General features: G+C 36.8%; 2 protein-coding genes, 1 long non-coding RNA gene and 1 other non-coding gene across 5 annotated transcripts; all 4 read right to left on the bottom strand.

Moving 5' to 3' along the window:
- Positions 1–40,022: 40,022 nt before the first annotated feature.
- LOC145013613 (small nucleolar RNA R71) lies at positions 40,023–40,129 on the bottom strand. The gene has a single exon (XR_013665161.1). It is a non-coding gene; the product is annotated as a small nucleolar RNA R71 (small nucleolar RNA).
- Positions 40,130–53,575: 13,446 nt separating this feature from the next.
- LOC145013330 (two-component response regulator ORR26-like) lies at positions 53,576–87,053 on the bottom strand. Its single transcript, XM_078972128.1, has 5 exons — positions 86,892–87,053; positions 70,238–70,387; positions 69,695–70,105; positions 69,526–69,602; positions 53,576–53,794 (listed from the first exon to the last, which is right to left on the bottom strand). Exons 1-5 carry the CDS (start codon positions 87,037–87,039, stop codon positions 53,759–53,761), a joined length of 822 nt encoding a protein of 273 aa, XP_078828254.1. The 5' UTR covers positions 87,040–87,053; the 3' UTR covers positions 53,576–53,758.
- Positions 87,054–123,975: 36,922 nt separating this feature from the next.
- LOC145011714 (uncharacterized) lies at positions 123,976–125,144 on the bottom strand. Its single transcript, XR_013664234.1, has 2 exons — positions 124,693–125,144; positions 123,976–124,397 (listed from the first exon to the last, which is right to left on the bottom strand). It is a non-coding gene; the product is annotated as an uncharacterized LOC145011714 (long non-coding RNA).
- Positions 125,145–126,637: 1,493 nt separating this feature from the next.
- On the bottom strand, positions 126,638–135,810 carry LOC145011011 (uncharacterized). 2 transcript variants are annotated; one of them, XM_078969619.1, is made up of 10 exons: positions 135,688–135,810; positions 134,316–134,554; positions 133,219–133,453; positions 132,174–132,343; positions 131,649–131,791; positions 130,671–130,848; positions 129,326–129,899; positions 128,919–129,031; positions 127,992–128,235; positions 126,638–127,117 (listed from the first exon to the last, which is right to left on the bottom strand). In XM_078969619.1, exons 2-10 carry the CDS (start codon positions 134,504–134,506, stop codon positions 126,890–126,892), a joined length of 2,076 nt encoding a protein of 691 aa, XP_078825745.1. In that variant the 5' UTR covers positions 134,507–134,554; positions 135,688–135,810; the 3' UTR covers positions 126,638–126,889. The 2 variants fall into 2 exon arrangements, with proteins under 2 accessions (XP_078825745.1, XP_078825746.1); XM_078969620.1 differs by having other exon boundaries at positions 135,716–135,803.
- Positions 135,811–144,179: the final 8,369 nt, after the last annotated feature.

The raw sequence follows: 144,179 nt of genomic DNA, 5'->3' as shown, positions 1-144,179 counted from the left end.
TTTTAGCCTTAGTAATCTAAATGAAAGTTGTAGAATACGTTAACTTGATGGCGTCCATAAAAAGAACGCCCAAATCTGACTTCTTATGAGGAAGTTATGATTTTTTGAAGTTTCGACTTAGCAGTGTACAGCCCGAAGTTTGAGTATTAGATCGAGCGGTTTTTAGCCGACACAACCTAAACGAGAATCGAAGATCTCGTTATTAGTAGCATAACGATAAAAAGACAGATGGAAGTGGACATCGGATAAAGAAGTTATGAGATTTTAACGGACCAATCATGTCCCGGCCTGTTAAAAATATAACTTTAAAAATAAAGTCAAAATTAGCCGACGGAGTTTAAACGAAAGTTGTAGAGTACGTCTCCACCTACGCGTGGATATAAATAACGTCAAAAATGGAGTTCGTATGAATGAGTTACAAATTATAATAGCATATTTACGTATTAAAATAAAGTATAAATCATATATACGTACACATAGATATATACATATGTATATATCATTAGAAAGGTATCGACGATGCAGTCATTATAAGACTAATGTTGAGTTCTTTCGACATTAGTGCAAATATCGTTAAATATATTTAAAATAGTATTATGAAGGGGTGTTTAGTTGTTTATGTAACTATAAGGTCATTAAGTAATTATGGATGGTAGTTTTTGTAAATTCAATTACTATAAATTAGAGGCTTGGGCTCTCATATTTCTTGCACCATTCTCTTGATTCAAGAGTCTTTCTCTCCTTATCCCCCGAGCATTTCGGTCCCTCGTGATTCGACTTCTCTTTCTGTAGTTTTAGTATAGTAAGGTGAGCGCTGAAGCGCTGCACGAATCTTTCTTAGAAAGATTCAGCGACGAAGTTCTGCCCATGCAGAGCCCGACTCCTAGCTAAAATCCCCTTGTAAGTAAGTTATGCTCACCCTATTTTAAATAAAGTTTATATTTAAAATTAGTATTGTTATTATAAATTTATAATAAATATCTGAGCTATTATTATAACTTATATAAGTGTCGTTATAATATCTTTTTAACTACTCGCAGTATGGGGAATCTGGTTTAAAGGGCTGCATAGGGTTGTTGGATTTCAGAAGTACTATACGCCAAAATGGTCATGCCCTCCGGTGTTTTATGTCTAGCCCCTGTCTGTACATAGTGGTTGGAAAGTATTGTTTAAACACTTATATAATAATAATAATAATAATAATAATAATAATAATAATAATAATAATAATAAGACTAATAATTAGTCACGGTAATATTAGACTAAAATATAGTGGTGATAATATTAGGTTTCGTCGAAGGAAATTATTTTAAAGTAAACGAAGCGTTGTCCGAGTACCGAGTCACCACCTTCTCAGGTGAGTGCATAGTTACTTTCAGCTTACACATAGATATGAAGTATTTTATATAAATTACCTGCTATGTGTGCATATTATCTGAATACTTGTTATCTATGTTGAATGAACGTTTTATACATGTTTTCAATGATTTAAACTGTATATGTATTTTATATCTACAAAATGTGTTGGGTAAAACATGGGTAGATGTAATAGTTGCTATGTGACAAAATAATATAATGAGAGGCCTCGTTATAGATGTTAATGATGATCCAGTCATCTAGTAGAGTATAGATGACGACCACAGACTATTCTAGACAATCTAGTGGAACATTAGCAGGCTCGCAACCTGCAGGTGTTTATTCAAACTGTGTGTTTATTTGAACTGTGTGCTCACCAGATGTACTTCATCCCCCACATGGTTGCCTTAAGGACGTTTACGACTGAGGAATTCCCTTAGCAGTAGTGTCCATCCCGATGATAGTCCTTAGACTAGGTCCCTTGTGTTAGATGTCTTAGGGACGTAAAGTAAGGATAACGGGAATGGGTAATCGGGTTTATTTGGTTTGATAAAGTTAATAAACCTCTTTATTGTGGGTTGAAAACCCTATGTGCTTACCAGGATCCCAAGCCTGACCCACTCAGTTTCTTGTATTACACGTAGTGACACATGAGTATAGATGTGATGTTTTGGATGAGGGATTACAGATATAGGCCTGTAGATATGAAATAATGTAGTAAGGCCTATGTTGTATTATTTATACTTATGTACTGTATCAAACATGACATCCCGAGTCTTTTTAATGAAATACATTTATAAGTAAATGCTTTTGATAAGTCTTTATCATAATATTGTTTTGGGACAAATTCCGCAACTCTTTTATTAAAAGATTACTCTGATTTTGAAATAAAGTATAAACAAAACCGGTCTTTTCTGGCCGTGATTTTGGGGATGTCACATCTCAAGTATATATTAAGTTATCAAGCTTTTAATATGAGACAACAGCGAGCCATGGAACTGATCAAAGACTATGACTGTGAAATCCTATATCATCTTGGAAAGGCCAATGTAGTTGTCGATGCACTTAGCCTGAAGGTTTATCATAACAGTGTGTTTTATATTATTACTCACACTACAGTAAAGGTCACTATTCTTGATGAACTAAAGAAATAGAAAGTAGAGGCCTTAAAGCCAGAAAAATGTGAAAAAGGAAAGGATGATACATTATGTTGATATTTTACTTGATGATCCACATGGACTTAAAGTATTTAAGAATCGGCTATGGATTCCAGAGAGACATTGGAAGATACATGCAGGAATGCTTAGTATGCTTACAAGTCAAAGCGGTACACCAAAATCCATACGGGAGTCCAGAAAGTATTAATGCTCCCATGTGGAAATGGGAGGAGTTGTCCATGGATTTTATTATCAAATTGCCAAAGACTGCGAGTCAGAATGATAGCATTTGGATAATTATCAGCCGACTGACTAAGAGCGCACATTTTATTGTCATGCTTGAAATGTCTCCAATGGAGAAATATGCACAAGCATACTTAGATGAAATTATTGAGAGACATGGTGTGCCACTAAAGATTATTTCCGATCGTGATACTTGCTTCACTTCTCATTTGTGGGATAGTATGCAACGTGAATTGGGATCTCAGATTGCTCTAAGTACAACTTATCATCCTCAGATAGATGATCAAATGGAGAGAACAATCCAATCAGTAGAAGATATGCTTCGTGCATGTGTCCTGGAATTTGGTGGTAACTGGGAGAAGTTCTTACCTCTTGTCGAATTTTCATATAATAATAGCTACCAAACTTCAATCAAAATGCCACATATGAAGCATTATATGGTCATAAATGTCGTACTCCATTATGTTGGCGTGATGTAGGACAGAAAATCTTTGGAGGCCTTGAAATGATTCAAGAGACCACTGACAAGATTCAAACTGTATGAGAAAGAAGAAAAGCAGCCTAGGATCGATAGAAGTCCTATGCAGAAAAGAGGAGATCACCCATAGAATTCCAGGTGGGTGATTTTGTAACGCCGAAGGTATCCCCATGGAACGACATTATGTGATTTGGGAAGAAAGGAAAATTGAGTCCTAGATTTGTTGGTCCTTTTAAAATCATCCAGAGAATTGGTAAGCAAGCATACTGCTTGGAATTGTCGGAAAATTTGGCAGGTATTCATGATGTGTTTCATGTGATTTATATGCGTAAATGTTTAAGCATATATGATGAAACAGTTCCATTATCCGATGTGAAATTAGAAAATAAATTAAGATATGTAGAAGATCATGAAGAGATCGTAAATGAAAGATCGACTGAATTGTGTAATAAAGAAGTGGAGTTGGTGCTTGTCAAATGGAAACACCATCGAGACCCAAATTACACTTGGGAAAATAAGAATGAGATAAGAGCGAAAGATCCCCATTTGTTTAAATCGTTGTAATTTTGGGGACAAAATCCTCAAATGGAGGAGGTATTTGTAACATACACGTTAATAACCTTGTATAATTATCATGTTTTGTAAGCTTGATAGCTTAAAAGTAAATATTATTAAATAATATGTGAATTTGAGTGTTGAGTTCTAACAAGATAGTTACTTTTAAGCTTGATAGCTTAAAAGTAAATATTATTAAATAATATGTGAATTTGAGTGTTGAGTTCAAACAAGATAGTTTTATAAGATTTGAAGTAAAACTATGTTTAGAATCATTCGGGAAGTATTGGAAGTCTAATCAGATTTCGATCAAGAGTCAATTATTGAGATTAACAAAAATTTAAAGTTAGAAATAAGTAAAAATAATGTTATTGAAAGTTGTAGATTATCTCATTAGAAATATTTAAGTGAAAAGCTCATCGAAATCCGAGTCATAACGAAGACGTTATGACTTATTGAAGATCCGAGACAAAACCAACAAATCACTATTTAGCGTAAGAAGTGAGTTTTCAATAAACTACTTTTTAGCCTTTGTGATCTAAATGAAAGTCGTAGTATTCGTTAAAACGAGAATTTTCATAAAAAAGAATGTCCAAATCTGACTGCGTATGAGGAAGTTATGATTTTTCTAAGTTTCGATATAGCAGTATCCAACTAAAAACTCAAAATAAAGATCGAGTGATTTTTAGCCGACACAACCTAAACGAGAATCGAAGATCTCATCAATAGTAGTACACTGGTATAAAAGACACACGAAAACGGATGTTAGATAAAGAAGTTATGAATTTTTAACGGATTTTCCTGTCCCAGTCTGTTAAAAATATAAGATTAAAAATAAAGTCAAAATTAGCCGACGGAGTCTAAATGAAAGTTGTAGAGCATAATTTCACATATGCGTGGATATAAGGAACGTCAAAATCGAGTTGGTATGCGAAAGATACAAATTTTTGAAGTTTTGGGCACAAACTTCGAGGTTGGAAGAACGCCCAGCGTACAAGGGGTACGCTTAGCGTACAAATTTATACGCGCATCGTACAATATATGTATGCCCAATGTATGTTTATATACATGGTCCAAGTTTGACCACATCGCCTATTCCTTCGCATGGCTTACACGTGTCGCAGCCTTGACACATCCGAGCTGATCCTCCCGTACGCCCAACGTACGAAGGTGTACGCCCAACGTAGAGTCACTCAAAGCAATACGCGCCAGATACACCATATTTACGCCCAATGTAATGTTGAGCCTCGGGAACTATAAATAGAAAGCAAAGGCTTCCAATTTTAGGTTACAAAATTTACTCTCTCGAACCCTCTACTCTCTCTTCATTTACCATAATACCCCTCGAAGCCTAGGAAGCATCCCCTACACCTGAAGCAAACTCCGACGCACCTAAGACCCGAGAAAATAATCTTTTTAAGTTGAAACTCTGCCCGTACAAGGCCCGATTTTCAACAAATATCCCTGGTTTCATCAAATAAGTCCTTTTTAGAGACAAAGTGCTGCCCAAATCAACATTTTATCATTCAGTTATTTCACGGTGAGTTCAATATAGGCAAAATTGTATGTTATATGTTATATGTTATATGTGCAATGCACTTTCCCTTGTTGTTATGATAATGAGCTTTACCTTTGTCCATGAAGTGAATGACGAAGCATCACTTTGGTATTGGTATGTATACTTTTTCCATGAAGTGAATGTGTAGGCATCACTTTAGCGTTGCCAAAAGGCTAGTTAGGGCTGAAAGCCTGTAAATACTAGCCAAATGATAATTTAGAAATCCTTATTTTCTGGGCCACTTGGGCGGAAGTCTCATTGATGTATATCATGTTGAAATTGTTGTATCTCATTGATTGTAAATCTTTGAATCAGATCATTTGTTGATAGATAAAGCTTGTCACATGATTCACATATTCCTTTATTGTTCTTTGTCCCTCTTTGCTTCTGTCATATTGATATGTATATGGTATAATGTTATATCGTAACTGTTAATGAACTCACTAAGTGTCACCCGCTTATCCCTCTCAATGTTTAACCTATTGCAGGTGACAAGCATCCAGTATAGTCATGTACTGGTAGAAGATGTATAATAAATAATTTTATAGCTTTTGTATTTGGTGTATAAATTCCTGGGAAGTTATGAAATATATAAAACTTTGTACAAATCTTAATAGTCGGTTTGTATCCAGTCTTTTGTAATGTAACATACACGTTCTGAAATTTTTTATTGTTATTATTAAAAGAGAATAAAATTGAGTGTTGAGTTCTAACAGCTAGTTTTTACTACAAATGAAGTAAAACTATGTTTAGAATCACTCATAAAATATTGGAAGTCTTATGAGATTCCAATTAATAGCCAAATAATGAAAATTTAGCGAGAATATAAAATTTGAAATAAGTAAAATTTTATTATTTGATTTTTTAGAGAATCTTGTTAGAAACATTTAGGAGAAAACCTCATCGAAATCCAAGTTATAATGAAGAAGTTATGACCAATCGAAGATCCACGATAAAACCGACACGACGCTGAATGATGTAAAAAGTGAGTTTTTGATAGACTACTTTTTAGCCTTAGTATTCTAAATGAAAGTCGTAGTATTCGTTAAACCGAGAAGTTTGATAAAAAGAACGCCAAAATCTGACTTCGTATGAGGAAGTTATGATTTTTCGAAGTTTCAACTTAGCAGTAGACAACTAAAAACTTGAATTTTAGATCGAGCGATATTTGACCGATACAACCTAAACGAGAATCGAAGTTCTTGTCAATTGTAGTACAATGGTAAAGAGTCTGATGAAAATGGAAGTCGGTCGAAGTTCCAAGAAATCTCGCATGAGAGGTCTGGACTGAGGCCGAAGCCTATCCCCGTCCGACGCGCCTTGCTCCGTGTTACATCTGAGCTCCGCACAGATGGCCCTTCGTATGCGCGCCGCATGCCCCTCCTCCCTCGCTGACTCATGCCAGCTGTTCCGACACTCGCATCCGAGCCTCGCCTTTGCGTCGCGTGGTCTTCGTTGCTGCTGCCACCTGCCTCTCCGGATCTGAGCCTCACGCCTATAAATAGGAGGCCTGTGAACCTTCCCGGGTAATTTTAGAAAATTGCCGTTTTTGGCCCCTTTTTCCATATTTTCTTCATTTTGACTTTCCCCGAAGCCCCGGTATCAATTTTAGCACCCGATACACGTCCCGAGAACCCAGAGAAGCCCAAAAAATTTATATTTTCGGTTTTGAAGCCCTACCTTCGCAGAGCCCGGTTTTCAATTAAGCTCCCGGTTTTCAACATAGAAAGTCATATTTAAAGCAAAAAATGTTGTTCAAATTACTATTTTAACCCCCGGTTAATTTAAGGTGAGTTCAATATATAGGAACAATTGTATGTTATGTGTTATATGAGCTATGTTCTTTTCAAAGTTATTATTCTGAGTTATTTTCCCGTTTTATTTTATTCGCTATGTTTATAGTAAATATAATATCTTTGACCATGTGATCAGTGAAAGGACTTAGAATCACATTGGTACTGGTACGTAGCCTCTGGCCATGTAGAGCATGTCTCCGTAAGAGAATGACTTCTATTCTATGGCATTGGAAGAAGGCTAAATAGGAATGGTATGTAGCCTCTGACCATGTAGAGCATGACTCCGTAAGAGAATGAACTCTATTCTATGGTATTGGCAAATGGTTACACAATGCTATAAGCCTGAAATCTACCAAAATGTTAATCAAAAATTATATGTCTTCTGTGCCATTTGGTCCAAAACTTTATTGATGCATATCAAGTATTGAAATCGTTATGTCTCATTGATCGTAAATCTTTGAATCAAATCTTGAGTTGATATTGAAAGCCTGACATATGATACGCATATGCTATTGTTGTTCTTGTTCCCTTTTGCTTCTGTCATATTGGTATATATAAGGCATAAGATTATATTGTATCTATTTATTGAATTCACTAAGCGTTATCGCTTATCCCTCTCAATGTTTAACAATTGCCGGTGATGAGTATCCAATATAGTTTTATACTGCAGAAAGATTTAGAATAGTTATTACCATTTCTCTGTGTTTTAATGTTCATGTATGTATATGAATAGTAAATTCCTGGGTAGATATGAAATGTAATAAAACTTAGTCGGTTTGTATCCAATCTTTTGTAATCACTTTATCAATATAAAATATTGTTTTATAAATATGCATGTAGCATGTTTTAAGGAAGTAACTTAAGAATAATGTTAGAATAGTATGAAAGTTTGGGTCTTTCATAAATACGAAAGTTGGGGTCTTTCAATCATGGTATCAGAGCAATGGTTTAAGTGAACTATATATAACGGATTGGTATTTAGACTTAAACTATTGGAAGCTCAATATATGAGTTGATTCATAATAAGTATATGGATACAAACCATACGAAATATTTAAGTGGGGGATTGGGTAGTGATAAACCCTAGTATTCTAAGATATTAAGTTACTTCAGAATTTTAAGAAAATTAGTATAAGTGAACAAAAAATTTGAAGAATTTCTAAACTTAAACAAGAATTATTAAGTAAAGATGATACGATATATTTTAGGTTGAATACCTAATGGAGGAAAGCACTAGAATATTAAGAGCAAATATGCCTTATATTCTATTATGTGCTAAATGATAAATGAATATAGAGAAGAGATATGTCTTATATTCTATTATGTGAGAAAGCTTAAGGTCTGTTGCATGGTTTAGAAAATTTTAAGAATTTTCATAATAGATTTTTTCGAAGTGATAAAGAGACTTATGATAGTTGACATCGATAAGTTTATAAATAAACGATCGCGAAATATCGTAAAATAATAAATATGAATTGTTATCGTAATCAGTGTATAAATACCAATAGAGTGGTAATATACATTTCAAGTATGTTTGATATATAATAACATCTTTGGAAGAAAGATGTGAATTTGAAACACGTTTGAGCAAGATAAATGTGTTAGTACAAATCCACGAAGTTGTTCTACCGCTCTTCAGATTGAAGAAGTGATTGTTTTATAGAGTCAAAAGAACTAAAGATGGTGATCAGTACTTCGATAGTATCACAATGAATGTTGTGTAAGATTTAGAAGAATTAAATGAAGATCAAAAGAAAGGCTAATGAAGTTTTCAGACTCAATAGGCCAAAACTTTGTGATGTAGTATGTAGTTCAAGTAGTAACCCTATAAAAGATGTTCAAACTTAGTACTTAACAATACTAAGTAATGATTGACTTCTATCCCATCCTTACATAAGTTCCATTGTGTGTTAAGCCGACTTTAACATACAAAATTGGGATGGTGAATTGAGTCATTTAGTGGTAAATGGTTAAGCAACTTACTTATTTAAGTAAGGTAGAATGCTTAATTAAACAAGAAATACACCCATAGTATCGTATGAGAAGAGATGTTGTAGTCAGGAATGACAGAGAACCAAGTTGAAGCTAGTAGAGCTTGCTGAGATGAAACTAAGATGCACACTTCTTAGGATAGACTCCTATGAAGTAGACTTAGACTTACTCAGATACAAGAATAACGATGTCAAGGAAGAATAATGAAATAAACAAAAATGCATGATGGATTCTGTAACAACCAGAAGTTCATTCCGTCGTCGTAACCCGATACGTCATTAAAAATCTGTTGTATTAAATTCGTTCCGTTAACCTTTGCGTTAAATAAATTTTATCGCGACATTTATTTTGATTTCGTAAATGTCGGAATGTGTTATAATCATTAGAAATATTTTCCATATTTGTTTGGAAAATTATTATTTCATGTAAATCATAATTACGGCAAATTTATCGGGTTCGACCAAAAGCACCGTCTCACGGCAGTATCGGGTAGAATTCCTCTGGGCCACAAACTCAACCCCTATATAAGGGATTGAGTGACATCATTTTGAGGCTTTTAGTCTCTCTCTAAAAACTTTCTCTCACTACTCTCTCTCTCTCTAAAATCTGAAACATAGCCAAAATCATCCAAAACAAGCTCCAAATCACTAAGGTAACTTACCTAACTCATGAATTAGCATCTTAGACCTTCAAATTCGAGATTTTTATAAGGATTAGGACCATTAACATGAGTTTACGGTCCTAGAACATCCCTAGGCCGTGACTCATGAAAATGGGGTTTTTGTGCCATAAAACCCTTCCAAAACACTTCTAGGGCTTAGATTCGATTTAGAAACTTGCATGCATGGACTAAGGACCCCAAAATCATGATATTTGATGCATGAACATGAGTTTACTGTCCAAGAACATGCTTGGACCGTGAACCCTGATTCTTAGACCTTAAACACCTTTTTGGGTGTTAGTTTGCCCCTAAACACCTTCAATGAACTTCCATGAGTGCTTATATCCTTAGAACCCTTCTAAAAATGCACCAAAACATCATCAAATGGGATAAACTTGAGTTTACAGCCCAAGAACATTCTTGGACCATAAACCCACCTCCTTAGGCCGTAAACACCCCTCAAGGGGTGTTAAGGTGCCTTTAACCCCTTGAATAGCTTGGTTTTGGACCAGGAATCGCATGTGATTAACCTACAAACACCAACACCCATGGATCTTGGACAAAAATGACTTTACGGTTGTAAAATCATGTGTTTAAGGTAGTAAACTCCCTAAGAACACCTTCATAGACCGTAAACTCCAATCCCAAGGCCATTTCAAGTCCCGATCACTTCCTAAGCCATGGAATCAACCCTAGAACCTTCCCGTGTGCATTGTAAGACTTTGTGGCATCCAAGAACACACCACCCATGAGTTTACGGCCATAAACTCATGGGGAATGAGTCATTAGAACCGTAAACCCTCTTATGAGTTTACTCGTGAGGAGTAAACTCCATATCCGAGCCTTATACGTCCCTAGATGTCACCCGGGTTACTCCAAACACTTGATTTGAAGTGTTTTCGCGTCTTGGAGTGTATAATCATATCTAATTAGTGATTTAAAGTCTAATTATATCATGTCATATTACATAGGAACCTTACGCGTTATCAACCCCCGAACTTATACTTAGCATCCAATCTGACACGCTTCTCGACCGGTGAGTTCATACCTCTACCCTTTTTCAAATGTTTTTCACTGTTTTCAGGGGGAATACAAGCAAAAGTACAAGGAAATCTTGTACTCCAACTTATTGTTTTCAGTTAAATTGATTTCATTCTGTATGTTCCAATATTAAAAACTGTGTTTATCAAATAGTTCGAATTAAGAAGTAGCTTTCAGACTAGTCACAGATTTCATGATTAAATGCTACAATCTAAATTATATTTTATAATCTATGAATACGAATACGAATACAAATACGAATACGAATACAAATAGTATTAGGAGTAGGATTAGGGATACGAATACGACTGCGAATACGAATACGAATACGAATAGTATTAGGAGTAGGATTAGGGATACGAATACGACTGCGAATACGAATACGAATACGAATGTGAATACGAATACGAATACGAATACGAATAGTATTAGGAGTAGGATTAGGGATAGGAATACGACTGTGAATACGAATACGAATATGAATACGAATGCGAATACGAATACGAATACGAATAGTATTAGGAGTAGGATTAGGGATAAAAATACGACTACGAATACGAATACGAATACGAATACGAATATGAATGGGATTAGGAATAGGACTATGAATACGAATACGAATACGAATGCGAATGCTAATACAAATAGGAATACAAATATAATACGAATACAAATATAAATTATAACTATGAATATGATTAAGAATAGGAATATGAATACAATGATATATATCTAGCTACACTCCAGTGAAACACCATTAGGATATCAGAATACCTAGTTAATACAATAAGTACGAATGGAAATCAATCATTACATCGAAATTCAATAACTAAACTTATTTTTAGGAAAGTATGGGACTTTCCTAGGGAACGTTACATAACTAGAAAAGTGTAATAAACCAGATAACTTTATATCTTTCACAATTGGTATCATACAATCAGGAAAGTATGGGACTTTTCTGGGATCATAGTTAAACATAACCAGAACCGTGTAACCTAACAATTAATCAAACATTACTTTTAAGAAAATATGGGATTTTCTTGGATAACAAACTTTTCGGTAAACAAAAGGAAACTCGTATATTTTCACAAAACAACCATCTTATGAACTCACCAGCTTTATGCTGATTTTCAAACTGCTTGTATTCTCAGGTCTACATTAGATAGGTACCTAGCGATCCTTTTGGAGAAGACGGAGCGTACAGAAGACTCGCATCTACTTTTGTTCATATATACTATGTATCACAAATGTACAACTTTACTTTTGAACAAATGTAAACTTTTATATGTAATGTAATGGTTGTTTACTTTGCTTACTATGTGCATTGGATTTGATACTCAACGTGGAGTCCGCCCCGAAAATGTTTCCGCCTTAGGTTTTCGGGGTGTGACAGATTGCATGAGTTAGAAGATGATGCAGGTAGTAGAAGAACGTTTGTCTCCATGCTGCTAAAGTAAATTTTGGAATAGTGTGTCTTGTAGAGTAGACACTACTCAAGAAAGAATTAATATGAAGAAATGGAAGTAAAATTTCTATCGACCTGTGGAAAAGTATTAGGATATATTAAATCGAGCATATGCATGAGAAGAATCCTAAAAAGCAAGTATAAGTAATCCAATATATGTTTGATAGAAACGTGAAAACCCTAGTTGAGTCTAGGAGAAACTGTTGTACATATTTGTTTGAACATATTCATGTGTGAGAAGTTGCTTTGTGAAAACTTTTGAATGGTGACTTGGGAACTGCGAGACAATACTTGGGATGAGTATGAGTAGGTGTAAATAGTAGTAGAGGCATATACTACTGGAAGCACATGACTCACACTTGGCTCAGGAAAAGTAACAAGGTTACCAAGAAGCTAGTAAATGATTCCGTTTTATTCATATATGTCGGTACCTTCGATTCGGTAATGACTAAGAAGACAAGTATTGTTCAACTCTTAAAGAATCGAGTCCGAATAGTACAAATCCGCGAAAGGAGTTAATTGGTTCAGAGAACCATGTCTTATATAGTGACAAAACTTCAGTAGGAATACTGAAGAAGTAAATGGTTGAGGTAGTCGATAGAAATATAACAATCTTCATTAAAGAATTGAGCAATCATTAGCCAGAGATGTGACTTGCCATGTGGTGTTACTAGCCACAAGAAATGTATCCGCCCTACTCTTACTAGTCAAATGGCGGGGAGTCAAGTTTCCATTCAACAATCAAAGAGTACTCCAACTAAAAAGGAGGATGTGTCAAAAGCTAAAAGATGTGTATATCCAAAAGCATGAATTAGAGATACGTGATGCTATTCTTTCTATTCTTAAGCATCCACTAGTTAATCAAACTCTTTTTGTTTTCGCTATTCTATCAGCTCGATTTATTCGATTTGATTCTAATACAATATTTTGGATCGTTATGTGTCTTGTGCAAGATAAAATCAAAGGTCATTAGAATATGACCATTCGAGTTGTTATTATAGCAAAAGTAAAGACTTTATCTTCGGTTTAGTCTATAAACCAAGAAGGAGCAGGAGTCTGCAACGAGAATTGAGTTTTAACTCAAAGATTAGGATCAAATGTTCAATAGAGAATGAAGATTGGGTGCAAATTTGAACACCACCAGTAACTAGCAAGTTTGAAGATTTGACAATCGTTTGGCAAAATAAAAGTTAAATATCGTACATTTTAGATTACTACAAAGGAAGTAAGTTAAAACTCGAATGTTGTGACTAGTAATTTTCTCGTAAACTCTAGATCTACTCACATCTTATTTGATTTCAATGCCTCATATACTTCCGTGCCTTATAAATTCACATATTCTTTTCAAAATTGCTTGTTACGCAATTGTCCAATAATTTCATATAGATAACATAGGAAATATATCATTACTTGCTGATAAAGCATATAGAGTTAGTGTTAGAGGAATTGAAAGTTATAATCTTCCTGCTAACCTAATTCCTATCTTTGATATTATTCTCAACATGGATTGGTTGTTAAAGAACCATGCAGAGCTCTTGTGCTACAAAGAGATGATATGCATCCCTATCGAAAGGGAGGATTCTATTTATGTCTACAGTGAAAATAATAAATTTCTTTCTTAAAAACTCGTAAATTATGTCGAAGGGATATTCTACTTATCCGACTTATACAGTTAATACCTTGAAATAGGAGAAGAAAACTGTGAATGATAACCTTTGGATAATTATCGATCGGCTGATAAAGAGTGCATATATTCTCGCCACACGTGAAACGACTCCACTGGAGAAATACGTGTATGTTACTTAGATGAAATCATCGTGAGACATAGTGTGCTACTAAAGATTTTTTTCCCGATCGTGATACTCGCTTCACTTATCACTTTTGGGCGAGTATGAAGAATGAAATGGGATCTCGAATTACTCCCAACACAACTTATCATCCTCAGACAAATGATCAAAAGAAGAGAGCAATCCAAATAATAGAAAATATACTGAAGGTATATAAAGTACTATATGAGCATAAATGTCATACTCAAATATGTTGGCATGACGTAGGACAGAAGATCTTTGGAGGATCTGAATTGATTCAATACATCACTGACAAGATACAAATTTTTCGAGAAAGAATGAAAGCGGCCTAGGATCGACAAATGTCCTATGCAGAAAAGAGGATATGACCCATAGAATTCCGGGTGGATGATTTAGTAATACTGAAGGTATTTCATGAAAAGGCGTTATTCTACTTTGTAAGAAAGAACAGTTAGTAAGCAAGCTTACTACTTGGAATTGCCTGAAGATTTCACAGATATTCATGAAGTGTTTCATGTGAGCTATCTGTGTAAGGGTTAAGAATATATGATGAAATGGTTCTATTATCTGATGTGAAACTGGATAATAATTTAAGTAGACGAGATCGTAAATGAAAGAACGACTAATCTACGTAATAAAGAACTGAATTTAGTGCTTCTCAAGTGGAAACACCCTTGAGGCTCAAATTATACTTGGAAACAAAATAAGAATGAAATAAGAGTGAAGTATCCCTAATTGTTTTAATCCTTATGATTTCGGGGACGAAATCCTCAAAAGGAGGACGTATTTGTAACATACACGTTCTGAAATTGTGTATTGTTATTATTAAAAGTGAATAAAATTGAGTGTTGAGTTCTAACAGCTAGTTTTTACTAGAAATGAAGTAAAACTATATTTAGAATAACTCATAAAATATTGGAAGTCTTATGAGATTCCAATTAATAGCCAAATAATGAAAATTAAGAAAAAATATAAAATTTTAAATAAGTAAAATTTTATTATTTGATGTTGTAGAGAATCCTGTAAGAAACATTTAGGCGAAAACCTCGTCGAAATCCGAGTTATAACGAAGAAGTTATGACCAATCGAAGATCTGCGATAAAACCGACACGGCACTGAGTGACGTAAAAAGTGAGTTTTTGATAAAACACTTTTTAGCCTTATTAATCTAAATGAAATTCGTAGTATTCGTTAAACCAAGAAGTTCGATAAAAAGAACGCCAAAATCTGACTTCGTATGAGGAAGTTATGATTTTTCGAAGTTTCAACTTAGCAGTAGACAGCTAAAAACTCGAATTATAGATCGAGCGATATTTGACCAATACATCCTAAACGAGAATCGAAGGTCTCGTCAATTGTAGTACAACGGTAAAAAGTCTGACGAAAACAAATGCCGGATGAAGAAATTATGAATTTTTAACAGATTTTCCTATCCCAGTCTGTTAAAAATAATAATATTAAAAAATAAAGTCAAAATTTGCTGAAGAAGTCTAAACAAAAGTTGTAGAGCGTAATTTTAGCTACACGTGCATATAAAGAACGTCAAAAACGGAGCTCGTATGCGAAAGTTATGGATTTTAGAAGTTCGGGGCTCAAAATCCGAGAAATCTCGCATGAGTGGTCCGGATTCGGCCACATCCTTCGCACGAAGCTGATACATTGTGCGTCCGAACGTCCGAAGCATGTTGTTTTCGAATTGGATAGAGGCTGAAGCATATCCCCTTTCGACGCGCCTCGCTCCGTGTTACGTCCGAGCTCCGCGCAGATGGTCCTTCGTATCCGCGCCGCATGTCCCTCCACCCTTGCTGCCACCTGCCTCGCTGACTCGCGCCAGCTGTTCCGACCCTCGCATCTGAGCCTCGCCTTTGCGCCGTGTGGTCTTCACTGTTGCTGCCACCTGCCTCTCCGGAACCGAGCCTCTCGCCTATAAGTAGGAGGCCTGCGAGCCTTCCAAGGTAATTTTAGAAAATTGCCATTTTTGGTCCCTTTTTCCATATTTTCTTCATTTTGACTTTCCCCGAAGCCCCGGTATCAATTTTAGCATCCGAAACACGCCCCGAGACCCCCGAGAAGCCCGAAAATTTTATCTTTTTGGTTTTGAAGCCCTACCTTCAGAGAGCCCGGTTTTCAATTAAGCTCCTGGTTTTCAACATAGAAAGTCATATTTAAAGCCGAAATGATGTTCAAATTACTATTTTAACCCCCGGTTAATTTAAGGTGAGTTCAATATATAGGAACAATTGTATGTTATGTGTTATATGAGCTATGTTCTTTTCAGTGTTATTATTCTGAGTTATTTTCCCGTGTTATTTTATTCGCTATGTTTATAGTAAATATAATATCTTTGACCATGTGATCAGTAAAAGGACTTAGAATCACATTGGTACTGGTACGTAGCCTCTGGCCATGTAAAGCATGTCTCCGTAAGAGAATGAATTCTATTCTATGGCATTGGAAGAAGGTTAAATAGGAATGGTATGTAGCCTCTGACCATGTAGAGCATGACTCCGTAAGAGAATGAACTCTATTCTATGGTATTGGAAAATGGTTACACAGGACTATAAGCCTGAAATCTACCAAAATGTTAATCAAAAATTATATGTCTTCTGTGCCATGTGGTCCAAAACTTTATTGATGCATATCAAGTATTGAAATCGTTATGTATCATTAATCGTAAATTTTTGAATCAAATCTTGAGTTGATATTGAAAGCCTGACATATGATACGCATATGCTATTGTTGTTCTTGTTCCCTTTTGCTTCTGTCATATTGGTATATATAAGGCATAAGATTATATTGTATCTATTTATTGAATTCACTAAGCGTTATCGCTTATCCCTCTCAATGTTTAACAATTGCCGATGATGAGTATCCAATATAGTTTTATACTGCAGAAAGATTTAGAATAGTTATTACCATTTCTGTGTATTTTAATGTTCATGTATGTATATGAATAGTAGATTCCTAGGTAGATATGAAATGTAATAAAACTTAGTCAGTTTGTATCCAATCTTTTGTAATCACTTTATCATTATAAAATATTGTTTTATAAATATGCATGTAGCATGTTTTGGGGAAGTAACTTAAGAATAATGTTAGAATAGTATGAAAGTTTGGGTCTTTCATAAATACGAAAGTTGGGGTCTTTCATGTAATAAGACCATATATGTAAAATATGTTGATGAATATGCATGTAGCATGTTTGGAGTAATAATATTGTAAAGATATTAGAGAAGTAGTGGGTCTCACAGTGGAAGTCTTCTTCTTCCTATCGAGAATATCAATCAGCCCCTCCACATAATTCAGATGCTCATCAATTTATATATCATCCAAAAAACCCACTACAGAATTATTAGTTAAACATTTCCGCAACTGAGAAACGTGAAAGGTTCGTGTATCTAACTTAGCTCTACTGGCATATCCAACTGTTAGGCAACCTAGCCTACCTAGGAAACCACTCTGAATGGATCAATATATCTAGGATCCAACTTCTCCTACTTCTAAAAGCAAATAACACCCTTCCAAGTCGCCACCATCAGAAGCATAAAATACCCAACTTGGAAATCGAGATCGGAATGATGGACATCAATGTAACTCTTTTTACAGCTCAATGTGGTCTATAATCAGCCACATACCTGCTAAATTAACCATGTAGTCTTCAGCATGACCTAAGTGCTCCTTATTACCAGCTAATTAGAGTAGACTATACTACAACTCACAAGTTCGGGAAGCTGGAACTACACACCACCTAATGAATCACAGAAGGCCAAGCCTTGGTCTACTAACTAAAACTAACAAATTGCCAAAAATTAATGGTTAACGTGTTGAATCTATATGCCAAAGAATCATTATTGAGTGATATTTCTAGTAATATATGATCCTATACGGTTACACATTTATCAAGCTGACACATTTTGTATATTTATTCTTAATATGATTATTAATAAATAATATTTATTCTTGTATTTTAATTAGGGAATAATTATTGTTTTTTGAAAATAATAATAATAAGAGAATATAACTAGTTATTATTAAATTTTAAGGTTTTAAGTACCATAGTAATTGTGAAAGCCTCAAGCTTACTCATTTGTGCTTTGCAGATGACTTATTGGTGTTTTGTTATGGGCATGCTAGTTCTGCCCGGGTAATAAAGGCTTCCCTTGAAGAGTTTAAAGGTTATTCTAGTCTTGCTTCTAGTCTCCCTAGAAGTTTACATTTTTTTCAACAGAGTTAGCCTAAGAATGAGAAGTATAATCTTTGGTAATTTATCTTTTCAAGTTGGTAGTCTTCCAATTCATCATTTGGGTATTCCTCTTTTTGTTTCTAAATTTTTTAAAAGATATTGTAAGGTTCTTATTAATAAGATTAAGGGACGTGTGCTGGATTGGGAAAATTAATGCCTTTCATATGATGATAGATAGTAATTCATCATATATGTTTTGGAATCTATGCATGTGTATTGGGCTTTTGCTTTTATTATTCCAGCTAAAGTTACTAAGGATATTGAGAAAATCCTGCATGGTTTTTTATGGTGTGGTCGAGATATGAAACAAGGAATCTTAGGAGATGGAATATAGGTGTTTTGGATAAATGATATTGCCATATTTATACATACTTTTGAGAGATATTTGAATACATTTGTATACATATTTTTAGTTATTTACATGGAATAATGGTACTTTTGAAGGACTAAAAGTGGAAAACGAAGAAACTTTGGAGGCTTGGAAGATTAAAGAAGATAAAACCCATGAGAAAAGTTGTATCCATGTCATGGATATCTTCTACACGACCTGGAAAGGAATATTCTGGAAGATAAGTGCATGCAAAGTCAAAATCCTTCCCCGATAAGGATTCCTCCATGTCCACGATGTGGAGCTCTATTCCACGATGTGGAAGGTAATTGTCACACCCCCAAACCAAGGATGGCAGAAACATCCGGGGGTGGAGAACTTCATGTAGAGTATCACAACAACGAGTATAATAGTGCTCAAAGTAAATACAACCATCATAAATATAATTGAAAAGTTACACCAAAGTATATATTTACATGATTCAAATCAATTACATTATGATACCAAATGAACTGTTTGATGAATTATCGTCCCATCCTCAAAACGTTGTTGATTTCTTGTTTCACTGAATTCCTGAGAATACAAGTAGTTTTGAAAAAGTGTCAACACAAAGGTTGGTAAGTTCATAATCTTTTTATAGTAAGAGTTTAAATTTCGATCTTTGTTGAGAGATGTATGTTACCAAGAAAAATCCAATATTTTCCTTATAAAAGTTATGTGGTCCTAAATATCAGGACCGAAAACGAACAAATATTTGTCATACTTAAAGATATAAGAGTGGTTTCAAACGATGTGTAGTCATAAATACCTAAACCGAGAGTGTATAGTAATATATGTATTTATTGATATAAAAATGATTTTAAATCGACATAAAACCCCTTTTGTTTTATAAAAATCCCATAAACTTTATGTATTGTTAGCTCCTTATGTGAGTCTCTATAACCATACTATGACTAGAGGTAACGTGCACAACGTCTTTTAGACGCCCTGATCCTATGACTCTTGTCACCCGCAGACCTGCCGGTCCGGCTGTAGCTAGCAGCGAGGTGTGGGATGTCAACCCCAATATAGATCTATACACAATTATCACGCTCTCCCTACAAGAGATTTTGGTTATAACTTACAGAAATTGGGATCCCGTACTCGGACGTACGGGAAGATATAGTCTCACATTCTGAGTTAACGAGTTTACGTGTAGTGTGCATGAGTGTAGAACCTTTTTGTATGAATGTACTCTTTTTTTACGAGTGTGTTATGTGATGAATCATAAACTATACCTATTATAGTTTATGCAAAACATTTGTAGTGTATAAAAACTCTTTTATGAAACTGCAATAGTGTTATGAATCCATAAACTATGCTTATTATAGCTTAATATACGTGTTCTACATGAATGAATAATCTTATAATGAGTGAGTAAGTTTCAGTTTATGAAGATAAACTAACAAGGAAACACATTCAATATTTAGAACTTATTGTTATACACTTTGCTCAACATAATACAAAGTGTTATGAAATTTATATGTTGTTAACTAATTTTAACCCTTCTACGCTGTTTTAGAAAAGCCATATAAAAATCATACGAAGTCAAAAACTAGATCCGTAAATTCAGGGAGTTCCCAAAATGTGTCTAGTTTACTCATAATTTTTAATGACCTCCAAATTGGGTGAAAAAGTCCACAATCATAGGCTGGTCCGGATTGGTGTTTGAAATGATAGGCAGTTTTGTAAAACTCACCATAAATTGTAGAAAAATCGTATGGAGATGTGCAAGTAGTCATTTTAAAGCTAAGAACTTGAACTACTTGCAACTTGTACAGTTTTGAGAACAAAAATGTTTAAGTTTCCCAAAACAGTCCGTGAATGGAGTTGAACTTTTCTGATGAAGGCTGTTAGAAAAGTTTAGTTATGTTCTTGGTGTTTTAACTTGTATTCCCCCCCTAAAAACTTGAGAAAACATGAAAATGTAGGGGTATGAACTCACCTTGGGTGATTTCAGAAGATGGATGATGGAGAAGAGAAGTGTTCAACTCAAGAACACTTGAAGAATCACTTGAAGATTCGAAGATCTAACAAGAATGTGATGATGTTTGTGTAAGCAATTTATGATGTTGAGTCGGAGGATGTGTAATAATCATAAGAGAGATGATGATACTTACTAAATGAAGGAGAAAAGTCTTGGAGTATGCCTTAAAGTTCTCGAATTTGAGAGAGAAACATGAGAGAGTTTGGAGTGTGGTTCTTGGTGGAAAAGTGAGAGAATGAATGAAGTGTGAGGAGAGAGGAGACTTTCTAGGATTTGACCAATTGTGAGGTTGGAAAAAGGTGGGAAAAGTAAAACGAAGTGACTAGGTAAAGGCTGATGGTGAATAGTGACATGGAGTGGGTATGGGAGTGGTTGCTTGTGTCATAAGGTAAAGCAAAGTCAACACTCCACATTAATTATTCACCCACTAGATTTTATTATTTAAATAAGAATTTCCCTGAAAATATGTTTAAGTTATGAATATTTAGGGTTTATTATGTTAAAATACGAGTTTGGGTGAAAATCCCGCGTTAAAATCTCGCAAAACGAGCTTAAAATGCTAAAAAAATATCAAAAATGGGTGAAAAGTGTCGCATTTCCGAAGTCTGGCCGAGGTTCGGTCCTTTGGTGCAAAGAACCGTGAGGGGAGAAAGAAGGACCGAGAGAGGGAAGGGAAGGACCGAGAGGTGAGAGGAGAGACCGAGAGTACGAGAGGAGAGACCGAGAGTGCGAGAGGAGAGACCGAGAGACGAGAGGAGAGGGAACCGAGAGAAGAGACTTGGTCTTCGCGAGTTTCGGCCCGAGAGGCTTCTCTTCTCAGTTTCGGCCCGAGAGGCTTCTCTTCTCAGATTCGGCTGCTGAGTCTCGGCTGCTTAGGGTTTCGATCCTAAGAGGGGTTTCGGTCCCTAAGAGGACTTTCAACCCTAATAAGGGTTTCGGGTCCTTAAGCCTATTTTACTCGTTTTTACACCGTTTCAAACCGTTTTTGACCCGGTTAAGGGTCGGAATGACCCGAATGACTCCAAAAAGTTACAGAAACTTTTTAGAGAGATTTGGGAGAGATTTCACATTCTTGGAGAGATTTCTCATACAAAGAGAGATTTCGGAGAGATTTCACATTCTTGTAGAGATTTCACATACAAAGAGAGATTTGGGAAAGATTTCTCATACAAAGAGAGATTTAGGAGAGATTTCACATTCTTGGAGAGATTTCTCATACAAAGAGAGTTTTAGGAGAGATTTCACATTCTTGGAGAGATTTCTCATACAAAGAGAGATTTGGGAGAGATTTCACATTCTTGGAGAGATTTCTCATACAAAGAGAGATTTGGGAGAGATTCCACATTCTTGGAGAGATTTCTCATACAAAGAGAGATTTAGGAGAGATTTCACATTCTTAGAGAGATTTGGGAGGGATTCTAACTAGAGAGAGATAGAGTGAAAACGATTGAGAGAGGTTTCGTGTGTGGCATTTGTGAGTGTCCAGCTTCGCCATGCAAGGTCTGTAAACCCTGTTAAGCCTTGTTTAAGGATCTTACACACTCCCGACGAGTATGCAACATTGTTTTATCGGTTTGGCTCACCACGTACCACAGTTTTAGGTTAAGGAGATCTAGATGTTCGCACTTTTTGATTTATGATCTCTCATTAGAATAGCGAGTTGTTTAGTATTTACCTAACATAAACTGTAGTACCCACGTGCAAAATGAGTCAAACGGTTTGATTTGTTGACTTTGGTTGACTTTGACTTGACCGAAAATTGACGGTTGTCACAGTAATTTTATGGCAACTATAAATATTTTTGCTCTTTACAGGTTTAAGACATTAGATGACTTGAGAGAGGTTTAATAAGTCGAAAATCAGAGAGAAATAAGGACTGGAAATTGGGTTGCACACCAAGGAAGAAGAAGATTATAATTCAATTTTTAGTTTAGTACTTTTAAACATGTTTTTTTATAATAACTTGTTTGTTTTTATTTGTTAGAATGTCCAGCTAAATCTAGCTGCTTTTGTTAGTTAGATGAAGCTGGAACTCGTGGTTTTATTCTATTGATTTAGACTTTTCTTGTTGGTAATGTCTTGTGTTTGATTGGTTATACCTAACACGCTTGATTTGATAATTAGATTGCTTAAACTTCTTATTCTGTGTGGTTAGTGACCATTAATTTGTATGAATTTGAATACATAGTAATTTGGTGAACATTAGATTATTAGAGCTAAGATTGAACCAATCTTAGTTAAGGAATTGAATTGTTGAATTTAGTTGTGCTAGAGATATCATATTGTGTCCACAATTGTGTTTATTAATTCAATCTTACGTAGCTCCAATTCAATTTAATAAATTGATTATATGTTAAGTTATGTGTGACCATACATAGCTCTACATGAATTAGTTTAATATTAGTAAACTTGAAATTGAATTGCTAATAATATCTTAATTGGTAACCAACAGGAATTGTCTTAATTAATATATAAACCATTGAGGGTAACTGGATTCAAACTAACAAAAGTGTTTTATTAATTTGATAGTTTTCGATTAGTTAAGTTTATCTAAACTTGCCAAATTAGATAAAAAACCATTACTTTGCTAGAATTTAGGTTAACTTAATGGTAGGTAGATTAATTAAGTAAAACTGTTCCATGTCTTCGACCCCGACTTACTTAACTACATTACAATCCGACTAGGTACACTGCCTAATTGCATTTTAGTTAGTTAAGTTAGTTAGGTTAATAATTTAAAATTAGGTGTAGCTATTTGCACACATCAAGTTTTTGGCACCGTTGTTGGGGATTGACTTATTTAATTGTTAATTTATTTGTTTTGAGTAAATCGATCCTTTTTGTAGGGTAAAACCTACAAAAAGTTATTTTTTTTGCATTAATTTTTGTTTTAGACTGAAACCATGACATGGACCTTAAGTCCACGATGTGGGTTCAGTTAGGAAATTTTTTTTAGTTTTTAGTTTTTGTTTAGATTTATGTTTTTATTTTTGTTTATTTTGCAGAAATTCATGACCGGAGGTTCCAACACGCCTTTGGTGCCACCACTTGAAGATCCGGAGTCGACCATTCACAAAAAGGCGAATAAGAACGCAGGAGTAAACGAAACACCAAAGAAGTAATCTTATAAAGATACCAAATCAGTCTTTGGGAACAAAACAGGAAAGAAAATGGGAGAATCTAGTACATCATCAAAGGTAGAAAGCTTTGATCAAAAATCTAACCCACAAGAATTTGAGTACGAATTCGAGCCTAAATTTGCATTAGAAGGATGTGAAAACGAAGACGAGCCAGAAAACGAGATGGAAAACATTGCTAATATATCCATGGGAGAAAACAAGAAGCGGATAAGAGATGATGATAGTCCTGGTCTAGTACAACCTACAATTCCCGCCACTACAACATTCGAGTTAAAAGGACACATTCTTGCTGCACTTAAGGATGTACCATTTTATGGAAAGGACCATGAGGATGTTACAAGTATTTGGATGAATTCAATGGCATTACAAATTATTTTAATGTAACATCCGGAATCCCAGGTATATTATTTAGTATTTATATTATTGAATTATGAGAAGAAACTCGCGAGTTGATGCGTAGACTCGCTGAGTAGGGTCGTGATTGTTCTTCCGGATTCGCATTGGACTCGGCGATTCCATGAGTGGACTCGGCGAGTCCATGTTGTTTAATGAAACCCTAAATCCTCCGGGGTTGGAGCCTATTTAAGGGTAATCTTAGCCTCCCATTGCGGCTACCAGACCCTTGAGAGCACCCTTAGTGATCTATATTGTTTGGAAGGAAGGAGAAGCCTTTATTGATCTTTCTTTCCTTGGCTTGGCAAAAAGGAGGTGATCAAGAGCAAGAGGAGGCTAAAGGAGGTGTGGTTCAAATGGTTTCATAGTCCAGAGATTCCAACTTGAGGTATTCATTCGACCTTTCTTCAGTTTTGGTATTGAACCTAGAGATTAGGGTTTTCTAACCTCTTGTAAGGATGTTTATGTGGATAAATTGGTCCCTATCGAGTCTATGCTTTGGATTTGGACTCAAAGAGGTTCAAAGACTTCAATCATGTATGCTTTATGGGTCCTTGAGGGGTGATTGGACTTAGGTTGCCATTTTTGGGACTAAATCACCATTTAATACCATTATGTATGTATATAAGCATCAAGTTTCGAGCTTTACATGATTATATTGATTGAAAAGGTCAGATCTATGGAATGGATGAACAGATCTAACCTCCGGTGGTCAAAAGAATCTGTGCATGGCATGTACTCGTCGAGTTGTTCTTGGGACTCAGCGAGTTGAGTCAAGGTAGCCCCGCGATTCATGCCTGGGGACTCGTCGAGTAGAAGGAGGGACTCGATGTGTTAATTGGGACTAAGGAGTTAAGTGGAGACAGGTGGACTCGCCGAGTTGCCCAAGTGCACTCGCCGAGTCGGGTCAAAGTTGGCCGTTGACTTTGGTTGACTTTTAAGGTTTGGTCAGCAGCGATACCTGTGAGTCAGAAGATGGGTAAAATGGTCTTTTACTCTTCTGAGGATGTTAAGAAAGGTCAGAGTACAGTCATATTTATGGGAATATTTGCCTTATGTGTTTAGGCGGAGGCTAGATCGCATTCCTACCGAGTCAGTGAGTTACCGAGATATCAGAGGTGAGTCTTCTCACTATACTGTACTCGGAAGGGTATTTATGTGTGACCGGAAGGTCGAATATGTTATGAGAAGTATGCATTGTATGTGAGTACGTTAACTGTTTGTATGTGCTATGTATGTTATGCATGATATGGGCCGAAATGCGTTATGTTATGGGCTAGAAGGCATTGTGATGTGGACCGGAAGGTCGATGCTGGTAGGACTGGAAAGTTTACCGGGTTGGGACAGAAGTCCCCTGAGACACATGGACCGGAAGGTCATCGCCTGGAAGGGCGTATGTGTGTGTAAGTAGTATTTTGGGGAACTCACTAAGCATTTCTGCTTACAATTGTTGTGTTATGTGTTTCAGGTACTAGCGAGGACCGTGGGAAGGCGCCGGCGTGATCTGTACAAACTGATGGAGGGTTTATTTTATGATCTTGGGATTTGATATGTTTTGTATTATGATATGATACATTGGATTTTTATGGCTTGATTTGGTTGAAAACATGTTTTAAGAAATTAAAAATTAGTTTTGAAATTTTACGTTGTTACAAGTTGGTATCAGAGCCTTGGTTTGAGGGATTCGGGTGCACCTTCGGGCGTAACTGAACTCAAACCGAGGATTTGAGAAAAAAAATTCAATAATAAAAGCATAAAAATTTATAAGAGATTTTGTGATAACCAGAGAAGAAGCGGTGCATACGATCATCCAGCGCCCGAACGGTAAAATCCCCAAAATACCCTTACAATATGCGCTATGAGATATGTTATGATACATTATGCACGCTAGAGTAGACTAGGTATTCATATTAGGACTAGAGTGGCCTGATTTGTGATGCCTTAGTCTAGGGAATCCTGCTACTATGAGATGTCTTGAGAGCGAGTAGGTACCCAATGCATAGAAAGAATAGAGTACTCGTGATCCGGGGTCCAAGGAGGAGAACTTGGGGTGAATGCTGATGTGGTGTAGTCAGTAGTATAGGGCCCGTACTATTGAAGACACCGGATCAGTGGGAAACCCAAGTAAGAATCCTTTGAGTATCGGAGGTCGTGTAGGGTTGTGTTATCGAGTGTGAGTATGCTCGATGGAGTCTCTGATATTTTTGTGTTGTATTTCAGAGGCATTATGGTTGGAACACGCCACAGACCTGGGACGAGTGGTGTGAGTGACGAGGAGCTTCGTCAGATGATCCACGATGAGGTTGTTGCAGTGATTCGGGCCGAGATTCCGAAGATGTTTGGGTCTATCAAGACCATGTTGTTAGAGACTTTCGATGAGTGGTACGCCGCGGTGACTGAGGCTGCAGCTACGGCAGTTGTGGCTGCTGCCAGACCTTAAGGAGGTGACTCGTTGCTATTCCGGGAGTTCAGCAACACGAAGCCACCCGAGTTTGATGGGACACAGGATCCGATCGCTGCGATGAGATGTGTTGCTGACATTGAGGGATGTTTCTATACATGTTCATGTCCGGAGCATCTAAGGGTAAGGTTCGCTTTGAACCAGCTCCGCCTGGGAGCGAAGGAATGGTGGAAGTTCATGAAGGCGAACTTTACTCTTGCAGAGATTTCAGCGGTGACTTGGGAGAGATTCACTACCATGTTCATAGACGAGTATGTTCCCCCAGTGGAGAGGGAACGGTTGATTCAGGAGTTCTTGACCCTCAAGAAGGGTAATGATTCAGTTGCTGTGGTCACCCGGAAGTCTCATGAGAGGGCGATGTTCTGCCCTGAGCAGGTGTCTTCTGAGCAGGCACGAATGAGCCGATATTTGGGTATTCTGAGGAGAGACATTCGGGAGTTCGTATCGAACTCGACATACCGGACATTTGCTGAGCTCCAGGCAAATGCCCGGAAGAGGGAGATCGAGTTGGAGACTCGGGCCAGGGAGGAGGCCGAGTCTCAGCGGGGGGATCGGCGGCCGGCTCAGTCTTAGCCGGCAGCCAAGCGTTGTTGATTTCTTGTTTCACTGAATTCCTGAGAATACAAGTAGTTTTGAAAAAGTGTCAACACAAAGGTTGGTAAGTTCATAATCTTTTTATAGTAAGAGTTTAAATTTCGATCTTTGTTGAGAGATGTATGTTACCAAGAAAAATCCAATATTTTCCTTATAAAAGTTATGTGGTCCTAAATATCAGGACCGAAAACGAACAAATATTTGTCATACTTAAAGATATAAGAGTGGTTTCAAACGATGTGTAGTCATAAATACCTAAACCGAGAGTGTATAGTAATATATGTATTTATTGATATAAAAATGATTTTAAATCGACATAAAACCCCTTTTGTTTTATAAAAATCCCATAAACTTTATGTATTGTTAGCTCCTTATGTGAGTCTCTATAACCATACTATGACTAGAGGTAACGTGCACAACGTCTTTTAGACGCCCTGATCCTATGACTCTTGTCACCCGCAGACCTGCCGGTCCGGCTGTAGCTAGCAGCGAGGTGTGGGATGTCAACCCCAATATAGATCTATACACAATTATCACGCTCTCCCTACAAGAGATTTTGGTTATAACTTACAGAAATTGGGATCCCGTACTCGGACGTACGGGAAGATATAGTCTCACATTCTGAGTTAACGAGTTTACGTGTAGTGTGCATGAGTGTAGAACCTTTTTGTATGAATGTACTCTTTTTTTACGAGTGTGTTATGTGATGAATCATAAACTATACCTATTATAGTTTATGCAAAACATTTGTAGTGTATAAAAACTCTTTTATGAAACTGCAATAGTGTTATGAATCCATAAACTATGCTTATTATAGCTTAATATACGTGTTCTACATGAATGAATAATCTTATAATGAGTGAGTAAGTTTCAGTTTATGAAGATAAACTAACAAGGAAACACATTCAATATTTAGAACTTATTGTTATACACTTTGCTCAACATAATACAAAGTGTTATGAAATTTATATGTTGTTAACTAATTTTAACCCTTCTACGCTGTTTTAGAAAAGCCATATAAAAATCATACGAAGTCAAAAACTAGATCCGTAAATTCAGGGAGTTCCCAAAATGTGTCTAGTTTACTCATAATTTTTAATGACCTCCAAATTGGGTGAAAAAGTCCACAATCATAGGCTGGTCCGGATTGGTGTTTGAAATGATAGGCAGTTTTGTAAAACTCACCATAAATTGTAGAAAAATCGTATGGAGATGTGCAAGTAGTCATTTTAAAGCTAAGAACTTGAACTACTTGCAACTTGTACAGTTTTGAGAACAAAAATGTTTAAGTTTCCCAAAACAGTCCGTGAATGGAGTTGAACTTTTCTGATGAAGGCTGTTAGAAAAGTTTAGTTATGTTCTTGGTGTTTTAACTTGTATTCCCCCCCTAAAAACTTGAGAAAACATGAAAATGTAGGGGTATGAACTCACCTTGGGTGATTTCAGAAGATGGATGATGGAGAAGAGAAGTGTTCAACTCAAGAACACTTGAAGAATCACTTGAAGATTCGAAGATCTAACAAGAATGTGATGATGTTTGTGTAAGCAATTTATGATGTTGAGTCGGAGGATGTGTAATAATCATAAGAGAGATGATGATACTTACTAAATGAAGGAGAAAAGTCTTGGAGTATGCCTTAAAGTTCTCGAATTTGAGAGAGAAACATGAGAGAGTTTGGAGTGTGGTTCTTGGTGGAAAAGTGAGAGAATGAATGAAGTGTGAGGAGAGAGGAGACTTTCTAGGATTTGACCAATTGTGAGGTTGGAAAAAGGTGGGAAAAGTAAAACGAAGTGACTAGGTAAAGGCTGATGGTGAATAGTGACATGGAGTGGGTATGGGAGTGGTTGCTTGTGTCATAAGGTAAAGCAAAGTCAACACTCCACATTAATTATTCACCCACTAGATTTTATTATTTAAATAAGAATTTCCCTGAAAATATGTTTAAGTTATGAATATTTAGGGTTTATTATGTTAAAATACGAGTTTGGGTGAAAATCCCGCGTTAAAATCTCGCAAAACGAGCTTAAAATGCTAAAAAAATATCAAAAATGGGTGAAAAGTGTCGCATTTCCGAAGTCTGGCCGAGGTTCGGTCCTTTGGTGCAAAGAACCGTGAGGGGAGAAAGAAGGACCGAGAGAGGGAAGGGAAGGACCGAGAGGTGAGAGGAGAGACCGAGAGTACGAGAGGAGAGACCGAGAGTGCGAGAGGAGAGACCGAGAGACGAGAGGAGAGGGAACCGAGAGAAGAGACTTGGTCTTCGCGAGTTTCGGCCCGAGAGGCTTCTCTTCTCAGTTTCGGCCCGAGAGGCTTCTCTTCTCAGATTCGGCTGCTTAGGGTTTCGATCCTAAGAGGGGTTTCGGTCCCTAAGAGGACTTTCAACCCTAATAAGGGTTTCGGGTCCTTAAGCCTATTTTACTCGTTTTTACACCGTTTCAAACCGTTTTTGACCCGGTTAAGGGTCGGAATGACCCGAATGACTCCAAAAAGTTACAGAAACTTTTTAGAGAGATTTGGGAGAGATTTCACATTCTTGGAGAGATTTCTCATACAAAGAGAGATTTCGGAGAGATTTCACATTCTTGTAGAGATTTCACATACAAAGAGAGATTTGGGAAAGATTTCTCATACAAAGAGAGATTTAGGAGAGATTTCACATTCTTGGAGAGATTTCTCATACAAAGAGAGTTTTAGGAGAGATTTCACATTCTTGGAGAGATTTCTCATACAAAGAGAGATTTGGGAGAGATTTCACATTCTTGGAGAGATTTCTCATACAAAGAGAGATTTGGGAGAGATTCCACATTCTTGGAGAGATTTCTCATACAAAGAGAGATTTAGGAGAGATTTCACATTCTTAGAGAGATTTGGGAGGGATTCTAACTAGAGAGAGATAGAGTGAAAACGATTGAGAGAGGTTTCGTGTGTGGCATTTGTGAGTGTCCAGCTTCGCCATGCAAGGTCTGTAAACCCTGTTAAGCCTTGTTTAAGGATCTTACACACTCCCGACGAGTATGCAACATTGTTTTATCGGTTTGGCTCACCACGTACCACAGTTTTAGGTTAAGGAGATCTAGATGTTCGCACTTTTTGATTTATGATCTCTCATTAGAATAGCGAGTTGTTTAGTATTTACCTAACATAAACTGTAGTACCCACGTGCAAAATGAGTCAAACGGTTTGATTTGTTGACTTTGGTTGACTTTGACTTGACCGAAAATTGACGGTTGTCACAGTAATTTTATGGCAACTATAAATATTTTTGCTCTTTACAGGTTTAAGACATTAGATGACTTGAGAGAGGTTTAATAAGTCGAAAATCAGAGAGAAATAAGGACTGGAAATTGGGTTGCACACCAAGGAAGAAGAAGATTATAATTCAATTTTTAGTTTAGTACTTTTAAACATGTTTTTTTATAATAACTTGTTTGTTTTTATTTGTTAGAATGTCCAGCTAAATCTAGCTGCTTTTGTTAGTTAGATGAAGCTGGAACTCGTGGTTTTATTCTATTGATTTAGACTTTTCTTGTTGGTAATGTCTTGTGTTTGATTGGTTATACCTAACACGCTTGATTTGATAATTAGATTGCTTAAACTTCTTATTCTGTGTGGTTAGTGACCATTAATTTGTATGAATTTGAATACATAGTAATTTGGTGAACATTAGATTATTAGAGCTAAGATTGAACCAATCTTAGTTAAGGAATTGAATTGTTGAATTTAGTTGTGCTAGAGATATCATATTGTGTCCACAATTGTGTTTATTAATTCAACCTTACGTAGCTCCAATTCAATTTAATAAATTGATTATATGTTAAGTTATGTGTGACCATACATAGCTCTACATGAATTAGTTTAATATTAGTAAACTTGAAATTGAATTGCTAATAATATCTTAATTGGTAACCAACAGGAATTGTCTTAATTAATATATAAACCATTGAGGGTAACTGGATTCAAACTAACAAAAGTGTTTTATTAATTTGATAGTTTTCGATTAGTTAAGTTTATCTAAACTTGCCAAATTAGATAAAAAACCATTACTTTGCTAGAATTTAGGTTAACTTAATGGTAGGTAGATTAATTAAGTAAAACTGTTCCATGTCTTCGACCCCGACTTACTTAACTACATTACAATCCGACTAGGTACACTGCCTAATTGCATTTTAGTTAGTTAAGTTAGTTAGGTTAATAATTTAAAATTAGGTGTAGCTATTTGCACACATCAAGTTTTTGGCACCGTTGTTGGGGATTGACTTATTTAATTGTTAATTTATTTGTTTTGAGTAAATCGATCCTTTTTGTAGGGTAAAACCTACAAAAAGTTATTTTTTTTGCATTAATTTTTGTTTTAGACTGAAACCATGACATGGACCTTAAGTCCACGATGTGGGTTCAGTTAGGAAATTTTTTTTAGTTTTTAGTTTTTGTTTAGATTTATGTTTTTATTTTTGTTTATTTTGCAGAAATTCATGACCGGAGGTTCCAACACGCCTTTGGTGCCACCACTTGAAGATCCGGAGTCGACCATTCACAAAAAGGCGAATAAGAACGCAGGAGTAAACGAAACACCAAAGAAGTAATCTTATAAAGATACCAAATCAGTCTTTGGGAACAAAACAGGAAAGAAAATGGGAGAATCTAGTACATCATCAAAGGTAGAAAGCTTTGATCAAAAATCTAACCCACAAGAATTTGAGTACGAATTCGAGCCTAAATTTGCATTAGAAGGATGTGAAAACGAAGACGAGCCAGAAAACGAGATGGAAAACATTGCTAATATATCCATGGGAGAAAACAAGAAGCGGATAAGAGATGATGATAGTCCTGGTCTAGTACAACCTACAATTCCCGCCACTACAACATTCGAGTTAAAAGGACACATTCTTGCTGCACTTAAGGATGTACCATTTTATGGAAAGGACCATGAGGATGTTACAAGTATTTGGATGAATTCAATGGCATTACAAATTATTTTAATGTAACATCCGGAATCCCAGGTATATTATTTAGTATTTATATTATTGAATTATGAGAAGAAACTCGCGAGTTGATGCGTAGACTCGCTGAGTAGGGTCGTGATTGTTCTTCCGGATTCGCATTGGACTCGGCGATTCCATGAGTGGACTCGGCGAGTCCATGTTGTTTAATGAAACCCTAAATCCTCCGGGGTTGGAGCCTATTTAAGGGTAATCTTAGCCTCCCATTGCGGCTACCAGACCCTTGAGAGCACCCTTAGTGATCTATATTGTTTGGAAGGAAGGAGAAGCCTTTATTGATCTTTCTTTCCTTGGCTTGGCAAAAAGGAGGTGATCAAGAGCAAGAGGAGGCTAAAGGAGGTGTGGTTCAAATGGTTTCATAGTCCAGAGATTCCAACTTGAGGTATTCATTCGACCTTTCTTCAGTTTTGGTATTGAACCTAGAGATTAGGGTTTTCTAACCTCTTGTAAGGATGTTTATGTGGATAAATTGGTCCCTATCGAGTCTATGCTTTGGATTTGGACTCAAAGAGGTTCAAAGACTTCAATCATGTATGCTTTATGGGTCCTTGAGGGGTGATTGGACTTAGGTTGCCATTTTTGGGACTAAATCACCATTTAATACCATTATGTATGTATATAAGCATCAAGTTTCGAGCTTTACATGATTATATTGATTGAAAAGGTCAGATCTATGGAATGGATGAACAGATCTAACCTCCGGTGGTCAAAAGAATCTGTGCATGGCATGTACTCGTCGAGTTGTTCTTGGGACTCAGCGAGTTGAGTCAAGGTAGCCCCGCGATTCATGCCTGGGGACTCGTCGAGTAGAAGGAGGGACTCGATGTGTTAATTGGGACTAAGGAGTTAAGTGGAGACAGGTGGACTCGCCGAGTTGCCCAAGTGCACTCGCCGAGTCGGGTCAAAGTTGGCCGTTGACTTTGGTTGACTTTTAAGGTTTGGTCAGCAGCGATACCTGTGAGTCAGAAGATGGGTAAAATGGTCTTTTACTCTTCTGAGGATGTTAAGAAAGGTCAGAGTACAGTCATATTTATGGGAATATTTGCCTTATGTGTTTAGGCGGAGGCTAGATCGCATTCCTACCGAGTCAGTGAGTTACCGAGATATCAGAGGTGAGTCTTCTCACTATACTGTACTCGGAAGGGTATTTATGTGTGACCGGAAGGTCGAATATGTTATGAGAAGTATGCATTGTATGTGAGTACGTTAACTGTTTGTATGTGCTATGTATGTTATGCATGATATGGGCCGAAATGCGTTATGTTATGGGCTAGAAGGCATTGTGATGTGGACCGGAAGGTCGATGCTGGTAGGACTGGAAAGTTTACCGGGTTGGGACAGAAGTCCCCTGAGACACATGGACCGGAAGGTCATCGCCTGGAAGGGCGTATGTGTGTGTAAGTAGTATTTTGGGGAACTCACTAAGCATTTCTGCTTACAATTGTTGTGTTATGTGTTTCAGGTACTAGCGAGGACCGTGGGAAGGCGCCGGCGTGATCTGTACAAACTGATGGAGGGTTTATTTTATGATCTTGGGATTTGATATGTTTTGTATTATGATATGATACATTGGATTTTTATGGCTTGATTTGGTTGAAAACATGTTTTAAGAAATTAAAAATTAGTTTTGAAATTTTACGTTGTTACAAGTTGGTATCAGAGCCTTGGTTTGAGGGATTCGGGTGCACCTTCGGGCGTAACTGAACTCAAACCGAGGATTTGAGAAAAAAAATTCAATAATAAAAGCATAAAAATTTATAAGAGATTTTGTGATAACCAGAGAAGAAGCGGTGCATACGATCATCCAGCGCCCGAACGGTAAAATCCCCAAAATACCCTTACAATATGCGCTATGAGATATGTTATGATACATTATGCACGCTAGAGTAGACTAGGTATTCATATTAGGACTAGAGTGGCCTGATTTGTGATGCCTTAGTCTAGGGAATCCTGCTACTATGAGATGTCTTGAGAGCGAGTAGGTACCCAATGCATAGAAAGAATAGAGTACTCGTGATCCGGGGTCCAAGGAGGAGAACTTGGGGTGAATGCTGATGTGGTGTAGTCAGTAGTATAGGGCCCGTACTATTGAAGACACCGGATCAGTGGGAAACCCAAGTAAGAATCCTTTGAGTATCGGAGGTCGTGTAGGGTTGTGTTATCGAGTGTGAGTATGCTCGATGGAGTCTCTGATATTTTTGTGTTGTATTTCAGAGGCATTATGGTTGGAACACGCCACAGACCTGGGACGAGTGGTGTGAGTGACGAGGAGCTTCGTCAGATGATCCACGATGAGGTTGTTGCAGTGATTCGGGCCGAGATTCCGAAGATGTTTGGGTCTATCAAGACCATGTTGTTAGAGACTTTCGATGAGTGGTACGCCGCGGTGACTGAGGCTGCAGCTACGGCAGTTGTGGCTGCTGCCAGACCTTAAGGAGGTGACTCGTTGCTATTCCGGGAGTTCAGCAACACGAAGCCACCCGAGTTTGATGGGACACAGGATCCGATCGCTGCGATGAGATGTGTTGCTGACATTGAGGGATGTTTCTATACATGTTCATGTCCGGAGCATCTAAGGGTAAGGTTCGCTTTGAACCAGCTCCGCCTGGGAGCGAAGGAATGGTGGAAGTTCATGAAGGCGAACTTTACTCTTGCAGAGATTTCAGCGGTGACTTGGGAGAGATTCACTACCATGTTCATAGACGAGTATGTTCCCCCAGTGGAGAGGGAACGGTTGATTCAGGAGTTCTTGACCCTCAAGAAGGGTAATGATTCAGTTGCTGTGGTCACCCGGAAGTCTCATGAGAGGGCGATGTTCTGCCCTGAGCAGGTGTCTTCTGAGCAGGCACGAATGAGCCGATATTTGGGTATTCTGAGGAGAGACATTCGGGAGTTCGTATCGAACTCGACATACCGGACATTTGCTGAGCTCCAGGCAAATGCCCGGAAGAGGGAGATCGAGTTGGAGACTCGGGCCAGGGAGGAGGCCGAGTCTCAGCGGGGGGATCGGCGGCCGGCTCAGTCTTAGCCGGCAGCCAAGCGGACTAAGTCTGCCGATTCGAGGACAGGGGGTCAGAAGGGCCGCACTTGCGGAAAGTGCGGTAAGGGTTATGAAGGGGCCTGTCGATCAGGTGCTTGCTACAAATGTGGCAAGGAGGGGCACATCGCCAGGGATTGCCCCAAACGACTTATGGTTTGCTTCCATTGCAACCAAACCAGCCATCGGAAGGCTGAGTCTCCTCAGCTTCACTAGGGATCCGCACAGGGATCTGCGCCTACTGCTAGGGTTACCGAGATTTGACCGGCGAAGGCCGAGGCTCCGAAGGCTCGTGGGAGAGCTTTTCAGTTGACTGCGGAGGAGGTCCGCACGGCGCCGATGTCGTGGCTGGTATGTATTCTTTTGTGTATTTACTTTTATGCTGAGATATTGTCTTATATTATGATATGCGTAGGTACTTTTCTTTTGAATTATGTACATGCCTTGGTATTATTTGACTCGGGTGCGAGTCGGTCTTTTGTATCTTTGGCTTTTAGTCAGCACATCGGTATTAATCGGGAGGTGATGAGTCGACCCCTGAGGGTTTCCATAGCTGATGAGAAAGCGGTATATGCCACCGATGTGATTCGAGGATGTGTGCTCGAGATTTTTGGTGTCAAGTTCCCTATAGATCTAGTTCCTATCGTGACGGAGATGTCTGTGTCATTGTAGGCATGGACTGGTTGAGTAAGTTTGGAGCGGTCATTGACTGCAAGAGACAGCTGCTGACCATACGAGACCCTAGTGGGGGAGTGCTTATTGTGTATAGCGAGGGGACCCGGTGTAAGTCAGCGTTTTGTTCGGCTGCCAGAGGAAGACAGAGTTTGCAGCAGGGTTGCAGTGGATTCATAGCCTATGTGATGGACACACGAGTGGCCGTGGGGAGGCAAAGTTCAATTGACGAGGTTCCGGTAGTGTGCGAGTTTCCGGATGTTTTTCCCGAGGAACTGTCGGGCGTGCCTCCGGAAAGACAAGTGGAGTTCCGTATCGATTTGGTTCCGGGAGCAGCACCTATCGCCGAGGCGCCTTATCGCCTCACTCCACCAGAGATGCAGGAGTTATCCTCGTAGCTTAAGGAGCTGTTGGGAAAGGGGTTTATTCGACCGAGTAGCTCACCTTCGGGAGCATCGATCCTGTTTGTCAAAAAGAAGGATGGTTCAAACCGGATGTGTATTGATTACTGTGAGCTAAACAAGTTGACGATCAAGAACCGGTATCCGTTACCTAGGATCGATGATCTGTTCGATCAATTGCAGGGGGCATCTTGGTTCTCCAAGATAGACTTGAGGTCAAGTTATCATCAGATGAGGGTTCGGGATGAAGATATCCAGAAGACTGCATTCAGAACTCATTATGGACATTACGAGTTTATGGTGATGCCTTTTGGGCTCACCAATGCCCCAGCTGCATTCATGGATCTCATAAACAGAGTGTGCATGCCGATGCTGGATCGGTCGGTGATCGTATTCATTGATGATATTTTGGTATATTCGAGATCTAGAGAGCAACATGAGGAGCATTTAAGGGAGATCCTTGGAGTTCTAAGATTAGAGAGGTTGTATGCAAAATTCTCCAAGTGCGATTTCTGGTTACAAGAGGTCCAATTCTTAGGGAATCTCGTTAACCAGAAGGGGATATTGGTTGACCCAGCCAAGATCAGGGCGGTGATGAGATGGGAGGTGCCGAGATCGCCCACTGAAGAAGCACATCGATCGAAGTTCTCAATCCATCCCGGGTCTACTAAGATGTATTTGGATCTAAAGAAGGAGTATTGGTGGCACTGTATGAAGACGGATGTTGCATGGTTCGTCGAGAGGTGCCTGACTTATCGCCAGGTTAAGGCCAAGCACCAGCGTCCGCATGGTAAGCTGCAACCACTGGAGATTCCCGAGCGGAAGTGGGAACAGACTACCATGGATTTTATCACCAAATTGCCAAGGACTGCGAGAGGGGTCGATGCAATTTGGGTGATTGTCGATAGGTTGACGAAGAGCACTCATTTTCTTGCTATTAGTGAGAGCTCTTCTGCAGAGAGGTTGGTAGAGTTGTATGTGAGGGAGGTGGTATCGCGGCATGGGGTCCCGATGTCGATTGTTTCAGATCGGGACGTATGAATTACTTCTAGATTTTGGAAGAAGTTTCACGAAGAGTTGGGAACGAGACTGCATTTCAGTACCGCATACCACCAACAGACGGATGGGCAGAGTGACCGGACGATTCAAACGCTTGAGGATATGCTCTGAGCTTGTGTTTTAGATTTTGGAGGGAGTTGGGACACCTATCTACCCTTGGCTGAGTTTTCGTACAACAACAGCCATCACTTGAGCATTGGTATGCCACCCTTTGAGCTGTTGTATGGGAGGAAGTGTCGGACCCCCATCTGCTGGGGAGAGGTGGGGCAACGGGTAATGGGTAGTACGGAGATTGTGCTTCAGACGACAGAGCATATACAGCAGGTCAGGCAGAGATTATGGGCATGTTGGGGCCTCGATATATTGGACCTTTCAGGGTAATCGCGAGAGTAGGCAGGGTAGCCTACCGTTTGGATCTACCTACGAAGCTGGGTCAGATTCACGACACCTTTCATGTATCGTAGTTGAGGAAATGTATTGCCGACGAGTCGGCAGTAGTACCATTGGAGGACATTCAGGTGGATGTAGGCCTGAACTATGTGGAGAGATAGGTGGCAATTAGGGATCGGAAGATCAAGGTTCTAAGGAACAAGGAAGTGCCTTTCGTGCAAGTACAGTGGCAGCACAGGAAAGGGTCAGAGTTGACTTGGGAGCTGGAGCGCGAGATGCGGGAGCAGCATCCGGAATTGTTTGTAGAATGAGACATCGAGGATGAAGTCTGATTGTATTGGGGGAGAATTGTAACATCCAGAATCCCAGGTATATTATTTAGTATTTATATTTTTGAATTATGAGAAGAAACTCGGCGAGTTGATGCACAGACTCACCGAGTAGGGTCGTGATTGTTCTTCCGGATTCGCATTGGACTCGGTGAGTCCATGAGTGGACTCGGCGAGTCCACGCTATTTAATGAAACCCTAAATCCTCTGCGATTGGAGCCTATTTAAGGGTACTCTTAGCTCCCATTGCGGCTACCAGTCCCTTGAGAGCACCCTTAGTGATCTATATCATTTAGAAGGAAGGAGAAGCCTTTATTGATCTTTCTTTCCTTGGCTTGGCAAAAAGGAGGTGATCAAGAGCAAGAGGAGGCTGAAGGAGGTGTGGTTCAAGTGATTTCAGAGTCCAGAGATTCCAACTTGAGGTATTCATTCGACCTTTCTTCAGTTTTGGTATTGAACCTAGAGATTAGGGTTTTCTAACCTCTTGTGAGGATGTTTATGTGGAGCAATTGGTCCCTTATCGAGTCTATGCTTTAGATCTGGACTCAAAGAGGTTCAGAGACTTCAATCATGTATGCTTTATGGGTCCTTGAGGGGTGATTGGAAAAATCACCATTTGATACCATTATGTATGTATATAAGCATCAAGTTTCGAGCTTTACGTGATTATATTGATTGCAAAAGATCAGATCTATGGAATGGAGGGACAGATCTGACCTCAGGAGGTCAAAAGAATCTGTGCATGGCATTTACTCGCCGAGTTGTTCTTGGGACTCGGCGAGTTGAGTCAAGGTAGCCCCGCGATTCATGCCTGGGGACTCGTCGAGTAGAGGGAGGGACTCAACGTGTTAATTGGGACTAAGGACTTAAGTGGAGACAAGTGGACTCGTCGAGTTGCCCAAGTTCACTCACCGAGTCGAGTCAAAGTTGACCGTTGACTTTGGTTGACTTTTAGGGTTTGGTCAGCAGCGAGGCCTTTGAGTCAGAAGATAGGTAAAATGGTCTTCTACCCTAATGAGGATGTTAAGATAGGTCAGAGTACAGTCATATTTATGGGAATATTTTCCTTATGTGTTTAGGCGGAGGCTAGATCGCATTCCTACCGAGTCAGTGAGTTATCGAGATATCAGAAGTGAGTCTTCTCACTATACTGTACCCGAAAGGGTATTTATGTGTGACCGGAAGGTAGAATATGTTATGAGAAGTATGCATTGTATGTGATTACGTTAACTGTTTTGTGTGTGTTATGTATGTTATGCTTGATATGGGCTATAAGGCGTTATCTTATGGGCTAGAAGGCATTGTGATGTGAACCGGATGGTCGATGCTGGTAGGACTGGAAGGTTTACCGAGTTGGGACGGCATTCCCCTACGACACATGGACCGGAAGGTCATGGCCTGGAAGGGCGTATGTGCATGTAAGTAGTATTTTGGGGAACTCACTAAGCATTTATTCTTACAGTTGTTGTGTTATGTGTTTCAGGTACTAGCGAGGACTGTGGGAAGGCGCCGGCGTGATCTGTACACACTGACGGAGGATTTATTTTATGATCTTGGGATGTGATATGTTTTGTATTATGATATGATACATTGGATTTTTATGGCTTGATTTGGTTGAAAACATGTTTTAAGAAATGAAATTTTTTGTTCTGAAAATTTACGTTGTTACATTTAATGTCCTGAATGTTCCAAGAGATACCATGTTGTTAAGGATGCTTCTAGTTACTTTTAAAAGAGCTGCAAGAGACTGGTTGAAGGCACTTCCACCTGGTTCAATCACAACTTGGGCACAAATAAGAGATAAGTTTTTGGAGCAATTGTGTTCACAATTAAAGATAGCTAAACTTAAGAAGGCAATAGCCAACTTTGATCAAAATCCGGGTGAATCAATTTATGAGGCATGGGACATTATAAAAAGGTTGCTAAGAAATTGTCCCCAAAATGACCTTAACATACAACAAGAAATCTCATTATTTTATGATGGTGTAAATGTCATGACAAGGCAACTCCTTGATTCTCAAGGACCACTAAATAAGAAAAATTCGAGTGAAGTCAAGGAGTTGGTTGAAGAATTTGCAACACATTCTCATGAGTACCACAATCCAAGAAATGAAGGAACAAAAGGAATTGGAGGAGGCAATTCTGAAGACATGGCTGATGTACTATCTATGCTTGACACCATGGATAAAAGAATGACCAAGACGGACCAGGCAATTCATGCAATTAGAGTTGGATGTGAAGGATGCAATGGTCCACACTTGACAAAAGAATGCCAATTGGATGAACATGGAAATAAAAAGGCTCAAGTTTGCTATTCTAGTGGGGATAAATATGATGAAGATTGGAGAAAGCCCAAGAAGGAGTGCTTGCCATATGAAGAGTACAAGAAGCAAAAAGAAGAAAAATATAGGAAGACAAGCCGAGGCTTCTACCAAAAGGAAAAACCACCACCCAAAAAAAAGGTTTATTTAGAGAACGTGTTAGCTCGTTTTATGGAGGCTTCTGAAAAAAGGCATGATGGAACGGATGTAGTGATAAGGGAACAATAAAATATTATGAAATAACAGTAAGCTCCTAAGAAATCACTAAGCATCGATCCATAATATTGAAGTCCAACTAGGTTAACTAATTACTCTCGTACAAGATAATTTATCTCCAAAAATCCCTGAGAAAAAGCCTCAATCGTATGTCATGATAAAAGAAACAGAAGAGGATACCATTTCTAAGTTCCTTGAAGCACTAGAAGTCGACCATATCATTCTGAACCAAAGCCAAAGAAGTCCAAGCTCGAAGAAGATAAAATTGTTGAAACACAGTTTCCACGACATGGAGATCCAGTTTCCATAGCGTGGAGCAAGTATGATCAACAAAATTTGGAAAATGTTCCTACATATCGTCCTCCTTTACCATTTCGGTCCCAAGCCGATATCCATCCACTGGAATAGGAACATAGGAAGCTGATGCAACAAGTGAAGGGTATTCCAATAAATACCCCTTTCATTGATTCGTTATCTAAAGTTCACGGGTAGGAAAAGTTCTTGCAAGATTTAATAGATACTCGCCAACAATTAAAGAAAAAATTCCAAGGTGATTCTAAGTGAGCAAAGCTCGAAAGTAATTATGGGGGAGTTACCAAAGAAGACCGGAGATCCTGGTCGCCACACTCTTCCATGTAAATTTGGTAATAGTTTGAAGACTTATGCTTTAGCCAATTTTGGGGCTAGCATAAATTGAATGCCTTACTCATTTTATCAAAAGCTTAATATTCCGAAGTTGAAGGCTATGTAAATGAAAATTCACATGGCCAATCGTTCAGTAACATACCAGAGAGGCGTTATAGAAGATATTTTGGTTAAAATTGGGAAATTCATTTTTCCAATTGATTTTGTCATAATGGACATGAAAGAAGATCAGAATGTTCCCACCATTTTGGGTCGCCCTCTACTTAATACTTCTAGCGCTTTGGTTGATATTCGAGAATCCAAGCTTACTTTGAGAATGGGAGATGACGAAGCTAGTTTTGGAGTAGAACATGGTTTCCAAGGAAGTGGTGTTCAAGGTGAAGTTATCAATTTCGATGAAGATAATGAACTCGAAGAATTAGAGAAGCTTATGGAAGAAGAGATTCGACAAGTCAACTGCACCAAACCAAGAGCATCTATTCCTATGGTCTTAGAAGTTATTGCTTATACAACTCCAACATCTTGGGTGAGTGAAGATAATGAAGAATTGGTGTCCAGTTATGAAGAAGAGGTTGCTTCTGAATTAAAACGTGTAGAAGTAGATTAAAAGATGGTGTTAATGGAGCTTAAAGATGAAGAAGTAAAAGGTACATTTGGCAGAATATACTCCAACTAGTTCGACATAAGGTGGTACGGAGTCCGACTCAAGACTAGAACAAAAAGAAGCACTTCTCCCGAGCTTGGTTTGCATTTCTTTTCGTGTTTTTGTTCTCTTTTGAACTTAGTTTAATTTTTTCATTTTAGTTAAGTTATAGCATAGTTAATCATCTTATTATCATAGTTACTTAAGGAATTGGTGAAAATCATGGTGGGGTTCTAAATAATTTTTATGGTAAAGAAATTCAGGATTTTACACTAAAATTGGACATTAAAAGTGAAGATTTTATTCTAGTTCAATTTTGTGTTATGGGTTACAAGCCCGAGTCGTGGAACTGAATAAGCCCGAAAACATAAAAGCCCACTCAGCAGGCCCACAATGTAGACTTTAAAAAACACGGATGAGTACCAGTTTTAAGCCAAAAACTTTGACCTTTACCCCATTTGTTTATTGCACACGAATAATTCCACCCCATTATCGATTTTCTACCACTTTTTGCCGATTCCTTCCCAATTTCTTGCATCAATTTGTCTTCAAACTCCAACTGGGAAAATGGCTCCTAGAAGGGCACCTCCCCAAACTCAAGACCCGATTGATATGGTGAGTATCCACCCATTATATCGGTTTCCACAAAATATTCCCTGCGCGATGTTAAACAATTATGAAAATCTTTGGGGTGGTTATACAACAGTGAATTTGTAGTTTCTCTAACTGTGGATTGGGCCTGCTTACGTGGAGTCGGTATGGTTACGGAGTTGCAAAGACATTAGACGAAAGTATTTGTGGATAATGGTTTTTTGTTTACTTGCAACGGGTGGAGAAATTGATTTGATCTTCAAGAACCCGTGTACCGGGAGTTATCGGTGGAGCTCTTGACTAATGTGAGCTTTGAGGACAAAATAGTTGATCGAACATACAATCGGGTGCTTGTTCTTAGACTGAGTGGCAAGTAGAGAGAATGTAGTCTTCGAGATTTCGAATGGCGCATGGGACTCTATACTGAGGAGGAGACCCTCTCACCATTCTTTGTTTTATTCTTGCAGGGATGTGCTAGAGACTTCACTTCAGGGATCTTGGATATTCAATTTTGGAGGACCATATCAAATCATGAGTACAACTCTAGCGACGCATGTGAAGGGTAAATTCGGAATCATGTATTTCGTTTCTTGCACTACCTTATTACCTTCACAATAAATCATAAAAACCACGGAGATAAGGTGTCACTTCAAAATCTGTTTTATTTGTGGAGTATTTGTTGGATTAATGTCTAAGTCCATAACTATAATTGGTAAGACTTGACCCGACCCGGCATGGTCCATTTGGGTTGCATACCATCATGCACTTGGATAGACTATAATGAGAGAAATAAGACACTTATGGTTATTAATATATTATAAGTTCTAGTATATTAATAATAAGAATAATAAGATTATTGAATTAGTATTGATCAAGAATTAATCTAGGATTAATTAAGTGATCAAAAGAAGACTAATTAAATATATGGGTTGATTGTGTAAATCATCCATACTTATATAGTGGGCTAATGCTCCATGGATAATCAAGTTGGGCTAAAACCCATAGGATGGTCCATGGATGCTCCATGGTGTATTTGAACCCATGGATCCAAGGAAATGGAAAGCCATGACAATTAAGGATTTACCCTAATTGTAACACTATATAAAGATATTATTCTTGACAAAAATCGGCCACTAGAGAGTGTAACAAAGGGCTAGCCGATTTCATGAAGTGTAGGACTCTCTCAAGTTATTCTAAGAGTTTTGATGATTGTGATTCCATTTGAGGCTTCCACACTATTGGGGCTAGGCACTCAAGCTTCATGAAGACTTTCTACATCAAAGAGGTATGTATTCTATCTTGTTATATTCATGTTTTGTATGATAGATTAGGATAATACCTTGGATATTCTTATTTGCATGTATAATAGAGAAAACATAGATCCAAGGTATTTAGGGTTGCATGTACACTTAGGAGTGTCAGAATGCTCAAAACCCAACAGTGGTATCAGAGCCTAGGCTTGTTTTCTTGTTATACTTGCAAATGGAGCTGAAAAATCGAGTTTTGATGCTGTCAGCCCAGCCGACTCGCCGAGTCCATGAAGGGACTCGACGAGTCCAAGGCAAAATGCATCCAACTCGCCGAGTTATGTTCATGCACTCGACGAGTTGGACCCCAGACAGCATATTTCCGAGGTTTTTGGCTAGAAATGGACTAAGAACATTACCCTAAGTTGTTTTTGAACTTATAAACTTGTTTTTTAATGTGGTAATGTTCATGCTAATCCATTTTCAAAGATAATTGTCAATAGATTCATGTTTTGTATTAGTTTAAGGTTTAGACTAATTACATGAAGAAGTTTGATATGAATTATCTTGTTCTTATGAGTTGCTTAGATTAATAGAAAAGTTAATTGAAATAGTTGTTTTCAATCCATTTTAATCTAAGAGTTGAGTATAAAATGTGTTTGTGTAACTTGTCCTCAAGTTACATGAAGAGTCACATTAAAGACTCATAAAACTCATAAAAGTTGGTAATGGTTACAAAATGATGAGTCTTGTGTCATTTAATTTTTTTTTTATGACTCCATAACTTGTCCTCAAGTTATGGAAATTCAAGAGTCACTTCATTAATAAATAAATAAATAAATAAAGTGTAACCTTAATTAATTCCATAAGTTATAAAAATAAAGAAAAGTTAATTCTTTTATTTGTTTAAAGTCTTCCATAAGTTATGGAACTTGAAGAGTTTTTGGATTAAAGCTACTTTAAACACATAAGTTATGGAATTAATTAGTTTTGAATAGTTTCAAAACTTGCCCTCAAGTTTTGGAATTTGAAAAGTTTTCACTTATGAATACTTTAATTCCAAGTTAGCCCTTAGAATTTTAAAAGAGTTAAAATTCAACACTTATACTATTTATAACATTAATGGTTAATTATTATATATATGTATAAGAACAAGTCGTTTTACCGTTAGTAGGTCTCATTCACGAAGCCGGTCTATAAGGTGGGTATAAGGTTGTTGCCTATAAAATGGTGACTTAATGGGTGTCTACTCTCACCCACCGCTTGCTTGACTGGTGGAGGGTCGTTAGCCGAACGGGTAGGACAATGACTTTAAATTCTCCCTTCATTAAAAGTATTAATGATAAATACTAAAGTAACTAAAATCTTAATAATTCCCAATATTAGTTACTTTAGGAAAAATGTGAATTTGGTGCTAGCCCATGGAATTCACACTTTGTACCTTACCAAGTCGTTGGTGGAGCGTGTGTGGTTAACCGGCACACTAACTTGGACTAGTAAGGACCACGAAGGGTGACTTAATGTTTTTCATAGATCAATGGAGCGTGTGTGGTTAACCGGCACATTAATTAGGTGATAATATTAAGGGTACCAAGTGAATTGGTATGGTTATTCACACCTTGTTTTGTGATCCTCGGCATCCCAGTCACAAAATTTGAGAGGGCACACTCGAGATTGAAACATGCCATTGAAAAGTTCAATGAATCTCAAAAGATCTAGGAATTTCAAATCCAATTAAAACCTAATAAATTATTTCGTTTATCTTGGTGGAAATTGGTGAATCGTCATTCACCTACCTTCAAATATTTTTTAGCTTGGATTACGGCATCCCTCTTCTAAGTTATAAAATAGTTTGTTGGGTCCTAGCCTTAATATTTCATATTGGGTGTCATATTAAGGACTTTAAATCAACTATCTTGAATATCTCCCAAAACATGTCTGATTTAGACATTTATGATCTTCCCAAATCTCTTGAAGTTGATGTTCCTCAACATCATGCTTCACTTCCTCTATCTCCTCCAATTATTCTCCCTCACCTACAAGTTCTTGAAAAGTTTAAAGTCACTCAAGCCCTATTGGCAAGTTAAGGTCTTGGTGTGGTCACATCTTGGAGATGTAGTCACATATTGACAAGACGGGAGAGTTGGGATGTCAAAGTCTCGTGAAAGTTGGATGTTCAATCACTTTCTTAGTAACATAGCGGGTCACTTTGGGACTACTATGAGACAGACTATGACACGAGCCTTAATGATCTTATCTATTTGCTTTGTGCTGTGGAATCAGCAATGATTTGGAACACTAGTAAAGCAAATTTTGTTAGAAGATCAACTTCCCAAACCTTAAATGGACATTGGCAATGGTAGCATTAGATATCTAGAAAAGCATTTCTCTTCCCAATGGAAAGGGATCGGCCATAGTCAACTCGGTTGACCAAATGGTAAAGAGAAAGGCTAAGTCTGAGATAGTCTCATGTGCCATTATCAAAGGGTCTACATGTGTTTTGTTGCCAAAGGAAGGGGCATTGGTTGCGAAGCTGCCCTATTCACCTGAAAGGTCATAAGGTTGATGAAGTCAAGAGGTTTGACTCTACTTCAGGTAAAGTCCATTGTCTAACTCTATTAAGTTTCTATTATGAGATTCTTGATACATGATGTGACTGGGTCACATGGTGATGTTTTAAGAATCAAAGAAAAGGTAAAGAAACTTAAAGAAAGAATATGCTGAATCTGATCGCGTAGTTTGAAGATCGGATTCTTGAGCTACTTCTTAGGAGTTATAATATATTGCTTGTGAATAGATAACAACAAGGTTTTCATGTGGATTGTAAGGATAAGTTTTTCCGCAAAGTTTTAAAATAAAAGAAAAAAAAAGGTTTTTAATTTTATTTATTTTAAAAATATCCTTACAATGGCATCTATGGAAAATTGTTGCTTATTTGTTTCCAGTAATAGCAATATTGGAAAGTGGATTTGATTCTTTCATTTGTGGTAGTGTCTGAATTTACCAAATGAAGAAAGTTTTTCATCACCCAAGTTTCAATTGGACAGAAACTTGGAATCATACAAGTTGTATTGTATGATGAATGAGAATTTTCATCTTTGAAAAATTAAGACTAATTCATTGATCACATGTATATGTGAGTCAATTGAAGGAGTAAGAAATTAGGTACACTGAGTGTGCACTGGTCAAGGTCCACCACAAAGATTGATTTGTCATGATTTACTAAAGATTAGTAAATATGATTACACTTATAAGGTTAAGTATAATTCTGTAACATTGGAAAGGTTCCAATGTATGGCAGAGCGAATAAGAAGAATCAAATTAGGCAAAAGGATAAAAGTTTCTCAAATCTGAAAAGATGGGAGAGTACTTTAGTATCAGTTTTATGATCATCTTAATGATTTAGAAACCATATCACAAATTCATACTCTATGGACGTCTTAATGCATTGTTATGGCTAGGAAGAGAGGTCATGAATTGTTAGATTGGTTAAGATCAAGGAGATGAGTCATACTTCGTTCCAAAACAATTCTTAGAGTCATACTCCAAGATTGTAACATTGAGTGACATAAAGTAAGGTATAAAACACTTATCAAATGTAAGAGTAAAATGTTTTCTACTCTTGTACATTTGAGATTGGTAAGATGTGATGTCTTGGATGAGACAAAGACCAACTAAGACCAATTGTGTGAAGTGTTAGTCTTGATAAGAATCTGCACTATCCCTTGAATATTTGTTTTGTCAAGGAATGGTTCTTGACTAGGAAAACTTATATGTCAAGAGGACAGTGGGAGCCTTAAAGATCCTGAAAGAGTTTTAAGATTTAATCAAGAGTGAAACCTGTAATTTATCACTAACACACGACTTAAGGTTTGCAACCTATCGTGTTGACATAATTCTTATTTCTGTACCTACTTCAAATAAGTTGAATTTACATGTGAGTTATCAGAGTTCAACTTGGAAGCATTGGTGGGCCTTGTGTTACCAAGGTGACAAGAAACTAAGATTGAATAAGTTTAATCCATGTAGGGCTGAATTTGTCACTAACCTTATCTTGTGATTATGGTTTTGACAAATTCGCATGGATAGGAACTCATACACTATAAAATCTAAGTGTCATAAGGTTTTTATCAAATCCATGAAAATGATGGTGAGGAAACGCTTTCACTAAGTAGATTTTACGTAGATATCAATTGTGTCATTTGCATTTTCAAAAGTCGTTAGTTGAGCGCGTGTGGTTAACCGGCACACTAACATGGACTTGTGAGAAATGGCAAAATGCCTAAGCAATTGAGACTATGATTACGGCATCCCTTTTCATAGTTCTGAAAATTGTTTAGACACACATGTGAGCTATCTAAGAAAGGATGTATGAATCTAAATTTCAGAAGTCCAACAGATTTCTGGAAATATGTCAGAGCTAGTGGGAGCATAAGTGTTATGCTGATAATCATCATGTTAGTGGGAGCATGATTATTACGTTTAGTGTTGCAAGTTAGCAACGTTAATTATAGAAAACAAAGTTTCAATTCGTGAAGTTGCAGGGGTTGAAAAGTTGTTTTGCTATAATTAAGGGAGAGGAAATTATACTTCATTTCAACTCTAAAGCTTAGATTGAGATTTTAATCATCTTTAGTCAAGAATATATATGAATTTTGTGTTGGAATGGTTCAACTTGAAGAAATTCTATATTGCATTTTCAAAATTCGATTATGATTACGGCATCCCTCTTCATAGTTAAATTTTGAAAACATGGCAAATAAAAAATATTGTAGCAAAAGACTGATCTAGTATCATGTCTTTATGTCAAACATCATGAATCGTGTCCCATATGCTTCGGATATAGGATCGATTTCACGTGCTATAATATTTATCCTTTCTAAATTTTCCAAATGCTTAAGGCATTTAGAAGGGAAAAGTCTAGAACTGGATATGACTAAAGTGATTAAGCAATTGTCGAGGACAATCTGAGGTTCGCCAAAGGTTGGTTGCTCAGGGACATTTGGAAGTCTAGTGTTAATTTTGGTAGGACCATATTGACATTTTCTGAAAAGAGGTAACTCTTGTTCGGAAGTGATAGTCAAATGGGACTATGGAAATGTCTCCATAGGTGGAAGTTATTAAATCTATGTAAGATTAGGAAACTTAATGCAAGAAGGATGTTCCCAAGGAGCTGATCTCCTTTGGAATGCTCTGTAATGGTTGTTGTCAAGTCTTTCTGACTTCGTGCATAATCATTACAAGAGGATCAATGCATATAAGTTTAGAATCTAACAGATTTCAGTAAATGACATGAATTTGGAATTCTTGCATTTACAATAAGGATTTGGGATTGTGAAATGAGTATCATTGGAATCATGTTCAATTGATCTACATCACAATGTAAGGATCATAGACAAACATAGTGTGCATACTTGGGGTATGGCATAACTATTGTTTAGAAAAACAAAGTGTACATGCTAGGAGCATGGGACGACTGTTGTTTTTATTCAAGTCTTAAGTTGATTATTTGAAACATTGAATAATGTGTAATCAATATGGTGATAAATAAAAGGTGGTTTTATTTATATTCAAAAGGGTTCTGAGACCATATTAGATTCGATTATTATTGTGTTTCACTTTGCATGTTTTGACTTCCAAAATAGCTAGGTTATTCTTTCTGAATGACTAAGTTATTTAAACACTCCACAGTCGTTCATATGTTGGAAGTAGGTATGAATCAAGACTGTCATGAATCGGGTTTGTAGATGGCTAAATGAGTTTAGTCATGGCAATGGTGCTACAACATTCATGAGTGCTCATAAGTTATGAGTATTGGAATAAACCCACGCTCACTTGTATCACTTCATGGAATTTATCTCGAGTGATCGTGAGACGGTAATATCATATAAATCTTCAAACCTAGAGATATGAGTTGTTACCTATGAGTTGGTTGTGCATTGATTGCACGTAAACGCATCAGTAACTTGATGTTATAAAACGTGCCTTTGTGTACAATTCAACAAGTAGTAGAACAAGCATATGAGTCGAAGTTTATCTGTTCCTTCTAGAAATAGAAGCGATATCTGGGCCCCTCGATGATTTTGTTGTGACCTATGTACCGGCCGGTTAGAACTGAATTGATGTGTTCGATTAAGTTCTTTGTCAAACAAATCGAAAATCGGGAAACAAACTGCTGGATAATAAGTACGACGTTGTTCCATGTATTTGTCCGGCTGATATCATGAGAACAGAGGATTATATGATCCCTTATCTAATGGACAAGTCATTGACAAGATCAGAGTTCATCTACAAGGTCAGAGTTCGATAGAAGATTTTGAGAGCTACGATTGCCAGTTGGTTCCTGAAGTCATACGCAATAATAGTTTTAGACTTATCCAAGTGGGAGACTGTTGAATTAATGTCTAAGTCCATAACTATAATTGGTAAGACTTGACCCGACCCGGCATGGTCCATTTGGGTTGCATACCATCATGCACTTGGATAGACTATAATGAGAGAAATAAGACACTTATGGTTATTAATATATTATAAGTTCTAGTATATTAATAATAAGAATAATAAGATTATTGAATTAGTATTGATCAAGAATTAATCTAGGATTAATTAAGTGATCAAAAGAAGACTAATTAAATATATGGGTTGATTGTGTAAATCATCCATACTTGTATAGTGGGCTAATGCTCCATGGATAATCAAGTTGGGCTAAAACCCATAGGATGGTCCATGGATGCTCCATGGTGTATTTGAACCCATGGATCCAAGGAAATGGAAAGCCATGACAATTAAGGATTTACCCTAATTGTAACACTATATAAAGATATTATTCTTGACAAAAATCGGCCACTAGAGAGTGTAACAAAGGGCTAGACGATTTCATGAAGTGTAGGACTCTCTCAAGTTATTCTAAGAGTTTTGATGATTGTGATTCCATTTGAGGCTTCCACACGATTGGGGCTAGGCACTCAAGCTTCATGAAGACTTTCTACATCAAAGAGGTATGTATTCTATCTTGTTATATTCATGTTTTGTATGATAGATTAGGATAATACCTTGGATATTCTTATTTGCATGTATAATAGAGAAAACATATATCCAAGGTATTTAGGGTTGCATGTACACTTAGGAGTGTTAGAATGCTCAAAACCCAACAGTATTGTTACCCCCGGTGTTTTTTGTGATCTTCCATATATGCTTGCGCAATTCATAGGGAGAAAAGCAACCAACTCTAGACCCGGTAGTCCGATAACCGGTAGACATCTAGTCACAAAACTTTCCCAGTCCTATGGCATTTTAATTCCTAATTTTATTAGGAATTTGATGCGCTTTCAGGATAGTGATTTAACTATCCAAGTCTTGGGTGTCATGTGAGTGGTAGTTAATGTGGGGGGAGTTTATGTAATACCCCTGGAAGATGAAGAGCAGCATATTGGCCAACAAGAAGCACAACCTCGGCCAAGGCGGAGAAATGTTTAGGGTGAGGGTGAGAGAGGACAGTCGGGTGCACCATAATGCACCCATGGGGAAAGTCGGTATTGGAGAAGAGGCATTGGGTAATTTTGATCACTTGTCCCTAAGCATGAATTGGTTTGGGGGGACTATGGAGAATATGATTCAACACTTTCACATCAAGCAAACACCTCACCTAGGTGATCATCATCCGATATTTCCTACGTGGAGTGACTATCGGAACCGAGGGAGAGATGGTGTCGGGACGAGTGGAGCACATCCCTATAAAGAAGATAATTAGTTTATCCTCTTTTTTTTTAGTTTATTTTTAGTTTGATTGTTTAATTTTCGTTTGTTTTGGATTGTAAAACTTTGAAGTTATTATGTTTTCTTACTTCTTTTGGTTATTATTTTCAGATTTAGTTAAAGAAAAAAAAAGAGACTAAGGAACCTTAGAGATATGAGCACATTAACACGATTAGCCGTTTCATTTAGAGTCAAGAGTCGAGAGCCACGATCTTAGATAAGTGTGGGGTTAACCGAGAGAGCAGAGCGTTAGGAAAGGGTCAATATTTATGCAGTTCAGAAGGGTCTAAATGTGTTAAGACACAAGTTTAGATTACACTCATCTACAAGAAAAGTTCACATCTGTGATTCTTAGTTTCCACGACGTGGATTTCAATTACACGTCGCGGATTCAGATAAATATACGATTTCAGCAAATGAAGTTATTCGATACCACGACATGGAATTCAGCTCCACGGCGTGGAATACAGAATTCAATTTTTTTTCCTCTTTTCTACACTATTCCATGTGCCGTATGCTTTCCAACATTGCTTTTTCTTGCTTCGGAGATTTTCTACACCACATCCGTTGAAGATTGAAGACTCGATTCATACTTTTTGTCAGCATATTTGCACATCTCACTTGTTAAAGATCCAAGTTCTATTTTGAAAGAAGTCCATATTCAAGATGCACAACTTATCCACACATTTGGAGTTCGATCGCGCCACTGCTATCCCAGGGGAGTCAGTTCCTTTTTCTCCATTTTATTGCTTTTATATTATTTTATGCATACAATGAGGGAATTATATGAAATTAGTGTGGGGTAGGGGGTCGAAAAAGTAAATTTCTAGGAAAATTTAAAAATTTTAATAGGTTTGAAATAATAATCTAAAATTTAATCTAGTAATAATTTGAACATAAGTTGCTAGCGTTATGTGGGATGATCTGATGAGAGCTCAAATGTTTAATCAAGCCGATATATGAGTTATGAAAAGGTAATATGGTAGTTTATATGGCATAATATGTTTTGCAGCCTAAAACTAAAATCTATTTAGAAAATCTTATGTTGTCATTGCACATAGACTAATACATTTAGCCAATAAAGGTTGAAGTTAAGCACCCTTGCTTAAGCATGTAGGTTTTGAGACAAAAAAAAGTGAGTTACATGAAAAAAAGAGAGAAATTACCGAAAAGTTGAAGAATTTTGGAGCTATCAAGTATGAAGATCAAAAGATCAAAATTTGAAAGAAATTCAAAAATTGAGGATACCAAAAATCAAAAAAGTGTTGAATTCAAATAAATAAAAGATCAAATATTAAAGAAGTGAAGAATTCCAAGTGCTCCATTGTGGTATCAAAATACTCTAAAAGTTTGGTCATGAACTCTTTATTAAGGTGCATTTGGTGGGTTTGCTACTTCAAGACCCGAGACGGTACTTCCTTTCCTTCGTTCGTTTGAAGAATAAACACTAAAAACACTCAAACGGACTTTTAAATTGACTAACAGTTATTAGAAATGTAATTGACTTTTAATTGAAGTGATTGACTTTAGAGTTTGTCCGAATGAAATTTTCAAGTTGTCACATATAATGTTTAATGTATTTGATTTGGCTTGATAATTGAATCAGTATTTATCATTCCATATATTTTTTTAGTTGACTTATAGGAATAAATTGAGCCATTAAATTTTTTTTTTATAACATACATACATAGATATATGGATAAACTATTGATAAATGGATATATTTGTGAAAAGATTTTTTGAATCACCGAACCCCGCCTAACGCTTTTGTTTTAGGGACATCTTGCATATCATTCTTCTTATAAGTACCCCTTACAATAAAACTTTGGAAACTTTATTCCACAATGGATTTCCAAGCATCAAATTTAAAACTCCATGAAACATTAACGAAATAAAGATTGCCAGATTGAATCTACATAATGAAAACTATTTTCCATGTAATATATGATGCATCAATACTCAAGTGCTATGAGTATATCCAATCCTTTACCATAGCCTTTTAGGAAAGACTTTCATATTTATACCTTCCAATGTCACTTTTATTTTATTATATCCTAATTGGATACTATATTAAAAGTTTATATAATGGAAGGACTTTAAAAATATTTGAGTATCTTCATGTGTACCACATTTATTAGCATAATAAGGGAGGTAACACTTCATGCCTTCCTATTTTCCATCTTCCGTTGAGTTGCCTGAGATACAAATATGTCATATGTAAGTTGTAAGCCTTTTCATTAGAGAATATTAGTTTATTTCATGAAACAAATCAACAGATGCCTCATCATAGTGCATAAAAAGCTTCCATTAATAGAAAGTTGTTATACGAATGCAAAATTTCAAGATCTCACTCCAACATGAGAGTAAGCCATTCTTGATAAGGCTTCCAAACCATGAACTATTTTCCCTTATGAACCTTTTTACAGTGTAGTATGTATTATACTCCCTCCTTTGGAATCACTTCCTATCCATACTTTCACATTCTTAAATTTTTATAAAGTCCATGTGTAAAACATATGTATAAATATATTACATCAAACATCATCTTTGATATTCAAATGTGTCAGTATTTCATGCAAAGAAAAGAATCCTAAAACATATTCTCTAATACTCCATCATGTTTAAAATATATTGTACATTACACAAGTTTATAATTAGATCACATAGTGTACTCACCTCATGTGCATAGCCTCAATACTAGTTTACCAACTTTGAACATTCATCCTCATATTATCTATTTCTTGTTTAGATATTATTTTCTACAGTGGTAGTAAAATGTTTTGGGTTACTAGTTATTTGTGGTTAGTATAGTATCCTTGATTATCAGCAACAAGGTGTGATATGTTATGATTATATGTTCTCCATGCCACCAAGTATGTAGCAATCATGTTTGATATTTGTTGCTTTTTTATTTTCATGTTATAATCATCTAAAATTATTTAGGTGAAGTTGGATGTGTGATTTTATCCATTAAGAGATTCCACAATCATCTTAACAAAATATCATAACAATTAAGCATTCAATTAAATGCCATCATTTTAAACTAAAACATTACAACCATGTTTATACTGAGGGGAAATGCAAGGTTTCAATAACTGGGGTTTTATGGAGGTGGAGATAATAAATAGATATAATCATTTCAAGTGATTAAAATTATTAAATTATAACCTTCCAAAGATATATAAAATAGTGTATGATAATCTTAGCAACATTTTATCTTATGCATTTGTGATGTAAATCTTGAATTGATGTTGTAGGATGGATTATTGGTATTGTAATGCAATGTATTGTTTCAATAGACTCATGTTTAGGTGAAAATGGTGTGTGTTGAGGTAGTTTTTCAAAATTTTGTATGATTAAAGGAGCACCTAAAAGAGGAGATTACTTACAACCAAACCTACAAACAAGGTCAGTAGGACTGATTGATTTTCTATTTTATTGTTCATATTTTATTTTATTGTCCTACGTGTATATAAATTTTTGTAACGTTGATTACGTTTTATCGGAGATTATAAATAAAGATAAGTCAAGTTTAAGTATGAACCATGTGAAATCCAATACTATAGTCTAAGTTAATTTAGGATGGAAAAATTCAAATGGGATTTCATTATTCAGTTATAAAAATACGTGAGATAATAATACATTATTACAGGTTCTTAATGTTCATATTATAGCTTATATGATATAGAAGGTTCAAGTCATTGTACTAATAATTGTATGTAAAACTATAAATAAGCACAAAATAATATTTAAGACAATAATTAACTAATATATTTATAATTGACAATTTTATAGTTTAGCAATATAAAATAATTAATTAATAAAATGGTTATATATTATTTATTCAATAATGCAACATAAATAAAATAGTTTATTCATTGAATAACTAATAAAGTTCATAAATTAAAGGCACATTATATATTATTTAATAAAACTAATTAATTAATGGTTTTTGGTTCTTAGCTTAATGACTTAAAAGACATTTCTAAAATTCACCATTTGGTGTGAGTATATATTATTAAGAAAGATCCTTGTAACTTTACGTTAACAATTCTCTCTCTATCTCTCTGTCTCTTTCTCTCTCTCTCTCTCTTTCTCTTTTATATATATATATATATATATATACATATATCCAAGTTTATATTCTACCATTTGAAGGACAAGCTACAAGGTTGTTTGCTTTTGTTATTAGAGATCTAGTAGTTTTTTCCAGCACTAAATAAATAACATTAGAGAAAAATCTACATTGTTTTCCATATTTTCTTACTATGTCCATTAACATTTTTCAAATGAACCAATAACTCCTAAAAGCGGTATCAAAGAATATTAACTCAATAATGCAACATAAATAAAATAGTTTGTTCATTAAATAAATAATAAAGTTCATCAATTAAAGGCATATTATCTATGATTTAATGAAGCTAGTTAACTAATGGTTTCTAACTCTTAGCTTAATGACTTAAAAGGTTTTCATAAAGCTCATAATTTAGTGTAAGTAGATAAGACTAAGAAAGATACATGTAAGTTTATGTTAACAATTCTCTCTCTTTCTCTATCTCCCACTCTCTATGTATGTATGTATGTATGTATGTATGTATGTGTATATATATATATATATATATATATATATATATATATATATATATATCCAAGTTGATTATCTACCATTTGAAGGACAAGAAAGAAGGTTGTTTGCTTTTGTTGATTAGAGATCTAGTAGTTTTTAATCCAGCACTAAATAAATAATATTAGAGAAAAATCTACATTGTTTTCCATGTTTTATTACTGTTTCCGTTAAACATTTTTTAAATGAACCATTAACTTGAACATCTAATTAAATGACATCTCTAATGGTTAAACTCTTCAAATAATTTTTTCATTAGCTTTAGCATCCAATTAAATGGCATCTCTAATGGTCAACTTCTTCAAATAGTTTTTTTAATAAGTTTTTTTTTTAATTTTAACTAATCTGTCATTGTCTATTTAAAATGTTCCATCCTCGCGTTTAATTAGTCATTTTTTTAAACGCACATCATATTTTATGGAGTATTGTATTATAATTAAAACCTACCTGTTAGATAATATCAAGGCAACTACCCTAGTAAAGGGTTTGTGTATGTGCATAACCATATGGCATCCCTAAAAAATTTACTAGATATCAGGCCTCATCTAACATCAACCCCTACTATTGATATTATATGACTCTAAATGAAATGGGTGAAGATGGTTGGTTTATGGAATCAACAACTACCTCTCATCTGCATGTCGAATCAAGTATGTTAATTTTCTTTAGCAACACATGTAACATTTATTTAGTATTGGTTAATGAAAAATCCTCTAATCATGTAACGAAAACGGTCATATTGATATTTATAGACACAATATATATATATATATATATATATATATATATATATATATATATATATATATATATATATTGTTCTTATCATACCTCAAAAAATATCATTTTTATTCGTAAGATAATAGAGACAACAAAAGTTCTATAGAATTTAATGAATTTTGTTTTGCTAAGTAGAACTACCGAACTCGTCAAACACTTCTACGTTGTGACAGTACTATTGATATCTACTATGTCACAACTTTGTCTTTTCAAACCTTAGCAATCATATGTTCATCTGTTTCCAATCAACATCACAGATACCCCTATAGTCATGTCTTTCAATATTTACTTTCTAGCCATCTTATTTCATATAATAGAGGAATGTCCTTATTTTGTTCATCTTATCAATCGGGTAAGCATGTGAGGCTTCCTTTTAGTCTTTTGAATACTATTTTTTATTCCTCTTTTGAAGTAATACATTCAGATATTTAGACTTCTTCATTTCTTAGGCAATAGTAATCTAACACATTTCCATGTGTATGTCAAAGACTATTCAAAATGCGAAATGAAATGCCTTTTATATTATAATGAAGGGAGGGATTTAATAATCACGACTTCCATAATGTGTATAACACAAGGCATATTTATTTATTTTTTCCCTCACACGTTCCAAAAATACAATGAATATGAATGAATGTTGCAAACTTTAACACCCATTTCCCGAAGAACATTGGCTAAGGCTTAAGGAATAAAAAAATAGGGTTTTGGAGAACACCATCTGCCACCACGTGGGGCATGGATGCCCACGCCGTGGCATGAAATTTAATGAACCACATGTTTTTGAGATGCTACTATATGGTATAAAGATGGCCACGACGTAGCAGCCGTTGCAGCCCATACCCATGATTTTTAGGGTTTCCTTCATATACAAACACCTAACTCTCATTCTAGGTCATCTTTTTCATCCTCCACCTCCCTATCTCAAAACCATAGCCTCCATGTATGTTGAGAGTCCATTTCCCTTGATTATGATCCTTGTTCTTGGGTTTTAGGTAGAGATTTGGAAGAGGAAGTTCACAAGGAAGCAAGGAAGAAAGCTTGGGTCCAGTATTCTCTTCAGTTTTCTAAGTTGTTGAAGGTATAAAGTTCATAACTTGACATGTTCTTTTTTAGATTCAAGCTTTAGGTCATAATTGGGTGGTTTTGGTCCCTCTCTTGGATGTTCTTAGGGTTTGAAGAACTCCATAACTTGTGGCGGCTTTCCTTGGTCCTTGGAATTTTGTTGATTTAGAAAAAGGACCATGTTTGGAATATTTTGTGTCCAAGCTCAAGTTATCGCCTCATTAAGTACTTAATGGACTTATAATGCGAGATCTAGCTTGGTATGGAGTAGTGATCTGCTATATATAGGCATGTTGGTTAGAATACCAATAGGATGTTATCGTCTAGTGGAGTGCCCTATGGGTTGTATGTAGCCATGTAGGATAACCTAAGAACTCTTGATTTAGGATTTATTGCATGTTCCTTGTTTGGATGTGGCTCTAGAGTAGGATCATTTATTTGTGTGTCTATCTCTACTCTAGTTAGATATGGTTATGCATTCCTTGGAGATTTGTCGGTAGTGGAGTAATGTGTTGTGAGGGGCCTAGTAGCCAGTAGTGAACTACTCGATAGGTAGATTCATAGTTGCATGTGTTTATTTGCCTACTTGATTTCTTGTTTGTTTATATGACAACATATGGTGGTGGGTCAGGTTGAGGTGGTCCGACTTTGTGCTATAGGCCAAGACACCAAGTATAGGCCATTTGTAAGTTGTAGGCATGGAAGCTTGGGAAGAACGGTTGGGTTGAGATAGCTAGCCATCATACCCAAGGAAATCCAGTATGTTGACTGTGAACCCAATATGCATGCTTGTATGTTTTATTATGTGACATATGCTGGGGAAACTCACTAAGCTTCGTGCTTACCCAACAGTTTATGTTGTTTTTCAGGGATCATTGTTTTCGTGGGAAGGCAAAGGCATGAATGTACACATTCATGAGGAGCAATGAAGATTCTGCGTATACTATATTACTCTGATTTTTAAATAATGTACTTTGGAACAAATAGTTTTCTTAACTTATATTCTGAATATGAGAAGTTTTTCCTTAATTAAGAATGACAATTTTAGATGTGAAAATGGTATGTTACAAGTAGGTATCAGAGCCCTGGTTTGAGTGATTTGTAAGGAACACTTGTGTGAACCTAAACTCAAACTAGGATCCAATAAATTTTCAAAAAATGTTTTTAAAAAGAAATTTTAATAAACGGTTGGGTTAGAGACATGGATCGGTCTCTTTTCATGTTATTATTTATTTTTTCGCTTAGGATTAGGAACATGGACCTCTTACTTAACCTTGGTTTTATAAAAATATGTGATGTGTACAGTCAGGCAAAGCATGAACAGGAATGTTATTCCCAAAAGACCCATACTGGTTATATATGTTAAATTTTAACTGGCTGATATGTGAATTGTCAGAAATGCATGCTAGTGGATAAGTTAAGGTTTCCTTTCGGAACTGTTGGATAGTAAATCCTGATTTCTATGATGTTATATGTGTTATTTGATTATGTGAATTGCTAGGTGTATGTTGTATAATTGTATACGATTAGAATTATATAGCCTTACAATGATTAACGTAGCCTTATTTCATGTTCCTTTATTGGTTGTGGGCTTAGGGTAGAGTCAATTATTCGACTGTCTATCTGATCATGTATGTTGTAAAACTAGCATGCACAAAGAAACCAGCGGTGCAGGAGCATGATTGCAGACAATCCTAGGAGGAGTGCATGGGAAGTTAGTGGCAACTTTAAGAGCAGGAGGGTGTCAGTACACCTGGAAGTGGTCTATTGTAGTGACTTAGAACCTTGAGATGAATTTTGGGTCAACTATGGATAGTGTGGAAGGTAGTATAGGCCCGTACTACTTAAAGTATAAAATTCGTATGAGAGTCAAAAGGAATCTCGAGGCTACTAAGGAAATAATATGTAGGATGTCTGGCGTATTGAGTACTACGTTTTGATGAATAACCTTTTCTGTTTTATATTTCAGTATGGTGGCTATCAGGCGATTAAGATTAGTTGTTGGTGGCACTAAGAGGACGAGTCTAAGTGATAAGGAGATTCGTAGGATTATTGTGGCTGAAGTGGTCGTGGCAATCAGGGAGGTGATTCTGGAGTTCTTTGGGTCGGTTAAGACCATGTTGATTGAGGATTTTGACAGACAGTATGTTGTCATCACACAGGTTGTCATTGCCGTATATACTACTATAGTCATTGTGGTAGGACTTTAGAGGGGAAAGGCGATGCAGTATTAGGAGTTCACTACTATGAAGCCTCTAAAATTTAGAGGCAACAAATATCTGATTATTGCTTTGAGATAGATATCTGATGTGGTGGGATGTTTCTATGTGTGTTTGTGTCCTGAGAACCAAAAGGTGAAATTTGCATTGAATCTTCTTTATTGGGGTGCGAAGGATTGGTGGTAGTTTATGACCCATGGCTTTTTGCATGCAGAGTGAGATGTGGTGACTTAGGAATAGTTTCTAGAGATGTTCCGTGCGTAAAATGTACTACTTGTAGAATGAGAAATATTGGCACAACAGTACCTATCTCTCAAGCAGATGATCGAGTCAGTGATAGAAATCACTAGGATATTTATAGAGAGAGCCCTCTTCTACCCGGAGTATGCCATTTCAGAGCAGGTGACAATGTCGTGATAGTTGATTATGTTCAAGACATAGATTAAAGAGTTCGTATCGACTCATTCATTTCGTACCTTGACCGAGTTGTAGTCAAGAACCAAGAGGAGGGAGATTGAGTTGGAGATTCAGGGGAAAGAGTAAAGGACAACTTCAGGGTAGTATCAGCCAGTAGCCAAGTGATTCAAGTCCCTCGAATCAAGAGCAAGACTAGTTGAGGGGAAGGAGTTTTGAGTGTGGTAAGTGCGGGAAGTTTCATGATGGAAGGTATCAATCTTTTACATGTTGCGGGTCACTTGGGATTATATGCAGAGCATGCAGGTTTGTTTCTATTGCGGCCAGGAGGGCCACATCAGAGCTTGTTGTCTCTTTCTCGTTTTTGGCGAGGTGTTGGACCCTACACCCCTAGCTTGGAAGTTACCCGACGGTTGTTATGGGGCAGCATCAGTTTTGGGAGCCAAGGTTTAAGTTATCAGTTCTTCAATTTACTCGGCTATTATAGTGTTGGTATCATATGTATCTTTCCATTTATATTTCGAAGTTCAATTGTAATCGTGGATGACCAATTGAATGGAATTATTATAATTAGTTCTGGTTTTATTTTGTCGATCTCTTATTTATGATTGGATTGATTTTTGTCACTTTAGTTTGTGCATGAATGTTGGAGATCTTGAATGCCGTTTGAGGGTTCGGTTCATCTCATATATTTGGATGTCATGGGTAGGATCCACTAGTAGAGTCAAGTTGTCCTAGAATTTTGAAGGGTTTTGGAACTGTCAAAGTCTATCATATTGCAAGTGGGGGAGAGTGGAGACCTCGCAGTAGGAAGACCTTATGCTAACGTTCAGTTCTTAGTTAGATTTCTCCAGTTCAATACTTCCGCGCAATTGTTCAATCTTCCAATTCTTGTGTTGGGGTCATCGTCATTTGTTGCATTTCCTGTCAAATTGTTGTGGATGCAATTGTGTTAATAATAGAGTGTCTTTATGCTTTAAGGATCTAGGGTGTTAGGAGCCCAGGTTGAGGTTTTTATGGAGGGATTTCTTGTATGTTCTTGTTTGATTTGTACTTGGAAGTATAAGTCATGTCTCAAAGGCCCGATAGGGTTAGTTTAGTCTTGTAGCTTCAATATAAGTTTATGTTAGGCTGCGAGTGTTGTTATTGGTTAGCCATTCGAGGGTGAGCCCAAGTGCTGTTAGTGGTTAGCAAATCGAGGATTAGCCAGAGTGTTGTTAATGGTTAGCGAATCAGGGGTAAGCCCAAGTAATGTCAATAGATAGTAAGGCATGATCATTTTAGCCAAGTAAGTTATTGGCTTAGTTTAATATATGATCGATAGGTTTTGTCCAAGTTTTTCAAGTGCATTTATAAGAGGATATCGTTGGTTGTGGTCGGTCGTGTGTTTCGGAACCCAGTTTATTAATAGGAAGGTGTGGAGCCAAAAGATCTAAGACATATCGAATCCGTAAACTCTTGGTTCGCATGGTGGTTGTATAAAATGTAGGTTCCCGGCTGGCTGTCATGCACAAACTCATAATCCTCAAAATTTTTAGTAAGGAAATTTTTTCTCTCAATAGTGGTTTGTTGTGAGAAATGAGAGATCATCCCATTGATGGAGCAAAGTTGTGAGTTTTTAGGTCAATATGATTGAGATACTAGTGACTTTGTATGTTTGGAAATCAGGTATGCTCTTGAAGTATTCGACTTATGAATAAAGGGTGGTCCTACTCGATGATGGTCAATGGAAAAGCTTTAGAATTCATTCTTGTTAGGCCGCATGGTTATCACTGAGAACAAATTCAACTTTTGGGTTCGGTGAGAAGTTGTTTGGTTAAGGTTCTACTTCATATTTGCAATGAATATGAATGCGACCTTTGGAAGTTTCCGCTTAGATAAGGTTCATGCGCCTTGTTTAAGAAATCTTGATGATTATTGTTACAGTTTTAGGGTGGTGTCGATCTGTGCATGATGGGGGTGAAACTGGAGAAACCGCAAGGGGTTTGAAGGGTGTTTCTGAAATAAGTCACACAACAAGATTTTGAGGATGAAATCTCATATAAGTAGCGGAGAATTATAACACTCATTTCCCAAAGAAGATTGGCTAAGACTTAAGGAAAAAAAAACAGGGTTTTTAGAGAAAACCCTCTGCCACAACGTAGGTCATGGATGCCCACAACGTAGCATGAGATGTAATGAAACATGTGTTTTGGAGATGCCACGACATGGCATAAATATGGCCACGCCATGGTAGCCGATGCAGCCCAAACCTAAGATTTTTAGTGGTTCCCTCATGCATAAACACTTTAAATCTCATTGTAGATCATCTTCTTTAGCCTCCACCCCCCCCCCCCTCTTGAAACCCTAGCCTCCATGCATGCTTGAGAGTCAATTTCCCTTGATTTTCAGCCTTGTTCTTGGGTTTTTGGTAGAGCTTGAGAAGAGGGAAGTTCAACAAGAAGCAAGGAAGAGAGTTTGGGTCCAACATTCTCTTTAGTTTTCTTAGTTGTTGAAGGTAATACGATCTCTTCTAGAATCAAGCTCTACATCATAATTGAGTGGTTTTGGTCCCTTTCTTAGATGTTATTGGATGTTAAGATATCCAAAACTTGTGATAGCTTTCCTTTGTCCTTGGACTTCTTTGGATTTAGCAAAAGGACCATGTTTGGTGTATTTTGCATCTAAGCTCAAGTTATAACCTCATTAAGGAGTTAATGGACCTAGAATGCTACCCTTCATATGGAGTACTAATGGATAAAGTTGGAAACTTTATCCATTAAGTTGGTGTGGAAGAGTAGATCTGGATGTATGTGTTTTGTTCTTAACTAATTAAACTCTTAATGAGATAAATGACATTCTGCCAGTGTCCACGACGTGACAATAGATAGCCACATCATGACGAAGTTTAAAATCACGACTATCTTGTCCTAGCATTGCCACAGCATGGACTGGGAGGTCCCATAATGTGGAAATGTCCTGCATGTTGACTGTTTAACTTTGTATTTTGACAATGCGGCTAATGAGGGCCTACGACGTGGCATCGACTCTGACCAAGTTTATTGTTGACTTTTTGACCAGTTTGAGTTAGGGTCAAACATGAAGGTTTTGGTTTGTTGATTAAGGTTCTACCATATTTTGGTGCTAGTAGGTTCGTGGGAGTAATCAGTGTAGAAAAGGAGCTTGTCGCAGTGTTTTTAGGTTCTATGATTCAGGTGAGTTTTCCTCATTGTATCCGTGCGTCGAAGGCACCAATGACTATCCATTAAATTTCGTTATGTATCCTTATGTATTGGATGTTTCTGTGTTGTAGTTTTGCTATATATATATATATATATATATATATATATATATATATATATATATATATATATATATATATATATATATAGTGTTGAAAAAATTCCGATTAGGTCCCTATTAATCCCTAGGCGCTACCTTACCGATTAGAGGGCACCTGTGTATGTGTGTCTATATATATATATATATATATATATATATATATATATATATATATATATATATATATATATATATATATATATACATATACATATATATATATATATATATATATATATATATATATATATATATATATATAATGTTGTAAAAATCCCGATGAATCTCCGATTAATCCCTAGACGCTACCCTACCGATTAGAGGGCGCCTAGAGATTAATATATGCCCACAAAGTGACTGAAATAGTAGAAAACGATGAAAGTTTAACACTTTGAAGAAGTTTTATCTTAATAGAAACCATTTGAGGAGTGATTAATATTGTATTAATCTTATTAACAAAATTTATTAAGATATTAGTTGCTTTTACGAACTTTGTTATGATATTAGTCATATTTAAATTTTGAAAATATAACGAGTTAGCAATTAATGGTCTCTGATTAATCCCCCTGATTAATCTCTTAAACTCAGTCCACCGACGAGATAACATCACGCATGTTTTACAACCTTGATATATATATATATATATATATATATATATATATATATATATATATATATATATATATATATATATATCGCTGCGTATTAGGATGTAGGAGTAGCAACATGCTGGTTAGAGTACCAGGAGACTGGTTATCATCTAATGGAGTGCCCTAGGTGCTGTATGTAGCCATGTAGGATAACCTCAGAACTCTTGATCTAGGATTTCTTGCTTGTTCCTTATTTGGTTGTGGCTCTAAAGTGGGATTATCTGTTCAGGGGTCTATCTTACCTTTGATTACATATGACTATGCATTCCTCGAAGATTCGTTGATAGTGGAACAGTGTGATTTTGAGGGCCTGGTAGGCAATAGTGAACTGTTTGACAGGTAGATTCATAGTTGCATCTGCTTATGTGCCTACTTAATTTCTTGTTTATTTATATGTTGACATATGGTGGTGAGTCAGATTGAGGTGTTCTGGCTTTGTGATGTAGGATAAGATACCAGGTACATGCCGGTTGTAAGTCGTAGGCACATAGGCTTGGGAGGAGCGTTTGGGTTGAGGTAATAGGCCAACATACCCGGGGAAATCTAGTCCGATGATTGTGGACCCAAGATACATGCTTGTATGTATTGTTGTGTGGGGTATTTTGGATAAATTCACTAAGCTTCATGCTTACAAATCTTTTTATATTGTTTTTCAAGTATCATACGTTTTCTTGGGAAGACAAAAGTGTAACTGTACACATGCATCAGCAGTTTTACTTTGGAACAAATGGTTTTCTTTACATGGATTATGAATATGTGACGTTTCACCTTAGTTCAAAATGAAAATTTTGGATTTGAAAATGGGACCTTACACAAACCATAAATAATATCATTTTATTACTACTCGTTTAGTCTCATATTCCATCCAGACTTTAGTTGGATTCACTTCACATGAAATCTAATCTCTTAAACATATAACCATCCACCATTGTTAAATGACTCACCATATATAAAATTATATGGAAAAACATCATCCTCCTATGACCTATATGTTTTATGGGTTATGTTATCCACATCTTATCACTAACCATATGTTTTCTCTATATACTACACCATGCCTATTCCTTAGACATATATCCATTTATTCAGAGTAATGGTGCTATGATATGTCAACATTGAAAATAATCCTTACCCAAAATGTCATTTTATATAGGGCTGACCTTTTTTATAAGTCAAAAGTACCTTACCTACCCATACACCCATCCCTCAAAAGTTCCTTACCTGCCCATACACCCACACCTCCAACAACCTCTCTAATAACTCATACGTTGTTGCCTCGTCGACAATAACACCTCCAACCTAATAACAGACTTTGACATTGATGCTCCCGCATTGACAACCTCTCCTATCGATAGCCAACACCTAAATTTTACGTAATAACCCTTTATGGAAATTGGTACCAGAGCCTAACATATGACTACACCTCGTCTCCATATGGTAAGCAAATCTATATATGACTTATCCAGACCCATAACCCGACTTAATCCCATCACCCAAACTGAGTCACCCATCCCTAGTTATGTTTACATGCTTTAGAGTATCCATATTGGTTCAATGTTATAAATAACGAATACAATGGACTAATTAAAATGTCACATCAACTTTCGTTCCTAGATGATTAGGTTTCAATGTTTTTCACTCAATCTACTTAATTAAAAAGAAGCATAACATAGATGTAACTTTAGCTTGTTATATAGCTCAACTGGTGGATAATGGGAAAAATAGTGAATGAGTATCCATTTTTTTTAGATCTTTAGCTTGATAGTTAAATTGGATACTACTCAGACAATCTTCTGTCTCTCGAACTCACATCAATGACCAATCTATTATCTAGACATAAGTAATGCATTCATTTATGGGTATCTACATGAGACTGTATACATATACCAACCTCCATATACTCCACGATAACCCGAATATGCTTGTCATCTTTGGAGATCTCTATTAGACCTTAACCAACACCTCGTTCATGGTCTCGTAGGTTTGCTCGATTTTTGTCTTAACCCTGGTTCTTCTAGAGCCTATGCAACTATCTCTTTTCATTATCGAAATGGTTTATCCAAGGCATACTTTTTCCTTTAAGTTGGTAACATTGTTACCACTACCTCATCGCTAACATTACTTCAACATGTTATTTCTTCTCTTAGCAAAGATGTTACCATGACTGATCTCAGATATTTAAATTTGTGTCTTGGAATATTTTTATATTGAGATTACTTGTGCATGTTCATCAATCAACATAAATATGTTGTTAACATCCTTGAGCATGCTTACATGTCCAACTACGTGCCATCTCACAACCTATTTGGTACTCAAGAAAATATGGATGCCTCTGACCCTCCTATTGAAGGCCATAATCATTTATTGTAATATTGTCAGTATGATATATCTTTCCACCAACCTAGCTCAACAACTAAGTACAAAACACATTGAGATAGACATCTATTTTCTTCGTGAGACGGTTGCTCTTAGTCATATTAATATCCTTAAATGTTTATTGCATATCACAGTACACAAGATATATTCAACACGGACATCAAACTAAAGGGCTTCAGAAATATCCAAGTCCCAAAATCTAATCTTAAATATCTTAAATATGATCTAAATTATTCGGGTTTTCGGATATTTGCTTTTTCAGATTTGGATACTTATAGTGATTTTTACAAATTTCGGATATTTCAAATACTTGAAATCTAAAAATATGATTTTTATTAATTTTTTAAATATATTTTATGCTATTATTTAAAATGGATCTTACGAATATAGCTTTTTAGGTAATGTGACATTTTTTTATACATACATGGTTCTTTTTCTTTTGTAAGAGTTTCTAATTATGTTATTTAACATCATATGTTATTTTTTTAATTCATGGTTCCTGTAGTTATAATACATATATGTGTTAGGTGATATGATTATTGTTACTTAACTTGAATTATTTTTTAATTTAGAACATGTTATTGGTTTTTAATAGGTAGTGTTTTAGCATCTGGATCTTTAAGCAACATTAAGAATAATGTGTGACTGTTTTTAACTTTTTTTTTTGTTAATATTTAGTGAATAATAGGCTAATTGTGTGTTTTGAATCAAATTTTAATAGGTTTTTAGTTGTGTGATTTATGTTTTCTCTATGTTAAAAGATTAACAACAGTTATTTGATTACTTTGATAGTTAATGATGGTTAAAATCTACAAATATCCAATTTTGGTTTTCAAATTTGTATCTAACTTTTGGATATCTGAAACTCTGAAAGCGAAAATTCAGATATCCAAAACTTTAGATAAGGGTTCGGATACCAAATCTCACTAACCGATATTTTTGATATTTGATTTTAAACACCCATAAGTTTAACCTCTCGGCTTCATGAGTTCAATTTCACTCAGTATATTCAATCTTGGCATCTTATTATGACTATGGTCTTGTTACCTTATTATGTATGTATGTATGTATGTATGTATGTATTATAGTTTTATTGGCTTGGCCGACCTTATGGTGCATAGTTGTATCCCTATATATATATATATATATATATATATATATATATATATATATATATATATATATATATATATATATATATATCCGTTTGTATGAGTATGTAAAGTTGATCGTGTTATCTACTTTGAAGGACCCTAAATAACCAACAACCTCATAATATTTCAGATAAAAATGTGGAGGTATGATAAAAGTTAAGCGACCCGAGCCCCAAACGATGCCAAAATTAAAAGGTATACAACCCCTAATTTAAGAATAATGTCAGTGATAACTTAACAAATATACCCCCCCCCCCCATTAGAACACATGTAACAAACTTAAGAAGGATATCCCCCCAAGTATGACTCATATATAGTTCATATCACATTTGTAAAAGTAAATGATTTAAGAATACCCTTAAGGAGGTCCCTAGTAAGGTTAGAGGCCAATAGTGTCATCCTACATGACGTTGTATCGTTATTGGGGTTAGAGATTTGTATGGTATACCTTTATCCGTTTATAATGAAATCCTACATAAACTTTTTAGGGATTCTTATCATAAACCATGTCTCCAAAAATTACTTCTCTTAATAGCAATCTTTTTATAAACTAAGTGACCTCTCTCAAAACACTGTTTGGAAAATCACTAACTTATCATTTTAGAAAGATGTCATGTATGAAAGCATCTCCAGTGTTCTTCATAACAATCTCTTGTGAATAATAACAACATATTATTACATTTTATAAACCTCTTCCTACTATGCATAAATGTAAAATATTTAAGAAGTTTATGAATGGGTCACATACTTATATAGTCGTTTAATAATAACTTTTATATTATTTAACATAACAAAACATTCTAATAAAGCTAAAAAACTTGACAAAAGATTTCAATATTATTCTCATTTCAAAATTATGAATTTATAATTGCATAAATTATAAAATAATTTCTATTTAAGTTATTTTTTTATGTATAACCAACTAATTAGAAAGTAAAGGGTCTATATATATATATATATATATATATATATATATATATATATATATATATATATATATATATATATATATATAAAGGAGAAGAATGAAAGGGATATTGAGTACTTGACTCCCATATAAGATTCTTTACAGTAGGTACACTCACTGACACAAACTATACCAAGTGCTCATAGGAAGGAGATGAACCTTTGTCTCGTTACATGGTTAAACATGTGATATAGATCCATAAACATCACATGTCCTTATAATACTCATATAGGGCAAAACAATGATAGGAAATACTAGATGCCCATACAAGATTCTCGTTAAACATGTGATATAGATCTAAAAAAGGAAATCAAGCATTTAATGAATTAAATTGGTGTATATATGAGTGAATAGCTAACCTGTAGATGACTAGAAACTTGTGCTCTTGTAATACCAGGTACACCCATCTGCTCATGTATTAACTTAGGAATACACCCTACAATGGAAATACAATATTTATTTAGTAATACAAGATCAAAAGCAATTATTAATGAAAAAATGAGTATTAACATGAAGAAATATATTTACTTCCTTCACCCAATTGACTAATAGCATCCATAAACTTTTCATGTAGTTCTGGAGTCCATACTAGGTGCATCCTACTCTTCCTCTTACTAAATACACTCTTACATGCAATCGCATCCCCATCGTACATGGTTGGCTCTTTTTTCATGACCCAAGGAAATGCGTTTGCAACATTAACGTTGCTAATATTTGGGACATGACTAAAGTTATATGTGACGTTAGGGTTACCAAGATTTTCTACACGATGAAACTTATCTATAACACTAGGGTTGTTAAGATTTTGTATCCTCTTTCTGATGACATGTTGTCTTAGTAGCCTTAGCCTGTCACCGGTAAGGGGGTGCTTCAATACAAGTAAAGCTCCATCCTTCAAAGCTTTTAGTAGAGTCTGATCATCATCTTCCTTGGACATCACTTAAAATAAGAATATGAATGAGAAAAATCCATTTATCTTGAAAATTTAATTTTAAGAAACATAAACACAGAAAGAGATCATTAGACTTGAAATTTAGAGAGGTAAAATTAAGGGTGTAATCTTGAACTCACGTATTGCTTGCAGATTCATGTTTCTTGTTATTCTAAGTAACATATGTGCATCGATATCACTCAATGTACTATCTATTAGTACAAGATCAAATTTTTCCGACCTTTTGGATAGTATTGCTAAGGCAGTGCCACCATGATCCACAGGTGTAACTAAAGCAAATACATAAAACCAATGAAGATTATGAAAACTAAACTGGTATATCCTTATAATAAATATGATAATATTCTAAAAGAAATTTGAAATCGGGAAAATAGTGCGTACACCATCTACAACCATAACATTATTTTTTTGTACCAAAAATAGTATACAAATGATAGAGGTAATGATTCATCCCCACCTCTAACTCTAATTTATACACTAACATAAGTAGTCCAAGCATATTCCATTTTTCTAACTTATTCAAATTTTCAAAATACTATATATTTTTTTTTTATAAAATTATCTTACTTTTTTTCAAATAAAGTTATAAATTATATTACTAAATATATATACCAATTAAATAAATAATTTTTGTACAATTAGTATAAAATAATTGTTACATTATCAAATCAAATAAAAAATCCACATGTATAAGTTATTTAGATAAATAAGACATTTGTTTACAAAAATATAATTTGGTGTTTTAATACACATAAATTAGAAGTATATTATGTTAAATTTAAAACAATAGAAAGAAACTAGAAATATATAAACTCAACCTTGAGGGATTAAAATTACATACATTAAGTTTTAGTGGGTCCAAGTAACTTTACACCAAAAAATGTTTGTTGACATGATATATAATATGATAGTATTGGGTCAAATATGCCTTCAAATAGATATAATTATGGTTAATCTCTACTAACAAAATATATATTAAATGACATATTTGATATCAATAAAAGTGATATAATTATATTGATATATGTGGCACAATTTGTATTTTCCTCAACACTAATTAGTTGCTAGGGCTAAGAAGAATGGTGATTTTTGAAAATTAGACATGAAGTGATTGTTTTTTTCTAGTGGTGTCTAGGGGTCAACTCAATCACATGGAGAACGATCAATATTATGTGAATTTCCGTTTATCTTTGAGGTCTTCCACTATTAGAAGTCATGTGCTCCAAGTTGTCCCTTTTCAAGAATCATCTTTTAATGATGCTAACAAGTAATTCAATGAGGATTGTAATGTTCTTTTATAAAACATAAGTTGGCTCCCTTAAATTAAAGAATCACATACTATATAGGAAAGTTCTTAAAAATAATGAGTAAAAGGAAAATTCAATAAAAATATAGGGTTTTAAGGGGTGTAATTTGATTATGTTGATGTATATTGGCAACATTTTACAATATAAAATGAAAAATATGGTTAAATATTATGAATCATTATGCTAGGTAGGACAATAGTAGGAAGTAAATTCTAAATCATGAGGGAAAGCAGAGAAATTGGTGGATTAGTTATCAACTACCTCATCAAAATAACATTCAAAGATGTTTTCTCAATTGAAGTTTTTTATGCGAATTCATGATTTTAGTTTCACTTACCATTATATGTAATAAGAATTAACAGGAGTGCATAATGGGGAAATAAACGATGATTTAACACAAGTTAGCTATCATAGAGTAGATAATTGTATATAAGAAAAGATTTTTCTCAAACATGAAGAATACAAGGTCAATGGGTTGTGGGCCCGTACAAGTTCAAGATACAACACTCATTGTAGGGTATAAAGGGTAGAGCATATGGAGGTAGTCCCACTCCATCCATAGATAGCTTAAAGATCAAACCAATTTTCCTAACATCCTAATTGTTAAAAACATGTTGAATATAGGTATGCTTGGTGGCAGCTCAAGTTGCCTAACATCCTACCTGTCTAGCAGCCTAACCTACCTTAGAAAAGCTAGTAGCCTATGTTATCTATGACATCTTGATCTATCTAGGTAGTTTATCCAAAAATATTTTTCAACTATGGAATCCACGAATTATTCAACCTTGTCTAGTTTTATCATAGATGATTATGTATACTCATATTTTTCCTTATCTGAAACTCTTTAGTGAATATTAACATTTTACAATGAATAATCGAAATTAATGTTTTGTGTTTGAATCTCTTATTATTCCATATGGATTGTCTTACATTAAAATTCTTATTAATACAAACATAAGGGAGAAATATCAATGAGGAAACTGACCTTATAGGATCCATTAAGAATATAGATTATTAGTTACCATTCATCTAACTCTATTTATAATATGGTCGCTAATTTGAAAATTGTACAGCTTCTTTAAATTCTATTTGGCTTCGTTTATGTATGATCCTTGTGTGTACGGAAAAGTTTGATAAATGAAAGTCCTTTAATGATGGTTGTAATAGATCGAGTAATATAAATAAATGTAATATTTGTAATAATAAGAAAGGAGAATATATGTAAGTTCAAGAATAAGTAACATATTGACAAGTATTTATTAATGGATGTTCTCAAAGAGGAAAAAGAAACGGCAAACATGATATGTTGATTTGATACTAGATACTTCAAGTTTCACCTTGTATTGAATCCTAATGTTTAGGGGAAAGAGAAACGATAAACATGATCTATTGATTTCATATCTATCTACCCCAAGATTCACTTTGTATCAAATCCACACATTAAGTAGTTTTTATTTGGAAGCTAGTGTGCTTACATGCCATAACCAACTTGGAGGCTCTTATAGAGCAAAAAAGGATTGTAAATGTGATCATTAAATATGTGGGTGGTTTTATTGAAAATATAATTTACCTGTTGTACTTCCACTAATAATATTTTGAGCTTTAAAGGAAAAAAGTGTGGTTTGGTTGTATTGAGCCTTAGACACCTAGTTCTAAGTGGATGGGTGGTTGATATGCTTGTAAATTGAAGTTCTTATAATATGATTGTGGAGTTTTGATTATTTTATTATTATTTACACTAAATAACAACGGACTATTGTCAAAATTCTTGTTTGAATATTAACAATAGTATACTAAATTGAAAGGTCTATCCTAAAACTTATAATGTGAGAATTGATAAGTGTGTAGATTGCGATTCGCCAAGTTCAAGTTCCAAACCAATCTTAATTGATTATAATGGTAAATTGCAAATGATTCCTATTGCTTTAAGTTGCGTAAGTCATAAAATGACTACAATTAGAGGTAAAATAATGAGACTAATGGTTGGATGTGAGACGTTGTGAATGGGTCCAAGACGTTAGACCATCTAACTCATTGCGAATGGGATGGTCTTGAACCAATTTTCATTGTTGGTGTTTATGATTGATTGCGATCAATCGCACCTGGTTGCATTCATTTTATGTTTGTTGCGATGTTGTTCGCATTCACTTGTGGCTCGTAGAGAAGAGGAGTCCGGATGCGAAAGAGAATTCCACTCCGGGGAGTTAGGATGCGAACGCAGGGTCTCAAAATTCTAAGAGTCGGCTCAGAAAGGTCACGTTCGGGAGCTGAAAAGTCAATTTCAATGTTGAAGCTGTTTTTACTTAGTTTTATTAATTATTCTTTAGTGTATTAAATAAGCCATTAAATGGCATAATAATTAGGTGTCATTTTATTTATTTTTATTTTTCTTTTGTAAGGCCACAAAATCCAAGTTCTATCATTTGTAAGGAAGCTGTTGATTGAAGTTTATAAACATTTGAACTTGTGTTCACCTTATCGAATTGTTGCTTACAATTCAAATCTGATCTTGTTTGGGATACACCTCCTGATTTTGATCTCAAACTCAAACTAATAGGTGTTGGTTTGTTTTTATCGAAGATACAAACTATATGTCTAGTGTGGACTTTAAATCTATCATTTTTCTTTACTTGTTCTTATCTTTGATTCAACTGTTCTTTGTTCCACTACAAGAGTCGTATCTGAGGTCTAGATATGCATCAGTTGTGGTATCAAATCCCCAAGTTCATACGGGTTTTGTTAATTTGTTGTTGCTGTTCTTGTAAAAAAAACTTAAAAAAAAAAAGTTACCTGTCAGGTTTTATCTTTGTTGTTGTTGTTACTATTCAGGAAAAGAAAGGAGAATTCTTGTTGAGGTGTTGTTGATTTGTTGTGGTTGAGCTGACGTTATTGTTCAAGAAAGAAAAGGGGGATTTCTCGGCGATCAGTCAAAATGATTCACACTGATTCAGATCATCAAGACCAGATCTTTCATACGAACTGCCTGGTGAGAAAAAAGGGTTGTTCCGTGATTATCGATGGGGTAGTTGTACTAATGTGGCAACGAGTGAAATGGTGTCAAAACTGAGTTTGGTGACAACAGCCCACCTAAACCCGTATTCGTTGCATTGGTTGGATGACAGAAACAAGGTGTTGACGACTAAGCAAGTCTAGGTGTGTTTGAAGAAGGGATCTATGAGGATAAGGTGCTTTATGATGTAATTCTAATGGATGCATGTCACATTTTGTTTGGACAAACATGACAATATGACATGGATGTGATGCACCGAGGGAGAATAAATGAGTATGAACTGATGTTTTAAGGGAAGAAGGTCACTTTAAAGCCAATGTATGTAGTTGAGGTAAGGTCAATGTGAAACCAGCAGGGTAGGAAGCCAAGTCTCTCAAGGATGGCCACTGAGAAGGAAAAAACTAAAGAATAGATTGTGGAAGAAATGGTTGAACAAGCCAGATACGAGGAACATGTGTTGAACTAATGGGAAACAGTTCACATGCTTGTTACGAAATAGGAGCAAGCTTTGCAACTGGAAGGTCCAATCGCAACCTTACTCGAAGAGCATGTGTTGGACCAGGGGAACAAGATTCACAGAAATTCAAATGAACTTGTCTTTTTATTTGGTTTTGGAAACTAATTTTCTATTACAAAATCCTTATACTTTGATAATGTATAACTGTGTGTATCTTTCACGACCTTGTTATTTGATAATATTCATAGAAAATCAAATATGGTTGGGATTGATTATAATGTAATTTGGTCAAATAGAGTCAGCGAAGGATGTTCATGATGTTTTTGCTAAGGGTTACTACATGATATCATAAATTGGGTAATAAAAAATATGTATTCTACCATTTTGATTATCTCATTAGTAATAGTAAGATTTTAGGAATGGTGTGAATGTAATGAATAAGAACTCAAGAGGTTTTCAATAAAGGGGGTGTACTTGTTTGATAATGAAGGACGATCATAATTATCATGTTGATATTACATTGGATATAAAAATCCAACAAATAGTTATTATATCTTAATCAAGCTCACCTTTAGGAGGTTTTGAGATCCAACTTGGTTTAGATTACGGATTCCGCTTATATCATGCAGATTTTGAGGTAACTACGACTCGTTAGTCATTTTGTGTTCCAATGTTAGAAAATATAAGTAGTTTTGGTTAGGTGGTAGTGTACGAGTTTAAGCTTGATTTTGGAGTTATTAAAATCATTTTTTCCACTCGTACTTTGAATCCAGATCTGGCCCAATAACATGAGGTTTATGCTTTAATTAGGGTATATATGATGGTAGATTAAATCCAACCTAAGTAGTTTATGGTTGGATCTATATTTAATATATTCCAACATTAAGCTTTAATATATCCCCATTAATTATTAGGTGTATATGTTTGTAACTTAACCCCCAATAATGCGACTAATGGTTAGATGTGAGACGTTGTGAATGGGTCCAAGCAATCGGAGCACATTCGAGTCGAACCATCTTACTCATTGCAATTAGAGGTGTAAGAAAGCGACTAATGGTTGGATGTGAGACGTTACGAATGGGTCTACGCAATCGGAGGACATTTAAGTCGAACCAACTGACTCATTGCGAATGGGATGGTTGCGAACCAAGTTTCACTATTGGTGGTTGCAGTCCATTGCGACTGGTTGCAATCAATCGCACTTGGTTGCATTCATTTGATGTTTTTTGGGATGTCGTTCGCATTCACTTATGGCTCGTAGCGAAGAGGAGTCCGGATGCGAAGCAAAACTTGGATGCGAAAGCACCTTCCAATCCGCAGAGTTAGGATGCACACGCGGGGACTTTGAATTCGCATAGTCGTCTCGGAAAGGTCACCCCTCAGAAGATGAAAAGTCAATTTCAATGCCGAAGTCGTTTTTCTTTAGTTTTATTACATTATCTTTAGTGTGTTAAATAATCCATTAAATGGCATAATAATTAGGTGTCTTCTGATTTATTTTTCCATTCACTTTTGTAAGGCTATAAAAGTCAAGTTCTATCAATTATAAGGAAGTAGTTTATTGAAGTTTATAAACATTTGAACTTGTTCATCTTATCGAATTATTGCATACGATTCAAATCTAGTCTTAGTTCGGACACGCCTCTTGATTTTTATCTCAAACTCAAACCAATAGTGCTTGGTTTGTTTTCACCGAAGATTCAAACTATAATATAGTTTAGACTTCAAATCTATCCTTTTTCATTACTTGTTCTTGTGTTTGATTCAACTGTTCTTTGTTCTGCTGCAAGAGTCGTATTTGAGGTCCAAATACGCATCAAGACTGAGTTGACAAGTTGAGGACATTAAATTGGATGGTACGGTTGCACAAATCTAGATTAAGGAATGTCTATGTATTTCTCATATTCTTGATAGTCGTGCTTTCTTTAAGGAAAAACTATATATAAGTATGATATTGAATTAACTTTTCCTTTATAAAAAGCCTTATACTTTGATACTGTGTAGCGGTGTGTCTCTTTCAAGTCCTTGTTATTTGATAATATTCATAGAAAATTCAAATGTGGTTGGGATTGATTATAATATAATTTGGTCAAATAGAGTCAGTGGAGGATGTTCATGATGTTTTTGGTGTAGCTTACTACATGATATCATAAACTGGGTAATAAAAGATGTGTATTCTACAATTTGGATTATCTCATTAGTAATAGTAAGATTTTAGGAATGGTGTGAATGTAATAAATAAGGACTCAAGAGGTTTTCAATAGAGAGGGTCTACTTCTTGTTTGATAATGAAGGGCGATCATAATTATCATGTTGATAAAGCTCACCTTTAAGAGGATTTAAGATCCAACAAGGTTAGATTTTGAGGTAACTATGGCTCATTAGTCCTTTTGTGTTCACCTTTATGAGGATTTAAGATCCAACTTGGTTAGATTTTGAGGTGACTATTGCTCATTAGTCCTTTTGTGTTCCAATATTAGAAAATGTAGGTAGTTTTGGTCACGTGGTAGTGTAGGAGTTTAAGCTCAATTTTGGAGTTATTAATATCATTTTTTTCCATTCGTACTTTGAATCTAGATTTGGCCCAATAACATGAGGTTCATGCTTTAATTAGGGTCCATATGATGGTAGATTAAATCCCACCTGAGTAGTTTATGGTTGGTTCCATATTTAATATATTCCAACATTAAGTTTTAATTTATCCCCATTAATTATTAGGTGTATATATGCTTGTAACTTAACCCTCAACTTAACATGGTCTCAATAATTATTTAAGCCATTCAACCCAAAAAAAACAATAGGGTCAAGTAGGAGCAATTAGGTGATGAGGATAATTCATCTCATTATTTGACTAGATGCCCATATTGTAGTATCTCAATATCCATTCCACTCTATTGATACATTTCATTAACAAAGTACAACATGCCCAACTATATTTTCGTAATGTTGGGCCTCCTCTCAAATCACAACAAGAAATAGAGCCTTTAACGATGCCTCCTTTAGCGACAACATCAGGCTGAACAAGAATTATGTCGTCGCTAAATCCATCGTCTAAAGAGTCCTTTTCGGTGATACATGTGATAATCCAAGGTTAAATCTAGCATGTTAGTACCATTATTTGATCCAACGGATGGTGTTATCGTACCCCAACATGAAATAGCGGTGACACATTTAGCAGCGGTTGCGCCTCGCTAAAGCCCTCAAAAAAAGAATCGGGAAATACTCCCTCCAATTTATTTAGGAATTGCACCTAATACAATCAATTTTCACAGCTAATGCCATTAAAATGTCGCCGTTAATGCCTAACACACATGAAGGCTTTTTCCATCTCTCTTTTTGATATCACAACCATTAATCTCTCCTTTTTGCTCTAACGATTCTCTCCAGCTAGCTCTTGACTAATATGCCGACGATGACAACCATTTGCGCACCAGGTAGCCTCAACTTCCCACATACCACTAGCATTCATCGTTCACCATCAATTTATACCTCAATGACAATTCTCGTTGGATTTTACAGTGAAAGAGAAGGCGATGTATTAGATTTCTTGAATCATATTCTACGACGTCTTACACCCACAACAACAACATGTGTTGTTCCGAAGATGAAAGCCACTCACATCACCCCTTTCTCAGTTGTTTCCCAACCCTCTGGCCATCGACTGCCACCTTCGACCAGCGACTTCCTCTTGATACCTCTTTCTTAGGTTCTAATTACTCCTTATAACCTAGTGATTTATGTTAATATGCTTAATTGGAAATTGCTTAATCAATATTAGATGTTTCTAGTTTCATAGGCTTAATTATTAAGGAAAATGCTTGATATGTTTATAAATCCTTAATATGTTTAGAAATGTTATATGATGTGTTTATTTTATTGCTTCATGTTAATAAGTACTTAATTATTAATTATTAAGTACTTAATTGTTAAGGAAAATGCTTAAATATGTTTAGAAAATGATATATGACGCGCTTAGAAATTATGATATATATGATGTGTTTTGGAAAGTACTTAATGAAAAATTGTTATTCACTTGATTTTTAAATTTCACTCAAAAAATAAAAAATATAATACAATATTTAAACAAAAATGTTATAATATAATAGAAATATATTATAATATAATAAAATAAAAATATAATATGATATTTAAAGTAAAATAAAAAAAATATAATATTTAAAATAAAAATAAATCATAAGATGTAAATCTACCAAGTTATAATATAATAACTTAATTATTTAAAATACAATGCTAAAAAAGTAGGTTTTTTTTTAGTTTAAGTCTCTTCCTTTTAAATCATCAAGAGCTAGAAATACCCTCCCAGAAAGATTATTCCTTTGGGAATAAGAGTATGGTTACTTTCGGAACGAAATTACCCTATGGGGAAAGAGATGATGATTCATTCGCAAATGTTGATAGATGATTTCTGCGAGAATTAGATGGTGTATGATAAGAAAAGATAATAATAATAATATGAAAGGTTTTGTGAGTGGAACAAGGTAATGGAGTTCTTTCAAGAAAAAAGATGTAATCCGTGAAGGATTAAGGGTAAGGAATTTGTGAGGGATTCAAGAGAAGGATAATAATTAAGGATCCATGAGAGATCATAAAAGAGGGGAGTAAATCTAGATGAGTGAAATTGATAATATTAATGGAATGTTTTTCACTTAGAAGCTAGGTGAGAGTATAGTATGAGATGGGACTATTGGATCTAGATGAGAATAGAATGTTGAGGCATTAGATTTGGGAATAGAGAGACGAAGAGCAAGCAGAGATTGAGACATGCATGCTAGGAGTAAGAGACAAGTAAAGAGTAGAGAAACAACATGAGAAGAGCATGCATCGAATATGAGATGAAAAAACATAGTATGATATGGGATAAAAGTAAGGGATAGGAAAAATATGTAAAAAGATAGAGTATGTATAAAGTATAAGATAAGTCTGAGAAGAGGCTATGCAACAGTATGAGAAAAAGAGTAGAAGATAAAGCAAGAGATAGATGAGATGAGAAAGATAGAGAATAAACCATGGTATGAGAAAAAGGGATCAAATGTAGAGTATGTGAAGATAAACAAATATAAAGAGGAACAGGTTAGATTGAAGAGTATGAGAAAGATAAGAGAAGAAGGTTAGAGTATGGAAATATAGAAAGAGATGTTTCATGTTTTGCAGGTTCATGTAGCAATTGTTGTACGTGAAGAAGATAGGAGCACAAGGACTTATGATAGAAGAATAAGTTTATTTATTTGTATATTCCTTGTTGCTTTAATTCAAGTTGTATGATTTTTATTATAAACCAGTTATTATTGTTTGCGATGTAAAACGTTTTTATTTTTATGCGTTATTTGAATTTCGTAGATTTTTGGAAATAACTCTGATGATCCCTAAAATATATAATTAGATGATATAAAATCTGTGTTGTTACACAAAACACGTAGTAACGAGATGCCCAACGTTATTGATGACGTTATGGGGAGTGTGATCTAAAATAATACCAATCGCGACGAAGGGAACATGAATACAGAGGGTTGCAGTTTCAATGATGGATTTCAATAAACGTTAAAGGAAGTGCAATTTGAATTATATCCTCGATGTACTTCATTTTCATCCCTTATTTTTTTTATCAAAACTGGTGCAGATCAAGGTGATCAACAAATGGATTAATACTTCATTCAATCAAATTCTTTAGTTTCTATACACCACATTTCCTCAACGAAACAGGATCGTTACATCATGAAGCATAAAAAGACACTTAAAAAGATCAGATTGGGTTATGAGCCAATACACGTATGTAAAAATGACTACTTTCTTTTCTATAAAGAGCACAAGTTATTACAAAATTGTCCAGTTTGTAAAAAGAATCGGTGGGTTGTTTAAAATACAAATGGTAAGAATGTAGCTCATAAGGTGTTACGATACTTTCCCATGACCCCCAAACTACATGGTCTGTACTGTTCTAGACACACGACTAAAAAATATGATTTTGCATAGTACTTGAAGAGAAAAACATGATACGATGTATCATTCCAATGATGGTACTTCATGGGAAAAAATTAATATGAAGCATGCTAACTTGTCGAGGGAACCCTAAAATATACGCTTAGGGCTTGATGTTGATGGTTTAAATCCATTCAGTAACATGTGTAATCCTCATAGTACGTGGCCCTTCATACTCACCGCTTACAATCTTCCATCATGGTTATGCATGAAAGAGCTCTCCTTCATGTGACCTTATTGATTTTCGACCCCAAATCACTTAGGAAGGACATGGATGTGTTCCTTAAACCATTGGAGGATGAGTTGAAGAATCATTGTAGTTTTGGCATACATATTAAAGACGCAGTGAAATGTACATTCTTCAACATGAAAATGATGTTAGTATGGACAATAAATTACTTTCCATCTCATAATAGCCTATCCGGCTAGAGCGGACAACGGTACAAAGCTTATCCAACTTGCAATGAATGCAATCCTTTATACCGAGGAATAGATAAAGTTATATATATGTTGGTCATTTTCGGTTCCTAGATGTTAACCATCTATGGAGAAAACATTTGGATTATAACAACCAATACAAGATAAGATACCCTCCAAGACATTTTAGTGAGGAACAAATCCTAACACAACTAGATCGTCTATTGTCTCATCCACTGGGTAAAGTAGTTGGTATTAAGAAAGTAGTTTCGAGATGAAATTTGTTTTCTCAAATATCCTTAAAACTCAACAAGTTTTGAATGGAATGTAGACAATATAAGGCTTCATCTATGGTTAGAGGAGTACCATTCGATAACAAAACTTGTTCTTTACCAAAGTTACTTTAGGCTTAATGTTGATAAAGTAATCATTATGTTTTATGATAGTGTGTGTGGTGTACCAAAATCAACCACACAATCAAGTGACCCAATATGAATGCTTGGGGATTAAGAAGAAGAATGATCTCGAACTTCTCCCTTTGTGCTACTCCTCGAGCGACAAAAGTGACAATAAGGCCTCCGTCTTTGAGGAAAGTCTTGATAATGTATTGTATTTCGAACTAGCTCAACTCAATGATTCATCACAACATTCTCATTGATCATCTATGTGTTTACACATTTTTTCTCTAGTCTATAAGTACATAGGAACCCACTACATATAGGGAAAATGTTGGGTAAGCCAAAAGTTGTAGGAGTTATGTACACAACTCCTACTTATGAAAGACTTAAATCTAAGAAACCCAATAATGTTCTCTAAGTTACAACAAAATTATACGTTATATGGAGCATTTTAGAATTATATACATATCTGATTTAAAATTGAAAATGAACAGTAATATTTACATTTGAGATTTTGGCCACAAACATTTGAGATTTTGTCAATTTAGTCCCTTATTTTGTGGGTGAGTTTTGCATTTGAGATTTTGGCCACAAAAATTTAAGATTTTTTCAAATTAGTCTCATATTTTGTGGGTGAGTTTTGCATTTGAGATTTTGGTAGATTTAGTCTCTTATTTTGTGGGTTTCAAGCTTTTGCCACAATAGTTTTTATATTTGAATTTTTCATCATTGAGTTTGTTGTTTCAAACTTTGGCTGCAAGAGTATCTTATACTTGTAGTTTTAGTCCATGCACTTTCATAAATTGCCATGTTTCGGCCGTATACTCTTTGGTTTCACACTTCGCCCACTTGTCTTTCGTATATTTGCAGGTTTGCTCCGTATAATTTAATAATAACTTAATAAATTAATTTATCAAATCAATATCAGTTAAACATTTTCACATTTATCATATTTATTATTATTATTTTATCTTGGTTTTCAAGATTTTAGAAATTCTTGTACTAATGTAAATGAAAATATTTATTTAAGTTTTACACAATAACAATACATTTATTTTACTAATGTGGATGAGAATAAATTGTGTACACTTGTTTTTTTCTACTAAAGGACCCTTAGGGTAGTTGTATGATGTGTTTGTAAAGGTGTTTCTTTCTAACTGGTAGAAGGTTTAAGTCTCGTGGTGGTGATATATATATATATATATATATATATATATATATATATATATATATATATATATCTTGAAATTCAACCTCAACCACATATTTCTTATTTGTCGGTCTAACGTTGCAGCATACTGGCAGCAGTGGGGTATACCTAATCATAAATGAATATACATATATTTGTATTTACAGATTGAGCAATCATATATGATTATGACAGTTGGTAGCGGAATGAGTGGTGATTGCAGAGGTGGCGGTGGTATAAGTGACAGAGATGACAGTAGTGGGGTCGGATGGTGTCATAGGTGGTGGCGGTGGCGTTTATGGTGGTGGGGAAGGTGGCGGAGCAGAAAGGAATGGACGGCGCTATAGAATCATTTATGATTATAACATGCATGTCGTGCCGGTACGTTGGAGGGTTAGGGCGTGTTCGGCAAAACTAGCTGGTAACGGGTATCTTGTTGCTTGTAACGTTTTGTTAAACGCTACATGAAGTAGCATTTTGATTTGGAGCGTTTTGATTAAAATAAAAGCTAAAGCTTGTAGTGCCAAATGAGACTTTTTGTTTTAAACGGAGGGTTTTGTCAAACGCTACAAGCTAGAAGCTCCCAAACGCTCTGTGCCGAACACGCCCTTAGTGCAGCAGATGTGAAATATATGGTTGAGGTTGAATCTCAAGATCCTTATTATATTTTTAATCTCAACGGAATATATATATATATATATATATATATATATATATATATATATATATATATATATATATATATATATATATATCATGTATAAAAGATTAGATATAAAACCATTCATAACGATATAGTTTTCATTTAAAACATCCAAAATTACTTATCCAATGTTTTGGTTATGTGATTTATATGTCCTCGTATCTTGATCCTGTCCAAAGAATCAAAGCTTTTCTCCAAAGAATCAAGCTTTATGAGTTAGGCCTTGTTTGTTTACCTTTTAATTACAAAATTAAGAGACAATGTCTTAAAAATTCAAATTCAGTTTGTTTGTTTGCATATTATTTTTTGTCTCTTAAAATTATAAATTCCTCTTAATTTTTCAGATATTGAACATAGTCTGAATTTTTTTAAAAAGAACGTGTTTCCAATTTTGCCTAAAACCACGATAGATCAATACACGCCTCCTGCCCTCCTCTTCTCCTCTTCCGTGTGTCTTCTCATTCGTGTGTCTGTTTTCCTTCGCATCTGCTCCCCTTCACCACCAAATCTCCTACGACGCCGCCTGAACCGACGCTGCCCACCCCAACGTTGACGCCGCTGCACCCCTGCAACGCCGACGCCGACGCACCCGCTCTGTCTCCAAATCGTTTTTTCGGATTGTGCCCTAAAGCAAGTTCGTTTCTCTTCTTCTGAAAATCAAAAATTGAAATCAGAATGTGTTCGTTGCTCCTCTTCTATTTCTTCCTTCTTTACCCCCAAATTACGATGTTCTTATGGATCCTGATGCACTATCGCTTGTGCTGGTTCCTAAAGAAGACGAACTTTCAATCATCAATTATGTACCCAATGCTAATGGTGGTAAGTTTTTTATCTCGTCTACCGCCACCGGTTTGCCTGTGTCGCCTTCCATTTGATCAATTGTATACTAGGCAGTCAACTTCTTAGAAGAGCCAATTTATATGTTTTTTACTCTTTAGTGCAAGTTTATCTTTATAGTTATTACTTGAAAATATGAAGGTACATCAGTTCACTCATTGAAGCTCTTATGCACACCAACTGTTTGTGAAAAGTTCTATGAGCTTCAATGGATATACTTTTTCACATAGGCTTTTTAATCAAATCATAAATGCCCATATGTAGTTTTAGTGTGTAGGAAGTAGGTCTTTGGTTCATAAATTTGGTAAAATACATATAAGATTGGTGGTGGTGTTTTTTTTCTCCCATAGATTAAAAGAAGCGGATTTGGAAGAATTTATGTTAAATTTGATTGTATTGTATGATGTTTATGTTTCCATGGATTGAAAGAAGTTAATTTGAAATGATTTATGTTTAATTTGGTTATATTGTATGATGTTTATGTTTCCATGGATTGAAAGAATTGAATTTGGAAGAATTTATGTTTAATTTGGTTATTATATGATTATTTGTAACGTTTATCAATTATCATTTAGCATAAAACCAAACAATACAATGGTAAAATGGACATTTTTATCATTCAGATAACAATTCATATGTTTCAACCAAACAGCATGTTAAAAATTCAGATCTTAAAGTTTCAGACCTTCTTAGAAATTCAAATCTTTTAAAAATTCAGATCCTACCAAATAGCCTCTTCGTAATAGAACTTATTGCAACAACTTTTGGAAATTATTAAAGTAAAAACTTTTAATTCGTCTTAATAGAAAAAATCATATAGTTTTAATGACAGCATTTATTTGTTTACCTGCAATATGCATCCAATCGTATGGATTAAATACTTTTTTAGTTATTGAAAATTTTCATTCAATGTTCGTGATTAATATATATTTGCTGAATTGATTGTAGCAATTATGTTATTTTAATAGTTATATATATATATATATATATATATATATATATATATATATATATATATATATATATATATATATATTATTTCATTTAGAGTGATATAATCTCAAAAGTATTAGATTGTTAAGTTTTTTTTTGTGCAATAACTTTTTTATTACTTAAGGTATATTTTGAAATAAAATCAAGAGAAAATTAATATATATATATATATATATATATATATATATATATATATATATATATATATATATATATATATATATATATATATATATATATATATATATATATATATAAAAAAAAATGAATCTTAGGAATCATTTTTTGGCAACTTTGTGCAATAACTGTTTTACATTTTTTTTCATAAAAACATGAAAAAAATGGTCCGTGTCAAAGCCCGGACTTTTCATCCTTGCACTTTCTACGTCTATCATATTTATCGATTTGGAAACAACATTGTAAGCTTCTGACCACCGCGTAGCAGGAGTAACCTTTCTAGTTATATATATAATAAGAAAATGTTTTTTTTTTCATATATTTAAAGTTTTCTACAAATAACCGTATATTTCAAGCTCAAAATTACTTTTTAATCCGTGAAATCTCTAAAACAAGGTCAATGTTATTATTTCATAGTTTAAAAGTTCTAATAAAATCTTAGGTTTGATCTACGAAATTATTCATACTTTTACGAAAGTTATATGTTTTTTACGAAAAAAAAAAAATTTTGATGATTTTTTGTGATAAAAGGATCCTCAAAATATCATTTTCACATAAAAAAGAAGAAGATTATATCGTTAAAACTTAAAACCATATCGGTTGAAAAAGTATTTTACAAAAAGATCTACTCTAATAAATAAATATATTTTTTTTGTAGTTTGTCATATTCTTATTTAATTTGTCAGATATCATTTTGTGGTTATTTTGAATTAATTTTTTTTCCACATATTATTTTATAAGTTTAATTTTTTTTTTAAATCCACATAATATTTTTATATAATAATTATAATAAATGTAATAATAAATTGATATCAATATCATTAATGAACTTACCTTTTAATTTTAAAATTCTCAAAATTAAAGCTTATTAGTTGTTTTTGTTTATTTATTTAAATTATTTGTTTAAATTTAAAAGATAAAAAAACATTTTCATTATAATAATTCATTATTTTCTTATTTTTTTATAAATTCAAAGTTTTTAAATTTTTAGACCTTTATATTTTTTTAAAAATTAAATCCATACAATACATGGACCTCGCAACTATTTGATGTAATAAGTAATGTTAAATGACCGATTCCGCTAATATCCATTTCGAGTGTGCAAAATTTACGGTTCTTATTGATTTTCTTTTTAAAAGCTGCATATTTTCCGGATAAAGTAAGTGTGCATATTTTTTTAGCGTAGATTTGTTTATTTTACTCTTATTAATATTCATAACTATTGTATTTTTTTCGATATAATGAAAACAATCAATTTAATATAAAAGATATCAAGTTACAATATTACCTTTAAAGGATAAGTAGTTAAGAACCTTAGCCACGACACAAAGAAACCTCTTGTTGTTGTCAACAACCATTACTTTGATTGGTTTGGTGAAGACTGTATGTTCATCCTTGGATCCACAATTTTGAGAAAATTTACTATGCACCATCATTGTAAGAACTTTTTACGAGACTGAGAAAGACAAAGAAGGTTAGGACAGGGTGTATATGATAAAATTTAAATATTTTTATGGTTTACGAGGCCTTTAAAGCTTAAATAGTGAATTCAACATTTTACGATTTATGAAAACTGATCATTAATTAAGTGCATTCAATTTTATTAGTTGAATATTATTTATCACCAATAAAAGTCAAACAAGAAATAAAAAATTATTAATTAGCAAAACAACAAGTCTACAACTTGCACTTTGCTCAAGGGTGTCATGCTTTCATTCACAAACTTATTTTTGCCATACAATATAAATATAAATGATAAGCTATTTTTGTGGAATGTATAAAAAAAATAAAAAAACAAAAAATAAAATAATAACCATTTCACTCACACACTCTCTCCTCTCCCACTTTTCTCACCTCAGCATAACAATGTCATTTGACAATGTTTTTTTTTATCATGCCACCTTGAGAGTGGTCTTTTATATGGTGCCAAGCAAATGAAGAATTTTTTGCCACCCACTCATCTTAACTTTAATATTTGATAAGTCAAATTACTTTTAAGGCGTATATTAAAAAAAAGATTTAATTTGTCTTTCAAACTTTTAAAACTAATATTTTAATTTTTTAAATTTTATTTAGGCATTAAAGTAAATTAAAAGGTTTTATTATAAAGAGAACCATATATACCTATAAATACTAAAATTATATATATATATATATATATATATATATATATATATATATATATATATATATATATATATATATATATATATATATATATATATATATATATATATATATATGATGTGAATGCAAAAGCAAATTTGAGTGAGAGGTGATTTGAATGCAAAAGGTGATGTGCATGAAAAAGCTGATGGATGCGAGAAGCGTTTTGAGTGTGAAAGTGAAGTTGGATACGAAAAGGGAGCAAGTCACGATTGGATGCGACTGGATGTTATGACATCTCAAATTTACGGTCATTTTAAAAATTTTATTTATGTTTATTTAAAAATCAGAGTATCTATTTTAAAAAATAGTATTGCAGAATTTGTTCCTAGAAAACACGATAAATATGTTATCAAAGCATTTCCGAAGAAATATATTTTTGTTTAAAACATTGGGATGTAATTGTCAATACAGAAACATAAACATAACGAAATATTACAAGCTTTACAGTAATTAAACAAGGGGCCTAATACTCCTTGAATATCTCAGCAAAATGTATCTTTCATATAGCCACCTGTGATACAATAAAAAACTAAGTGGGTCGGGTTGGAAAACCTAGTGAGTACATAGGGTTTTCAACTCACAATAATATAATTATTACGTTTAATCATCAAACAACTAACCCAATTTCTCATCCCCGTTATCTTCTTTACTCTTAAGAATCACCATAAGAATTATATATTCATCATTTATTTATTCCTAAGGATTGTCCTAAGGAATAGGCACGAATTTCATCATTGTCAGGGTTTATCCGGCAGACACTAAGTCCATAGTTGCCGATGTTATCTATTAGGCACAACTGCCAACGTTCATTTGTAATGCACTAAGTCCATAGCTTTTTCTTAAATGAGAAACTGATACAATATTTCTAGTGATAGAAGTAATCAAAAAAACCAGATGGTAAATACAAATTGAAGTGCCCTATTGTTTGGACTGTAATGCATGCTACATTGACCACATGCAATACCATTTCATCTATCTTCAGTTCCATACTCTTTCGAACCCATGTAGCGAATTACATATAAGAGTTCCACCACTAGTATTAAATAAACAAGTATTTGACGAAAAAGTGAATAGTCCCATTTCAATCATGAAAATGGGTATACCTAAAGAGCCTAAGTTTGTGGTTGTCATACAATACCATGATCCCTTGGCTCCTTGGTTAAAGGGACCACACTCTCGCTGTCACAGAAAATCTCCATAGGCTCCTTTACATCTGGTACAACTCCAAGGTCTCTGATGAAGTTTCTCAGCCAGATCGCCTCCTTCAACACTTCGCTTGCTGCTATGTACTCTGATTCGCATGTTGAATCAGCTACAGTCTCCTGTTTGGAACTTTTCCAAGTTATTGCTCCTCCATTAAGGGTAAATACCCAGCCCGACTGAAAGCGGAATTTATCTCTGTCGGTTTGAAAATTGGTGTCACTATACCCTGTCACTCTCAAGTAATCACTCCCACCGAGGGTAAGGTGTGACATCCCCAATTTCACCGCCAGAAAGACCGATTTGTTTATGCTTTGTTTTATAAAATCAAAGTAATCATTTGATTAAAAGAGTTGCGGAATTTGTTCCCAAAACAAAATATGATAAAATTTATCAAAACATTTCTCAAGAGAATGTATTTTCATTAAAAAATAAAACCTTGGGATGTCATGTTCCGATACAGACCAAAAGCATAAACAATATAAAATAGACCTTACAACAGGGATTTATAACTACTGATCTATAATCCAAAATCTCTCGTTAAGTCCACCAACTTATACCCTTGTGCCATTACCATTAATGCAAAGAAAACTAAGTGGGTCAGGCTTGGGAGCCTGGTGAGCATATAGGATTTTCAACCCACAATAATACATTTATTATATTCAATTATCAAACAATCAACCCAAATACCCATCCCCATATCTCCTTTATTTTCTCAAGGGTTTACCCTAAGAACCCACTATCCTTCATTCATTCATTCCTAAGGATTTACCTAAGGAACTGGCACAAAGTCCATTTGCTACCACGATTTATACAACAGCCACTACGTCACATAGTCACCAGGGTTCATACGATAGGCACTACGTCTCATACTCACCAAGGTTTACACAATAGGCACTACGTCTCATAGTCACCAGGGTTTACACAACAGGCACAAAGTCACATTGTCACCAATGTTTATCAAATAGGCACGAAGTTGCATCGTCACCAAGGCTTACTCAATAGGCGCGAAGTCACATCGTCACCAACTATTCCATCTACCCATGTTCTACCCAATATTTTTGTAGATATAAATACAAACATAGTTTAAATCATTTAACACCCGTATAAAAACATCAATTCCAAGCCCATCTCAAATAGACAAATAATATATAACACATAACACATATTTAATAGCTAATAATTTATATTTATGTGTTAGAAGAAAGTAACTATACACTCACATGATTAGACGATGCTCGGACAGCACTACGACTTGTAGAAGTAGTATTCTTCAGTAGATCTTGAAGATCTTCACAAAAACCAGGCTTCTCGTAGGCAGAGCTTTGGCTCGGGAATTTCACTTCTTGGGATCTTCGGGGCTTTGGGACTTGCTTCGGGTTTGGGGAATGATACCGGGGCTTCGGGATATTTTTTGTATGAAAAACGAGGTAAAACGGGAGAGGAGGAGAGGAATTGAGCAAGGAACTCGGCTGCCCTCGCACCCTTTATATAGGGGCTGATTCTTCGAATTATGTTGGGCGTAAATCCAGGTACACTGGGCGTAACCCGGATAAGCCCGGTGACTCCCTCCCTTTGGATAGTATCTGAATTTATATTTAAATTAAATACTTTAATTATTTAATAAACTTCAAAAATTCATATCTTACTCATACGAGATCCATTTTCGACGTTCTTTATATCCCCGCATAGGTGAGACTACGATCTACAACTTTCGTTCAGACTCCGTCGGCTAATTTTGAATTTATTTTTTATTATTTATTTTTAGTAGGTCGGGACAAGAAAACTCCGTTATAAATTCATAACTTCTTCATCCGACGTCCATTTTCGTCTATCTTTTTACCGTTGCACTACTATCAACAAGATCTTCGATTCTTGTTTAGATTGTTTCGGATAAAAACCGCTCGATCTCAAATCGAGTATTCGGGCAGCATACCGCTAAGTCGAAACTTAGAAAAATCATAACTTTCTCATATGAAGTCAGATTTGGACGTTCTTTTTATGCACGCTCATGGTGTAACGAACTCTACGAATTTCGTTTGGATCGCTAAGGCTAAATACCGCTCTAACATAAATTCATTTTATACGTCATTCAGCATCGTGTCGGTTTTGTCGCGAAACTTCGACAAGTCACAACTTCTTCGTTATAACTCGGATTTCAGCGTTCTTTATATGTACGGAATCCTTGTAACATATACTAAAACTTAGTTAAGATTATTCCTTCAAAATAATCTTCCATCAAAAAGTCATTTTTGACGCTTATTGTCCTTAAATTGACTAGCCCTAATCTACGAGCATTACATGAGGAGCTAGTCCTTAGTCCTTTGTAGGTACCTAATAATGTTCTTTACCGTAGTCTAGTGAGCTCTACCAGGATTCCCCTGATATCTGATGATCATGATCAAAGCAAAAACCACATCACGACGAGTACATGTCATAGCATACATGATCGAGCCAATTGCGGAAACATATGGTACTTGGCTCATCTCTGCTATCTCAGCATCAGTACTCGGACTCTGATTCTTACTCAGTTTGGTATTGCTCAGGATGGGCAATTCTCCTTTCTTGGAATTCTCCATGTTAAAACGTTTCAACACCTTGTCTAAGTAGGTACTTTGACTAAGTTATGAAACTCTTTAAGAACCATTTAGATCAAATTTAACTAATAAAATTATCATATAATTTATTATTTACCAAATTAACCTAATTTAACTCATAAAGCAAGATAATTTCAAATAAAAAAATTACAAATTATTAGCTTATCATATAAACTAACAATTATCTTAAAATTTGACAATTATCTACTAATTGGATGAGGATAATCACTACAAAAAATCAGCTATATCCTCTTAGAATACTCTTGATATCGGTTTTAAGGGATTTGAGGTTACATATATAGTGTAGAATTCCAAGAGTCGCTTGTAAACCCTAATTCTTACACTTAGGCTTATGATCCAACAATTGATTCGGACTAACTATCACAACTAGGAATTTTGATGCTTTGTAAACATTGAACAATGATAACATGGTGACTAAAACTTGAAAGCATGTATGATGCTAATTCTATGACGACAAAATTCCATCAAACACTCTATACAAACGCTTCAAATAGTCAACAAAGAATTAGAAACCCTAAATATCCCGGTTTAAGGCCATCATGGACTAGGATTTCCTTATTGGGCCAATAGGCTTCCAAATTAACTATTTTGGGCTTAGAACTCTTCAATGGACCCTAATTGGACCCATTTACATGAAACTTGACATTTTTTGGCCTCATAAACCTAGAATGGACTAGTTTATCATTAATGGGCCTTATTGGGCCATAACAAATCTAATTAGTCCTAATGGGCCATAAAACTCATACGTAACATCCTGAATCCCAGGTATATTATTATAATATTTATTTTTGGATTATGTGAAGGAACTCGGCGAGTTGATGCGTAGACTCGCCGAGTAGGGTCGTGGTTGATCATCCGGGTTCGCATTGGACTCGACGAGTCCATGCTGTTTAATGAAACCCTAATCATCCAGGGTTGGAGCCTATTTAAGGGCACTCTTAGCCTTCCATTGTGGCTACCAGTCCCTTGAGAGCACCCTTAGTGAGCTATATCGTTTGGGAGGAAGGAGAAGCCATAATTGACCTTTCTATCCTTGGTTTGGAAAAAAGAAGGTGATCAAGAGCAAGAGGAGACTGAAGGAGGTGTGATTCAAGTGGTTTCAGAGTCCAGAGACTTCAACTTGAGGTATTCATTCGGACCTTCTTCAGTTTTGGTATTGAACTTAAAGATTAGGGTTTTCCAACCTCTTTTGAGGATGTTTATGTAGAGCAATTGGTCCCTTATCGAGTCTATGCTTTGGATATGGACCCAAAGAGGTCCAGAGACTTCAATCCATTAAGCTTTATGAGTCCTTGTGGGGTGATTGGACTTAGGTTGCCATTTTTGGGACTAAATCACCATTTGATGCCATTATATATATATATATATATATATATATATATATATATATATATATATATATATATATATATATATATATATATATAAGCATCAAGTTTCAAGCTTTACGTGATTATATTGCTTGGGAAGGTCAGATCTATGGATTTAAGGAACAGATCTGACCTCAGGGGGTCAATAGAACTTATGTATGGCATGTACTCGCCGAGTTGTTCTTGGGACTCGGCGAGTTGAGTCGGGGTAGCCCCGCGATTCTTGCCTGGGGACTTGTCGAGTAAAGGGAGGGACTCGACATGTTAAATGGGACTAAGGAGTTAAGTGGACACATGTGTACTCGCCGAGTTGGCCAAGTGCACTCGCCGAGTCGGGTCAAAGTTTGACCATTGACTTTGGTTGACTTTTAGGGTTTGGTTAGCAGTGAGGCCTTTTGAGCTAGAAGAGGGGTAAAATGGTCTTTTACCCTTCTGAGGATGTTAAGAAAGGTTGGAGTATAGTTATATTTATGGGAGTATTTGTTTTATGTGTTTAGGCGGAGGCTAGATCTTATTTCTACCGAGTTAGTGATTTACCGAGATATCAGAGGTGAGTCTTCTCACTATACTGTACCTGGAAGGGTACCTATGTGTGACCGGAAGGTCTGATATGCTATAAGATATATGCATTGTATGTGATTAGTTACCCGTTTTGTATGTGCTATGTATGCTATGCTTGATATGGGCCGAAAGGCATTATGTTATGGGCCGGAAGGCATTATGATATGGACCGGAAGATCAGGGAGTTATGGACCAGAAGGTCTACCGGGTTGGAACGGAAGTCCCCTAAGACACATGGACCGGAAGGTCATGGCCTGGAAGGGCGTACGTGTGTAAGTGGTATTTTGGGGAACTCACTAAGCATTTATGGTTATAGTTGTTGTGTTATATGTTTCATGTACTAGCGAGGACCGTAGGAAAGCACCGGCATGATCTGTACACACTGACGGAAGATTTATTTTTTGATCTTGGGATGTATTTTTATTATGATGACATTTGCTAAACATGAGATTTGAGAATATTATATGATGGTTTATATTTTTTGAAAAATGAAAATTTGTTTTGAAAATTCACGTTGTTACAAGTTGGTATCAGAGCCTTGGTTTGAGGGATTCGGGTGCACCTTCGGGCGTAACTGAACTCAAACCGAGGATTTGAGAAAAAATTTCCAATCAAAAAACACACAAAGTTTTATAAGAGGTTTTGAGATAACCAAAGAATGAGCAGTGTGTACGGCCAGCCAGCGTCTGAACGGTAAAATCCCTGAAATACCCTTACAATATGTGTTATGAGATATGCTATGATATGTTATGCATGCTAGAGTAGACTAGGTATTCATATTAGGACTAGAGTGGCCTGATTTGTGATGTCTTAGTCTAGGAGAATCCTACTGCTATGAGATGCCTTGAGAGCGAGTAGGTAGCCAATGCATAGCGTAAATAAAGTACTTGCGTTCCGGGATCCAAGGAGGAGGACTTGGGGTGAATGCTGATGCGGTGTAATCAGTAGTATAGGGCCTGTACTACTGAAGACACCGGATTAGTGGGCAGCCCAAGTAAGAATCCTTTGGGTATTGGAGGCCGAGTAGGGTTACGTTATCGACTGCGAGTATGCTCGATCGAGTCTCTGATATTTTTATGTTGTATTTCAGAGGTATCATGGTTGGGACACGCCACAGACCTGGGGCGAGTGGTGTGAGTGACGAGGAGCTTCATCAGATGATCCACGATGAGGTGGCTACGGCAATTAGGGCCGAGATTCCGGAGATGTTTGGGTCTATCAAGACCACACTGTTAGAGACTTTCGATGAGCGGTACGTCGCGGTGACTGAGGGCGCAGCCGTTGCAGCTACAGCAGTTGTGGTTGATGCCAGACCTCAGGGAGGTGACTCGTTGTTGTTCCGGGAGTTCAGCAACATGAAGCCACCCGAGTTTGATGGGACGCAGGATCCGATCGTTGTGATGAGATGGATTGCTGACATTGAGGGATGCTTCTATACGTGTTCATGTCCGGAGCATCTGAGGGTACGGTTCGCTTTGAACCAGCTTCGCCTAGGAGCGAAGGATTGGTGGAAGTTCGTGACAGCGAACTTCACTCTTGTAGAGATTTCAGCAGTGACATGGGAGAGATTCACCACCATGATCAAAGACGAGTATGTTCCCCCGGTGGAGAGGGAACGGCTGATTCAGGAGTTCTTGACCCTCAAGCAGGGTAATGATTTGGTTACTGTGGTCACTCGGAAGTTTCATGAGAGGGCGATGTTCTGCCCTGAGCAGGTGTCTACTGAGCAGGCACGGATGAGCCGGTATTTGGGTATTCTGAGGAGGGACATTCGGGAGTTCATGTCGAACTCGATGTACCGGACATTTGCTGAGCTCCAGGAAAATGCCCGGAAGAAGGAGATTGAGTTGGAGACTCAGGCCAGGGAGGAGGCCGAGTCTCATAAGATGGATCGGCGGTCGGCTCAGTCTCAGCCGGTAGCCAAGCGGACCAAGTCCGCCGATTCGAGGACGGGAGGCCAGAAGGGCCGCACTTGCGGGAAGTGAGGCAAGGGTCATGAGGGGGCGTGTCGATCGGGTGCTTGCTACAAATGTGGCAAGGAGGGGCATATTGCCAGGGATTGCCCCAAGGGATTTATGGTTTGCTTCCATATTGCTTGGGAAGGTCAGATCTATGGATTTAAGGAAAAGATCTGACCTCAGGAGGTCAATAGAACTTGTGCATGGCATGTACTCGCCGAGTTGTTCTTGGGACTCGGCGAGTTGAGTCAGGGTAGCCCCGCGATTCTTGCCTGGGGACTCGTCGAGTAAAGGGAGGGACTCGACGTGTTAAATAGGACTAAGGAGTTAAGTGGACACAGGTGGACTCGCCGAGTTGCCCAAGTGCACTCGCCGAGTCAGGTCAAAGTTTGACCGTTGGCTTTGGTTGACTTTTAGGGTTTGGTTAGCAGTGAGGCCTTTTGAGCCAGAAGAAGGGTAAAATGGTCTTTTACCCTTCTGAGGATGTTAAGAAAGGTTGGAGTATAGTTATATTTATGGGAGTATTTGTTTTATGTGTTTAGGCGGAGGTTAGATCGTATTTCTACCAAGTCAGTGATTTACCGAGATATCAAAGGTGAGTCTTCTCACTATACTGTACCTGGAAGGGAACCTATGTGTGACCGGAAGGTCTAATATGCTATAAGATAATATGCATTGTATGTGATTAGTTACCCGTTTTGTATGTGCTATGTATGCTATGCTTGATATGGGCCGGAAGGCATTATGTTATGGGCCGGAAGGCATTATGATATAGACCGGAAGGTCAGGGAGTTATGGACCAGAAGGTCTACCGGGTTGGGATGGAAGTCCGCTGAGACACATGGACCGGAAGGTCATGGTCTGGAAGGGCGTACGTGTATAAGTGGTATTTTGGGGAACTCACTAAGCATTTATGCTTACAGTTGTTGTGTTATGTTTCAGGTACTAGCGAGGATCGTGGGAAAGCGCCGGCATGATCAGTACACACTGACGGAAGATATATTTTATGATCTTGGGATGTATTTTTATTATGATGACATTTGCTAAACATGAGATTTGAGAATATTATATGATGGTTTATATTGTTTAAAAAATGAAAATTTGTTTTGAAAATTCACGTTGTTACACTTTGATTTATATTGGGCCGTTAACCATCTCCAAAGACCAATTGGGCCGAAAATCATCAAAATGGGCCCATAATATGGAGTTAAGCACAAAAGGCCCAAATTGTATTCTTTCTTCTCCCTTTCTCGGCCTAAGAGGATAAAAAAAATAGAAACTAGTGAAATAAGGGGGGTTGGCCACCTCCTTATTACATAATAGGCATCTATGCAATAACTTCCATACTTCCATGCACAATTTTCATGTTTCCATGCATCCATCACATCCATATCTCTCTTTTCCCTCTTCTTCTTCTTAGGCATTATGTTATGGGCCGGAAGGCATTATGATATAGACCGGAAGGTCAGGGAGTTATGGACCAGAAGGTCTACCGGGTTGGGATGGAAGTCCACTGAGACACATGGACCGGAAGGTCATGGTCTGGAAGGGCGTACGTGTATAAGTGGTATTTTGGGGAACTCACTAAGCATTTATGCTTACAGTTGTTGTGTTATGTTTCAGGTACTAGCGAGGATCGTGGGAAAGCACCGGCATGATCAGTACACACTGACGGAAGATATATTTTATGATCTTGGGATGTATTTTTATTATGATGACATTTGCTAAACATGAGATTTGAGAATATTATATGATGGTTTATATTGTTTAAAAAATGAAAATTTGTTTTGAAAATTCACGTTGTTACACTTTGATTTATATTGGGCCGTTAACCATCTCCAAAGACCAATTGGGCCGAAAATCATCAAAATGGGCCCATGATATGGAGTTAAGCACAAAAGGCCCAAATTGTATTCTTTCTTCTCCCTTTCTCGGCCTAAGAGGATAAAAAAAATAGAAACTAGTGAAATAAGGGGGGTTGGCCACCTCCTTATTACATAATAGGCATCTATGCAATAACTTCCATACTTCCATGCACCATTTGCATGTTTCCATGCATCCATCACATCCATATCTCTCTTTTCCCTCTTCTTCTTCTTACCTTCGGCCAAGAGTAGACACACACACACACATACATAATTCATTCCAACTCTTTCCAAATTCTCTCAAGAACACTTTCACTTCTCCTTCAAAAATTTCAAGATTAAGAGCTTTTCAAGGAGGTTATTCCACAAAAATCATCATCTTAGGTAAGTTGATGCTTGGATCCATAATATAGACTCTTTTTTTTATCAAAAATCTCTTCTTAACTCATATAAACTCATGATCATCATCCTAGAAACCTCTAAGATCGAAATCAACCAAAGAAAGCTTGCTAGGGTTGAAAATAGCATCAAACTCTTCCATGTCTTCTTCAAATCAAAATCAACAAGCAAAGATGAGTTCATACCCCTCTATTTTCGGTTTTTACAAGATTTATGGGGGAGAATACAAGTAATATGTGTAGATCTATGTGTTTTTGTATGATATGTATGATTTCTTGAATTTATTTGATAAATATGTGTGAAAAATCGTGATCTAGCTGAGATCCTTACCCATGACTAGGAAATATACGTTAAATAACATCTTAAAACATGCTATTATCAAGATCAAAGTATTATACAAGTTCAAAATAAGCAAAACAAAATATAAATCCAAATTATGAGCCATTTTTGACAAATAAGTAAAAGATGGGAAATAAATGTCATTCACGATTTTATAAGGGTCAAAAAGGTCAAATCAGTTAAAATATGAGTTATTATAACAATCTTGATTTTTAAAAGGACTAAAAGTGTAAATTTTAGCCTAATGGGCTCAACCTTGGGCTTTTCGGCCTTTAGGCCCAAATTTTCAAAAATGGTGTTTTTCAAGGGGTTGAAATGGTAAAATTCTCGAAACAAGGGGAAAAAGAGTAAACAAAATTAATCCAGGGGATTAAAATGATTTTTTTTCCAAACAAGGATCAAAATGTAAATTATTGGATTTTGGGCCAAAATTGTAAAAGTTGCACAAGTTTGGGCTTTAACCGAAAAACACTTTTCTAGAAGGGCTGAAACTACCAAAGAATAAGTTTTGAGCTAAAAATATAACTTGAACAAGTCTATGGGTCAAAAGTGTCAAGAAAATGGTTTAAGGGCTTAAAATGTCTTTTTTATATAAAGGACTAAAATTGTCATTTTTTTTACTAAATAAGGATTGAAAGGGTTCAAACCAATATTTTTGAGTCGGTGATTTTATTTTTAAGATATTGAGTTAAAAACACCAAACTACAACTTACGAAAAATAGAAACACGAATATACATGAAATTCTAAATAGCCTTATAAGTAACCGACAGGCCTCATGTCATTACGAATCTAAAAATCAATCTTTCAAATCTTTGGGTTTGAAAGTCCCAATCATACTTGTTGGGTCTTTGTGACCCATTAACATGACTTTTGGGCACAAAGTATAATAATAAATGTTATTAGGCCTTCTATGACCCAATTTCATATTTAAGGGACCCTCAATGGCTTTTAAGTGCTATTGGGCCTTAGTGGCCCATTAGCATTGCTAGTAAGGTCCAAGTAAATCAAATGCGATATGGACCAACGTGCCCTTCGTATACCCAATAGCCATCAATAATACTTGGGATTAGTAGGACTTTGTAATCCTCTTCTCCCGTTTATTAGGCATACCTTCAATTTAGTAAACATATACAAGTCGTTAATCAATGGTAATCAAATTCATGTTAGATTTAGTGTGTAATAGCGAACGGCACCTCTATGGGTCGTCTGTAGTCTGTAGTTATAATAAAAGTCTCCTAGGGAGAGCGAGAGTTTGTGTATAGATCTATACGGGGGTGACTCCCCCACACCACAGTTGTTTGCTTGTCACACCCCGAAACCGATGGCGGAAACGTTCTGGGGCGAAGGACGTCATATAAAGTATCATGACCAATGCACATAGTAAGCATAGTAAACACAAAACATTACATTACATAGAATCATTACATTTGTTTGAAAGTAAGGTAATACATGATTATAGATACATTAGCTTAAACAAAAGTAAAGACGTGACTTCCATACGCTCCGTCTTCTGCAAAAAAACACGGGATACCTGTCTAAGGAGAACCTGAGAATACAAGCAGTTTTAAAAATATCAGTATAAAGCTGGTGAGTTCATAAGCGGTTTGTTTCTGTAAAAGAATAAGCTTTCTTTGGTTTTCTGAAAAAGTTTTTATCCAAGAAAATCCCATATTTTCTTATAAGTAAAGTTTAGTTATCCATTTGTTACATAGTTTGGTTAAGAACAGTTTATTATCTGGTTATTACACGATCTAGTTAAGAACAAGTTCTGTTATCCCAGGAAAAACGCTTATTTTCCTTAAAAGTTTGTGGTTGGTTATTGACTCTGAATGAAATGTACATGAATCTACCATACTTGTAGTGTTTGTGTGAAGTTTCCTGAAAGCCTGGTTATCCTTGAAAGGTATGTTAGTTTTAACACGTATATAAAACTATCAAAATAGTAAACTGATTTCTAAGGTTATTAATTTACTAAGTTCATTATTACCAAAAGGTACATCTCCATTATCTAAGTTGCGAGTTCTATAACCATACGATAAACTAGATATGGCAAAGGAAGGCCAGTATCATTTATGACTTTTGTCACCCGTGGACCTGCCAGTCCCACTGTAGCTAGCAGCAAGGTGCGGGGTAGTCAGCCCCATATAGATCTATACACTCAAGTCACGCTCTCCTACTAAGAGATTCTGGTTACAGGGAAGGTCCTCCACTCGCGTATCTCTGTGGAGTGTTACAGAGGACGTGTCTCCAACCCTAAGATTAACGAATTTACAAGTAGTAATGTGGAAAATCTTGTTTTAAGTCCTAATTACAAATGTCGTCCTCCACTCGCATATCTCTGTGAAGTGTTACAGAGGACGTCTAAATTTCTAATATTAATGATTTTAACAGTAATGAAATAGAAAACCATTTATGAAATGTACATTATAACACTATAAGATTTGCAATCGGTTTGAAAACTAACTCTACAAGTCAAACGGTTGGTTAATACAGATTCTATTGTTAAAAGCATACGGAAAATGTAACATTTCAAATGAAATAAATAAATTTGAGTAAAAGATATTCTTGTAATTTTGCTTGTATCCCCCCCCCCCCCCCCCCGCTGAAAGCATTGAAAACATGGAAAAGGTGTAGGGTATGAACTCACCAGTCGAGAAATGTGTCGGCTAGGATGCTAAATGTTCGTTCAGGGATTGAATACGTGCGAGGTTCCTATGTAAAATGAGGAGATACATAATTATATCTAATTAGACTTTGAACTACTATTTAGATAAGAATATACACTCCGAGGCACGAAAACACTTCATTTCAAGTGTTAGGAGTGATCCGGGTAGCATCTAAGGGGGTGTATGGCCTAAATATGGAGTTTGTTCTTACAGAGTAAACTCGTTATGGAGATTACGACCCTAAGACCATATCCCCATGACTTTACGGCCGTAAACTCATGGGTGGTGTGTTCTTGGTTGCTTAATGGTCTTACAACACTTGTGGGATGATGCTAGGTTTAGTTCTAAGGCAAGGGAAGTGGTTTGATCAACATATGGAATATATTAAGGAGTTTACGGCTGTAAACTAGGATTTTACGGCCGTAAACTCTCATGTACCCTTTCCTTATGTGTTTTGGTGATCCTAGTGTAACAACGCAAATTTTCAAACAAATTTTTCATTTAAAATAAGTGATTTTATTCAACTGAATATAATTATTCCAAGTTTCATATCAAAATACAATCATAAAATCCCCAAGATCTCAAAATAACAATGGTGTGTACTCATCACGCCGGCGCCTTCCCACGGTCCTCGCTAGTACCTGAAACACATACATAACAACTGTAAGCATAAATGCTTAGTGAGTTCCCCAGTATACTACTTACACATATACGCCTTTCCAGGCCCTGACCTTCCGGTCTACAACACAACGCCTTCCGGCCCGTAACATAATCGCCTTCCGGCCCATAACATATACGCCTTCCGGCCCATAACATATTGCCTTCCGGCCCATAAACATACACAGCACATAATACATTTATCCTAACACGTATAGCACATATATCATATATCATATCCGACCTTTCGGTCACATAACATATTGCCTTCCGGCCCACATAAACATACATAGCACGCATAGCAATTACCTTTCCATTTATAGCACTTATAACACATATCATATCCGACCTTCCGGTCACACAGTCAAACCCTTCCGGGTACAGTATAGTGAGAAGACTCACCTCGTGGGTAATGAAAGCTAGCGACTCCTGAAATCGCTCGCACTCGATCCGCCGAGCTACAGACTCCCTGAATATCATGTATCCCTTATTAATACTTTTATCTTTCAAGACAGCTGACCCTAAGAAATCACATGTAGGTCAACTCTGGTCAACGGTCAACGGTCAACTTGACCGGACTCGACGAGTGCTAAGGCGACTCGGCGAGTCTAGACGTCCTCACCAAATCCTGATGTTCCCTTTCTACTCGTCGAGTATCCCTCTTGACTCGACGAGTTCCTCGTGGAAGAATCGCGGGGCCACCCCGACTCCACTCGCCGAGTCTGAAGAACAGCTCGACGAGTCCCAGTTAATCTCCAAGCTACTCGCCGAGTCTGTTCATCGGACTCGGCGAGTCCATGCCATGCAGTCGATCAAACTGCTTCCTGAGATCAGTATTGTCCCGACCATTCATAGGTCTGGTCCTCCTAAGCTGGTACAACACGTAAGACCTTCATTTAGGTGCTCATGCTACACCCCAAGACTTGTAATTTACCTTTTGACTTAAGGCATAAGGATTCCAATCCAAAACCTCTCTTAATTCCCGAAATACACAGGCATGGGACATTTTGGACCTCTAAAGGTCCTAATACAAGGTTATAATCGTTTGGGGAACAAGGGTAATAATCAATCTAGTCACAAAAGGGTTCCATAAACCCTAAATCCATGCACACATCAACATAGCAGAATATGATCCGAATTATTACCTGAATAATGCACTCTCTGTGTCCCCAATCCTCAGAACTTAATTCCCTTGCTGTTCCTTTAGCCAAACTCTTCTCTTCCTTACACAATAACTTCTTCAAGATCACCAATGTCCTTCAATCCTTGCTCTAGATGCCCACAACCGATTTAGGGTTCTTCTCAGTCGCTAAAGATGGACAATGACGGCCTATAAGTCCGTTATATACGTTCCAAAACCGAACGGCTAGGGTTTCCGCTGAACAGCGCAGACTCGTCGAGTCCATAATGGACTCGTCGAGTCCAGTCGCGAACCCGCGACCAATTCTGTGGTCCTACTCGGTGAGTCTGGCTCCAACTCGCCGAGTCCCCTCCTAAAACACCCCAAAAACAATATTATGACAATACCTGAAATTCCAATCTGTTACAACTCTCCCCCAGTAGGACTAGACTTCGCCCTCGAAGTCTCACTCTGCAAATAACTCCGGATGTTGCTCCCGCATCTCATGCTCCGGCTCCCAAGTCATCCCCGATCCTTTCCGGTGTTGCCACTGAACCAACACCAGAGGTACCTCCTTGTTCCTCAGAACCTTGATCTTCCGATCCATGATGGCTACTGGTCTCTCGCCGTAATTCAGGCTCGCATCCACCTGAATATCCTCTAATGGAACCACTGCCGATTCATCGGCTATACACTTCCTCAACTGTGATACGTGAAAAGTATTGTGGATCTGTCCCAACTCTGCTGGCAACTCCAACCGATAAGCTACCCGACCTACCCTTGCAATCACACGAAATGGACCTATAAACCGGGGCCCCGACTTGCCCCTCTTCCTGAACCGGATCACTCCTTTCCAAGGAGAAACCTTCAGGAGAACGAAGTCGCCAACCTGAAATTCAAGCTCGGACCGGCGCCTGTCCGCATAACTCTTCTGTCGGCTCTGGGCGGTCAATAACCTCTGTCTAACCTGTTGAATCTGCTCTGTCGTCTGAAGTACGATCTCCGTACTGCCCATCACTCTCTGTCCCACCTCTCCCCAGCAAATGGGGGTCCGACACCTCCTACCATACAACAACTCAAAAGGTGGCATACCAATGCTCGAATGATGGCTGTTGTTGTAGGAAAACTCTGCCAAAGGTAAATGCGCATCCCAGCTACCCCCGAAGTCTAACACACACGCTCGAAGCATGTCCTCCAATGTTTGAATCGTCCGCTCGCTCTGACCGTCTGTCTGGGGATGGTATGCGGTACTAAAATGCAGTTTAGTACCCAGCTCCTCATGGAATTTCTTCCAGAACCTGGAAGTGAAGCGTACATCACGGTCCGAAACAATCAAGATCGGCACTCCATGCCGAGATACTACTTCCCTCACGTATATCTCCGCCAACTTCTCCGTTGATGAACTCTCGCTGATGGCAAGGAAATGTGCACTCTTCGTCAACCTATCCACAATCACCCAAATTGCATCGGCTCTCCTGGCAGTTCTCGGCAATTTGGTGATGAAATCCATAGTAATCTGTTCCCACTTCCACTCAGGAATCTCCAAAGGCTGCAACTTGCCATGCGGTCTCTGGTGCTCGGCCTTAACCCTACGGCAGGTCAAACACCTCTCAACGAACCAGGCGACGTCTCTCTTCATACAAGGCCACCAGTATTCCTTCCTCAAGTCCAAATACATCTTCGTAGCACCGGGATGAATCGAGAATTTCGATCTGTGAGCCTCTTCCATCAAAGTAGCACGCGTACCGCCCACGAACGGTACCCAAATCCGACCCTGAAACGTCAGAAGTCCTCATCCATCCTTAACGAACTCTGAGATTAACCCAATGACCCGCTCTTTCTTCTGCATCTCGGATCTCACAGCCTCGGCCTGCGCCCCACGAATAGCATCCAATACCAGAGTCATCACCGTCAGTCTCAGACATACATCTCGCAATGGAGTGCTCTCCGCCCTGCGGCTCAATGCATCAGCTACCACATTAGCCTTGCCCGGGTGGTATAGGATTTCACAGTCATAATCCTTGACCACATCCAACCATCTCCTCTGACGCATATTTAGGTTGGGTTGATCCATCAAATACTTCAAACTCTTATGGTCCGTGTATATCATACATCGAACCCCATACAGGTAGTGACGCCAAATCTTGAGAGCGAATACTACTGCCCCCAACTCTAGGTCATGCGTGGGATATCTCGCCTCGTGAGGCTTTAGCTGCCTCGATGCATAAGCTATCACATGACCTCTCTGCATCAACACTGCACCCAGTCCCGAAATCGATGCGTCGCAATATACGACAAAATCTTCCATCCCTTCCGGGAGAGCTAATACCGGGGCTTCGCACAATCTCTGGCGAAGTGTCTCGAAAGAAGTCTGTTGCTCGGGTCCCCATGAGAATGCAACACCCTTCCGGGTCAGTTTGGTGAGCGGTACTGCGATCTTGGAGAAGTCTCTAATAAACCTCCGATAGTACCCCGCCAACCCAAGGAAACTCCTGATCTCGGAAGGTGACTTCGGTACCTCCCAACTCATCACTGCCTCAACCTTGGCCGGATCGACCAATATCCCTGCCTGATTAACAACATGTCCAAGAAATTGGACCTCCCGCAACCAGAAGTCACATTTGGAGAATTTTGCATATAGCTTCTCCGACCTCAGTACCCCAAGGACCTCCCTCAAATGTCCCTCATGCTGCTCTCTAGATCGCGAATACACCAGGATGTCGTCGATAAATACAATCACAGACCGATCCAGCATCGGCCTGCATACCCTGTTCATGAGGTCCATGAACACTGTCGGGGCATTGGTGAGCCCGAAAGGCATCACCACGAACTCATAATGCCCATATCGCGTCCTAAATGCTGTCTTGTGGACGTCCTCATCCCGCACTCTTACCTGATGGTACCCTGATCTCAGATCGATCTTGGAAAACCAAGATGCCCCTTGCAACTGATCGAATAAATCATCGATCCTCGGTAACAGATAGCGGTTCTTGACTGTCACTTTGTTCAACTCCCGGTAATCAATGCACATCCGGTGTGAACCATCCTTCTTCTTGACGAATAGAATCGGTGCTCCCAACAGCGAGCTGCTCGGCCAAATAAATCCCTTCCCCAGCAACTCCTGGAGTTGCGAGGACAACTCTTGCATCTCTGGAGGTGCGAGACGATAAGGCACCTTCGCAATAGGCGCGGCCCCCGGAATCAGGTCGATACCAAACTCTACTTGCCTCGCAGGAGGTACTCCCGGCAGTTCCTCGGGAAATACATCTGGAAACTCACGCACCACTGGAACCTCCTCCACTGACCTCGGTCTCTCGGAAGCCTCCCGCGTATCCATCACATACACCACAAAACCCTTACATCCCTGCTGTAGACATTGCCTCGCCCTAGCGGCCGAACAAAAAGCTGATCCCGAACGGGTACCCTCGCCGTACACCGTAAGAACTCCCCCACTAGGGTCTCGTATAGTCACCAGCTGGCGCTCACAGTCGATGACAGCGCTGAATCGACTCAACCAGTCCATGCCCACGATGACATAGACATCACCCATCGCAATAGAAATTAGGTCAATCGGAAACTCAACCCCAAAAATCTCTAGTACGCACCCCCGAAGAACCTCCGTGGCACAAACCACCTTCTTGGCCGCTATAGAAATGCTCAGAGGCCGACTTAACGGCTCACGACTACTGCTGATATGCTGACTAAAAGCTAAAGATACAAAGGACCTACTCGCACCCGAGTCAAATAACACTAGAGCAGGCATAGAGTTCACAAGAAAAGTACCTACACATATATTAACATAAGCATAACATCTCGACTTTAAATAAATACGTGAATTACAGCATACTTGCCACAACATCGGGCGCAACGCGGACCTCCTCCGCAGTCAGCTGAAAGGCTCTCCCGCGAGCCCTCGGGGCCTCGACCTTCGCTGGTCGAGTCTCAGTAGTCCTGGTAGTAGGTGTAGGTCCCTAACGAAGCTGCGGGCACTCGGCCTTCCGATGGCCTGTCTGGTTGCAATGAAAACAAACCATAAATCCCTTAGGACAATCCCTGGCAATGTGTCCTTCCTTGCCACACTTGTAGCAACCACCAGCTCGGCACGTCCCCTCATGACCCTTGCCGCACTTTCCGCAAGTGCGGCCCTTCGGGCCTCCCGTCTTCAAATCAGCGGACTTGGTCCGCTTGGCTGCCGGCTGAGACTGAGCCGGCCGCCGGTCCACCTGCCGAGACTCGGCCTCCTCCCTGGCCTGGGTCTCCAACTCGATCTCGCGCTTCCTGGCATTCGCCTGAAGCTCAGTGAAAGTACGATAGGTGGAGTTTGACACAAACTCCCGGATATCCCTCCTCAAAACGCCTAAGTACCGGCTCATCCGTGACTGCTCTGTAGACACCAGCTCGGGGCAGAACATCGCCCTCTCGTGAAACTTCCGTGTGACCACCGCAACCGAATCAGTACCCTGCTTAAGGGTCAAGAACTCCTGAATCAATCGTTCCCTCTCCACTGGGGGAACATACTCGTCCCTGAACATGTCAGTAAACCTCTCCCATGTCACTGCTGTAATCTCCGCCAGAGTGAAGTCCGCCGTCACGAACTTCCACCAATCCTTTGCTCCCAGACGGAGCTGGTTCAAAGCGAACCATACCCTCAGGTGCTCTGGGCATGAGCAAGTGTAGAAGCACCCTTCAATGTCGGCGATCCACCTCATCGCAGCAATCGGATCCTGCGTCCCATCGAACTCAGGGGGTTTCGTGTTGCTGAATTCCCGAAATAGCAACGAATCGCCCCCTTGCGGCCTGGCAGCGGCCACGGCTGCGGTAGCGGCAGCGGCTGCAGTCTCAGTCAGTGCGGCGTACCGCTCTTCGAACGTCTCCATCAGAGTGGTCTTAATAGACCCAAACATCTCCGGGATCTCAGCCCAGATCGCTGCAGCTACCTCCTCCTGAATCATCTGACGAATATCCTCGTCGCTCACACCGCTCGAACTCGCCCCGTGGCGTGTGGTAACCATGATGTCTCTGAAATACAACATAAAATTTTCAGAGACTCCATCAAGTACAATTGTACTCGATAACGCAACCCTACTCAGTCTTCGATATCCAGGGAGTCTTACTTGGGTCTTCCACCGACCCGGTGTCTTCGGTAGTATGGGCCCAATACTACCGACCACACCGTATCAGTATTCGTCCCAAATCTTCCTCCCCAAACCCCGAATAGTGAGTACTCTACTTTGATATGCACTATCTACCTGCACGCTACCAAATATCTCATATCGGCAAACTCCCTAGACTAAGGCATCACAAATCAGGCCACTCTAGTCCTATCATGAATACCTAGTCTTCTAGCATGCATAACAATTCATAATTCATTGCATAACATAACATTGTAAGGTATTCTGGGGATCTTTACCGTTCGGGCGCTGGCTGATCGTACACACTGCTTCTTTCTTGTTTACCACTTTACCATTTATAAAAGTTTATGCCTTTATTATTTTTAAAAGATTTTCCTCAAATCCTCAGTTTGAGTTCAGTTACACCCGAAGGTACACCCGAGTCCCTCAAACCAAGGCTCTGATACCAATTGTAACAACGCAAATTTTCAAACAAATTTTTCATTTAAAATAAGTGATTTTATTCAACTGAATATAATTATTCCAAGTTTCATATCAAAATACAATCATAAAATCCCCAAGATCTCAAAATAACAACGGTGTGTACTCATCACGTCGTCGCCTTCCCATGGTCCTCGCTAGTACCTGAAACACATACATAACAACTGTAAGCATAAATGCTTAGTGAGTTCCCCAGTATACTACTTACACATATACGCCTTTCCAGGCCCTGACCTTCCGGTCTACAACACAACGCCTTCCGGCCCGTAACATAATCGTCTTCCGGCCCATTACATATACGCCTTCCGGCCCATAACATATTGCCTTCCGGCCCATAAACATACACAGCACATAATACATTTATCCTAACACGTATAGCACATATATCATATATCATATCTGACCTTTCGGTCACATAACATATTGCCTTCCGGCCCACATAAACATACATAACACGCATAGCAATTACCTTTCCATTTATAGCACTTATAACACATATCATATCCGACCTTCCGGTCACACAGTCAAACCCTTCCGGGTACAGTATAGTGAGAAGACTCACCTCATGGGTAATGAAAGCTAGCGACTCCTGAAATCGCTCGCACTCGATCCGCCGAGCTACAGACTCCCTGAATATCATGTATCCCTTATTAATACTTTTATCTTTCAAGACAGCTGACCCTAAGAAATCACATGTAGGTCAACTCTGGTCAATGGTCAACGGTCAACTTGACCGGACTCGGCGAGTGCTAAGGCGACTCGGCGAGTCTAGACGTCCCACCAAATCCTGATGTTCCCTTTCTACTCGTCGAGTATCCCTCTTGACTCGACGAGTTCTTCGTGGAAGAATCGCGGGGCCACCCCGACTCCACTCGCCGAGTCTGAAGAACAGCTCGACGAGTCCTAGTTAATCTCCAAGCTACTCGCCGAGTCTGTTCATCGGACTCGGCGAGTCCATGCCATGCAGTCGATCAAACTGCTTCCTGAGATCAGTATTGTCCCGACCATTCATAGGTCTGGTCCTCCTAAGCTGGTACAACACGTAAGACCTTCATTTAGGTGCTCATGCTACACCCCAAGACTTGTAATTTACCTTTTGACTTAAGGCATAAGGATTCCAATCCAAAACCTCTCTTAATTCCCGAAATACACAGGCATGGGACATTTTGGACCTCTAAAGGTCCTAATACAGGGTTATAATCGTTTGGGGAACAAGGGTAATAATCAATCTAGTCACAAAAGGGTTCCATAAACCCTAAATCCATGCACACATCAACATAGCAGAATATGATCCGAATTATTACCTGAATAATGCACTCTCTGTGTCCCCAATCCTCAGAACTTAATTCCCTTGCTGTTCCTTTAGCCAAACTCTTCTCTTCCTTACACAATAACTTCTTCAAGATCACCAATGTCCTTCAATCCTTGCTCTAGATGCCCACAACCGATTTAGGGTTTTTCTCAGTCGCTAAAGACGGACAATGATGGCCTATAAGTCTGTTATATACGTTCCAAAACCGAACGGCTAGGGTTTCTGCTGAACAGCGCAGACTCGTCGAGTCCATAATGGACTCGTCGAGTCCAGTCGCGAACCCGCGACCAAGTCTGTGGTCCTACTCGGCGAGTCTGGCTCCAACTCGCCGAGTCCCCTCCTAAAACACCCCAAAAACAATATTATGACAATACCTGAAATTCCAGGCTGTTACACCTAGGTTAAGCATAAGTGATTCTAGTCCTAAGTACAAGCCATGGAAGAAAGTTAGGGCACCATTTGACCACTTTATAGGAATTTACGGCCCAGGAACCATTCCTTGGGGGGTTTATGGTTGTAAACTCCTAAGGGGATGGTTTCTTTCATGTTTAAGGTCCCTAACACAAAGGTGGATGGTTCTAGACATTATGCCAAAGCTTAGGAGGTGTTTAAGGGGCATCTTAACACCTTAAAAGGTGTTTACGGCCTTAGAAAGGGTGTTTACGGTCCAAGCATGTTCTTGGGCCGTAAACTCGTGTTTACCCCTCAAATGTTAAGGTTTTGGTGTTCTAAGTCCAATCTTGTAAGCCCCTAAGTCATATCGAAGCACTAGAAGTGATTTGGAAGGGTTTTGGGGCTCTAAAACCCCATTTATGGGTGTTTACGTTTTGGGATAGTTCCTGGGCCGTAAACACATGTATTTGGTCCTTTTGAATGATTTAGACACGGATTTGAAAGCTAAACATGTTACACTATGAGCTAGGATGGATTTCTTACCAAATTGGAGCTTGAAATGGGTGATTTTGGATCAAAACTTGGATTTGTAGAGAGAGAGAGAGAGTAGAGAGAGAGAGTGAAAAAGCTTCAAATGAAGTTCTCTCAACTTTATATAGGGTTAGATTTTGAGGCTTGGTGGAAATCTACCCGATACCAACGTTAAACGGGGCTTTTGGTCGTACCTGATTTAGTTGTCGTAACCCGACGTGGTCGAAACTGTAAATTTTCCAAATAAAAATTTGGGATTTTTCACGTGTTTCTAATGTGTTTTGACACTCACAAGATCATAATAAAAGTCTTAATTTAAATGACCTAATCCAAAATGTTAACGGAAAAATTGAAAGACAAACGGGTTTTACTGACGGGAACGGGTTACCGTGACGGAAAAATTTTCGGATTGTCACATTATCCCCCCATTTGAGGGAATTTTGTCTCGAAATTTAGAAATAAGATACAGTCATGGGTTTGGAAAGAGACGTGGATGTTTCTGTTTTATTGAGTCTTCGTGCTCCCAAGTGAACTCGGGTCCTCGCTTGGCATTCCAACGAACCTTCACTTATCGGGATACGGCTTTGTTTTGTACGTTTAATCTCTCGATACATGGTTTAGATTGGTTCTTTGATGAAGTTCAGACTTTCGTTGATCTCAGTCTCATCAAAGGGATTACTAGGGTTTCATCAGCTAGGCACTTCTTAAGATTATAGACGTGGAAGACAGGATGGATGTTGCTAAGTTCTGAAGGTAGTTGGATTTTGTAGGCTATGGGATCGATCCTAGAGAGGATCTCGGAAGGTCCTATGTACCTCGAATTAAGTCTTCTGTGCTTTCCAAAGCGTATCATGCCTTTCCAAGGCGAGACCTTCAACAGGACACGATCCCCAACCTGGAATTCCAAAGGTTTCCGTCGTTTATCGGCGTACACTTTTGTCTGTCTCGTGAAGCTTTCAGTCGTTCTCGGATTTAGATGATCTTCTCGGTGGTTTTGCAGATGATTTCAGTACTAGTGAGAGCACTATCGGGGATTTGACTCTTGGCTAGCTGTGTGTCCCCTACCTCGGCCTAGCACAGAGGGGATTTTGCACTTACGACCGTAGAGGGCTTCGAACGGGGTAGCCTTGATGCTGGTGTGGTAGCTGTTGTTATACGAGAACTCGATCAAGGGTAAATGGGTGTCCCATCGAAATCGATGACACATGCTCTCAGCATGTCTTCTAGGGTTTGGATAGTTCTCTCACTCTGTCCGTATGTCTGAGGATGGTAAGCTATACTCATATCCAGCTTGGTTCCAAGAGCTTTCTGAAGGGATTGCCAAAATCTTGAGGTAACCTTACTATCTCGATCGGAGATAATGGACACAGGCACACCGTGCAGTCGGACTATTTCTTGGATGTAGATTCGCGTGAGTCTTTCCATCTTGAATGATTCTTTAATCGGAAGGAAGTGAGCGGATTATGTCAAACGATCGATAATTACCCAAATGGTATCGTACCCACTCGAAGATCTAGGTAACTTGGTGATGAAATCCTTGGTAATCATCTCCCATTTCCATTCAGGTATCTCGGGCTGCTGGAGCAGACCCGAGGGCTTCTGATACTCGACTTTTACCTTGGTGCAAGTCAGACACTTGCCCATGAAGGTTGCGATTTCGGCATTCATGTTTGGCCACCAGTATTGTTTCTTGAGATCCGGGTACATCTTATCTGAACCTGGGTGAATAGATTACCTGGTCTTGTGAGCTTCATTCATAACAACTTCTCTGAATCCTCCAGACTTTGGGGTCTAGATTCGATCCATGAAACAGTAGACTCCGTTACCTCTGATCTCAAGTTTCTTATCCATTCTCCTCAAGGCTTCGTTCAACACGTTCTCTGGATTTAGGGCTCCTAACTGGGTTTCTCGGATTTGTGCAGATAAGTGGGAATGGATGGTCATTATCAATGTCTTCACCTTGTTACTTGAGCTTTCCTTTCGGCTAAGGGCATCTGCTACCATATTGGCCTTGTCGGGATGGTAGCGGATTTCGTACTCATAGTCACTGAGTAGCTCTACCCATCGCCATTGCCTCATGTTTAAGTCTTTCTGATTGAAGATGTGCTGAAGGCTTTTATGGTCAGTGAAGATCGTGCACTTAGTTCCGTAGAGGTAATGTCTTCAAATATTCGGTGCGAAGACCACTGCTCCTAGCTCCAGATCATGAGTCGTACAATTATCTTCGTGTGCCTTCATCCGTCTCAAGTCATAAGCAATAACTTTTCCTCTTTGCATAAGCACACAACCTAAGCCCTGATTGGACGCATCACAATAGACAATGAAATCCTTTGTTCCATCGGGCAGGGACAGGATAGGTGCGCTGCACAGGGTTTGCTTCAACGTTTGGAATGATGTATCTTTCTTTTCACTCCAACAAAAGGGTACACCTTTCTGTGTCAGAGTGGTCAGGGGTTTGGAAATTCTAGAAAAATTCTGGATGAATCTGCGATAATAGCCGGCGAGACCCAAAAATTGATGGATTTTTGTGGGTGTCTTCGGAGCCGACCAATTCTATATCGCCTTGATTTTGGACGAGTCCACATGTATACCCTCCTCGCTTACCACGTGACCAAGGAAAGCTACCTTCCGAATCCATAATTCGCATTTGGAGAATTTAGCGTACAACTTCTCCGTTCTAAGAGTTTCCAACACTAAAGTGTTGTTTGTGATCTTCTTCGCTTTGGGAATCAACAAGTATGTCGTCAATGAACACGATGATGAACTTGTCCAAAAAGGGGCGACACACCCGGTTCATCAGGTCCATGAAGAAAGTCGGTGCATTGGTTAGACTGAAGGGCATCACTACAAACTCGTGGTGTCCATATCAAGTCCTGAATGTTGTCTTGGAAACATCATTCTCGTGAAATCGAAGTTGATGGTACCCTGATCTGAAATCTATCTTCGAGAAGTAACTGGCTCCCTGAAGTTGGTCGAAAAGGTCGTCTATTAGAGGAAGAGGATAACGGTCTTTGACGGTCAACTTATTCAATTCACGGTAGTCTATGCACATACGAAAGGATCCATCTTTCTTCTTCACAAATAATACAGGGGCTCCCCAGGGTGAGGAACTCGGTCTGATGAACCCTTTATTGAGTGGCTCATCAAGCTGATTGGATAATTCCTGCATTCCTGTTGGAGCTAAGTGATACGAAGACTTGGCTACAGGATTTGCTCCAGGAATTAGGTCGATGCGAAACTCAACTTGACATTCGGCAGGAATTCCCGGGAGCTCTTTGGGAAAGACATTAGGAAAATTGCAGACTTTGGGGATGCTCTCGAGGTCTTTAACTTCCTGTTTCTCGTTAATTACATGAGCTAGGAATGCATAACACTCCTTTCGTAGAAGCTTTTGAGCTTTGATGCAGGAAATGATGCGAAGATTGGAACTAAGTTTGTCACCATAGATCATGAGAGTCTGGTCAGAGGGAAGATTGAGACGGATGGATTTTTCATAACAAAGGATATCTGCATGATTGGGACTCAACCAATCCATGCCAATGATAACATCAAAGCTCTTTATGGAAACTGGCATTAGGTCAATGGGAAAGGAATGATCGTTCAAGGTAAGGGTACAGCCTATGAATATATCGTTGGCATATTCTTTCTCACCATTAGCCATCTCGACGGTAAATGTTTCGGTTACTAGACGAGGACTATGTTTAAGAACATGTTTGAATGAATGTCTAACAAAACTTCTTTAGCACTAGAACGAAAAGGATGCGAGTATAAGAATTGTCGAGAAGGAACGTACCCGCGATGATGGTGGGATCGGCGGCTACCTCCTCCTGCTTCATAGCTAGAACTATCCCAGCATTGTTGGTGGTTGCTGCTTTTGGGAAGTTTCGCTTGAAATGCCCGATTTCACCGCACCCATAGCAAGCCTGATTGATACCTGCTCCGAAATCTTGATTGATTGGTTGAGTCGGTGCTCTGTAGTTTCACGCAAGATGACCCTTCTTGCCACAGCTAATGCAGATTATCTCGCATCATGGGTCATGGATACGATGGTGGTAATTGCACCTGTTGCACCAAGGGAGGTTACCAGCATACCTAGTGGTAGGTGCTTGAGATGTAGACGCAGCGACAAGAGTAGTAGCAGCTTGAACTACCACTGTTTGTGCTTCTTGGAGGGTCTTTGTGAACTCTAACCCTTTCGCTTTTTCCAGAAAGTCTTCTTACTCTCATCACACTCATTCTGGTGCCCCTGGTCATCTTCATGGTTTTGGGAATAGGTGTTACTTCCAGGTCCACTGGACCTGTTGGGGTTCAAGTGCGCCATTGCAGCCGTCACTGCGGCAGTAGCAACTGCCTGAAATAAGATAGGGTCGAATTGAGATGGATACGGTGGTGGAGAGTTGTTGTTCCTTGAGTTGGGTGCTTTCTTTAGAGGCATATTGATCTAAAATGATTAGGAAAAAGAGGATGGTAAGTCCTCTTAATTGAATAATGAGATATGAAACAAAAGATATCTCATTATGACGGATAAAGTGTTCTACTAAGCGATAATATATAGAAAAACTACCAAAACATGGGAATTTATCGCTAGGGAAAGAATGAGTAACAACACTTGGAATGAATTTCTACAACGCAATCGACTTTGGCTAAAATAATCCCATAGTATTTTATGTTTCGCTGTAACGATGAATCATTGTTTGGATATTAGGTAAGTTTTAGGCATGCTGCACACCACAGTCACTCCCAAGAACATGTCGGTCGTGTCTCGAATGAATATAGTTGATCAGGCTATATTGACCCTAGACAAGACTACATAACTGCCCAGGTTTAACTGCAGCTCACAACACCCAATTACTTATGCTTTGTTCTAATCGAAGTTACGGTCTCTGACGTTTAGGTATTCTTGTATACTTTTGAAAAATATTTATATTTTAAAGTATACTTTTAGTTCAGAGCACTTCGACCCCTTAGTGTTTATAGTCTTATACCATGTAAGGTTTGGTATACTTAGTTCACTATAAACAAGGGCTCTGATACCAATCTGTCGCACCCCGAAACCGATGGCGGAAACGTTCCGGGGCGGAGGACGTCATGTAAAGTATCACAACCAATACACATAGTAAGCATTACATAGAATCATTACTTTTGTTTGAAAGTAAGGTAATACATGATTATAGATACATTAGCTTAAACAAAAGTAAAGACGTGACTTCCATATGCTCCGTCTTCTGCAAAAGAACGTGGGATACCTGTCTAAGGAGAACCTGAGAATACAAGCAGTTTTAAAAATATCAGCATAAAGCTGGTGAGTTCATAAGCGGTTTGTTTCTGTAAAAGAATAAGCTTTCTTTGGTTTTCTGAAAAAGTTGTTATCCAAGAAAATCTCATATTTTCTTATAAGTAAAGTTTAGTTATCCATTTGTTACACAGTTTGGTTAAGAACAGTTTGTTATCTGGTTATTACACGATCTAGTTAAGAACAAATTCTATTATCCCAGGAAAAACCCTTATTTTCCTTAGAAGTTTGTGCTTGGTTATTGAATCTGAATGAAATGTACATGAATCTACCATACTTGTAGGGTTTGTGTGAAGTTTCCTAAAAGCTTGGTTATCCTTGGAAGGTATGTTAGTTTTAACACGTATATAAAACTATCATAATAGTAAACTAATTTCTAAGGTTATTAATTTACTAAGTTCATTATTACCAAAAGGTAAATCTCCGTTATCTAAGTTACGAGTTCCATAACCATACGATAAGCTAGATATGGCAAAGGAAGGCCAGTATCATTTATGACTTTTGTAACCCGTGGACCTGCCGGTCCCACTGTAGCTAGCAGCAAGGTGCGGGGTAGTCAGCCCCGTATAGATCTATACACCAAGTCACACTCTCCTACTAAGAGATTTCGGTTACAGGGGCGGTCCTCCACTCACGTATCTTTGTGGAGTGTTACAGAGGATGTGTCTCCAACCCTAAGATTAACGAATTTACAAGTAATAATGCGGAAAATCCTGTTTTAAGTTCTAATTACAAAGGTGGTCCTCCACTCGCGTATCTTTGTGGAGTGTTACAGAGGACGTTTAAAGTTCTAATGTTAATGATTTTAACAGTAATGAAATAGAAAACCATTTATGAAATGTACATTATAACACTATAAGATTTGCAATCAGTTTGAAAACTAACTCTGCAAGTCAAACGGTTGGTTAATATGGATTCTATTGTTAAAAGCATATGGAAAATGAAACATTTCAAATGAAATAAATAAATTTGAGTACAAGATATTCTTGTACTTTTGCTTGTATTCCCCCTTGAAAACATTGAAAACATGGAAAAGGGTGTAGGGGTATGAAGTTACCGGTCGAGAAATGTGTCGGCTAGGATGCTAAATGTCCGTTTAGGGCTTGAATACGTGCGAGGTTCCTATGTAAAATGAGGAGATACATAATTGTATCTAATTAGACTTTGAACTACTATTTAGATAAGAATATACACTCCGAGGCACGAAAACACTTCATTTCAAGTGTTAGGAGTGATCCGAGTAGCATCTAAGGGGGTGTATGGCCTAAATATGGAGTTTGCTCTTCAAGAGTAAACTCCTTATGGAGATTACAGCCCTAAGACCATATCCCCATGAGTTTACGGCCGTAAACTCATCGGTGGTGTGTTCTTGGTTTCTTAATGGTCTTACAACACTTGTGGGATGATATTAGGTTTAGTTCTAAGGGAAGGGAAGGGGTTTGATCAACATATGGACTATATTAATGAGTTTACAACTGTAAACTAGGATTTTACTGCCATAAACTCTCATGTACCCTTTACTTATGTGTTTTGTTGATCCTAGGTTAAGCATAAGTGATTCTAGTCCAAAGTACATGCCATGGAAGGAAGTTAGGGCACCATTTGACCACTTTATAAGAGTTTACGACCCAGGAAACATTCCTTGGGGGGGGGGGGGGGGGTTACGGCCGTAATCTCCTAAGGGGATGGTTTCTTTCATGTTTAAGGTCTCTAACACAAAGGTGGATGGTTCTAGACATTATTCCAAAGCTTAGGAGGTGTTTAAGGGGCATCTTAACACCTTAAAAGGTGTTTACGGCCTTAGAAAGGGTGTTTACAGTCCAAGCATGTTCTTGGGCCGTAAACTCGTGTTTACCCCTCAAATGTTAAGGTTTTGGTCTTCTAAGTCCAATCTTGTAAGCCCCTAAGTCATATCTACGCATTAGAAGTGATTTGGAAGGGTTTTGGGGCTCCAAAACCCCATTTATGGGTGTTTACATTTTGGGATAGTTCCTGGGCCGTAAACACATGTATTTGGTCCTTTTGAATTATTTAGACATGGATTTGAAAGCTAAACATGTTACAATATGAGCTAGGATGGATTTCTTACCAAATTGGAGCTTGAAATGGGTGATATTGGATCAAAACTTGGATTTGTAGAGAGAGAGTGAAAAAGCTTCAAATGAAGTTCTTTCAACTTTATATAGGGTTAGAATTTGAGGCTTGGTGGAAATCTACCCGATACCGACGTTAAACGGGGCTTTTGGTCGTACCTGATTTAGTTGTCGTAACCCGACGTGGTCGAAACTATAAATTTTCCAAATAAAAATTTGGGATGTTTTCACGTGTTTCTAATTTGTTTTGACACTCACGAGATCATAATAAAAGTCTTATTTTAAATGACGTAATCCAAAATGTTAACGGAAAAATTGAAAGACAAACGGGTTTTACTGACGTGAACGGGTTACCGTGACGGAAAAATTTTTGGATTGTCACATCGCTACGTTAGACTCGGCCAATCTAGGATGACAAATTCTTAAGATCAATTATGGCATTCATTCGAATGCCAAGACAGACGAACTAGTCATTATCATGCATGGTTATAACGACGCACATAAACAAATCTAATACTATCCAAGTAATCAGGGAAAAATCATAGTCATTCGTTGTGAGGTTTAACAATTTTGAAACAATTATATCGTCTAATCGGAAAACATCGGGTTTTTCGAGGAAATCAACACCATTCATTATACTTTTCAATAACTACGATGCAAAACTTTTCATTTATACACGCTTTGAAATCATTCACGCATAAACCTATGGATCTTCACACTTTGATATAAACAATTGTCTTTTTCAGAAAATATCGGATTTTCTGGGTTTTATAAACTACACAAAACATTTTCATAACAACCATGCTTATGAACTCACCAACATTCTATATGTTGACGTTTTTCAAAATAACTTGTATTCTCAAATAACAAGTAAGCTGAGGAGTAATACCGAGTACGTTAGGGTGTTATGCTTTTGAAAACTATCAAACAATTTATGTTATGGATATGTAATGTTTAAACGATGTACTTGATGTGAACAATTTCAGTTGTAATATATTGATGCACGGTGATGTTTATGTTATGATTCATGTATATCCATTGTGATGATATTCAATTTTAGTCACGCGAGCCCTCAGACGTTTCCGCCGTCTGGTTCAGGGGTGTGACACTAACACTTCATGGACTATCTTATAAGCGTAGCCCATCACAAATTAATCATGGATCATTAGCCCAAACCATATGTATCACTAATTTACATAATCATGCCCCGTTAATTTAATTTGTCTCTTTTGATCAGTAAATTCATTCCAAATAAATTTTTGGTCAATACCAATTAAATAATATGATTTCTCGATTAATATATTATACTTATAATATATTAAAAAAATCAAAAATAACATCTTTCTTAAATATCCATCCTATCAAATTGTTCCAGTGAATTCAACCCAAAATGGACCATGCTACTATCCGGTCTAGTACATACCAATTATAGTTATGGGCTTAGACCTAATCCAACAAAAACCTAGTATCATTATTATTAATTCTTAGTCTAATATTTATTGCGACTAATTATTAGTCTAGATTCATTATTAACTTAAAGTCTACTTTCATGATGTATCAAGTAAGGAATAACCAATTAGGATCATATCTGAGGTAGGGTTCGTTTGGTATCCGAAGTATACTGTTTGGAAATCCCACTTTAAACAACTCACTAAATCACAACCTAGATATCATCCCTGTAAGTAGATCAATCAGTATAACGACTTGGAATCACTGATAAATCTATTTTATAGGTTCATAATAACAATAATGAACTTGAACATAAGTTATACTTAAAGTATGGTAAGCATAACTCACTTACAGGGGGTTTAGCGAGAAATCGGGCTCTGCACGGGAAGAACTTCTTAGCCAAAAGCACTTCTTCTCAGGAACTTCTAACACCCCGGGACTCGCTACTAACACCGAGGAAGTGCTAGAGAAAAGGTCTTAGGACCTCGGGGGGGTTGGGAGAGAATGGAGTTGAAAGGTGTGAGAAATGGAGTGATATTCGGCTATATTTATAGGCTATATTGGGCTCTTCACATCGTGAGACTTGGCTCTCACATCATGAGCTTGCCAAGGCACCAAGGCTTCGCTTGGTGCTAACACGTGGTGCAGGATGCATGTAAAACAACCAATTTTAAAAAATTCGTAACTTTTGCATACGAGCTTCATTTTTGACGTTCTTTATATATCCACACATAGGTATTAACAAGATCTACAACTTTCGTTTTGACCCCATTGGCTAATTCTCGGTCGAATTTAGATTTAATATTCTAAGAAGATTACACTGCTAACGATTGTATAAAATTCATAACTTCTACATACAGACTCCATTTTCAACTGTCTTTTTATTGTTAAACTCCTATTAATGAGATCTTCATTTCTCATTTATATCATTTTATCTAAAAATTTACCGATCTAAAATTCAATTTTAGAGCTGTATACTGCTAAGCTAAATCTTAAATAAACCATAATTTCAAATGAAGTCAGATATCGACGTTCTCTATATGCATGCTCTTGGTTTAACGACTACTATGACTTTCGTTTAGATCGCTAAGGCTAAAAACTTTTTTGTCAAAAATTCACTTTGTACGATACGTGATGTCGTGTCGGTTCAATTGCAAAACTTCGACAATTCATAACTTCTTCGTTATAAGTCAAATTTCAGCATTCTTTATATGTATGTAAACCTTGTGATATATATGATAACTTTGGTTAATATCATTTATCATAAATAATCTCCTATCAAAAATTTATTTTTAACGCTTATTATCTCTAAATTGACTAGTTAGAATCTGCGGGCGTTACAATTATTTCCCCCTTAAGATGATTACGTCTTGGAATCATCAACAAAACATGACTTGTATAATGACTCCATAAGTTATCTGTTCATCCTAGGTAATAATCGTAACTCTTATGTCTTTTCTAATGAGTTTCTAACTCTTGGACTTCATGACTGTTGGCGGTGCTCAATCTTGCACCTACTCTTTATCCTATGTTGGTCTTTCAATCATAACCTTTGATTTACAAATTCGATCCTTATTGGAGACTCTTAATCCTTCTTAAACATACTTAACTTAAGATAAGTTCTTTACATTGATTATCGTAACAAACAGATGGATCATGTTCTAATGACCTCTCATCGTATGATGCAATGCTTAGACTCAGGTCTTTTAGAGTCAGGTTCCAGAATGGAAGATACCTTCCTTCATGTCCTAATGTGATATAATCACATTTTAGCATGTAGCACTCCTAGCTACAAGCTTCTTATTTTAAAGGCGATTGTGATACTTCTATTGATCACTTAGATTATCTTTTACTTCAATCTTTTGGCTTAAGTCGAATGCTAGATCAAACTTGGTTCTCTGAACCACGTAACATACATATCTTATCTGGACTCGATTTAATATGACCACTAAGGTTAGAAAAACAATCATCTTCCCAGTCATTACCGAAACAATGGTAATGACATATATGAACAAAACGGAATGAATTACTAACGCCTTGGTAACCTTGTGACTTTGACTGATCCAAATGTGAGTCATATGCTTCCGGTAGTATTGGCCTCTACTACCTTTCACACATACTCATACTTGTCCTAAGTATTGCTTCTTGGTTGTCTAAGTCACGATACAATAATTTCACATGGTCATTTAACACATCGGATAACATAACTAAGGATTATATTACTTCTTGAAACAATTACATAGATATTCAAGTTCACCCTATATTATGCCTCTCATATTAGGCTACACCACATGATACTATCTATACGGCTACTTTATATCTCGATCTCCAGATATATAGACCCTTACTCCTAATCTCTTGCATCGTCACCTGCTTCATCAAAGATCATTTGGAATGCTCTTGCTTTTGGCTTCGGCGGTGCATTTGGCCTTGCTGCTTTATTTTTTGTCGGGCAATCTTTTGACATGTGCCCCTTATCTCCGCATCCGTAGTATACCTTATCATTAAGCATACAATCCTTAGAATAGTGACCGATCCTCCCACACTTATAACAAGTCACTTCTTCGTTGCATCTCCCATAATCCTTCTTCTTGCACTTTTCACACCACTTGGCTCCATACTTTTGGTCATCCAGGTTAGACTTCAAGAATCTTCCTTTCTTATCGGATCTTGTATGAAAACCATTGTATAGTAGTCTTATTACATAAATAAAACTAGTTGATAACGTGTTGTTCTGTATCTTGAAAGAGTTGTTAATATCCTCCTGTGATCACTTAGTAAATACGAGATATAAAAATCTAGATCAAACAAACAGTCGATTGGGTGATTCTGCCCTAAGCCCACAACCAAACAAGGAACATGAAATGAGGCAGAAATCACACATCCCACTGCAAGTCGGATGTTAATTTCATATTACCCTAATATACATAGTAAGTCATCACATAGTTACTAACCCTGTTGACTGTTTGTTAGGTATATTATTTCGTGAACGAGTCGTTGTTTCACCTGTGGATTCTTATAACCATACTATGGACGATCATCAATGTGACGTATTCAGACGTCATGAAAAATGACGTTTTTCACCCCAGGCATGCCTGCCTAACTGTAGCTAGCAGTTCAGGTGCGGGATTGTCACTCCCGTATAGATCTATACACAAACTCACACTCTCCCTCCAGGAGACTCTACTTACAAGGCATCTCACACTTTAGTTCTCTCAATGAATTCACTAATAATACTATGAAAACCCTTTTTATTATTAACATGAATTCTTGTAAAATAATATCTTTTATTTTATAATTCATAAGTTTGTTCCTTTGTTCTGAAAACTGTGTTTGCAAAGTTTGTATCTTAACACGTTTATAAAACTGTCCGCAAAACTATGTTCATCATGTTTAGTAAGTTCTATGTTTGTTGTATACCAATGATAGGAAATATAATAAATCAAATTATATTTTTAAACACATGATTACTTGTGTCTTTCTTGTAAAAATAATATCTTTTATTTTATAATTCATAAGTTTGTTCCTTTGTTCTGAAAACTGTGTTTGCAAAGTTTGTATCTTAACACGTTTATAAAACTGTCCGCAAAACTATGTTCATCATGTTTAGTAAGTTCTATGTTTGTTGTATACCAATGATAGGAAATATAATAAATCAAATTATATTTTTAAACACATGATTACTTGTGTCTTTACTTGTATCCTCCCCCCCCCCCCCCCCCGGCGAAAACATTAAAAACTCAGAAAATATAGGGGTATGAACTCACATTGAGTGGGTGATTTGTATGAAGATCGTTATGAGATGTTGGGTGTCAAGTGAAGCCTCAAACACAATTGGATCCTATTTAACATGTAATGACACATATATGATTCAAATTAGGGTATTTCACGACTAGACATGATAGGAAACCACCCTAGGAACTTGGAAACAGTTGAGCTAAGTGCTAAAACCTTATGTGATTGAGTGAGGGAGGTGTACGGCCACCGTAAGGGTGTGTACGGCCATGGGTGTACGGTCGTACACTCATGAAGATATGTGTTTTTGAGGTGTTTTCCAGGTCCTAACTAGCATCCAAGAAGTTTTCTACGTCCCATACTTAGTTGTAATGCAAGTTTGAGGCCAATAAAGATCATCAAAGAGGGTTTACGGCCTTAGGAGGTGTGTTCGGTCGTACACCCTTCATGTTCATGCTAAGGTTGTCAACTTTAAGGTGAAACGAGGCTAGGATTCGAAGGTTTAGCATGTCCAATTAGATGACAGAGGCCAAACTCTCACTTTGGAGGGCCTTTAAGGTGTGTACGGCCAACCTTATGAAGGTGTGCGGCCGTACTCCTTCAAAGGATGAAGAACAATGTTGAAACATGAGAATCAAGAGGTCTTTCAATTATAACAAGCTAAAGGATGAATTACTTACGTTTTTTAAGCCTTTGGAGGGTTCTTGGTTGAAGAATCTAGAGAGAGAAAGTAGTGGTGTGCATCCAAGGGAAGAAAGGAATGAAGGAAGGGAGGTCCACTCATATATATAGGGGTGGGTGACCCACCACCCCGAGTGTGCGGCCAGGGGGTGTACGGTCGTACACTCCTCATAAAGGAGTGTATGGCCCGAAATGCTACTTCGCGACTTTGATAACTCATTCCTAATTTCAACCTTGGTTGTACTCAAGCTTAGAACCCTTAAACAATGCTAAAAGATAACAGAAACGAGTTTAACATTGATTAAATTAAATAGTTATACAAGATAGAATTTTTGGGTTGTCACACGATATTATGAAGAAATATAGTGTACTCTTTTTTAACGTAGTGTGGTACATAGTAACACTAACATCACCAACATACTTTACAAATGAATACCCTCCAACCCCCGCAACGCGGGGGAATCTATAATAGTTGGGTATAAATAGGAACTACAATGATATAATGATAAAAATGTCAAGTTTCCCACTATTTTTTTCAACTTCACCAAAATAGCATCGAAACTCAAAAACATCGAAACTCAAAAAACAACAACAATATTAAGCAAAACAACATCAAATCTAATAAATGTGTTCCATTGTTGCTCTCAAACTAGTACATGACAACATCTTACAAGATGTATACCTGACCAGTAGTAATATCCTTGTAATCTGTTTATCAAAATCAGTTGTTTTCCAATATTCATCCTCACTTGGAAGAACGAAGTGGGCTAACCTGTTTATAAGGAAGAATGTATACCAGATGTTTGATTTTGAATAAAGACTCAAATTATGGACATTCCATGCTAGGTTAATTACATTCCCTCAATTAAGTTAAAGTCCACGTTCTAAAAATTAATTGAATATTTGCATAAGTAGTAAAATAGAAGTATATATAATCTACAAACAACAAGTTCCTATTAAAATACAATCAACTTAGTTTATCAGATTTTCAAAATAAACGATCTAGGGCTTCATTGTCTTGATCAGTGGGCTATTGTTGAATGTATGATTACAAGGAACAACATTACCTGTAGAAGATGTCGGAGGCGAAAGCGGAACAGGTGAAGCAGTCAGAGTCGGAGGTGAATGTGAAGGCGAAGACGGCGGTTGCGGCAACCTCGGCATTACAGATCGAACGGACGCATACATAATTAGAGTTGCAAGAGAAAGGGGTTGAAGAGAATAGACATCGATGAGGGGGCGGAGGGCTTCACTGCCAGTGGCGATGGCGAAGACTTCATCTCTGGCGGAGGCGATGTCCGGATGGGACGGCGTAGAGTTGTAATTGGAGTCAGTGGGAGGGAGCAACAGGAGCGACGTTTGTGAAGAAGAAAGAGTAGAGGAAGGAAATGGGAGTATTTGGGCAAAAAGAGAACGTTTGTACTATTTATTTTTTCATACATGCTTTTACATCTAAAAGATTAAACTGTTTTTTGGTTCACAGAATGTTGATCAAGGAATTTGAATTGGAATTCGAAAATGAATCTGTCAGGAATTTGAATCCAATTCCATATGATGTTTGGTTGGTACGAAATGGAATTAGAATTAATTCCAGAATCTATTTGGTTCGTAGGAAATGGAATTGGAATTCATGTAAAATGGCATAATTACCATTTTTGCATGTTTTGCTTAATTTTACCTTGTTTTCTAACTTATATGTAAAAATATATTATGAAAATTATAAAAACAGTAAAATTTCGGTGGTGGTGGAAGTGGTGGTGGGGCAGTAGGGGTGGCAGCAGCGACAGTGTTGGGTGGCGGTGATGGTGGCTTTGACGGTAGTGGTGATGGTGGCGGTGGCATTGATTGTGGTAATGGAAGTGATGGTGATTGTGGTAGTGTCAGTTCGTGGCGACAACGACGACAGTAATGGTGCTAGTGGTAGCAGTGGCAGCTGGTGGCGGCGGTGGTGGTAACGGTGATGGTGGTAGCGATGGTAGTGGTGGTGGTGGTAGTGTTATTAGTGGTGATGGTATTGGTAGTAGTGGTGGGTAATGATCGTAGTGGCGGAAGTGGTCGGTGGCGGCAGCAAGGGTGATAACGACAATGATGGTAGTGGTGGTGGCGTCACAGGTAGTGATGGTGGGTGGCGGTAGTGGCGTTGATGGTGAGTGTTGGTGGCGGTGGCGGTGGCGGTCATGGCGGTGGTAGTGGTGATTGGTGGCAATGGTGGCGGTGGCGTCAACGGCAGTAGTGGTAGTAGTTGTGGCAGCAGTGGTGGTGGTGGTGGTGGTCGGTGGGGCGACATCGGTGGTGGTGGTGGCGGTGGTGGTAGTGGTGGTGGTGGCGGTGGTGGTGGTCAGTGATAGTGGTGGTGAATTTTCTGATAAGTACAAGGGGTATTTTTGTAATATGCTACTTTCCTTGATGAGAGGGAATTTTTCCATCCAACTTTGGAAGGAATTCACTTTCCTCCATATGGTGGAAAGCTTATTTCATTTAGGAATCATTTTCCCTCCTCTATGTCCAACCAAACACATGAATTCTAGGGAATTAGAATTATTTTCCCTCGAATTCCATTCCTTTCCTGCGAACCAAACGCACCCTAAGAGACATCTTTTTAATTAATAGGCATAAATTCACATGCAACCAAACAGTCTACATCTGACAAATTAAGAAGTTGCCTCTTGATTTTTCAATTAAGAGGCTACCAAACATGGCTTAACTCAACCAATTAAAGTAAATTACTATTTTTCACACATTGCCTTGAGTTTGGCCTTCAACTTCCGATTCCAGCACCAAAAAAACAAGAACCGCAGGACCGATACCCATAGGAACAAAAAACTATTTTTCAGGATTCCGATCGACCGAGAACCAAACCGCATTGTAATCGGTTCCAACAATTATTTTGGTCTTCCCCAATTTGTATAGCAATCTCATCATAAAAACATTCAAACATCAACATTGTTCACTAAAATACTTTTCACGTACTTTCCTATCAGCACTTCAAAAAAAGGAAAAACACACATGACAGACAAAAAAATTGTTTATTTCTTCAAGATACCCTCAATCTCAACATAGCCGCACCATAGGGGTTACAATTCCAGTGTGGATTCGCCTTGCAGACACCAAGTAACTAGTATATACCACATTACTACTACATATACAGTAAGATTAAGCAGAGGGACTACTTATGTCATTTCTCTATAAAGGGAATGTATGTAATTTCTGGCACCCAGGGAGTTGTATTTACATCTAAAGACAGACAGAGTTAGGGAGTTTCCTTTACTTTTTTTTCTTGTCCTCTTTAAGTTTTTCAAGTACAACCGGAGCTGCTGGAATGCTAAACCACCACTCCCTGAATCTGCGTTCCAACCGTTCGGTGCTTGAACTCCTGAGAGGGGAGTACTTTGTGAATTCCTCCAACACAACAAGTAGAATCACAAATTGCATCGGTACAAAAGCCAAAACAATCGCCATCATCACAAGTGCAATTGCAAATCGATCACTCGCCTGAAAACAACAACACACCACATTCATCAAATTAACCTACAATTATAAACAATCATATTTCTAATTTAGATTTTAGAATACAATTACAACTACTCTATAATTTAGAATACATATCTTAATCACTTGCATTTTTATAAATATTACACCGACACCGGATAGATTTTTCAAGGTCTAGGAAGAAATCAAACTAGAATATTCTAACAAACAAATCATCTAAACTACATTGCTATTTTTGCATCAAGGGTGGAAACTTTTTTGTTACTAAATGCGATTAAATTAGCAAGGTAAAACTTAAGCCTAAGTAAGAAAAGAATTTAAAGTCTAATTCCATAATAAGAAAAATAATAATAATAAGTATGGTGCCGTAATAGAAAAAATACTAAAATAAAAAAATAAAAAATAATAAAAAATAATAATAATAATAATAATAAAAATAATAATAATAATAAACTGAAGTGCATTGCTATTTGTTGCATTTAGGTTGTGTTTGGGGTGCATAAGCTACCATATGTTTTGAGCCTATTGCAATGTAGTGTTAGGTGAGACAACTAAAGTAGCTTTTTTTTAAAACATATCTTTGAGATAGCTTATAGATAAACTCACAAGTTTTCCAAATATACCCACCCAAATGTACCCTTTGATGTAATTTTACAGTTTCCATCTAGGATATCAGCTGGTTTTTACCAAGCACTATCAACTACCAGCTAGTCTGCCAAACACAGCCTTGGGTTGAGAATGAGACTTAAGTTGGGACTAGAAGATATCATATCATATAATCTTGTTTGAGGTTATTACTTTATAGTTTATATAGATTTGATTTGAAGTGTTAAAATAAAATAAAAGAGGAAAAGATGATGAAAAAAGGCAAAGGCACCTGTGGGAATATGGAGAGCAATAGACCGCGTAGTTTAAGAAGAACAACGTTTCCATCTTGGATTAACTCCTCAGCTTGAGAAATTGCATTTTGGACTGCCAAAAGCTGCTCCATTGTGTTCATAGGTGGCGGTGCTATCACCTTGAATTCATCCACCGGCCGCCCTCGGCTTGAATACCGTGTAATCATAATAAACAGTGCAACAAACAAAAGCAGCATCGCGAAAACATAACAAAACCATCCCCTGCCAAAATATACATCAGCTGTCTGTGTCTGTCTTTTTTTTTTTTTTTTGATCACTTAATTAATGTGGAAAGTGAGAATTTGGTGCCTTCATATATTCAGACATCATCCTTTCTCTGTTCCATCAAATAAACAGCCAAATTTTTTTATTTGTCATCACTTCTAGACACAAGGGTAAAATGGTCATTTCTCATCCACATGTTTCCAAACCGGTAACCGTCTTTATTTATACAGCACTTATTTTTGAAACAAAATCCATGCATATAAAGACGGCACTTGAAACAGGTCCTCGGTGTTGTTTGGATAAAGTGGTATCTGGATATATGATGTTTAAAGAATTTTTGAGAAAATGAAAGCACAGTTGTGAAATGCAAGGAAAAATAAATGAGGGCAAATTTGTAAAAGCTTACAACTTCTTTTCTTTGACTTCCTCTATTAAGTGAGGAAAAATGAATCGCTCATATACTCATTAAGTTGACTATTAAAAAAGAACTAACACAAAACTTTGTTCGACTTCTCTTTCATAGTTGTTTAACTCAATCTGCCAACAGTGATTTTCTTAATTTTATATGAATGTGACTAGTAATACTCCATCCATTTGCTATCTTATGGTAATCACCACATGATGCATGCAACTGCAGGAATTGAATTGGATACTCAAATTAAAAGCTAACCTACACCTACCTGTAAAGGACGTATGTTAATACCAAACAGAACTGAAGAGACTTCACAGGATCTTCCCAGTAATATAGCTTCACAAGATGATTCCCAAGTTCAGTAACTGGAAACAGCAACTCCTGCAAGTATAAATAAATAAATAAATAATGAGTTCACTTTTCACTATCAATCTCTCATTAATTATTTGTAAAAGCCCTCCTCGGATGCATCACTGAAAATAAAGTGTCTCCAGTCCCATCACACAAACAAATAATAATAATAATAGGACTGGACTAGCTATTGGTATTTCCGATGAGAAGGGCATTGGACAAAATAAATTGCAAAACTTTGTCCCCTTTGTTTGCATTGCAGTACAGACTACAGAGGAAGGAGCAACAATCAGAATTGTGTTTTATAAAAAGAAAATACCATACCTTCATGACAGCCAAGTTAGTGTCAAGCCCCTCAACTTTAACTCCATCAACTGTAGCTTGTGCATTTGCAACCATCTTATAAGTGCTTCTGGATTCTTTCACCGCTTTCTCTAACGGAGTTAACTCCCCAACACAAACATCACCAACCGTAATCCCCCCGGCCTCATTAACAATATTGCAACTTGTCCCAAACACAAACCCTAAGCTAGAAGCCATAGTGCTAGCCGATATAGAATACATTCCCTTTTCGCTGCTCTTTACATCATCTCGACAAATTGACATGTCAGCAATTGTTTCCAATATCCGATCGCCACCTGGAAGTTGATCACAGACATTGAACATAAGACCGGCCTCGAAGGACAATGGGATTGAGGAGCTGCTCATGTCTTTTAGGGCTTGAACTCGTAGGATTCCAAAAACCGTTTTTAAAAGGGTTTCGTCTTTTTCGATTCCAGTTATCTGGAATTTACGTATAAATCTGTGGGCGTATAGAATTTCACGGATAATAGCCAGCCAGTAGTCACGCCGAGTGTGTCCCTTGAGCTCCGGAAGCTCCATAACAATTGCTTCTGATCTACATTGGAATCCTCACCTCAATCAGTACGAAACAACTCCTAGGGGTAGGGTAGGGCAACCTACTTTTGTTTCTTTTCTTCGCAACATTGCAGTTTAAATGTTTTCTAACTAACACGTTACTTGCATTTTACAATATATATATATATATATATATATATATATATATATATATATATATATATATATATATATATATAGCATTGTACTTTTAATCTTTTTCTAATTAGGACGTTGTTATACTTTGAAAATCTTACCAATTATAGCACTGAAAATTGCTTTGTATTTGGATGACATTGTTATACTTATAGTCACCTAAATTTTTAAAGGAAAAATGAAAGTAGAATGCTATAATAAACAAATTAGTCAAAGTACATTGTCATTTCTTACATATAATGAAAAAAAGCTATACCACTACAAGTTACATAAACACATGTAAGTAATATTTGTTTGAAATATATTAAACACATTCAACATACAGTCACATAAATTTTTATTTATCATTCAAAAATAAATAAATTAAATTGGATAGTAAGAAGATATAATGAAAAACTATAATAAAAAAATATTTTTACTTAATTTTGGTCCTTTTGGAGAAAGAAACAGCAGTTATAGTTTTAAAGGTTCTTAAAAACCTTAGTGTTATATAAACAAAAGAAAATTTTAATATTGTAATTTAAAATTATATTCCATTCCAGCATACCATAACCAAACACTAGCTAGAGCCAAGATTATTAAAAAAATATAAGCATAAGAAGTAAGAAGGGCTTACAAGGAAACGGATTTATACAAGAAGGCTTTATCAAAAAGGCGGGTTCCCCATGGACCGGTGAGCTCAGGCTTAACAAATTGCTTTAAATCATCAGCCAAATCATAAACTGTTGGCTTATCATAAGATACAACACGTAGAGCTTCAAAGTACATTGCATGATCTGTCAAAGTTAGCCGACCTGCCGCCACAAATACAGATTTTCAGTATTATACTACAACACTTTAACAAGTATCCTTCTAATGCAAGATATCAAGATCCTTCTAATGCAATATTGGAGTGCAAATGTACAACCAAAAGTGGAGAAGATCACGAGTTCTTCATTTACGATTATAGATTAATAGTTAATTATTGCATTCTACTTTTTGTTAAGAGTTTTATACTGTACTCATTTACGATTATAAAAAAATACTTAATTACTACATTCTAATTTTTTTTCTTTTTTGTGTTATTCATTTATGAATAGAAGTATAAATTAGTTATTTAGCAACGCGTTTTATTCGGTTATGTCTATATAATTACATAGAAATTTTTATCTTTAAATTGTGTTTTATTCGTTTACGATTACAGCCGTATTCATTTATGATTACACATGTGTTTTATTCATATATGATTACAAATATTCTGATGAAATGATAAATTAGAAAGGAAAAAAAAAATCTATTTTTAGAGAAATAATGATAAAAATTATTTTTACTTATTCCATTTAACAAAAATGAAAGAAAAAAAGGATTAATTCCTTTTTTAAGGCAACTAGAATAATTATCTCTAGATTTTAGGAAATTATTTTACATCTTAATTTGGGGGTTTAGAAAACAGGGAGGATTAAAACTGAATTTGATGTCATATGAGGCTTTATGAAAGAAAAGTGGAATTTTGTAGTGAAACAAAAGGCAGGACTGAGATGGAAATTGAATTCCAATGGAATCCACTAAGGAAGGGGTATTGAACATTTAAGTAGGTAGAGATGAAGTTACGAACCAGGCCAAGTTGAAATCCCAACATGTTGAAGAACAGGCTGAGTGGTTACCGTGCCATCCAGTTCCAGAACCCTTTCCCCTCTTCCAGATCGTTGGGATGAAAGGAGAGATGACTCTGATTGAGATTTAAGTTTTCTCACAGCCCTGTATATATATGCAACATTCATTCATGTCTTTTGACAGCCTTTGGGACTCATCACCAGGGAAAATTTCAAAAATGTTGACCAAGGTGGGATAGGACTTGCTCTTGGTTTCTCGTCTGTGCAAAAGACATCTCATATCATCATCGAACACAGCCCTAGAAAGCTCGTCGCGTAACGTAACAAACACACATGAATGAGACTGTACAAACTTTCTACTTTCTAGGGCTATCTTTGATGCGAAGGGCATTCGAGTCTTTTGCAAATATCTTTTGGGTAATTGCAATTTTTGTCCCAATTAAACGAAACACAACACAAGGCCAGTCTATCCTGTGTATTTAAAAAAAAAAAAAACAAACAAACTTGAGATTTTATGGAAATGGTACCTTTCCAGTCCACTGAGGTATTTGTCAAAGGTAGAAAACAGAAGCCGGCCTCCAGTTGATGCAGTCAGAAACTCAAATATATAATCGCTGATGATCACATTGGCTATAATCGGAACTGCTGGTGCAATTCGGGAAAAGGCCTCTATCCCCACACTTGCATCCTCATCTATCTGATGCATAATAATCAATTTTACAAAGTCAAAATCCATCTCCATCTTGTCTCACATCCATTCCATCACAACTTGGACTCACCGTATCTTAACTTTGAAGAAACTAAAACTTACCTAAAAATGTCCAACTTAGCATTGGATCATCAAATCTCTTTCTAACTGCCAGTATTCATTCTTTCTTTTTTTTTTCCTAGAAAAGCTTAAACTTGTAAAAAAAAAAAAAAAAAAAAGCATCTTTTTCCGATATCATGTTTAGTTTAATTTTTCTTCAGTTTTACTTATGTAAAAGTAAAACATGCTTAATTAACATGTGAAACGATTATTCTGTGGGACATTAACTTTCCGCGGAAGGAATGGAAAGGACAGGGTAATGGAATAAGGAAGGTAACAGAATGAGTCATTACATTCCATGATCATGTTTAGCATGTACGAACAGAATGAGTTTATACATACTAGTATAATTTTTTATATGTAAATAAAAAGTGTAGTTTTAACTCTACTTTATGCATCATTTAAATAGAATCAATGAATTTTTGATTTACGTAAACAAAAAACTTCTAGAGTCAAACCTAGCACGTTTGGTCATACCAACTAATCCCTGTTTTCCGTGTTAATGTTTTCGATTGTCATTCATGTTGTTTCAAATATCTTCACAATTTTAGATCTTCATAAGAGGTCAGAAAAGGTTCTTACTGAGGTGAACGGGAAAACATCTTCATATCCAGGCACATCCATTATTATCATTATTACTATTTCGACTATTATGATTCATCATCATCATTATTATTATCATTTATACTATCTATGACTATAATCACTATCATCATCATTATTATGATCATTTTTAAACTGTTTCGAATGTAATATATACATACATCCATGGAAGGGTGGCTAGCAGCATCAGGAAGCTCCCACGCAAGCATCATATCAAATGTTAGACGTCGAAACTTCTTGTCCTCCATGTAACCGTTCATTTGTGTGGATACAGAAAGAGCCCTGAAACAAGAATATTCCAGAAAATTCCGGGCATACCGTGATGGATCTTTTATAGCATCAGGAGCCTCCTCATTAAAGTTTTCTTGAAGCTGACCCGTTGGAATCTCCAGGATTCTGCAGTAATCAGGTATGTATAAACCACATATTATCCAAACTAAATGTTGTTTCTTTTTTTACTTAATTCGGACATGACTTGATATTGTAAAGTGTATATATATATATATATATATATATATATATATATATATATATATACGTAATGCAAAAAGAACGACTTAATATCAAAAACCATGGAAAGGAGGCTTTCCCATTAAGTCCTAACCAATTAACAAATTTGGCCTCATTTACTTTTTCCTTCCACTTCCCAAGTTTTTTGTTTTTTTTTTTATTTATCTAAAGAGTACCTTATCATGGGAAAGGAAAAAGAAATATGGCCAGCAAAATGGAGATGGAACTAAAAACTCTATATCCAAAGAGCACTTACTTTCAAATTTCCATAAGCTATATATGAGTGTTTCCTTTTGACTTGATGCGGAAACAACGAGCAAATAGAAAAAGTCAGGGAAATGAGGCTTTCCATTAAGCCTTAACTATTTACAAATTTGCCCTGATTTATTTTTTCCTTCCATTGGTTGCCATCAGATGTTTTTTTTTAAATATCATTAATCTACACAAAACTTTATCCAAGGTCAAGTAAAGAAAAAACAGGTTTGCAAAATGGAGATAGAAATAGCAAGTCTACTGCAAAAGAGATTTTACTTATAGAGGGGTATTTCTCTTTGACTTAATAAAGAATGTGAGGAAAGGAAGCTTATGGCATATATTTTTTCCATACATTTCCCCAAGTTTGCCATGGTTTTCTGATATGTTTCTATTAAACATCATTATCTAGACAGAGCACTCAATGGGAATTAAAAAGAAACAGTAAATGAAGGTAGAAATAGGAAGTGGAAGTCTATTACAAATGAGAACTTACTTTGAACATCGACGAACAACTATATTTGCCACGGGGGACAGCTCATGTATCCAGTTACTGTCAGCAGATGGAGACAGTTTCATCTCTTCAAACTCTTCATGAAATGGACTTCGGTTTTTCAACAACCACTTAAACGATCCATCTTTCACAAAACCCTCGATCATATTTCTAGTTTTGCTTGCTGAAGTCATCTTCTAAATACCAACTTAAAATTAAATCATATCCAAGTTTCCAACCACCTATCAAACCAAAACTTTAGCTAATTAAAACATTAAAGAAACTACAAAACAAAAAGACACTTTTTTTCATCACCCAATAAGCAGATAAAGCAATTCTGTTTTTGATCAAACTACAACCTAAAATCGATAAGTATCAACAAGAAACCATGATTTTTTAATTTGAAATATATCTCTCAAGTATGGAACATGTTGCATTCAACAGGTATTTTGTTTGATATTTTGTACATATCTTTTCAGGTGGAAATATTGGTATATCTTATGTTGTCGATATATACTTCATGCCATATTTTGTTAAAATTGCTATCTTCCTAAACACTTGCCACATTAGTGATGAATTATAAATCTGTATAAACCGGCAACTAGAGTACTAGCCTACTAGTAAACTCAATTTCTGAAAGGAGTAGTTCCCTAATCTTCTCCTTATAGTTAATTTTATTTCTTGGAATAACATGCTACCATTCAACTAAAAAAATCGATTTCAGTTATTGCAATAACATATTACCATTCAACTCAAAAATAAACTAATACCCGGATAAACCGGAACCAATTTTAACCAATTTGAAGCAACCAATGACAGTAGACTATATATGGAAATGATGTATGATTTGGGGGTTTTGATATAAATTCAGAAGTTGTTTATGTACTGTTTTGATTTTTCACTGCAGTAGGTTTGAAATTTATAGCAATATCGCTTGATATGATTTACAAATCAAACATTGTCCATCGTTTAGTATTGCATCCAAATTTAACCAGTGAAGGGTCAACTCAACGCACCATCTTGAATTAAAACCCTCAATGTTCCTTTACATATGATTCTGTTTCGAACATGACAACTACATTCAATTCAATTATAGAGCACATATAGATCCTCATATAATATCAATTGCAAAAATACCCTCAAAAGTCCTTTTCCACTTCCGTATACCAATACGAGTCAGATCAAATTAAATCACACACGTGATGCAGTTAAATGTATAATTTATTGCTAAGACTTACGCCTGTTAACTAAGGAGCAGAATTTTGTAACTGCAAATTGAGTTGAAAGAATGATAGAGCAGATAGTTTATGAATCAAAATTGTGTTTACAACCCACAGAAGCAGTGTAAGATGAAGAAATCAGAATCAAACTGTACCTAAGTTGTTAAGCAGTGAGCCACTAACCGGACAACCCGCCTGAAGGGGCTACCAACGCCGTGAGATGAGAGAATCGACAGATGACGTGATTCCGGGAACAGCGTGATTTGGGGAGCGACTGGACCGAAAGATCAGGGGGAGTTGTTTCACCTTATTTTATATACAGAGTTCGAGTAACTGGCAAATGTGGTCCCTAGGGTATATGTTTTTACGGTTTAGGTCAAAAAACTAACTTTGTTTTTAATTTTGATACATGTAGTAGGGTTTCACATCTTTTTTGGTAAAAAAAATTATAATAATAAAAATAACCGGATGAAGATGCAATTGTCGTGGTGTTGAATAGTCAGAAACAATCGTTATTAAAAAAAAGCTACAATACTTCATAAGTAAATATATAAACAGCACATATAACCAAAATTAAATTTTGATTAAGTTGATAATACCATTATTTTACTTTCTCAACATCTTCAATGCTTCATCTTCAATCTTCTATAGATCAACAATGTTGTCCAATTAACTTGCAATTGATGGGAACAAAAAATCAAATTCATTAGCTGAAAAAATAACAAATGAATTCTCTAAAAAAATGGTCATACAATACCTTAATAGTGAAAAATTGAAATTACAATGTATTGATTAAAAAATCAAAATAATTGTACATACAATGTATTGATTAAAAAATCAAAATGATTGTACATACAATAACACAGGAACCATTTGTTGTAATATTAAATTTTTACCCTTTTAAAGATTTTAAAACATATTTCTTTTATGGGAAAGTTGCTACAATAATATAAACCTTTTTTTCGAAAACGACTAAAACATACAATCTATTTTTTTAATGAAATCAGTTTGATATATTTTTCAAAATAAAAACCGATGTAATAATCTTAAGGGTTAATGTCACTGTAACCCAACCAATTATTCGGTTTTGGTTTAAAAGGTCTTTAATGTATTTTTTTGGTGGTCCAGATCATTAAACTTATATGTGACCAGTTAATTATACCAACAATCTATTTTTTACCCGGTTTTACCGGTTACACCCACGAATTGAAGCTCCTTTTCCTTGTAAATGTCACTGGAAATACCATCCAACCACCTTACACCACCATTCAAGCTTCCTTTGATAACCACCTGGTCCATCCGAATCTACACAATGAAACACAACATGCCGAACACTATTATCTCCGTGCAAAGTCTAGCAACTACAACCTCTACCAAAACATCCCTCACCATCGGCTTCACTGTATCTACCGAGAACCGTTACCTTTATATCATATTAGCCACCTTTTTATGCACTTGCAAACCACCGTCAACATCCCCCAGTCATGAACATGTTTTCCTCGGCTCCCTTACCATCACAAGGTGTCAAAGAAAATTTTGGCCAACCTTGAAGAGTTGTATATGTGATTTTCTGATGGAACTCGACTTAGTCATAGGAATATACATAAACGATCTATTGTCATGACAAATAATAACTGCAAGAAGTAACATAACTCATCATCTTTACTGAAAAATGTTGGAAAAAGAGACAATAACGTTCATAAAGATGAAGTTTTTATCTTTGTGTGGGCTACCAAAGGTATCGGGTTTGTGCCAAAATGCCAACAAAATAGAGCTATTACAACCCATGGAGTCGGAACTTGAAATAATTCCAAATATCACAAGCATTTATCCTAGGAATAATCTGGAAGCATTTAAATTTTTTTGAAGGAACATGTAAATATGGTTTATGATGCTACAGTTCAAATAATATTTTCAATTAAAAGTTATAAAAAGTTGTTTGTTTGGATCATCTTTAAGATATTCATGTGAGTGGGCGTGGCTCCATTAAAGTATTATTCAACATTGACTTGGATTTTATCGGTGATTTAGAGGAGAAGGTTGCAACAGTAACAACTTGAGAAGCATTAAATTGTAAGGATTGTATGGAGGATAAAAAGTGCAAATAGCTCTCGTCTCCTCATCGGTGGCTTTCGAGCTGTTCTCGGTAGTTCCCCGGTGATATAAAGCTCGATGGTGTAAGGAGGAAATGTAGTTGATGGTTAAAATGGTGGAGTTTGTGATATTAAGATGGCTGAGTTTGCAGGTGTGTGTGCAGATGGTGTTCGGTAGGCTGTGTTTCACTGTGGAGATTCGACTAGAGCAGGTGGTTGTCGAAGAAACCTTAAATGGTGGTGTATGTGGTTGGATGATATTTCCAGTGATAAATTTTCGACAGGAGTGGATGGTGAAGACGATGGTTGAAGGTAGATAGCATGTAGCATCATACAACATCAAAATTTATAATAAAACATGGAAAGTTTCAGCAACCATTTCAACGACGATAACAATAGCCCAGATACTTAAGGATTTCATATTAGAGATTTACAAGGAAAATGAGCTTCAATTTGTGGGTGTAACCGGTAAAACCGGGTAAAAAATAGATTGTTGGTATAATTAACAGGTCACATATAAGTTTAATGACCTAGACCACCAAAAAAATACATTAGGGACCTTTTAAACCAAAACCGAATAATTGGTTGGGTTACAGTGATATTAACCCTAATCTTAAGGACAACTATAGAAATTAAACAAAATAGTAATGTAAGTTCATTATTTAGTTTCACTTACAAGCTAAGAGCCATTGATAGAATGCAAGGTTTTGAGATTTGGAATTTTGCAATAATCAAATAGTAATGTAAGTTCATTATTTTGTTTCACTTACAAGCTAAGAGGAATTGATATAATGCAAGGTTTGGGGGTTTGGAATTTTGCAATAATCACTATCTTATTTTTTATTATTTAGTTACTTTTTTATATTTAAATGTTTTTAATATACCTCAGAAGGTTGTCTTTTTGCTATAAGCCAAATATTTGAACGCAAACGTTTTTTAGGTCGACTTGGTAGTAAAGAACCAAGGGTAGAATTGTCGATGCCATTGATTTCTATCAACAAACATAAACAACGTAACATCAATTTAAATAAAGAATGATAGAATTGCCTATTCCTCATAAAAAAAAATTTAAAAGATCAATTTACTTATATAGATTCACTAAATCTTTACAAAAGCAAATCTCGGAAATTATTATGAGCTTATTGATCCAATACACAAAATGGTAATTGGATAGCTAAATATGACATTCATTATAGCTTAGAAATGAAAATTGAAAAATAAAACAGGGAAATATGATATTCAATCACATATTTTATTCCATCAAAGCAAAACAGATAGACAAATATGACATTATTTATGGCTTAGAAATGAAAATTAACAAATGAAACGGGGAAAAATGACATTTCGTAATGGAATAATAAATGCACCCTATAGCAATTAATTTTATAAATTAAAAAGAAAGGATCTAATTTGTAGTTTACATGCTACCACATATTCTTCTCTACTTCTTGTACCCTGTTTGGTAGTAAAATTATGAATGTAAACATTAAAAATATAAAAAAGAAACAAAAATTAAGAAAAACATGGACATATTTATGTGTGTCATAACCAAATAACATCCATCTAGTTCCAATAGAAAGGCAATCAACATTATGATGGTATGTATATAAATTATCAACAGATTATCAACAAATTATCAATCAACATCTCTGAAAATAATTAAGTAGATAATGTCCAGAAAGAAAATAATAAAAATAAATGAAAAAATGATTACAACTACATTACCCGTATTGCACAACATCAAAGCCTACACCAGCAATTCCTTGAGAAACTGCATCCTAGAAAAAAAAAATTAGGCTAATGTATGATTTCATGCTAAATAAGACGAGGTATCAACAAGGAATTAGATTTTATCCACAAAAGTTAATATATGTAGCTTTTGTGCAAAAATTCTAGAATCATGGCCAATTGAGATATTGAGGCGTTTAAATGAATCAAATTTTTTTCATATCTAAAAGCCATGTAGCAAAAGCAACTGTTATGGCTTGTGTCACTAGCTCTATTAGGTTAAGGAGCAACACTGTTGTCACACCCCCAAACCGGAGCGGCGGAAACGTCCGGGGGTGGATGACTTCATGTTAAGTATCACAACACATGCATCATAGTAATCAAAGTACAACAACCATTGCATTAATTATGTATAAATTTTACATAAGCGTTCAAACATTGTATAATGACACCGAAAATGTAGCATAAACTAAAAAACGTAACTCTAAGCTGCTCTGTCTTCTCAAAATCTGTCACACCCCAAAACCGGAACAGTACAAAAATTCGGGGGTGGAGGACGTCATGTACAATATCACAACAAAGCATAGTAGTAAACAAGCAACAACATCGTCCATTGCATTAATAATATAATTTAATACAAGTGTGTTCTATGAAGTTTATAAGACACCAAAAATGTAAATCAAAATAAGAGATGAGTCTTGAACGAGCTCCATCTTCTTAAAACCTGGCATCGGTACCTGTCTACTGATGACTTGAGAATACAAGTTATTTTAAAAGAGTTTATCAGCTTTAAAGTTGGTGAGTTCATAAGCAATTTAGTATCATGTAAGGACCTTAGATCAATCGATTTATCAAACAATGACTAATAATAAGAACAGAACAACGAAATATCACAAAGAGCTTTCACTAAGAATGATAATCTCACAAAGAGATTATTGTTTGCACAAAGCGGCTATTAGGGTTTGTGAAAGACAACCCCTTCACAAACCCGTACAAAAGATTATCTAGAACTATTATAGACAATCCCTACAAATCAGGGATGTTACAGCTAACTAATACAATATAACTATGGAAACAAGATAAATACTAAATCTATTACGTACGACTATATATACAGAACATCTTGTATGCTGACGCTGATACTGATGCTGACGCTGATGCTGATGAATTAGTTTCAAACATCATCATATTATAAGGTTCGACCTTACAATCTCCCCCAATATGATGATGTTCAAAACAACAACTATTCAAGAACAGCTCTGGACAAAAATTCTTCATACTCAGCTTCAGCTTCTATTTTTACAGGCCAGTAAGGACTATCCAGCAGCTCTTGTCTTCTATTCAGCAGCTCCATAGCAATTAGTATGTGAAACTCTCCAGATAGATCTTGATGACTCATGCACATTTGTCTTAGGCCAACGAGATGTGCTGTTGGAGCTCTTGGAATTTCTGTGGTGCGCTGAAAGCACATTCTTCTGTTTTTATCGAGATAAAACATTCCATGTTCAGGAACATAGATGAACTTATGTTGAACCGGCTCAACACCGATAGGAAGAGAGTTGTTTATTCCTTCAGCACCAAAATTTAGAACCAACACATCTTCACTATCAACTTGAAACCTGGTCCTTCTGATTCTAGGAACTGAGGAACTTTGGCCTTGCTGCTGAGAGTGTTTCACGGGAACAAGATCCAGATGTTGAACTTTCTTGATCAGTAGATGGAGAGCACATGTCAGTTCTGAAGAAAGAGCTGAAGTTTGTTTGGATGCTAATTCGAGCAATTCCATCCATTCAGAATATCCGTATCTGATCAGCTCATCCCTCTTGACAACTTCAGTGTATGGATGTTGAGGACCTTGACGAGTGATCAGTAATGTAAGAATTTTCTCATTACGAGGTTTAGAAGCTTTAACTTTGATGATCTTATCACTGCTCACTCATCGTTTAAGAACATCTTGAAACCTCTTTCGATCAATCCTGTCTAGAACATTTTCAGTCCTTGACTTGCTGCTACTGGGAAGAGGCTGGGAAGATTTGGATTTGGACTGATATTCCAAGAACTTCTGCAACTAAGCTTCAAAGGATCCTTTGGCCTAAAGTTGATGTTGAATGAGAGATTCATCAGCTTGAGCAATATTCTTTAGAAGTTGAGCTTGATTGGCTTCATCAAGAATTTGCTTAACTTGATCAGGAGACATATTCCATTCAGCTGCCAAGTTGGATATGCTGACGATGGACTTAGGTTTCTTTTTAGGCAAAGAAGTATCAGTGTGTGAACAAGCCAATTCAGTATCTGCTGCCTTGCGCTTGCGAGATAGAGGTTGAGTATCCTCACTAGCTACATCTGAATCTTCTCCTTGGACTAGCATAATAGGATCAATGAATTTCATATCTAGCATTTGACATTCATCATCATGTTCATCTTCATTATCCTCTGAGGCTTCTCCTTGAGCTGGAATAGTGGGATTAATGAAGTTCATGTCCAGCATCTGACACTCATCATCATGCTCACTATCTTCAGCAATCTGTTCAGTATCTGCAGGTCTATCTGACTCGTCAGCAGCTGGTCTATCATACTCGTGCATCGGCTATGGTGGCTCAGTCTGGAATAAAGTGTTATCCGCAGATTCAAGATCAACAGATTCGGTGTCTCCCTCGTTTTGATCATCATCAATTTCTCCCCCTTTTTGATCATCACCATGTTGTGGGCCAGGGGAAGGAGTTGGCAAGAGAATATCTTTCAGCTGCTGGACATCAGCCTCAATTCGTAGAAGACGCTGACTCATATCCCGAGTCAGTGTCAGAAGCTCATTAAATGCTGAGGTCGGTATGCGAAGAAATGAAGTACCTGGAACTTCTGGTGAGCGAGGTTGCTCCCCCGGAGAAGGGTGCTCCCCTTAGGATGGTTGCTCCCCCTGAGATGGTGGCTCCCCCTGGAATGGTTGCTCCCCTTGAAATAATGGCTCCCCTTGAGCTGAGTGACCTCTCTCAGTATCAGAGAGAGTATGATGAGAGAGTTGAGGGGAGAGATGGCCACCATTCTATGATTCAACTTCTTGATCAACATGATCTTCGTTGTTATCATCAGCTCCTTCATCAGTATCAGCGGTGAGTGAAGGAACAGTATATGGATTTGCGATCCATTCTCTCATCCGATCAGAGATGCTGATATCGGTGTCCAATGGATCATCCTGATACATTCACACTGACATGCGAGGGCATTGGATGGGGTTCCCAGAATGTGAATAGTAAGCTTCAACAAAAAATTTATCTAGCACAAGAGCAATCCAGCGTGGAAAGGGGACATGATCAGCGCGTACATTTGCACGAAGAAGTTGGACAAGCTGATCAAAGAAGAAAGCCCCATAATCAAGGCGTTTGTTGAGAAGAAGGGAACAAACGACTTGTTGTTCATACGTGCTCAGTTGATCACCACTGCGAGATTTGTGACCCACACACTTACACAGAGCACCAGTGAAGAACTTACATCCTGGAGTCATGCACTGACGCAGAATGAGAGCTGATCGAGTACCAGCCTTAGAGTGATCGTATCCCAGTTGATCAAAGAGACTTCTACAGCATTCAATAGATGGAAGCTCTGAGAATGGTTCAAAGATTGGTAACCTGAGCGCAACACTAAGGAGGTCAGCGGTAATGAAGACTGAGTGTCTTCCACGGCCAATAGTCCCGGAGATGGCGTTGTTTTCATCATTAATTGTTGCAATGTAGTAGAATTCATAGACTTGTTCAGGAAAGAACTCTGATGGAACGTCACTGATTGCGTATCGGAGTCGGCAGGAAGCTAAGAAATTAACAAAATCATCAAGTCTAAGACCTCGATGAACTTCTGGAATATCATGGTTAAAAACTACGTTGGTGGCTTTGATGTATATGGGAAGAGGAGGCGAGTTTGGAGCTGGGACAACTCTTCTTGAGGTGGAGGAGAAGGTGAACAGTGATGCCGCCATTGAAGAGGTTTAGGATTCTAGGGGTTTTTTTTGTTTTAAGAGTGAGAGAAGATTGGAGGAAGGTAAAAAGGTTTGGAGAAGAGGTAAAAAGGTTTAAATAAGGAATGCAATGGTAAAAAAAGGTAATGATTATCTTCATCGAAAATAACTGCGTATCTTGACAGACTATCAAATCAAAAAATAGACGTTGGGTAAATATAGTCGTTGTACCGAAGAGGAAACTACAATCAGTGACTGCGGAAGTGCTGAGATTGTTATCACTGAGAGGTACATGCTGAAAGATAGTTTGTCGTCAATTCAAGGTACAACTTTCCTGTGTTGGGTTAGCAAGGTGATTGGTGCGTGTGATAGATACTAGTTTAATTATCTAACCATCGGCACAGACTGTCGAGTCTTTATCAGTGAGTGGTATTTCTTACTGAATCATTAGACACTGAGTGAGAAGAAGGTAAAGAGAGGATTGTTGTGTGTGATAGACCTTGGTGTTTTTGGTCTAACCATCGGCAAAGACTATTAGATTCTCATCAACGTGTGTTTTGTCACACCGAATCACAGAATCAGTGTAAGATTGGTAAGAAGGGATAGTTGCGTGTGATAGAACTTGGTGTTTTGTCTAACCATTGGCAAAGACTATTAGATTCTCATCAGTATGTGTTTTGTCACACCGAATCACAAAATCAGTGTAAGATTGGTAAGAAGGGATAGTTGCGTGTGATAGAACTTGGTATTTTGTCTAACCATCGGCAAAGAGTTTCAAGTTGTTATCAGTGTATGGTTTAATATAGTGAATCATTCAACTTTAGTTTAGAAGATTTGTAGAAGAGAAAGAGATAAGAGATCATACAGTGTACTCAGCATG

This window comes from Lactuca saligna, chromosome 8 (assembly GCF_052625555.1).
Source record: "Lactuca saligna cultivar CGN05327 chromosome 8, ASM5262555v1, whole genome shotgun sequence".
Classification (NCBI taxonomy): domain Eukaryota; kingdom Viridiplantae; phylum Streptophyta; class Magnoliopsida; order Asterales; family Asteraceae; genus Lactuca; species Lactuca saligna.
The sequence above is the reverse complement of the archived record's forward strand: the minus strand, read 5'-3'. Positions and strand labels throughout refer to the sequence as shown.

Excerpts from the sequence above, each read along its gene's own strand:
- LOC145011011 (XM_078969619.1), bottom strand. The coding sequence starts at position 134,506 with ATGACTTCAGCAAGCAAAACTAGAAATATGATCGAGGGTTTTGTGAAA. Across the intron at positions 128,236-128,918 it reads TTAACATACGTCCTTTACAG|GGGATGGTTTTGTTATGTTT; the intron begins GTAGGTGTAGGT and ends ATATTTTGGCAG. Across the intron at positions 127,118-127,991 it reads TGCTCTCCATATTCCCACAG|GCGAGTGATCGATTTGCAAT; the intron begins GTGCCTTTGCCT and ends TGTTGTTTTCAG.
- LOC145013330 (XM_078972128.1), bottom strand. The coding sequence starts at position 87,039 with ATGATGGTGCATAGTAAATTTTCTCAAAATTGTGGATCCAAGGATGAA. Across the intron at positions 70,388-86,891 it reads TAACTACTTATCCTTTAAAG|TTACACCTGTGGATCATGGT; the intron begins GTAATATTGTAA and ends TATTTGCTTTAG. Across the intron at positions 70,106-70,237 it reads CATGAATCTGCAAGCAATAC|TGATGTCCAAGGAAGATGAT; the intron begins GTGAGTTCAAGA and ends TCTTATTTTAAG.